The sequence below is a fragment of the Dendrobates tinctorius genome, unplaced genomic scaffold (assembly GCF_039654945.1).
Source record: "Dendrobates tinctorius isolate UK_male_01 unplaced genomic scaffold, ASM3965494v1 ptg000131l, whole genome shotgun sequence".
NCBI lineage: Eukaryota > Metazoa > Chordata > Amphibia > Anura > Dendrobatidae > Dendrobates > Dendrobates tinctorius.
The window spans coordinates 4,062,147-4,206,325 of record NW_027361799.1 but is presented as its reverse complement, the minus strand read 5'-3'; positions in this window follow the sequence as shown (position 1 = coordinate 4,206,325).

Sequence of the window (144,179 nt, the reverse complement as noted above, 5' to 3'; positions counted from 1 at the left end):
ATCTTTAGAGGCTTTCATCACAGTGATACCGAAACCGGGAAAGGACCCTACGGTAGTGACCAATTACCATCCAATATCACTCATTAATGTGGACGTGAAACTTTACGCAAAAATTTTGGCAAACAGACTGGCCCCCCTTCTGCCTTTAGCTATACATTCAGATCAGGTGGGATTTGTACGAGGAAGGGAGGCAAGAGACGGGATAAACAAGACCATTATTCTGACTGCACATGCTAAAATAAAAAATAAGCCAATGGCACTACTGTCGATTGACGCAGAGAAGGCCTTTGACCGGGTACACTGGGGGTTCATGTTCTCAGCCTTGCGACAGATGGGCCTGGGGAGCCGCTTTCTACAAAGAATTGCGGCTCTATATTCCAGCCCTTCGGCGAGAGTAAGGGTCAATGGCGCATTGTCAGACCCTATAGTTATCGGAAACGGTACACGACAGGGATGCCCTTTGTTACCCCTCCTATACACGGTGGTCATGGAACATTTGGCAGTAGCAATTAGGAAGAACCCTAGTGTGCACGGTCTATGGGTGGACAGTGTCCATTATAAGGTCTCTCTTTACGCGGATGACCTTTTATTGTATATATCTCAGCCACACATTTCCCTCCCATCACTAATGATGGAGTTTAGAAAATATGGTTCAGTCAGTAATTTTAAAATCAGTCTTCAGAAAACTGAAGCCCTTAACATATCCTTGGGACAAGCAGAACTTACGAGAATAATGGTGAATTTCCCCTTTAGATGGAAGAACGGAGCTATTCAATATTTGGGCATTCAAATTCCTACTGACATGACCGACCTTTATAAACTCAATTATTTACCCCTTCTAGTGTCGACCCTGAGGCGTTTGAGGGAATATGGATGAAAAAAATCTCTCATGGTTTGGGAGGATGAACTCTTTCAAGATGGATGTTCTTCCCAGATTTCTATATTTGTTTCAGGCAGTCCCGATCACTCCGCCGAAGGCTTTCTTCCAGACCATCAGATCCGCATTGATCCGATTCGTTTGGCAGGCTTCTAGGCCCCGTTTAAAATATGCCTGTCTGACGGCTCCAAAGTCCAGAGGCGGTGCAGGTCTCCCTGACTTAGAACTTTATCATAGGGCATCCACATTAGTACGCCTGTTTGACTGGTGATACAGCCATCGCTCTAAACAATGGGTCCAACTGGAACAGACATCCTTTGATATTCCCTTAAGACACCTCCCTTGGATCCGAAGCTGCGATTTCACGACAAGCGGCTCTGAGGGATCGACCGATTTTTTGGCACAGGAGACATTACGTCTATGGAATCGCATAAAAATTAAGAAGGGATTAATTAGTGCCCTGAACCCGTTGACACCAATTTTTGGCAATCCAGACTTCCCTCCGGGACGTTTCAGGAACCGTTTCTTGGGCTGGCATATTAGTTCTGATTTACTCTTGGGGCAAGTATTGGTGGGGGGAGATATTCCATCTTTGGGGTCTCTACAAGATCAGTTTTCCACTGAGAGGCTCTCTTGGTTGGAATATAATCAGTTGAGGTCGTTTGTTCAGAGCCACAAAGCTGGTCGTACATCTCGCCTCCTAGAGACAAGACTGGAAAAATTATTACAGCAACAAGAACCCCCTTCCCACTTGATCTCTCTATTGTATAGAGAGCTCCATGTTGAGAACTCGGAGACGATCACGAGCTATATCCGGGCATGGGAGGAGGAGATGGGATGTAGATTCTCGGTAGAGGATCTTAACAAAGCCTACCTATTTACACATAAAATGTCCCCGGCCGGGGGCGCACAGGAGAAAAATTTTAAGATACTGACCAGATGGTATTTGTCCCCCGTTAGATTAAAGTCTATCTTTCCGTCAGTGGTGGACACTTGTTGGTGATGTGGAACTGAGAGGGGCACACTATACCATATATGGTGGCAGTGCTCCGCGATACAGCCCTTCTGGAAGAGAGTGTTTCAGGCTTATCAAACAAACACTGGTGATGATGTTCCCCCTTCCCCACAAGTCGCCATCCTCTCGATCCTCCCAGGCTCCATATCAGCTCAGAAACGGAGCATTCTCAGATTTTGTATAACTGCAGCACGTATGGTAATCCCACGCCATTGGAGAGCAACATCACCGCCGACCATGGCAGAATGGGTGTCAGAATTTGCAGAAATTTTCCGAATGGAAGAGCTGATGGCCGAGATGGAGGGGACAACTCCCGCTTGATTCGTACTTGGCGTCCATGGATCTTGTTCAAAGAAACTGCTGGGCTGCCCCGACTGGTTGAGGAGGCTTCTTAGGGGCCGGTTCGGGAGTCTAGCGCCCAATTACTCTTTTTCTCCCCTTCCTCCCACGTTCTCCCTTCTTTACTACCCTTAAACATTCTAATAATAATTTTTGTGTCCTTTCTTCCACCTTTTTTTTTTTTTATCTTTCCTTCTTTCTATAACGTACCCCGGCTGCGAAATGTAAAAGATATTTCAAACAACCGCTACCGCATTGCTCCTGCCCATCTATGGTATTAAGAATTAAGATAATGGGAGGAAGGTTTACTCCCCTGACCGCACCATTTCATGTAAACAGAGTGTTTAATGCAACCCATATGGCGGGGTTAACAAATACTAAGGGTCAATCATTCAGGTGGAACTTGGGTAGCGACAGTGGATAAGGGTATACTCAACATGCATTCTATTGGGAAGATGCGAAACTTTACCTTAAGCAGATGTGATAAAGTTATAAGGGATTGTTATAATGTGAAAATGTTCAGATGATGTACAATCTTTACCATTTTGTATGTTTACCTTGTTACTATGTCTGTCTACTTGATTTTTCTTTCAATAAAAATAGATTCAACATAAAATAAAGGTTCTTATGTACACCTGGTATACTGGCACTGACACGTTCTGAACAATAAGTTCTTATTCGTAGTGTAACAAGATACCGACTATCACAAGGGCGGTTTTATATAGTGACTGCATCATTTCATTAGAATACAGAAATATATTTTGTGCTGAGTGTTAAAAAGAAAATCAATATATACTCATTAGATCTGTTTGTCTATTCATTCTTTTATTTAATTTCAAAATAAATCCATGATTAGAGTTGAGCGATACCAGCCGATACTTTGCCATCCACACAGCAGGGGAACAGCTGGCGTTACTGAACCCCCTTGAGACATGGGAGCAAGTGTCTCTTTCCGTGTGGACGGCACTTCCGAGCTACAACTGGCCGTGTTGAAGCCCAGGAAATAGGAGGGTGTAGGCAGAGGCCTACTGTCTTTGGAATGCGGAGACAGCAGGAGAGACTGTCTTCCACAAAGCAGGGGAACAGCTGGCGTTACTGAACCCCACTGAGACACGGGAGCAAGTGTCTCTTTCCATGTGGACGGCATTTCCGAGCTACAACTGGCTGTGTTGAAGCCCAGGCAAAATCTGGGTGTAGGCTGAGGCCTACTGTCTTTGGAATGTGGAGACAGCAGGAGAGACTGCCATCTCCACAGCAGGGGAACAGCTGGCAGTGCTGAACCCCACTAACACTAACGAATGTGTTTGGCTCTGTGGAGAAAATAGATTCAACATAAAATAAAGGTTCTTATGTACACCTGGTATACTGGCACTGACACGTTCTGAACAATAAGTTCTTATTCGTAGAGTAACAAGATACCGACTATCACAAGGGCGGTTTTATATAGTGACTGCATCATTTCATTAGAATACAGAAATATATTTTGTGCTGAGTGTTAAAAAGAAAATCAATATATACTCATCAGATCTGTTTGTCTATTCATTCTTTTATTTAATTTCAAAATAAATCCATGATTAGAGTTGAGCGATACCAGCCGATACTTGAAAATATCGGATCGAAAAAAAAGTATCGGTATCGCCGATTCCGATACCGGGAACCAATGCAAGTCAATGGGGCCAAAATATCGGAATTAAAAAAAACCCCTTTCTTTCCTTGTAGGTTAATTCTACATGAAGAAAAACAACTAAGAATAATGTAGAATGTATTGTGGGAGGTGTAGGAGACATTAAAGCCATAGAGGTTTAGCCCAATCAAATGGAATAGCAGGAATTAAACTTTTTTTTTAAAGACGTTAGGAGTTATAAAGATATTGACTATGTTAGCCTCATTTATATTTTGCCAGACATGTATGTCTTCTTCTTCTTTCTTATTCTTGCTGGAACCCGGAGGGGCAGCTGAAGTTACCCCTGAAAAGCAAAGTTGGCATGCCGCAAGCTGGCCACAGTTACCGAATCACACAGTCCTACAGGGGGTGCTTGTCCTACTGGCACTACGGAACAAGCCTTTCTTACCAGAACCCGAAGTCCAAATAGGAAGCACCTAAACTGCTGGCACCCTAGCCTCGGCTAACCCAACCGCAACACGACATGGCAACTTGGGGTGGCAAACTGACATTGACACTTCCCGGAAACAGCAGGCAGGGCTGGAACCAAGCTGGGCAGGAGGGAGTAACCGTGCCAAAGTCAGTTATGAGCAGCAACTGGCGATGTTGGAGCCCAGGGACAAGCACTTAGCAGGCTGAGGCCTGATGTGCTGTCAATTGGGAGGCAGGACAGATTGCCATCAAAACAGCAGGGGAACAGCTGACGTTACTGAACCCCACAAACACAGGAGCTAGTGTTTTACTCTGTGAAGACGGCACTTCCGAGCAACAACTGGCTGTGTTGAAGCCCAGGGACAAGCACGGAGCAGGCTGAGGCTGCATTGAAGAAATTTTAAGATCGGTTGTAGACTTCTACTAATTTTAACCAAGCTCCACTTAGGCCTGTGGCTTCACTGATTTTCGTATTTCCCCTGTCCTCCAACCCCGCCAGTTACAGCTCCGAAGTGGCGTCGGCACAATCCACACTTGTTCCTGTGTTACAGGTGTTCAGTCCGGTCACACAGGAACAAGTGTGGATTGTGGAGACGCCACTTCGGATATTTAACTGGCAGGGTTGGAGGGCAGGGGAAATATGAGAGACAGTGGAGCCACAGGCCTAATTGGAGCATGGTTAAAAATCAGTAGTAGTAGGACTGTGTAGGCAGCAGGAGACTTTGCCATCCACACAGCAGGGGAACAGCTGGCGTTACTGAACCCCCTTGAGACATGGGAGCAAGTGTCTCTTTCCGTGTGGACGGCATTTCCGAGCTACAACTGGCTGTGTTGAAGCCCAGGCAAAATCTGGGTGTAGGCTGAGGCCTACTGTCTTTGGAATGTGGAGACAGCAGGAGAGACTGCCATCTCCACAGCAGGGGAACAGCTGGCAGTGCTGAACCCCACTAACACTGTAACGAATGTGTTTGGCTCTGTGGAGACGACACTTCTGAACACCATCTGACGCTGTTGGAGCCCAGGATTAGGCGAGGAGCAGGCTGGGGCCTGTTGCTTTTGGCAGGTGAAGGCAGCAGGAGACTTGCCATCTCCACAGCAGGGGAACAGCTGGCAGTGCTGAACCCCACTAACACTTGAACGAATGTGTTTGGCTCTGTGGAGACGACACTTCTGAACACCAACTGATGCTGTTGGAGCCCAGGATTATGCATGCCGCATGCAGAGGCCAATGGACAGCGGTTTTTATGGAGGTTGTTGACTACTACTGATTCTAACCATGCTCCACTTAGGCCTCTGGCTCCACTGTCTCTACTATTTACCCTGGCCTCCAACCCCGCCAGCTACATCTCTGAAGTGGCGTCAGCACAATCTACACTTGTTCCTGTGTTACTGGTGCTCGGTCCCGTCAGTTGATCCCCTGATGTTTGTCCGGCAAGTTCGCCAGCTCTGTCCTCATTCCCACTACTGGTTATGGGAATGTGGACAGAGCAGGAGACCTTGCCGGACACACATCAGGGGATAAACTGATGGGACTGAGCCACAGGAACAAGTGTAGATTGTGCTGACGCCACTTCAGAGATGTAGATGGCGGGGTTGGAGGCCTGGGGAAATAGTAGAGACAGTGGAGCCAGAGACCTAAGTTGGGCATGGTTAAAAATCAGTAGTGGTTTGAATGTTGATGGAGCTGGTGACTTTGCCGTCCACACAGCAGGGGATCAGCTGGCGTTACTGAACCCCACTAACACAGGAGCTAGTGTGTTTCTCTGTGCAGACGACACATCTGAGCAACAACTGGCTGTGTTGAAGCACAGGGATTATAGTTCAGGTGGTAGAAAAATGAACACACCAGCAGACCTGGATACAGTTGCCAACCACTAATTTAGTCTGCAAGAGGAATGGCAAAGTCTTTGGAGATCCAGGCCTTGTTCATTTTCAGAAAAGTCAGCCGGTCAACATTATCGGAAGATAGTCGCGTGCGACGGTCTGTTAGTACACCACCTGCGGCACTAAAGACGCGTTCCGATAATACACTGGCAGCAGGGCAAGCCAGCACCTCCAATGCATACTGGCTAAGCTCTGGCCATGTATCCAGCTTAGAGACCCAAAACTTGAAGGGGGAAGAGCCATCTGGGAGTACAGTGACAGGGCAAGACATGTAGTCTGACACCATCTGACGGAAGCGTTGCCTCCTGCTGACTCGAGGCATCGCTGATGGTGTAGACAATTGTGGTGGACACACAAAACTTTGCCACATTTGGGCCAGAGTGGTCTTGCCTTGTGCTGCGGCGCTGCCTCTGCTCCCTCTTTGTGCAGAGTTTCCTCCACTGCCTCGACGCACAGAGCTGCTTTGTAAAGCACTAGCAACAATGCTGTCGGGTGGAATGGAAAACATTATGGACTGCACCAGTGACTCTTCGTACTCCCGCAGTTTACGCTCCCGGTCCAACATTGGTATGAGCCTTTGTACGCTGTCCCGGTAGCGAGGATCTAGGAGGGTGTACACCCAATAATCAGCTGAGATGAGAATGTGGGCGATGCGGCGGTCGTTTCTCAGGCACTGCAGCATGAAATCAACCATGTGCTGCAGACTCCCAACTGCCAAAGAACCGCTGTCCCCTGTTTGAGGCGTGACCTCGCCCTGCTCTGCATCACCCCACCCTCGCTGTACATACTGAGTAGAGGTTTGTGTACCTCCCTCCTCTGGAGAGATGTCTTCCTCATCCATCGACTCCTCCTCATCCTCCTCACAAAGTGTCCCCTGCCTAGGCCTTTGTGAGGAAACACGTAGCGCAGACTGTCCAGAAGCAGATGGCATTTGGTACTCCTCATCCTCCACCTCTTCCGAAACCTCATCCCTTAGTGCTTGCAGTGTTTGTTGAAGCAGGCAGATAAGGGGGACAGTCATGCTGACTAGTGCATGCAATTCAACGTTACATATGTAACGTTGAATATCTGCACTGCCATCCACGTGGATTCATCGAAGGCACATGTCCTTCATAGAGGCCCACTCAATGGTGCTGAAGTGTGAACGGCGCACAGTGCGACTTGTTTGCGCCTGATGCAGCTGGTACTCCACGACTGCTGCTCACACAACCGCTCCAACATATGTAACGTTGAATTCCACCGGGTGGGTAGGTCACATATGATGCGATGTTCCGGAAGGCCAAATCGTCGCTGCAGAGCAGCGAGGCGTGATCTTGCCGTGCTGGAACGCCGCAAGTGAGCGCACTCTATGCGGACCTTGTGCAACAGTGCATCAAGATCCGGATAGTCCCTCAGAAAGCTCTGCACGACCAAGTTAAGCACATGTGCCAGACATGGGATGTGTGTGAGGTTGCCTAGGCCAAGAGCTGCCACCAGATTTCGGCCATTGTCACACACTACCAAGCCCGGCTGGTGATTCGCTGGCCCAAACCACACATCGCTCTCCTGCTTGATAGCATTCCAGAGAGCCTGCGCTGTGTGGCTTCGATTCCCCAAAGAAATTAATTTGAGTACAGCCTGTTGACGTTTGGCCACGGCTGTGCTCATATCGGTGGTAACAGGCTCCTGCTCTGCTGTTTCTGAGGAACTTGAGTAGTAGGAGGAGTCTATGTGTACAGACTGGAGTCCTGCAATCCGTGGCGTTGGAAGAACACGTACAGCGCCACTCTCCAGATCTGTACCCGGCTCCACAACATTGACCCAGTGGGCAGTGAGGGAAAGGTATCGTCCCTGTCCATGGTTACTGGTCCACGCATCGGTGGTCAGGTGGACCTTGCTACTAACGGCGTTTAGTAGCGCATGATTTATTTTGCCCTCAACATGTTTCTGCAGGGCAGGGACGGCTCGCCTGCTGAAATAAAAGCGGCTGGGCACGTTGTATTGGGGGACTGCCAATGCCATTAAGTCCCGGAAGGTGTCAGTGTCCACCAGCCTGAATGACAGCATTTCAACTGCCAGAAGTTTGGCAATGCCAGCATTCAGAGACTGCGCTCGGGGATGGTTTGCCGAGTAAGGGCGCCTTTTATCCCATGCCTGTGCTACCGATGGCTGTGATGGATGGGAACGTGCTGCTATGGGTGGAATCTGACAGGGTCTCCGGACAACAGTGGCAGAGGTTCTTCCTTTGCGATCCTGTGAGGAAGCCGAACCAGCAGTGTGTGAGCTGGAGGAAGAGGCCCCAACACGAACTGAAGAGGTGGTAGGTGGTGCTGTACGTTGGCCTACGTCTTCAGGGTGTCTCTGCAACTCCAACTCGTGCTTGGTGCGCACATGTTTCCACATATTTGTGGTATTGAGGTTGCTGACATTTCTCCCTCTTTTGACTCTCTGATGACACAGCTTGCATTTGACAAAGCAAATGTCATCTGCAACGGTGTCAAAAAAGGACCACGCACTGCAACTCTTGGGAGCGCCCGTTTTGCCTTTGGAATGAGGAATGCTCCTAACGGGTGCCGAAGTGGAGGGTACAGGCAACCAAGTCTTCCCCCTCCCTCTGCCTCCTGTTTTGGCCGGTAGGGGAATCTCTTCCTCCGAGCTGCTCCCACCACCTTCCTGTTCCTCACACCATGATGGGTCAAGGACCTCATCATCTTCCCTCCCCTCTTCAAACAGCTGCTTCTCCGGGGTTGTCTCGCCAGCACCGTACGCACCAGAAAGTGGCAACTGAGTCTCGTCATCATCTGATGCGTACTGAGGTGTGCTGACTATAGGCACTGGCCCACTCGCCTCTTCAGATTCAGAGGGACAAAGAAGTTGCGCATCACTGCATACTCCCTCTTCTTCACATTCAGGAATGCTGCTTGGCTGGCCCCCTCTTTCCAAGCCAACAGATTCCGAGAACAGAAGTAGAGACTGTGATGGCTCCTGTCCATGTCTCTCTGACGGCCTGGGCACTTTGGCAGGTGGTGAAGAGACAGATGGTTGCTCTTCGGTGCTCTGGTCCTGAGAGGCTGTGGAAGTAATTGAAGTCGATGCGTTAGCTGCCATCCATCAACGGCTTCAATTTGTTCCTCCCGCAGCAGTGGGGTACATTGAGGTCCTACAAAGCTGCGCATAAAGGACTGTTGCCTGCTAAAACTGGGGGATGCTGATCCACTGGTGCCCGCAGCAGGCCCAGAATCCCCACGTCCTCTCCCTGCAGAATCCCCACGTCCTCTCCCTGCTGAAACTCCACGCCCACGCGCCTTACTCCCTGCCTTCTTCATCTTGCCAGACTGCTTAAGATGGTACTTTTCTGCCTAAGGGGGGCCTTAGTGTGCTTATTCCTGAACAGCTGGTTACAGGTACAAGAAACACTAATTTTATGAAGTGTGTGAGTGGCCTACACAAGTTCCAAATGTAGTGTTTGGTGAACTTTTTTTGTGGTTTCTTTGTTGGAAACAAACTCAAAGTATGTGAACAAAGAATTGAAACTGATAGTATCACCAACTTTTTGGAGCTATTACAATGCAGGCAGGTAACCTACAATGCAAAAGATGAGGCTCCAAAAAAATTGGGTAATACTAATCTGGCTGCGCCGGCAGGGCACAAGCCAGAAAAAAAAGGCTCCTCTATCTACTCCTATATAGTGTTTGCAACCAACCAATGTTGATGGATACGGATGGATGCACACTAATAGGAGAAGAAAAAATGAGCTGCACTCAAAGACAAATATGTGTGAGGCAGTGACGCACGTTGAGCGTCCTACAACCAGACATAGCTGCAGGACACTCTACTCAGCGTGAGCTGCACTCACACACAGTCAGAGACCTCTCAGACAGCTGTGAACAGTGCAGCAAAGTGGACACTAGCACTGAAAGGCTACAGAAAGGCTCCGCTGTCTACTACTAGTGTTTGCAACCAACGTATATGGATTCGGATGGAAGCACACTAGATTGAAATTATGTAAAAAATGCAGCTCAAAAAATAAAAGATGTATGAGGCAGCAGTGATCACACTGGGTGGCCTACTGGCTGCAGGACCCACTCCACAGCGTGAGCTGCACTCACACAGCCCTTGCAGACAGCTGTGAACACTGCTGCTAGGGCAAAGAAGGCTACAGTGGTGGTTTATGTAGCCTGGGTAAAGCACTAGATGTTTGGTGGAATCGCTATTTCTAACTGTCCCTCACAGTCTTATACAGCAGCCTGTCCCTAACTGAATTCACAGCAGAGTGAACCAGAAATGGCGGCTGCGGTGGCTTTTATAGTGCATCATGACATTTCGGCAGCCAATCACAGCCATGCCAATAGTTAACATGCCTACATGCCTAACAGGATGTGCCCACACTTCGGAGGATTCCCATTGGCTTAATCAAAGCAAGCAGGCTCATAGCATGATGGGAACTTCCGATTCCGGTATCCGATATGACAAAAGTATCGGAAGTCAGTATCGGAATTCCGATACCGCTAATATCGGCCGATACCCGATACTTGCGGTATCGGAATGCTCAACACTATCCATGATGCTTCTTTTTGTCCTGAATTACCGTATATGATCTGTCACCTTCCATTTTGGGTGGAGGGACTTTTTCGATTTGCATTCACTTTGAGACTGTTCAGATCTCCACTTTGGTAATAAAATGCTGTGAAGCACCTGAAGGACTGCGTGTAATTTTATGTAATATGTCATATACGTGTTCTGAGATGAGTCTGCGCAGAGTTCCGGTAGTGCACCCAACATATTGTACTCTCATTTGTCATAAGATATAGAAAATATAATTTGCACCGCAGTTTATGAAATCATCTATGTTATGTTCTATGTCATCTTTCTTTGATTTGCATTTCTTAGTAATTGTACATATATGGACACAGTCCATGTATTTTGTCTGACTCTGAAGACGCAGACAGTGGATAACCAGGTTTTATTTTTACTTTTGATCCCCATATTAGTTTGGGACCTAGGTGTAATTTGATTGCCAATTGCAAAGCTATGCTTTGACACAAAGTTACATCCAGTGTATAAAATATTTTTAAGTTCATTATCTGTCAAAAAAAACAAACAAAAAAAAAAACAAATAAAAAAAAACCTCGCTTTTTATTTTTAGGATATTTATCACTTCATATTAATTAGCATTTTAATTTGTAGAAAACACTACTGGTTGTTTATTGAATTGTAGTTTTTTTAGGTTTTAGACTGCTATTTTGTTCTATTCTTTGAGTTGGCATTTTTTTGGTACGATTTAAAACCTGTTATGAATAACCCCGGTTTTGGAAGCTGGCATCAATGACAGAGCATTCAGTGATGTATTTCCTGTCTAAGTAGCAACAGTGTTTGGCTCTAATATATTCACCTGTGGTTAAGTTGTTTAGGACATGTCTGGGATGACAACTAGTGGCATATAATAGTGAGCTGCCTGCCGTGGCTTCCCTGTACAGATCACATTTTACGTCATTTTTGGATGGATCTCCATATAATAAAATATCGCGAAAGGGAACTTTAACTCGATTGTAATTGTAGGCGAATCATATGTTATCAGGATCATCATTTACATATACAATGAAATTAGGAACAGATAGTTCACCTCCCTGCCATATAATTATGACATCATCAATATAACATCTGAATCAAACAGTGGATGCCAATTATGGGTTAGATACATTATATATTTTTATTTCTCTTCCCACCAATTCATAAAATATTTGCTAAGGACATTTAAAACGCAGCGCCCATAGAGCAACCTGGGCACTGAATTTAAAATACACTCAAAGAAAAATAATTCTGTGTCAATAAATATTCCATCACTTCCAAAATACTGTAAATTCTATTAGCTCGTTTGAGTAATTTGTGAAGCCGTTTATACTCTGCGATAATTGCTAGATTGTGCGATATTGCTGTATATAGTGGATTGACATTGCAGGTAATCCAAGAATAATCTTCATCGCATATCATTTTCTCCACTATATTGAGGACATGTTTACTGTCTTCTATATAACTAGGAGAAATTTGAATTAATGGTTTTAGACTATTGGCTAATAGACCCAGTTCCCGACATGATGGATCTAAATGATGGAGTAATCTTTTGTTTATGTGTCTTGGGAAGAGTGTGGGAAAGTGAAGTTCTTGGATATTCTGGGTTGAGATATTCCATTTGTTTGTTATTTCTGACATCTGTATCCATTATTCCATGTTGTAGAAGTGATGATAATTTATCTTCAGATTGTTTGGTAGGGTCATTAGATATTTTGCAGTAAACTCTTCTACCCTGTAACATGTTTAGGATTTCCTTTTCATATACTACTTTGTCAAAGTATCACGATGGACCCATCTTTGTCTGATTTTTTTATGACGATATTTTCATTGGCTCCTAGTATATTTAATGCTTTATGTTCAGTGTGTGTAAGACTAGAATTGATACGCTTTTCTGTCATGATTTTTTTGGTATTATGTTGACCATCCATACAGTGTTACATGTTCATGAGTATATTTCATTGGTTTATACCCCCTCAAAAACTTGCTCAAAATGTATTGGCATTATATTTCTTATACATAGGATATTACATGTTCTAGGGTAGATTTCTGTGGTATCAAACCACAAAACATTATTCACAAATTTATCAGTGTTATATTGCTCATCCATAAATTTACTTATTCTTGGCTACACTTCGCTGGTATAGATCCCACAAAAAGTGTTCAAAATGTATCGGTATTATAAAGCTCATCTATAGACTTACTGTACATATTCTTGTGTAGATTTCGATGGCATAAAAGTCTCAACTTCCTCAACATTTTATCAGTATTATATTACTCACCGATAGACTATTCCATAGTATGGAGTACATTTCGTTGTTACATAACTCTGATATGTGCATAACCTTTATGAGTCTAGGAGTGCCAGTACATGACAATTTGACCAAAATGTGTATTGAGTCACCACGTAGTGTTGCATTATATTGAGCTACGACATTGCACTTTATTGTAGCGAGTTAATTTCTTCTTTGTTTTTTTAAGCACATTTGATTCATTATGCATTTTATATTCTTCATTATGTGTACTGTGGCATTGTCTTACCCGTTTTTATTAATTTAGCCTTTTGTTATAAACCTTGGGTCACCTTATGTGCACCAATCTTGGATTTTATATCTTGATATTTCATTGGTGCCTCATTTATTTATATTTCAGTGGTTTTGGTATATAGTCCTGCCTTTTATTATATAATGCACATGTAATTTTTTATGTTATGATCCAATAAATGTTTTAAACTTTAATATTTTATTTAGTATTTTTTTAAATAACCCTGCCTTCTGAGCTCTGCCATGCGCCGAAACAGTGGTTCCCCCCCATATATCAGGTATCAGCGTACTCAGGACAAATTGCACGATAAATTTTGCAGTCCAATTTCTCCTGTTACCCTTGGTAAAATAAAAAAATTGGACCTGAAGTAATTTTTTGTGTGAAAAAAAAGTTAAATGTTTATTCTTTTAAACATTCAAAAAAATTCCTGTGAAGCACCTGATGGGTTAATAAACTTCTTGAATGTGGTTTTGCACACCCTGAGGGGTGCAGTTTTTAGAATGGTGTCACTTTTGGGTATTTTCTATCGTATAGACCCCTCAAAGTGACTTCAAATGTGATAACAAAAAAAAAAAAGTGTTGCAAAAATGTGAAATCGCTGGTCAACTTTAACCCTTATAACTTCCTAACAAACAAAAAAGTTTCAAAATTGTGCCAATGTAAAGTTAACATGTGGGAAATGTTACTTACTAAATATTTTGTGTGTCACATCTCTGATTTAAGGGCATAAAAATTCAAAGTTGGAAAATTGCAAAATGTTAGCCAAATTTCCATTTTTTTCACAAATAAACACAAGTTATATGAATGAAACATGGATTTTTGTGAGTACTCACCGTAAAATCCTTTTCTCCGAGATGCTCATTGGGGGACACAGACTGTGGGATGTGTGCTACTGCCGTCTGGAGGCCGACACCAAGTATACAAAAAACAAGTTAGCTCCTCCTCCGCATACACCCTCGCCCCGATAGCGGGCGGAAACCAGTTTAGTGCAAAAGCAGTCGGAAAAACTGACAGCAAATTAGCCTTACCGCATAAAATTATATGTCTGAAAAGAGGACCACCCTACGATAAAGAATTATACCAGTCAAAAATAAACAAAAGCCAACTGGCTATCAGGGTGGGTGCTGTGTCCCCCAATGAGCGTCTCGGAGAAAAGGATTTTACGGTGAGTACTCACAAAAATCCATGTTTCTCCTTCGTCTCATTGGGGGACACAGACTGTGGGATGTCCCAAAGCAGTCTCTGGGTGGGAGCAACTCATCAATCCACACCGCATGCCTACCTGTTCAAAGGTGTGCCACTGCTGCCTGGAGAATTTTCCTACCCAGGCTCGCATCCGACGAAGCCTGAGTATGTACATTGTAATGTTTAGAGAACGTGTGCAGGCTTGACCACGTTGCCGCCTTGCATACCTGCTCTGCCGAAGCCTGATGCCGAAGCGCCCAAGAGGCGCCCACTGCCCGAGTCGAGTGCGCCCTTATTCCAGATGGAACCGGAGTGCCTCTAATACGGTAAGCCTCTTGAATAGTAAGGCGAATCCATCTGGCTATGGTCGACCGTGAGGCTGCGAGCCCCTTCCTGCGCCCTTCGGGGATCACAAACAACGAGTCTGTCTGGCGAAAAGGTGCTGTCCTCGACACATTCCTCCTGAGGGCCCTCACCAGGTCCAGCGTGTGGGAGCGCCTTCTCAACTCTGTGTACTGGGGCTGGACAAAATGATGTCCTCATTAATATGGAACGAGGACACCACCTTCAGCAGGAACGGCGGAGGTGGTCTCAAGACTACCTTATCCTTAAAAAAGCTCAAAAACGGCGCTCTACAGGATAGGGCTGCCAATTCCGAGACCCGCCTAATAGAGGTTATCGCTACCAAAAACACGACCTTACTGGTAAGGTATGGCAATCCGACCTCCTGCAATGGCTCAAAAGGAGCTTCCTGCAGGGCACCCAGCACCAGATTAAGGTCCCAGGTGTCTAAGGGAGCTCTAAAGGGGGGCACTAAATGAGAGACCCCCTGAATGAATGTCTTGACCTGCATAATGCTAGCGATCTTTCGCTGGAACAGGACAGACAAGGCCGAGATCTGTCTCCTCAGGGAACTCGGGGCCAAACCTGCGTCCAGGCCTGACTGCAGAAAAGCCAGAATGTTGGGGACCGAGAAGGACAAAGGCGCAACCCCGTGCTCTCGACACCAGAGAAAGAAAACCTTCCAAGTACTATGATACATCCTCGCCGAGGCCGGCTTCCGGGCGTTAACCATCGTGGCCACCACCTCAGGCCCAAACCCCGCCTGGGTCAGAACCCAGGATTCAACGGCCATGCCGTCAAACACAGGGCCCCTAAGTTCGGGTGGTAGATCGGCCCCTGGGACAGTAAGTCTGGCTGTTCCGGTAGACGCCATGGCACGTCTGCGAGGAGCTGTACTAGATCCGCGTACCAAGCTCGACGGGGCCAGTCTGGAGCCAGCAGAATTGCCGGAACCCTCTCTCTCTATCTTGATCTTCCTGATTACCCTCGGGAGAAGAGGCAGAGGAGGAAACAGGTATGGGAGCCAAAACTTGCTCCATGGAAGAACCAACGCATCCGCTGCAATTGCTCACGGGTCCTGAGACCGGGCAACAAACCTGCCCACCTTGGCGTTCTCCCTGGAGGCCATCAGATCCACGTCCGGAGTTCCCCACCGTTGGCAAATCTGCTGGAAAATCTCGGGGTGCAGGGACCATTCTCCGGCCACGACCCCCTGCCGACTCAGGAAATCTGCTGCCCAATTTTCCACGCCCGGTATATGAACCGCTGAGATTACTGAGTGGTGCCTCTCGGCCCAACGGAGTACATGTTCTCTCTCGCGCATGGCTGCCCTGCTGCGCGTGCCTCCCTAGTGATTCACGTACGCCACTGCCGTGGCGTTGTCTGACTGGACCCTGACTGGGCGACCCACTAGCCAGTGCTGAAAATGCTGCAACGCCAACCGCACTGCTCGAATCTCCAACAAGTTGATCAGCAGAAGAGTCTCCTGGGGAGACCACTGCCCCTGTGCTGTGTGATGACGAAACACTGCTCCCCAACCGAAAAGACTTGCGTCGGTCGTGACCACCAACCATTGATCTGGAGGAAAGGGTTTCCCCTGAAGGAGAGAGGAGTTGCGCGTCCACCATTGAAGTGCCCGCCGGACCTGAAGGGACAACCTGCACTGATGATCCAGGGAGAACGGACTCCTGTCCCATGCTGCTAAAAGAGCATGCTGCAGGGGGCGGAAGATGAAACTGCGCAAATGGAATTGCTTCTATTGCTGCTACCATCCTCCCTAGAACCCTCATCCCAAATCGAATCGTGTGAGGGCCTGGCTGCTAAAGACTCCGAACACCCTGCCGGAGTGCATGGGCCTTGTCTTGAGGGAGAATTACCAACCCTTGGGAAGTGTCGAAAATCATCCCTAGGAATGGAATCCTCTGAGCCGGGGTAAGAGATGACTTCTTCCCATTGACTAACCATCCCAGGTGGGATAGAGTATCCAGCGTGATGCTGACATTCTCCTCGCATGCTTGAAAGGACGGCCCTTTCACTAAAAGGTCTTCCAAGTATGGCAGCACTACTATGCCCCGAGAATGAAGAATGGCCATAACGACCGCCATCACCTTCGTGAATACCCTGGGTGCCGTGGCCAACCCGAACGGCAGAGCCACAAACTGGAAATGCCGGCCATTGATCGCAAAATGAAGGAACTTCTGATGCGGGGGAAAAATAGGGATGTGCAGGTAGGCATCCTGAACATAGATTGAGGCCAAATACTCTCCCTGCTCCATGGCCGATATCACTGACCAGAGGGATTCCATCCGAAAGTGCCTGACTCTGATGAACCTGTTTAGGAGCTTTAGGTCCAAAACCGGTCTTACTGTTCCGTCCTTCTTGGGGACCGCGAACAAGTTGGAATAAAATCCCTGGGCCTCTTCGCCCTCTGGTACCGGGACAATGACCCCGTTGCACAGAAGAATCCTGATGGCACCTAGCAACGCCTCTGCCCGGGATTCCGATTTGGGAAGCCGGGAATGAAAAAAAAAAAAATCTCTTTGGAGGGTGTCCGATAAACTATCTTGTACCCGAATGACACCAATTCCGCCACCCATGCTTCGTGTGCCACCTTGACCCAGACGTGGCAGAACCTGAGCAGACGACCGCCTACTCTGCTGTCCTCGGGTACCTGATGCCTCAAGTCATTTTGCTGAGGGCCTCTGGGACCTAGCTCCCCTTGACCTGGGTGGACGGCCCCGCATCCTCCCCAGCGGGTTGGCTCTATATGTGACCTGGCGCTCTCTGTCTTGGTTGTGACGAGCTGGGGCAGTAGAACCGGCCGCTGTTGCCCATCCTGGGGCGCGAAATGCTCAAAAGCGTGCCTGCGGTTGACAAAAGGGTGGTCTACTCTTCTGCTGTGGGAGAAAGCTACTCTTACCCCCTGTGGCATCTGAAATAAGCTTGTCTAGCTTCTCTCCAAAAAGCCGATTACCCTGATATGGCAGGGACGTTAACGCTTTTTTTAGAAATCGAATCAGCCCGCCATAGCCACAAAGCTCTCCTAATGGCGATAGCGTTTGCTGCCGCTAGCGCCGCGCAATTAGCCGCATCCAAGGATGCATTAATTAGATAGTCACTTGCCATCGCGATCTGATTTGCTATCTCAGACACCTCTACCGGCAAGTCTGTCTTGCAGGACTCTTTTCAAAGATTCTGACCACGACATCATGGCCTTGGCCACCCATGTTGCTGCGAATGACGGCAAAAGCGCTGATCCCGATGCCTCATACACCGAGTGGGCTAAACCTATGAGCCGATCCGTGGGGTCCTTAATGGAAGAACCACTAGGCACCGACAACAACGATCTTGAGGCCAGGCGTGACACTGGGGGATCCACAATCGGAGATTCTGCCCAACTTTTACAGAACTCTGGTGCAAACGGGTACCTCGTCTCTAGCGTTTTTTGTCCTGAAAAATGCTTGTCTGGGCGTTCCCTGTGCCGCTGCACCATGTCCTCGAATTCTGGATGAGTGCTAAACAACCTATGTGGGCGCCTGGCCTTCTTAAAAGATATCTTATGCCCTGCGGTCAGGGAGACATCCTCCTCAATACCAAGAGTTTGATTGACGGCCTCAATGAGACTGTCTACCGTCTCCCGACACCCGGGGGTATCCAGATCCAAGGATTCCTGCCTGTCCTCATCCGAACTTTGCTCGCTCCCAGACAATGGTGACGGTGAGCGAGACGCCGCACTCACGGATGCCGAAGCACCGGAGGGGGCCGGAGACGCCATATGGGCTCTTTCCCTGTACGTCTCCTTAGAGAGGGTGCGGCCCCTGCAGGTCGGCGGCTCATGTGAGGTGGATGAACCTTCCCAAACCGGTGAGCCGTTGTCTCTACCCCTATCCGGGGCCTGAAGGGTCTCAATCGCCTTCGTAAGTGAAGCCATAGACCAAGACAGTGATAACGCCCATTCCGGTGGATCTGACCCCCTGGGCGCCATTGGAGGGGAGGGCTCCTTGGCGCGTTCGGAACTACAGGCATCACATATTTTAATAGTCTGCGCTCGCGTGAACACAGCCCCACAGGAAACACATGCGGTATAAAAGGAAAGTGTGTTTCTTCCCCTTTCCAGACATACTTGCGGAAAAAACGGCCCAAATTTTTTTTTTTTTTATAGTATACAGGGGTATGAGGAGAAGGAGGACAACCTGCCCTAGTGTGGCCAAGACGGGGGTCGCACTTACCCGGGCTCCTGCTGTCTCCCCGTGCTCCTGCTGCTTGCTCCCAGCTGCTGGTCTCCCTGGGTAGGCTGCGATGCTTCCTGACCACGGCCTACCCCATCCTGAAGCCGGGGCCTCCATTTTATCCAGCGCCCGCCCAGTACCCGGGGGCGGCGCTGGATCTGACGTCGCGTGGGGGGGCGGGTGCCGGATCTGACATCATGTTGGGGGGCGGGCCCTCCCCCCGCGGCCTAGGCCGAAGCCGCAGGCTAAATTTAGGCACTGCCCACCCGCCGGCGCCGGGGGGCAGGCCCGAGCTGGCGCTCTATATTGGCGCTTCACCTACCCCGTGCGCTCCTTCCCCAGCCTGGCCAATGCAGAGAGACGTGGCAGGCTGACTAGGAAGGAAGGAGGGGAAAATGACCGCCGAGGTTCTGCTGCCCAAGGAAAGTGCGGGGCCCTCCTGCTCTGCCCACAGGCAGGAGAGGGGAGCCGGCTCCAGCATCTGGAGTGTTCGTCGCAGCCCTGGCCTGGAACCTCCCGCTGCCCAGGAGCCCTTCTTACCCTGAGGTAACCCATCTTCGGACGGTGCAGGCACCCTAGCTCCGTCCGCCTTGTCTGGGCGAGGAGAGGGACCGTCCGCCACCACGCAGTACCGCCGCCTAGCGTTGGTGTAGCAGTGGGGCCGCACAGACTAGTCTTGTGCCTCTGTGCAAGCCCATGGTTTCGCTACCTAGGGGTGGACAGGGCTAAGTCTGGCATATTGTCCCACGTCGCGGGAGAGGGAACGTGGAGAGACACTCGCCCGTTGATGGTTTGGGGAAATCGGATCCTTTCAATAGGATGCGTTGCCCCTGTCATATCTTCTCAAAATAAAAAAGAAAAAATAGATGTCTGGGGAAAAGTCCCAGAGATATCCCTCGGTGCGGGAAAGGATACGCGGAGGCGATACTCGCGCATGCTCGCCCGTTGATGTTTGGGGGAAATCGGACCCCCTCAATAGGGTCCGTCGCCCCTGTCTCCTCTTCATAGCAAGAAAATGTTAAAAAAAAAAAATAGTCTGAGAGACCCAGACTGCATGTGCCTCCATCAGACACTAAGCAAAAACTGGTTTCCGCCCGCTATCGGGGCGAGGGTGTATGCGGCGGCGGAGGAGCTAACTTGTTTTTTTGTATACTTAGTGTCGGCCTCCAGACGGCAGTAGCACACACCCCACAGTCTCTGTGTCCCCCAATGAGATGAAGGAGAAAGTTTAAGACTATCATGAAGTAAAATATGTCATGAGAAAACAAGGTCAGAATCACCAGGATCCATGGAAGCGTTCCAAAGTTATTACCTCATAAAGGGACAGTGGTCAGAATTGTAAAAAATTGTCCCGGTCATTAACATGCAAACTACCCTTGGGAGTAAAGGGGTTAAACACGTAGGAAGCCTTTGCAGGTGTTTGTTAATTATTCTAATTTACTGAGATAATGACTTTTGGGCTGTCATTGGCTGTAAGCCATAATCATCAACATTAACAGAAATAAACACATGAAACAGATCACTGTGTGTAATGACTCTATAGAATATGAAAGTCGACAAATAAGTTTACTTTTTCATGATATTCTAATTTTGTGAGAAGCCCCTGTATATAATGAAAAACCCTAAAAAGTGATACTATTTTAAAAACAATGCCCCAGAAAGTATTCAAAAATCGTAGTTACTTACCGATAACGGTATTTCTCTGATCCCATGACGGCACCACGGAGAGAGACGGATCCTCCCTCAGGGACAGGAAACCTACAGATGAAAAAGGCGGTACCTCTCTCCCACATCAGTTGGTTTACAGAGCATTACACAGAACTCTCAGCTGCAACTCAAACTGTTATTAAAAAAATCCAACATCAAATTAAGCTTAACAAAGGTATCACGTGGCCCTAGTAGTAACACTAACTCACTCTTATGTGCACACCTGTGTGTCTGAAAGGGAGGGGGATGTACGGGTGCCGTCATGGGATCAGAGAAACACCGTTATCGGTAAGTAACTACGATTTTCTCTTTCCCCCATGACGGCACCACGGAGAGAATTACAAAGATTGTACATCTAGGGAGGGACTACCGCCTCCAGAACCCTTTTCCCAAAGGTGAGATCTGAAGAGGAGGACAAGTCTAGACGGTAATGTTTGAAAAGTGTAGAGGGGGAAGACCAAGTGGCAGCTCTACATATCTGATCTATTGAAGCACCGGCTTTCTCTGCCCAGGATGATGCCACTGCCCTGGTTGAATGGGGCCCTTATGTCCTCTGGGATGGCCGCCCCGCAGGAGGAGTAGGATAAGGTGATGGCTTCTCTTATCCACCTCGCCAGTGTGGACTTCGATGCCTTCTGCCCCTTCCGAGGACCCTGAAAACAGACAAACAGAGCCCTGTCCTTCCTAAATTCCCTCGTGGTTGTCAAATATTGGACCAGGCATCTTTTTACATCTAAAGTGTGTAACATCTCTTCTGTTTTGTTTTTGGGATCGGGACAAAAAGAGGGTAGGGAGATTTCCTGAGTCCTATGAAAGTGTGACAACACTTTGGGGAGATACGCTGGATCAGTTCTAAGAATTACCCTATCATCCAGGATTTGCGTGAAGGGCGAGTGGGCCGACAAAGCTTGTATGTCACCAACGCGGCGGGCAGAAGTTAAGGCCACTAGGATGGAGGTCTTAAGTGACAATATTTTTTAAGGGAATTTCTGCTAGGGTTCGAAGGGAGGTTTGGTTAGAGCATTTAGCACTAGGTTTAGATCCCAGGATGGGGTGGTCTGTAGAGAGATTGGTCTAGATCTACTTGAGGCTCTAATGAATCTCTTAACCCATCTATTTTTGGCTAGGTCGTGGTTATACAAAGCTCCCAAGGCCACCACCTGTACTAAGGTGCTGGTAGCTAACCCCTTCTCCAACCCCTTTGTAGGAATTCCAGAATTTTATCTGCAGGGATTTCGCCCGTTAGGTCGAAACCTGACACTGATATGAATTTCTTCCACACTTTGCCATATGCCTTGGTGGTTACTGGCTTTCTACTCTGTAGTAGCATTGTCACCAAGTTTGATGAGAAGCCCCTGATGCTTAGGAGCTCCCTCTCAAAAGCCAAGCTGTCAAGTGTAGGTTTTTTTTTATGTGCGGGTGATAAACTGGACCCTGGCATAACAGGTCTGGATTTTCTGGTAGAACCCAGGGGTCTGTCACAGACATCCTTCTCAGCCAGGAGAACCAAATTCTCCGTGGCCAGAAGGGCGCTATTACCACCACTGTCGCCTTGTCCTCCCGTATTTTCCTAGTACGTAGGCCAGATGATTATCCCAGGGTATCGTGAAGGCGTCTAGGGCTACTGGGCCCCCCCGGGGATGGATTGAGCAGAAGGTCTCCAGCTTCCGATTCTGACTGTTCGCAAATAAGTCTCTCTCTGGTTGACCCCAGAGTTTCACAATCTGGTTGAAGACTAACCAGCTTAGTGCCCACTCCCCCCGTTTTAGACGTGTCCTGCTTAAAAAGTCTGCTGTTCGATTTTCTGAACCTTTTATGTGCAGGGCTGTCAGGGATTCTAGATTGTGTTCTGCCAGGTGGAAGATGGACTTTGTTAACTCCATTAGTGGTCGAGACCTGGTACCCCCCTGGTGGTTTAGGTATGCTACCACTACCTGGTTGTCCGAGAAAACTCTTACGTGATGGGAACGTAGTGAATCTAGAAAATAAACGAGGGCTAGTTTCACTGCCAGCAGCTCTTTCATATTGGAGGAAGTGTACTCTTCCCTGATCCCAGGACCCCTGTGCCACCTGGTTGCCTAGATGTGCACCCCACCCCCAAGGACTTGCGTCCGTGGTTAGGATCTTTGTTGTAGGCAATGCCCAAGGAACCCCCTTGGCTAGGTTGGCTGGAGCTGTCCACCATGTTACGGAATGCCTTGTTTCTGGCGAGATGTTTAACTGCGTGTCTAAATTTCTGTCTAGGGAAAAGTCTGCATCTAATATTTCCCACTGCAAGCCCCAGGTATGGCTCTGGGCCCATTCGACGGCTGGCATGCAGGCTGTCATAGACCCCAACAGTGACATGGCTTTCCTCAGGGTGGTGTTCGGGGAAGCTATCACTTGAGATGTCATTTGCGTCATTTTTTGAACCTTTGCCTTCAGAAGGTAACATTTCTGCTCTATTTAGTCCAGTGTCATTCCCAAATACTCTTGCACCTGACTTGGTACGAGTCTGGACTTGGGCAAGTTCAGCATCCACCTTAGGCTCTGTAGTGACTTCATGACCAGGTCCAACTGCTGTTTGCAATGGTGAAAGGTGACCCCTATTATTAATAGATCGTCCAGGTACAGGACTATCAGAACATTTTGCTCTCTTATGTGGGCCATTACCTCTGACATTACCTTCGTAAATACCCTTGGAGCAATGGCTAGGCTGAAGGGGAGGGCTCTGAACTGAAAATGTTTTAACCCCCCCTGAATCATCACTGCTACTCTGAGGTATTTCCTGTGAATAGGCACATGATAATATGCGTCCCTCAAGTCTAATACGGCCATAAAGCAAGCTGGGGGAAGCATTTTTATACAGGATTTTATCGACTCCATTTTGAAGTGCTGCACTTCTAGATATTTGTTCAGCTTTTTGAGATTTATAATCACCCTGTACGAACCGTCTAGTTTCTTTCGAAGAAAAAGAGGGGAGTAGAAGCCTTTGCCCCTGTCTTGGTAGGGGACTTCTTGCAATACGTTTTTCTCTCTTAGGATCGCTATTTCCTGTTGTAGGGCCAGCTGCTCATGTGGTGTCCTTTGAGGGGTTATCACGAAGGAGTCGTTTGGTTGGGAAATGTTAGCCTCAGGCCTTCCTTTACTATGTCCAGTATTCAAGAACTTGCAGATATCTTTTCCCAGGCCTGGAGAAAGCAGGATAGTCTTCCCCCGACCTGGGGAGTACCTTCATTGTGGCTTTTTGTTGTCGGGGGGGGGGGGCGCTTGTTAAACAAAGCCCTTATTTTTATTTCTCCTATCCTTCTTTGTTCCCTCTTGGGGGCTTTCGTCGCATGAACTTTGTTCCGAAAAGGCCATTTGTATGCCTGACTGTGGAACCCGGGGAAAGATTTTTTCTTGTCCCCTGCCTTTTCCAGGATCTCATCTAGTGTTGGCCCAAATAAAAATTCCCCCTCACATGGGATTGCACACAATTTGGTCTTTGTCTGCAAGTCTCCCGGCCAGCATTTCAGCCATAAGGCGTGTCTTGCGGCATTTGAGAAGGCGGCTGTTCTGGCTGCCAGCCTGGTTGAGTCTACTGATGCATCCGCCAGCAAGGCTGCTGCCCCCCTCATCACAGAAACTGACCTCTGCATTGTATCTCTTGGGACTTTCCCCTTTATTTGTGACTCTAAAGCCCCCGTTACACATTGCGATATCGCTAGCAATATCGCTGTAAAGTCACCGATTTTGTGACGTTGCAGCGATATTGCTAGCGATATCGCTGCATGTGATACTTACCTCCGACCGGCTCCCCCGCTGGTTATCGCTGATCGCGTGAGAAGCTCCTGGATCATTCCTCGTTGGCCACTTCCAGCGGCACTTCCTGCTGTGACGACGAGCGACGCGTGGAGCCGGGCGAGAGGACGCAGGATCGCTGCGTCTGACAGGTAAGTAGTGATCCCCGTCCCCAGCGATGTCACTGGTGAGATCTGCCTGAGTGGCAGCTCACTAGCGAGCACCTAGCGATGCACCAGCGATCCTGACTGCGTCATATCGCTAGTCGGGATCGCTGGTGCATCGCTAGGTGTAACGGTACCCTAATTGATCTAGCCAGACCATTAGGGCGCGCGCCGTGCACGTGGCTGCTATGGCTGGCTTTAGCCCCCCTGCTGCCGACTTCCACGTATTTTTTAGAAAGGCTTCTGCTTTTTTGTCCATTGGGTCCCTCAGGGTTCCCATGTCCTCGAAGGGCAGGGCAAATTTTTTAGAAGCTTTTGCAATTGCCACATCTAATTTAGGAGCTTTACTCCATGAGAAGCAGGCCAGGTCGTCGAAGGGGTATTTCCTTTTGGGTGTCAAGAGGACTTTTTTGTCTGTTTTTTTCCATTCTCGTTTAATTAGGGAATGGATTTTCTCATTGACAGGAAAAGCTCTCCGTTTTTTTTGTTCCAGCCCACCAAACATCAGATCTTGGGCTGTTTTCTTAGGCCGTTCATCTACTAACCCCATCGTTGTCCTCACTGCTTTTACTAGGGTGTCTGTTTCCTCGATGGGGAAGCAGCTACGTCCCCCTTCTGAGGATGATGATGATGATGATGATTGGGAGGATGATGAGTTACTTGAGTCCGACAGTTCGCTTTCTGACTCGCTAACACTGGACTCTGGCAACCTACGTTTCTTTTTTGAGGATCTAGCGCCCTTAAGGGCGTCTTTGACCTTGGTCCTTATCAGGGTTTTGAGATCTGAAGCAAATCTCGGGGATTCCTCCTGAATGGTTTGCTCTATGCTTGCCGCACAAAGCTTTTTCTCCCATATAGGGGGTAGCTCCTCCATGCATATGGCACATATCATGTGCTTAGATTTAGTCGTGCATTTACGCCCCTGAAGCAGAAATTAACAACCGCATATTAGCGCGCGGCCCTTAACGGAGATCACTCACCCTCCTTATGGAATGAGAGATACCGTCTCAGGCGTAGGGATTATTTATTTCCACTGCTGAGTCCACGTCTGGCTGTGCCGCCATGGTGGAACTTTGGCTGCGCCGCGATCCTGCGTGACCGTCGCTGCTGCGCTGCTGGGAAGAGTTGCACTGGTGCTGTGAATGTTGGCGCTGTTCCTGCATTTGCCGCGGCCCCTGCTTTGGGGAACGACGAGTCCCCTTTTGCTTTCCGCTCATGGCGACGCTCTTTTACCCCTTAATGGGTTTTAAATGTGAGTGGTCTTTTTTTTTTTCCCCCGGCGCCGCCTCTCCCAGCGTTCCCTGCGCCCCCGAAAGTGGCTGCCCGCGCATGCACGCTGCGGCCTCCCAGTGGTGCACTGCGGCCCCATCTATCTTGGTGCTTGTAACGGCGTGCACGCGCACCGTCTGCGCCCAGCTGCCCCCATCGTCTGCGCCGCTCCAGCGCTGTAAGCGAGACTGGTGGCCGCCGCAACCCCTGCCTGCTTCCTGGAGGTCACCACCGCCTCCCTTGTATGGCTGGCCCCGACTTGTGCTCCCGGTGACCGCTGCCACCTGCACGTGCTGCTTTGCGGCTCAGCGGGCCTCCCCCGTAGTGACCGCCTTCACTATACTGCAGGAGGCAGCCCCCTCTTTTCCCCCCCCCCCCTTTTCTGGGATCGGCAGACTTCCACTGCATCTCCCCACTCACCCTAAAGGCCCGCCGACCCCAGTAGTGGTGCTTCGGGGGGAGCCTGTTCGAGGCCTCGACCCAGCCGAGGCAGGAGCCCCGCTGCCTATCACCGGACAGGATCGGTCCCCGGAATCCTACGATGACTTGTCAGGTATGCTGTAGGTTCCCCGTCAGGGACAGGAAACCAACTGATGTGGGAGAGAGGTACAGCCTTTTTCATCTGTAGGTTTCCTGTCCCTGAGGGTGGATCCCTCTCTCTCCGTGGTGCAGTCATGGGGGAAAGAGAAACTGCTGTTAGTTTATTAACCCTTCAGGTGCTTTTCACAAATTAATTCAAAATGGCATAACAGGAAAGAAAAATGTTATTTTTACCACCTGAAATGTCGCTAACATCTGAACAGGCCCCTATAGCCAGCAGACTCTAAGGCTGTTAATTGGCCATGAATTGCCACAGAAACCGTCAGGACCACCCAATCATGATCTCAGGGTGCCAATGGAGTTAAAGGAGAGAGAGTTCCCACACTCTTAACCATCTGGATGCCATAGTCACGTGGACAGCAGCATCTGAGGGACTACACAGCCATAGTGGGTGCCAACGCCGATCGTGACTGATGCAGAAGGGTATCAGCTGTAGTGTGTAGCCGACATCTGTGGCATTCTCATCTATCAGGGGATGTTATTCTTTTATATCTCAGGTCAGTGCATAGACACATTTGTGGTCACTAACGAGCTGTTCATCTCCTGCTTAGCAGCACAAGTCTCACTCCTGGGTGATGAACTCTCAGAGGATTGTCTACACCGATTACATCTGTGGTAAACCGTCAGCTGTGAGAAGTATTTTATAAGTAGGTGTTTGTGAAAATGATTTTTTTTTTTTTTTTTTTTACTTACTGACAGCAAGTAGAGATATTGAATGTTGTTGAAAATACAAAGTATATAGAAGTTGCCAAGCACATACCCTGACTAAGAGGTGATTAATTTTGGGCACTCTCAGCACTTGTAAACCTAAACTAAATACCTGATAGGTGCAAGCACACGTATGTGCAGTTCCATGGTGGTACACTTTACTTGTGGCACCATTTTTTTAGTAAATAAACAGATTTTCTATCCCAGATACATAACTGCACCACTCACAAGCTGCCTGTCACCACCACTAGGGGGCAATCTATACAAAGTTGCATAACACTCCTATCGACAGGAATAGCCGATGTATACAGATCTCCCGCTAGTGGTGGTTGAAGGCAGAGGAGATCATTACCCTACTGGTGGCCAGCACGGAAATAAAAATGTTAGGACACATACTGTACACGCTGTCAGTGAAATAGAATCCAAGAATATACCAAGATGATGATTTGTACATAATCCAACTGTCCTGACTGACCTGCCGCTGATGGATCGTGTGAAGGATATAATGCTGGACTGTTGCTTTCAAGGGTGGAATATTCTTCTTTTGAATGTACATATTTTCAAGGTAGCCATGTTCTGACTCCAAATCGCCACCTGATCCTAAACTTTTGAATTATTTTTCAGCTTACTAATCTAAAATATTCCAACATGAAATGTGCCATAAATCCTAATAATCCTGTGCCGATCAAACAGCCACAATGAAATGTTAGGAAAATGTAATGGCCTAAGAAAATCTGTATAATGTGGATCTCAAGCCTGACATAATATAATATATAGAGTACAATTCACGTTTCTAAACGTGTGGAAAAAATGCTGCAAAATATAGAAGAGTTAATCTAAAATTAAGAAAAGAGAAATCTAAATTAATATTTGGAGACCATCGTTTGCATCCATCAATTCTCCTAGTTACACTTGCACACATTTTTCAAGAGACTCAGCAGGAGATTGTACCAAACATCTTGCAGAAGTAACTTTAGACTTTCTGTTAGCGTAAATTTAGGTAAACCCTTCTGTCTTTTCCTGTAATCCCTGACAGACTGGATGATGTTGAGATCAGGTCTCTCTGGGGCCATATCATCACTCCAATGTTTTATTGTATAGTTGAGTCACTTTGCCTTGTTTCCATGTTTTCTTCATCCATAATAATCACTTCTGACCAGATTAGTCCAAACAGTAGATGGTTAGAGCCAATTCCCGCTTGTTACAGCCAGTTCTGAGCTGATGGCACTGCTGAATGTCTTCCAATTTCCAAGGAAAGCAACCATGATGTTTCTTTATCTGCTACGCTAAATTTACTTGGCCAACTACTGGGTCTACAATGCTCCCTATTTCTTGGCATTTCTTAAAAAATAACTTGAAAAGCACATCTTGAAACCCCAGTCTGCATTGAAATCTTTGAAGAATTGAGAACTTGAAACTAGTGATGGACCAACATGTTCGGAATAAGTCTTATCAGAGTATCTTGGGCATGCTCATGTAAGGAGGTGGCGGGAACTCTCGTCTGCCTTCTCCCTCATGTGGACACTGAGCACATGTAACACATGCGGCACCTCATTATCTGTTACTGTAAATGTAATCTAATGTTCCTTTAGGGATAGAATCTCAAGGGTTAACAGTGGGAAGGAGTAAAACCTCAAAAACTTAGAAGGACTTCCTGCTTAAGCAGGCTGTCCCCATGGCAGGACACTCTACACCACCAGTGTAGACCCAAGTGGTGGTGGGGGGAATATAAGCAGCCCAGGACTGCCGGGCATCCAGAGGACGCATTACCAGTGTGATAGAGGTAACTGACAGTGCTGCAGGACTGGGATTTTAATCTGTCTTTTTTTATGTGCAAGGGGCCGGGGTGCACACTGACTGTGACTTAGTGGACTCGCTCACGACTACCACCCCGTGCCACCTTCTTACACTCATATACTATGTTCGAGCCCCCGTGGCTGCATGATATGCAGCTGACAGAGAATCCCCACATGTGTTGAGGCCGATTTAACACAAGAAGCCTTCCTGTGCTTACCTTTGTAAGCAGCTGACTGAGTCAACCCCTTGCAATGCTTACAAGTGGGCTGGAGCAATTCATCAACATAAAGGATGACTCATTATGAAATGGTTGATATTTTCCATCTTTTATCTGCTGCCTAAAAACCATAAAGATTTCTTCAACTCTATAGGTAGACCTATCATCTAAGGAACTGGGAGTGTTTGTAAGAAGATATTTGGATCTTATTCTTTATCTATAAAAATTTGTGGAAACTCGTCTTTTAGTGAAGAGCGAGTATACTCGTTGCTCGGGTTTTTCCAAGCATTCTCGGGTGGTCTCCGAGTATTTTGGCATGCTCAGAAATTTAGTTTTTTTTATCTCAGGTGCACGATTTGTGACTGCTAGACAGCTTGAATACATGTGTGGAATGCCTGTTTGTTAGGGAATTCCCACATGTATTCAGCCTGTCTACAAGTTGCAAATCATGCAGCTGAGACGATCAAAACTAAATCACCGAGCACGCCAAAATACTCTGAGACCACCTGAGCATGCTCGGGAAGACCCGAGCAACGATGCTTCTCACCCATCACTACTGCCTATCTTTCATAAGAGAAACTACAGATGTCTTGCTAGTGATGCAATGTGCATCAATAACATGGTCTACTCAAGCAAGACATCTCACTAACTTTATTCTTAGGTGACTACATCATATGCAATGACTACCAGGTCCCAATGCTCTGGAGCCGCAGACAGTCAATGGCTAGGTGTGACATATGCATTGTGAGCGTGCACCAAATGCACTGGACTTGGTTCCTGCAGCTCAAGAGCATGCGCAGATATGAAATTAAGCTGGGAACGCACACTCACATTAAATGCACATGCACCTAATATTGCACTGCATCTTATTTACTGGACAATTGCCACGACATCGAGGCAGTACAGATAATCGATCAGAGTGCGATGGGCATAAATTAATTTGAAGAGACCCATGATTGGAAGGATAAAAGCTCCACTTCAGAAGGTACGTGAATCACCTAAGGATAAAAAGTGCTTTTTTTTTTTTTGTTTTTTTTAGATAAATAGTGGAAAGTTTTGCATGAGAAGACCATGTTAGTGATGCACAAGCAAGATATTGGGGGCAGTTTAATAACGAAAAAGGATGTGACAGTTTCCCTTTAACAAGAATGATTTAAATATAAAACTATAGTGGAAATATAACCAGTCACACACTGATTTCAGGATATTAAAGGGAACCTGTCGTCTTGTGTTTAGCTGTTAAGCTTGTCCCGGTGTGCTCTTAGTGAAGCAATGTACATTACTAACATGTTTTTGTCAAAAAAGCTCCAAGTATTGTATTTTTTTTTTTGCACCTTTTATATCATTAGGTGAATCCCTCTCATACCTTTTCTTTCAGTCATGGAGTGGGGACTTCATCTTCTCAGTCACGGATCAATCAGTGTAATTTTGAAATTAGGCCTTTCCACAGGATGACATTTCATTGCTGTGACTGGCCAGAAGTCATGGCAACCAAGTATCCAGTCCAGCGCATGTGCGCTGCCCATCCCCTCCTTGGGCATGCGCACTGACTCTGGGTGTGCAGCACCAGCTTCATGTAAAATGCGCACCATAGGTGGAGATATGGTGAGTAGGGGGTCCCGTCCAACTCTTTAGTGCTCACATTAAACCCCAGTGCCTGTTATGATGGATTAAACCGTCTTAGTACTATGTATGCTGGAGCAATATTCTAGGTTTATATCACAGAGGACATCCACCTCTGTGATATGTATCTTCCCTCTACTATGTATCCGGCAGCCACCTAACAAATTTTATATTTAAAAATATAAACATTTTTATTTAAATTTTTAGTCTTTTTAGCCTTTTACCAACATTGGGCATAATAGTACGCCTATATCGGACTCCCCCTGTATGGTGGGCGCCAAGCCTGCACTTTTTTGGGCACATGTCATCTGATCATCGCCTGTATGTAGCAGAGCCGATCGGATTCTAGCAGCTTGTAGTATCTCATGGAGACTATTGAAGCATGCCAAAATTTAAAAAAATAAATAAGTTTTTAAAAAATATTAAATGAAAAAAATATAAGTTGAAATCACCCCTTTTTAACCCATTTAAAATAAAACAATAAGAAAAAAATCAAACATACACATATTTAGGATTGCAGCGTTTATAATCCAATCAATATAAAAAAAAAATGAACCAGATCATTAAATAGCATAACGAGAAAAAAAGTAGAAAAAAACCCAGAATTACATTTTTTTAGGTCGCCACAACATAGAATTAAAATGCAATAATGGGCGATTAAAACATTATATCTGCACCAAAATGGTATCATTAAAAACATCAGCTAAGCACGCAAAAAATGTCTTCACCCAACATCACGAAAAATGGAGATGCTACAGGTATCGGAAATGGCGCAATTTTTTTTTTTTTAAAGAAACTTTGTTTTAATTTAAGTGATGAAAAATATTCCAAACTTAGTCATGTTTGGTGTCTATGAACTCGTAATAACCTTGAGAATCATAATTGCAAGAGTCAGTTTTAGCATTTAGTGAACATGGAAAGAAAAAAAAAAAAAAAAAAAAAAAAAAAAACGACAAGTGCTGGATTGCACTTTTTTTCAATTTAACCGTACTAGGAATTTTTTTCCCCGTTTTCCAGTACATGATATGATACACCATTGGCTTTATTTCAAGAGTACAACTTGTCCCACAAAAAATGCAGGCCCTCACAAGGCCATTTTGACCAAAAATTAAAAAAAGTTATGGCTCTAGGAAGAACGGGAACAAAAAATGAAAATGCAAAAACAAAAATACCTCTGGTCATTAAGGGGTTAAGAACCTTGACATCTGATCGCTTGAGTTCTATATATTGCAATCGTTTGTTGGTATATATTTTACTGCCGCTTTGCTTCACTCTTTATGTCTGCTGTAAATGAGAGGCGTCTGGCCTGGCTAGTAGAGGAGAGCTGTAGATGTTGGTAGGTTATATTTGGTTCTCTCGCCTCTTAGCTGCTCATGTCAGGTGGCCACAGACTACTGACATGGCAGATGGACCGGGTCATGGGCAATGATGCCATCCTATACTGACAACACACAAGAATGCAGAAGGCAAATATAATAAGGTAAACAGGAATATAACCTGTCACATCATTGCGGTAAGAACCACGACATTGGAAAATGTGAAAAGCCTTTTTATAAATTAGAATATTGATAATAAACAAGGATTTTGTGTGTAGAATTCATTTCCTCCAACCTCCATTACATCTCTACATTTCCCCTTTAATCATAGGAAGATGGGTCAAGTGTTCTCAAGTCTGACAACCACTCCGGTACATGATCCAATGTGCACACAGGGTGTCAGTTTCTGATTTCCTGTGATCTATAGGATGACATTTTTAGCTATTAAAAGCCCTCCTGGCGGCACCCCTCTTCCCCATCTTCCTCATGCTGCTCCACTCTTCTTGTCCCTAAAGATATTGGTGAAAAAAAAAAAAGAGAACTGCCTATATAGTCCATAGCAACCAATCACAGAGCAGCTTCTATTTTGTATTGTTCTTTTGACAAATGAAACCTGCTCTATGATTGGTTGCTATGGGCAGCATAGGCGACTACAGAGCATCATTTGTTTTTTTCTCTGCTGAGGTAAAATGAAAGCTGCACTCTCATTGGTCGCTCTTTTTCTAGACAGATTAATAAATTCGGCCTATTGTTTTTGCTTTATATCAGAGAGCAGTGATATTAGTAGGCAAAAAGCTGCATCACATTACATACACCAAAGCTCTATACATCCAGGAACAGCAGCTGTGTGTCACTGATCTATCACTGGCTGACATTACATGGAAGAAAGAATTAGGCCGGGGTCACACTTGCAACTGCAATGCGAGACTCTCACGCATCAATACCGGGCACTGCGGCCGGCACTCGGGACCGGAGCGCTCAGCTGCATAGAAAAACATGCAGCCACACACTCCGATCCCGAGTGCCAGAGGCAGTTCCAGGTATTGATGCGGGAGGTTCTCGCATTGCAGTTGCAAGTGTGACCCCGGCCTTATACTGAGACTGTGGCATCATGGGAAATGTAGTGTGCATTAGGGGAACCATATAAGAGGGAGAAGAAGGAATCAAAATGGCCAACAACCTAAACTACATCAAGTAAAGAGGTGTACCCAAGGCATACACAGAAAACTCTACATTATTCCTCAATAAAGGCCTGTACTGCACTATACGAGGAAGTAAAGAATATCTGCTGGAGTGCCCCTTTAAGACATGTATAAAATTATCAATATACTAAAGATCAAACATTGTGTTGTTTTATGCAATGTATTAATGAATGCCACTTATACATTATTTTTCAAGCATGTCATTTTTATCCTCATCCATGTATTGCCCGGCCCCACCATACACTTCTTTCTTTGATGCAGAAAACAGAAACAATAATGCCAGCTCACCGTTGAAGTTTATAGGAGTCCAACATGCACGGAAGCACGAGCAGAGCACTCACGTGTAGCAATTACAGGAAAAAGAACACTGCTCAAAATGCTTCGCTTGCTCCTGTTAATTAGATTTTTTTTTGATGGAATAAAGATCAGGCCGGGGTCACACTTGCTAGAAACTCGCAGTAGTATCGTGTCTCAATAACCGGCACTGCCGATGGCACTCGGACCGAAGCGCTCAGCTGCTTAGAAATGCATGCAGCCGCACACTCCGGTCCCGAGTGTCGGCGGCAGTGGCAGGTATTGAGACACTATACTACTGCGAGTTTCTCACAAGTGTGACCCCGGCCTTACTCAGAAAGTGTTACCAGAAGCTGGAACATTTCCTTTTTCCTACTTTTAATAATAATAATTTTTATTTATATAGCGCCAACATATTCCGCAGCACTTTACAATTAAGCGGGGACATGTACAGACAATAAATTCAATACAAGTTAAGACAATTCAAACAATGACATTAGGAGTGAGGTCCCTGCTCGCAAGCTTACAATCTACAAGGAAATGGGGGGACACAGTAGGTGAGAAATGCTTGTTAATTCAGGTCTGGCAATTATAATAGGGATTTTCATATAAAGCTGCATGATCCGGTCATCAGCCCGTGTGTTTAAGCGCAATAGACAAGTATCAAGTGCAGTTATCATGTGCATGAAGGGTGTGGAGACAGATGAATAGTAGGGTGCAGATTCAGAATAATATTTGGAAGGAGGGAACAGGGCAAAGTTAGCTTGCTGAGTAGTTGATGTGATAGGCTTCTTTGAAGAGATGGGTTTTCAAAGCGCGCTTGAATAGGTCAGGGCTAGGTATCAGTCTGATCGTCTGGGGAAGTGCATTCCAGAGAGCTGGAGCAGCACGAGAGAAGTCTTGGAGACGGAGGTGCGAGGTTCGGATTACGGGGGATGTTAGTCTTAGGTCATTTGTAGAACGGAGGGCACGTGTAGGGCGATAGACAGAGATGAGAGAGGAGATATAAGGCGGTGCAGAACAGTGGAGAGCTTTGTGGGTGAGAGAGATGAGTTTATACTGGACCCTGTAGCGAATAGGTAGCCAGTGTAATGACTGGCACAAGATGGAGGCATCGGTGAAGCGGCTGGACAGAAATATGACCCTGGCTGCCACATTCAAGATGGATTGGAGAGGAGAAAGTTTGGTAAGAGGGAGACCGATCAGAAGAGAGTTGCAGTAGTCCAGACGAGAATGAATAAGAGCGACAGTAAGAGTCTTAGCAGTTTCAAAGGTGAGAAAAGGTCGGATTCTGGAGATGTTTTTAAGATGCAGGTGACAAGAGCGACTGAGTGATCGGATGTACGGAGTAAAGGAAAGTTCAGTGTCGAATATGACCCCAAGACAGCGGGCATGCTGCTTGGGAGTTATGGTTGAACCCTCCAGGGTTATTTCGATGTTAGGTAGAGTGAGGTTAGTAGAGGGGAGAAACACAAGAAGTTCAGTTTTAGAGAGATTTAGTTTCAGATAGAGGGAGGACATGATGCTAGAGACAGCAGACAGACAATCCTTGGTATTTTGAATTAGGGTAGGGGTGATGTCAGGGGAAGAAGTGTATAATTGGGTGTCATCAGCATAGAGATGATACTGGAACCCAAATCTGCTGATTGTTTGTCCAATAGGGGCAGTGTATAAAGAGAAGAGGAGGGGGCCTAGGACTGAGCCCTGCGGGACCCCGATAGTAAGGGGACGAGAAGAGGAAGAGGAGCCGGAAAAAGATACAGTGAAGGAGCGGTCAGAGAGGTAGGAGGAGAACCAGGAGAGGGCTGTGTCCTTGAGGCCTATAGAGCGGAGCATAGTGAGGAGGAGCTGGTGATCCACAGTGTCAAATGCGGCAGAGAGATCCAGGAGAATCAGCAGGGAGCAATGACCTTTCGATTTAGCTGTTATTAAATCATTAGAGACTTTAGTGAGGGCAGTTTCAGTAGAGTGTAAAGAGCGGAAACCAGATTGTAAGGGGTCGAGAAGAGAGTTATCCGAGAGATAGCGGATTAGACGGGAGTGGACCAGACGTTCCAGGAGTTTAGAGATGAAGGGAAGGTTAGAGACAGGTCTGTAGTTAGCAGTGCAGTTCTGGTCCAGGGATGGCTTTTTAAGTAAAGGGGTTATGATGGCATGTTTAAATAAAGAGGGAAATATACCTGAAGAAAGAGAGAGGTTAAATATTTTAGTCAGGTGAGTGGTGACCACTGGTGAGAGACTCTGCAGGAGCTGTGAAGGAATAGGGTCACTGTTGCAGGTTGTAGGCCGAGCAGAAGCGAGGAGCTTGGAAACTTCTTCTTCTGAAACAGGCTCAAAGATGTCTAGTGAGCTTGAGGTGCGGCAGGGAAGGGGATCCAGGCACTGAGGAGATAGGGCTGAGATATCCTGATGGATGTGGTTGATTTTTTCTAGGAAATAAGTGGCCAGATCCTCACCGCTGAGGTTGGTGATGGGGGCCTGTACTTTAGGTTTCAGGAGGGAGTTTAAGGTTTCAAAAAGTCGTCTTGGGTTGTTGGATAGTGAGGTGATGAGGGTGGTGAAGTAGGATTGTTTGGCCAGATGAAGGGCAGAGTTATAGGTTTTGAGCATGAACTTATAGTGGATGAAGTCTTCTGCTAAGAGAGATTTTCTCCACTGCCGCTCTGCACACCTCGAGCAGCGCTGAAGAGAGCGTGTTTGTGTTGTGTGCCAGGGCTGCTTTTGTCTGTGTCGGGTCTTTCTGCGTATAGAAGGTGCTGCTTCATCTAGGGCATTCTTCAGTGTATTATTGAAGTGTGACAATGCTATGTCTGGATAGGAGAGGGTGGAGATGGGGGCTAAAGATGTGTGGAGATTGTCCCTAAGCTGTTGGGTATTAATGGTACGTGTATTCCGATAAGTGTGGTAAGTGGGGGTGTCCCGGGTGAGGAGACAATTCTTGACAGAAAAGGAAAGAAGGTTGTGGTCCGAGAGCGGGAGAGGTGAATTAGTAAAGTTGTGCAGCGAGCCGGGACGGGAGAAAACCAGGTCCAGAGTATTCCCGTCCTCATGTGTAGGAGAATTAGTAAACTGTGAGAGGCCGAATGAAGAAGTTAGAGAAAGAAGATGAGAGGCAGACTGGGAGAGCGGATCATTGATGGGGATGTTAAAGTCTCCCATGATGAGGGTGGGGATGTCACAGGACAGAAAGTGAGTAAGCCAGGTGGTGAAGTGGTCTAGAAACTGGCGGGAGGAGCCTGGAGGGCGATAAACGACCGCCACTCGTAAGGAGAAGGGCTTAAAGAGTCTGACGGCGTGGACTTCAAAGGAAGGAAATGTAAGTGATGGAACCGGGGGGATGACCTGGAAAGCACATTGTGATGAAAGGAGCAAACCAACACCTCCACCCTGTCTGTTCTCAGGTCTGGGGGTATGTGAAAATTTCAGCCCACCAAACGAGAAAGTGGCAGCAGCGGTGGTGTCTGAATGCTGGATCCAGGTTTCTGTAATAGCCAGAAGGTTAAGGGAATTAGAGAGAAAAAGATCGTGAATGTAAGTCAGTTTGTTACACACAGACCGTGCATTCCAGAGAGCACATTGGAAAGTGAGAGGAGAAGGCATGCACTGAATGTTAATAAGATTAGCAGGGTTTCTATATGCAGCTGGAGGAGAGTAATGTATGCTGGTGGAGGGAGGCCCAGGGTTGGGGGAGATGTCACCTGCAACTATTAAAAGGAGAAAAAACAGAAAAAGCAGGTGGTGGGATGATTTGTATGAACGTTTTGAGTGCTGCATGGAGGTTTTGGATGGTTTGGTGTGGGTAAGAAATGTCAATAGAGCCTCAGAGTTAAACATGGGAGAGGGGAAAAGGGAGGGGTGGATATGCAGAGAGTGCACAGAATGTGTAAAAGGGCAGGCGAGTTGTTAAAAAGCAGAAGTGAAGACAAATAAGCAGCAGGTTGATATGATCAATGCATATTTAGTACGACTGACCAAGAAGCATGCGTGCATGAAAAACTTATGCACCTTACCTGTCTCCTGCCCTGTCCAACTGCATTGTCTAACTGCAAAACACTTGATCCTGTTGCACTTAATATCTGTTGCACGCGTGCTATCCCAGCCAGAGCTAAATATATATGAAATGAAATGTCTGCTAGCTTCAGCCACCAAAAGGCCACAATCAGTAATTAACCAATTAGCACAAGGCCAGAGCAGGCATTACTATGCAGGGTAAATAACTAACGCTGGACAAGGCCATCAAACTGAGAAAGGGAAAAAAAAAAAACACACCTTTCTACACTTCAAAGCAGAAACCAAATAGATAAAAAATAAAGACCCACCACAGGGGTGATGGAATGAAATACCATAAAAATATCTGGCACTATATGATGCAGTTCACACTTGTCAGACAGCACACATGGATGATGGAATGAAATACCACAGGAGTGATGGAATGAAATACCATAAAAATATCTGGCACTATATGATGCAGTTCACACTTGTCAGACAGCATACATGGATGATGGAATGAAACTTTTGCCTTTGATCCTTTAAGGACATGGACAATTTTCGGTTCTGCGGTTTCATTTTTTTCCGCTCCCTTTTTACATGGTCATCCTTTTAGAACTTGTTTTTATGTGGAAGATGTTGAGTTCATTTATTTTACCATATAAAGTCAAGCAAGAAAATAATTCCATGTGTGGGGAAATGGTGAAAAAACCCACACAATTTTGTAATTGTTTGTTGGGTGTTATTTTTACGGTGTTCGTTGTGCAATAAAAATTACCTGACATTAGGATTCTCCAGCTCATTACAATTGCGGTCATACCGAACATGGGTAGCTGTGTTTTATGGTTTCAATGGCTGAAAAAAATTCTGAACTTTATAAAAAGAAGTGTGTTTTTTGCTGCTAACATTAAACTTAGTAACAAAACCACAGAAGAGACTAAAAATCCTCCAAAAATACAGCTGAAAAAGGGCAGCTCCGCTTACCTGCTCAGGTCTCTGAATAAATGCTCTACAGGATGCAGCCAACCCATATAGCAAAGATGTTGGCAACACAGGTGCAAGATACTAAATAGACAGCCACTCACCACCCACCCATTCATGGAGGGGGTGACTGCTTAGTATACATTTGCACAATAGAGGCCTGAATAGGACGCTGTTCACATGTAGGTAATGCATAGTGTCTTGTTCTCAGCCTATTAGTTTTGCAACTTCTTTGATATATGGGCTGGCTGCATCCTGTAGTGCATTTGTTCACAGACCTGGGCAGGTAATCGGTGCTGCCCTTTTAGCTGTATTTTTGAATTTTTTAAGGATTTTTAGTCCTCTTCTGTGGCTTTGATACTAAGTTTGCTATTTTCAGAAACCCTAAACTTTTTGATTTTGCCATCAGTGGAGATTTGTGAGGGTTTTTTTGCATTGTTACCTGGTGTTTTTATTTATACCATTTTGGGAAACATACTGTGATATTGATTGCTTTTAGTTGCATTTTTTTGCCCTGCTGCAATGTCCAAGAAACCCCAGTAAAGGCGTTTCGGCCTGTTTGTGCTTTACAGCGTTTGCTGATCAAATGCAACTTTTATATTTTAATAGATCAGAATTTTCCAGTCTCGGTGACACCAAATAGTTTTTTTTTTTGCTTGTTTATTTTTAATTGAGGAAATGGGGTGATTTTAATTCTTATGGTATTTTTTTCAGTATTTATATTTTTAAAAACTATTCTTTTTATTACTATTCACTTTGTCAGTCCCTTTAGGTGACTTGAACCAGCGATCGTTTGATCACTTGTACTACAGGTGCATCTCACAAAATTAGAATATTATCAAAAAGTTAATTTATTTCAGTTCTTCAATTCAAAAAATGAAGCTCATATATTATATGGAGTCATTACACACAGAAATCAGCAAATAATTCCAGCGGATGCTTCCTACTTGGCCATAAAATCCATTTTATTTTAATCTTTCAAGATAGTAATATACCCTGCTTCCAGGAACTTGATCCAATTACAAAATTTGACTTAATTAAAATAGGGTGTATATATTGAACACTGCTCACACTTAAGACCTAGAAGAAGACCTAGTAAGGTCGAAACGCGTAGTCTGCACGCATAAAGCAGCAGTGTGCCATTTTTTCTTCTGACCCCCTGTATATATTTGGGTTTCTGCCACATGGAACTACTTTAAAAGATAAAAATAAAATGGATTTTATGGCCAAGTAGGAAGCATCCGCTGGAATTATTTGCTGGTTTTTGTTTCTATTGCAACATGGGTGTGCCTCTCACATTACAACTCTGTGTGGCTTCCTGGCAGCGAGCAGAACCACTAAGGACGTCTAACTGGGTGAGCTGGCTATAATTTTTCTTGTTTGAATCATTACACACAGAGTGATCTATTTCACGTGTTTATTTCTGTTTATGTTGATGATTATGGCTTACAGCCCATGAAAACCCAAAAATCATTATCTCATTAAATTAGAATACTTTATAACACCAGCTTGAAAAAATGATTCCAAAATGTTGGCCTACTGAAATGTATATTCAGTAAATGTATGTACTTTTGGCAGTGTGGACAGGTGCCAAGTCCTGCTGGGGGAGAATGAAATTTCCATCTCCAAAAAGCTTGTCGACAGAGGGAAGCATGAAGTGCTCTAAAATCTTCTAGTAGACGGCTGCGCTGACTTTGGTCTTGATAAAACACAGTGGACCTCCACCAGCAGATGGCATGGCTCCTGAAACATCACTGATTGTGGATACATCACACTAGAACTTGGAAATCAAGGTCCCAGAGTCTGGAGGAAGCAGCTGCCAGCTATGTAATGTAGCTTGTTACATATCTGCTCGGTGTGGAATAGGCTCAGCTCCTGAACCTGCTCCAAACACCCTGACATGCTCCACAACATAAAACTAGGTCATGGAGCATTAAGGGTAATTAAAATATTTCATTTAAACCATCAGGGATCAAGATGATATTTATGTCTACAGCACAGCGGCCATTGACTATGCTCAGTGATTGGGTGCAGAGTAATGTTGAGCGAGTATACTCGTTGCTCGGGTTTTCCAGAGCATGCTCGGGTGTCCTCCAAGTATTTTGGCGTGCTCCGAGATTTAGTTTTTGTCATCTCAGCTGCATGATTTGCGACTTGTAGACAGGTTGAATACATGTGAAAATTCCCTAACAAACAGGCATTCCACACATGTATTCAAGCTGTCTAGCAGCCGCAAATCATGTAGCTGAGACGATGAAAACTAAATCTCCGAGCATGCCAAAATACTCGGAGGACACCCGAGCATGCTCGGAAAAACCCAAGCAACAAGCATACTCACTCATTACTAGTGCAGAGATGTCAATGTAATTTTCAGCACTGCAGCCAAACAGAGTCTTGGATGTTAGCGAAGACTCAATACTGGATCTGGGGAAAGTGAGTAAAGCACAGTATATTTTTTCCCAACAAACTGCACTTTTCTAAAACTGAAAACCCCTTTAAGGGCTCATACTCACTGGCGATTAAATCGGACAATTGCAATCTGATTTTTAATCTGATTGCAATCTGACCCATGTTAGTGAATGGGTGAGATCTCACTTGCGATTTTTTTTTCTCAGCCAAAATCGGTCTGAGAAAAAAAATTGCAGCATGCTGCCATTTGCAGCGATTTTCCCCAATAGAAGTCAATGGGTGCGATTAAAAAATCGGACCAAAAACGGACCATCCGTTTTTAACGGATACATTACCATTCTGTGGTATAGAACACTGTAAATGGTCCTGTAAATGAATGTAGAAAAAAAGTGGTTGGGGAAAAAAAAAAGGATGGAAAAATAAAAAAATCGCATGGAAATAGCATGACACTGGCATAACACTCCACCCTTATTTCCAGTCCAGAAATCGGACAGTTTTTTTAATCGCCAACGGGTATGAGGCCTAAAGTGCAGTCCTGGAGGTCCGCCATTCCTGCAATCCAATGCCAATTTTGCAACACAATTATAGCCCCTATTGCTGCCATACTAGTCACCCTGTTAATCCCAGCCACAGCCTGGGCTTCATTGGAGACACTCTGGTTATACTGCAGGATATACCTCAAGAGATCAGACAATCGCAGACTGAAGTTCCCTAAAGAGGACTAAAAAAAAGTAAAAGAGAAAAACACTTTCTACTAGATGACAGATGCTCTTTAACAAGCAAAAATATACTTTACTAAACTCTGTATAAGAAATTGTCCAAGTATGTAAGCAGCTTTTTCCATAGACAATAGTGATGAGCGAGTATACTCATTGCTCGGGTTTTCCCGAGCATGCTCTGGTGGTCTCCGAGTATTTTGGCGTGCTCGGAGACTTAGTTTTCATCATCTCAACTGCATGATTTGCGACTGCTAGACAGCTTAGGTGGCAGTAACAAATGTGTACTTTTAATTTTTTTTATTTATATTAATGTATTTATTGGTTAAATTTCTCTTCTTTATTTAGAGATTTTTTTTTTTACAATTTGTATTTATACATTTTTTTTAAACTTGTTACATTGTCCCAGAATGGGACATTACTATGATGCATCAGATCACTGAACTGATATACTCTGCACTGCTCCTCTATGCTGCTGTCAATACTGACATCGGCATCAGAGGGGTTAGACACCCATGATCGGTGCTGGCACTGATCGTGGGCCTTGCTGCCGGGGTGTCAGCTGTCACATACAGCCGACACCGGCACACGCAGCGGGAGGCTGTGCCGTACATATACTTATCTTTGCGGGAACGCACTTCCTGCAGAACATATGAATGGCGATTGTCAGGAAGGGGTTAAAAATGTAACTGAAAAAAAAACCACATGCGGTGTCATCAGTGCGTCCATTTTTACAGTCAGATGTCAGTGTTTTTCTAGAATGTATAAAATAAAAAATAAACTGTACAAGAAGTTTTGTCACTTGAGTGATAAAATGGTAAATGCTTAAAAGAGCAGAAAACAACCAAGTCGGACTACTTTCCTTCAGCCCCCACACCTTCCTAAGGAAAAATAAACTATTTTGGGAACATACGTTTTGATTATTCTTTATTGTAATTAATCAACAGAAAAAGAAAAGCCGTCACCCCGCTCATTTATGCAGTTATGATGATCTCCTGTTTAAAGGGGAGGAAAAAAAACAAAAAACCAACTATCTAATCTATGCAGGTTTGGCCTCACCGTAATCGTACTGACCTGGGGATTGGAGCTGCCGGCTCATTTTTATTGCACCATGAACACTTCAATCCCAAAAAGCAAATGGCAGAATTTCATTTATTTTACCATGTCCTCCCACTGATTTTGACGCATATTCTCAGTACATTGTAAGATACTGCAAAAAAAACCTTCCTGCAGGAGTCTAGGAGCACAAAAGGTGGTATGTATCGCTCCCCCAGGGCCAGAGCCTTGTGCTCAGAGAACATCTCATCAGGTCATGAATACAAAGGAGATCACAGCTCATTCCCCAAAGAGGGCTGGATTGTTGTGGCTGCCTACATATGGAATGATGTTTATCTTGTCTGGCATCACTTATACAATTAGCACTAACTAATCCCCCTTACTTTCCATAATGACTTGCACACATTGTCGGCACCAGGGCTGTGACTGAGGGTCTATGGCTGGTGGAGACCACTGCTCCTTGGTCAATAACTGCTCACTATCAATGGGTTATGTAACAGAACATGTTGGATTGTTCCTAAATTATATCCTAAAGACTTGATGGGTGAGAATCCGACTTATCAGGGGAATTGCAGACCTGAAAAGGTTTAACAAGAAAACTTATCAAAAGAAATCAAATCAAAGATGTCCATAAATGAAGTTGTGTAAAAATGAGAAACAGCTCATCTCCATTGTGTTATCATCATATACAAAGTATATAACTTAGGCTGGAGTCACACACAATGATTAAAAAAATCGGTCTGATTTTTACGGTACGAAATTGCACAAAGGTTTCTTGTCCAGGGATCCGTCTGTCATCCGAATTTCCGGCTATGAACCGATTTTATTCGCATCTAAGCATCAAATTGACATCCAATGCCTGATGCTCTTTCCTGTTGAACTCGAGAAGTCTTGCGATTTTATCGCAAGTTACACATCTGGTTCGTTTGTAATCTGATTTTTAATCGCACCCGTAGTGTCAAGCTCGCCATGTCTGTTATGTCCGCCATGTCTGTTTTACCTCATGACCTTGGAGCGGTGTGCACGCGCATCACGTCTGCTATCCTGCTTGTTCCCTAGAGCAGTGTGCACACTCACCTCATGTCTGCTGAGCTGCAAGATGCCTGCGTTTCTGCTTTGCCTTCTGTGATCTTCGCATCATGTCTAGAATCCCTGATCATGTCTTTCCTAGGATCCTGCACTGTCTGGTTCTGCAATCATCTCGTCATGTCTGAATCCTTGATCATGTGACGTTTCCTAGGATCCTGCACTGTCTGGTTCTGTGATCATCTCATCATGTCTGAAACTCTGATCATGTGACCTTTCCTAGGATCCTGCACTGTCTGGTTCTGCAATCATCTCGTCATGTCTGAAACCTTGATTATGTAACGTTTCCTAGGATCCTGCACTGTCTGGTTCTGTGATCATCTCGTCATGTCTGAAACCCTGATCATGTGACTGTGCTCTGTGATCCTGGAGCATCTGAACTAGGAAGTTCTCCCCTGGTCCTGACCCGGAAGAGGAGGTGCTATGCCCTATATTAGACCACCCCTTTCTATGCTCAGGGCCTGAGTATTGTGTTGCTTCCCTGCACGGCTCTTAGTCTGTGGGGTTGCTCCCCCTATTCTGTGCCCTTGCACTTTGCTCTGTCGTGCGTCTCTGCACACGCTCCGTGCTCATACTCCGTCTCTTGTCCCGTGCCTTGTCTTATGTTTGTCCGTTGTGCCATGTTCGCCTTTGTCCTGCTTGGACTTGTAGTCCTTCTGTTATTCTCTGCCTTGCCTGTTTTCGCTATGCCTTGTTTCGTACCTTGCCTTGCTCTGCCTTGCTCCTCCCTATGGTCTCAGTCTTTGCTTGCTCTGCCTCGCTCTCTCCTATGGTGCTCTGTAGTGCTCCCTGGCACATGCACCATCCCTCCTTTCTTTCCTTTTATGCTCTTTTCCATGTCTAGTCCCAAGGCTCTGGGCTTCGGCCTACGCTCCGCTGCTAGCTCTGTTCTTGCTCTGACCTGATTCCGTGTTTCTGCCTATGCTTCCATTCCTGGTTCCGTACACTGCCTAAGCTCTGTCTTGTTTCTCGTCTTGTCTTCCCATGCTCTGTTTCTTCGTGTGCCTTTTGCATGCGCCTGGCCTTCCTAGCCTCCTGTTTGTGCCTCAGCCGTGCCTGGCCGTGCCCGCCTGCTTGTGCCTCAGCCGTGCTCGTCGGTCAGTGACAGCTGTGTCGCCTGCCATGCCTCAGCCGGGTTCGCTGGAGTCTTGCCCGGCTGTCAGTGCTCCCTTGCACTTCACACTGTTTCCGCACGGTGCTCTGCGTGATCTCTAAAGCACGCGCAGGCCCTCGCCTGCCCATGGCATACCTCCCCGTGCTTCTTTAAAAGTGCGTGCAGGCTTTGCCATGTCCCCTGTCTTGCCCTCTTGCATGCACAGGTCCTAACCCGGTCTTTGAGCCAAAACTGTGCCGCTAACTATAGACCTGTCTCTAATCTTCCCTTCATCTCTAAAATCCTGGAACGCCTGGTCCACTCCCGTCTTATCCGCTATCTCTTTGATAACTCTCTTCTCGACCCTCTCCAATCCGTTTCCGCTCTCTACACTCTACTGAAACTGCCCTCACTAAAGTCTCTAATGATCTACTAACAGCTAAATCTATCTGTCACTACTCCATGCTAATTCTCTTGGATCTCTCTGCAGCATTCGACACGGTGGATCATCAGCTCCTCCTCACTATGCTCCGCTCCATCGGCATCAAGGACACCGTTCTATCCTGGTTTTTCTCCTATCTCTCTGACCGCTCCTTTACTGTATCTTTTGCTGGCTTCTCCTCCTCTCATCTTCCCCTTACTTTTGGGGTTCCTCAAGGATCGGTTCTAGGCCCCCTCCTCTTCTCCTTGTACACTGCCCCTATTGGTAAAACAATCAGTAGATTTGATTTCCAGTACCATCTCTATGCTGATGACACCCAATTATACGCTTCTTCTCCTGACATCACGCCAGCCTTTCTAGAAAACACCGGCGATTGTTTAAACGCTGTGTCTAACATCATGTCCTCACTATATCTGAAACTGAACCTGTCATAGACTGAACTCCTTGTGTTTCCTCCCTCAACTAATGCACCTATACCTGACACTGCCATTTCTGTGTGTGGTTCCACTATTACTCCCCAGCAACATGCCCGCTGTCTTGGGGTCATACTTGACTCTGAGCTTTCATTCACCCCCCACATCCAATCACTGGCTCGCTCATGTTATCTGCATCTCAAAAACATTTCTAGAATTCAATCTTTTCTTACCTTTGTCTCTGCAAAAATTTTTACTGTTTCTCTTATTCCTTCTTGTCTGGACTCCTGTAACTCTCTTCTAATCGGTCTCCCTCTTACCAAACTCCCCCCCCCTCCAATCTGCCTTGAATGCTGCAGCCAGGATCATATTCCTCGCCAATCGTTACACAGATACCTCTACCTTGTGCCAGTCATTACACTGGCTACCCATCCACTCCAGAATTTAGTATAAACTTATTGCCCTCACCCACAAAGCACTCCATGGCTCAGAACCACCCTACATCTCCTCCCTTGTTTCAGTCTACAACCCTACCCGTGCCCTCCATTCTGCTGTTGACCTGAGGTTAGCATCCTCGATAATCAGAACCTCCCACTCAACATTTTGGGTCAACAGACGGGTCCTTTTTTCTGTCAGGATTGATCCAGCAGCACTGAAGACTCGTTCAGATACCACACTAGCAGCAGGCAAGCGAGCTCCTGTAAGGCATATTGTGCCAATTCAGGCCAGGTGTCACGTTTACTGGCCCAATAGTCAAAGGGGAATGAACGGTGAGGGAGAACATCGATTTGGGAGGAGAAGTAGTTTGGTACCATAGTTGACAACTGCTGTCTCCTTTCACTTTCAATCGATGCAGTATTACCAGTCGTGTGAGCGGTACTTGAAAATTCAGTCCACAACATGGTCATGAAACCCCTGTGTCCATCGCCACTTCGGCTGTGTGCACCACGAACACCTCTTCCATTTTGCCCCCTGCGGCTCGTGGGAGAAGCATCACCGCCGCTGTGTGCTGGGAATGCCTCAAACAAACGGTTTACCAGAGATGCTTGTTTGTTAGCCAATATTAGCTCTAGGTTCTCCTGTGGCATGATGTTTTGTAATTTGCCTTTATAGCGTGGATCCAGGATGCTGGCCAACCAGTAGTCATCATCGTTCATCATTTTGGCAATGCGGGGGTCTATTTTTAGGACCTGCAAGGCATAATCAGACATGTGGGCCAATATTCCAGGTGTCAATGATGTACTGCGAGTGCTGGGTGGAGGAGCACTTTCTGGCAAATCAACATCCCTCCAGTCATGCACAAACCCTGTAACTGACCTTGCCACGCCAACATTTTTTCTTGCCCCCTGAGAAGCATCCTCCTCCCCAAAATAATCATCCCCATCATCCTCCTCCTTCTCTTCCTCTTCTTCATCCACCTCGTCCATGAGACTTCCCTGAGCAGACAATGGCTGACTGTCATCAAGGCTTCCCTCCTCCTCTTCCACCTTGGCTGCAGACACCTGCTCCTTAATGTGCATCAAAGTTTGCATGAGCAGACGCATAAGTGGGATGCTCATGCTTATGATGGCGTCGTCTGCGCTTACCAGCCGTGTGCATTCCTCAAAACACTAAAGGACTTTACAGAGGTATTTCAGCTTCAACCACTGCAAACCAGACAACTCCATGTCTGCCTGCAAACTGCCTGCCCGTGTATCCTCCCACAAATAAATTACAGCCTGCCTCTGTTTGCACAGCCTCTCAACCATGTGCAGCATGGAGTTCCACCTTGTTTCAACGTCGATAATTAGGCGGTGCTTGAGAAGGTGGAGCAATCGCTGCAGCTTCTACATACGACTGGAGTGTACGGGCGACCGGCGTGGAGCAGGGCTGTTAACTCCGGAAAATTATTGAGGAAGCACTGCACCACCAGGTTCAAGGTGTGAGCCAGGCAAGGTATGTGTCTGAGTTTTGAAAGGGCTATGGCTGCCACAAATTTCTGGCCGTTATCACAAACTGCCTTGCCTGCCTCAAATGTAGACTGCCCTGCCATGACTCAGTTTGTCGCTGCAAGTAGTCGGCCAGTACCTCAGCAGTGTGTCTGTCGCCCAAACATATCATCTTCAACACAGCCTGCTGATGCTTACCACTAGCTGTTCGATGGTGGTACACCTCGTGTGCAACACTGGCAGCTGCGGATGGAGTGCTCGTGTGACTGCGCTCTGTGGACGAGCTTTAGCTTCTGGAGGAGGAGGGTGGAACACCTACAGCCAACTGTTTCCTTTACCGTGGGCTAGGCAGCACTGTCCCGCCGCCGCTGTCCCCTGTGGACCCTGCATCCACCACATTAACCCAGTGCACAGTGATGGACACGTAACGGCCCTGGCCATGCCTACTGGACCATGCATCTGTTGTGAGGTGCACCTTTCCACTCACTGATTGCATTGACCATGCACTCAAGCAGTCTTTCACATGCACGTGGAGGGCTGGGATGGCTTTTTGCGAAAAGGAGTGCCGACTGGGTAGGTCATAGCGTTGTACTGCGTAGGCCATGAGCTCGCGGAAAGCTTTGCTTTCAATCAACTGGTTGGGCATCATCTCTAACGAGATTAGTTTGGCAATGTGGGCATTCAAAACCAGTGTACGCGGATGAGAGGATGAGTACTTTCTTGTCCTACTCAGTCTCTGGAAGGGTGAGCTGGACTTGAGAGCTGCATATGGTGGACATGGCGGACTGAGAGAGGGTTGGTGATGGTGATGGTGTTGCTGATGGCCTAGATTCAGTCTTTCGCAGCAATAACATTGTGATTCTATGACTGCTTTGCTCTTGCGACGACACCTCGACATTTGCTGCTGGTGGTGTGCTAACCGGTGGGCTTACAGTGGGGGAAGCGATGCAGCATTGCTGACTACCTTCATTCGGAGCAGGTGCACATGTGGTATGTGAGGTTTGGTAGTCCATCCACGCTTGCAAGTGCATGGTGGTTAAATGTCAAGCATGCCACTGGTATTCAAATTTCTCAGATTTTTCCCTCGGTTTAAGGTCTTTGCGCACTTCTTACAGATAACCTTGGCCTGATCACTAGGATTTTGCTCAAAGTGCCACACTGCACTCTCCCTACTATGGAAGACATTTTGAGGCCTTGCACACTGTGCTAATTTGACCGTCTGGCGAAGCTGCCCTGCATCTCTTTTGGTTTTTGTAACGCGTTTTTGGACTGCTACGGTCCTGCCAGATAAAAGCTGTTGCGATGTCGTTGCCTGCTGCGGATCCTCCTCCTCCTCTTCTGAGCTTTTGGCAGTGGCACCCTCTTCCCCCCCAATAGATGCCAATCTGGGTCAACAACTAGGTCATCCATCACCTCCTCTTCAATTTCATGTGCACCTTCCTCTGCGTCACTGTGTAAGGTGGTATAGTATGCGGGAAGGGGCACCTGAGTTTCATCAGGGTCTGATTCTGCCTCAGTAGATTGTGAGGACAATGTAGTCCTCTGAGTGAATGTACCAGCAGAAAACTCTAGCAGTGGCGGTGCATCAGTGCACTCCATGTCAGATTCATCTTGGACTGGGGAATTCATGATTTGACTTACTAACCCAGGCATGGTATGTGAAAAGAGCTCCATGGAGTAATTGGTAGTGTGGCCTGCAGCATCCTTCACTTTTGGCAGGGGTGAAGGACACAAGGAAAGGTGTTGTTCCTCACCAGGAGCCTCCACTGATGACTCAGTGCTTTTATTTTTTTTTGAATCTTCAGAACAGGAGATGAGAGAGCTGGAGGCTGTGTTAGCAATGTAAGCCAAAACTTGATCCTGAAGCTCTGGCTTTAAAAGCGGTTTACCAACTCCCAGAAGAGAGAGCCTTCGAGGCCATGTGGAGCCAGATGATGATGCAGGCTCAACACCTCCTGCCTTAGGCGCTATTGTGCTTTTGCCACTACCAACAGATCCACCACCACCATCGGGAACCAGCTGGCAACCCCCGCCCACTTCCACGGCCTCTTCCACCATACTTCCTCATTTTTGTTAAAATGTACCGAAAATACCACCAGCTATATGGTATTGTAACACAAGGTAGAAGGTCTATCTAGTATTGGTGAGAACTTGAATCTTACTATAGATTTGAGGACGCTGAACTATTGTCTCCGCCCCAGGAGAGATGACACCTCAATGTAACAGGCTGAAATTGGCTGGTGTATGACAAGGTGGAGGGTGTCTATAGGATTGGTGAGAATTTGGATCTCACTAGAGATTTGAGGACGCTGACAATGATGCTCTCAGTCCAAGTATGGACGCAGGCAGCCTAATAAGCAGGACTGCTGCACACAAAAGGGTGGAAAAATGAACGCTTGGCAGCTGTGCAGAAAAGAGGAAGAAAAGTATTTTTGCTTTTAAAAAAGCAGCTTGCACAGCAGTGTGCAAACAGCAATGCAGCTATCAGGGAGCCTTATAAGGCAGCCTAATAACCAACAGAGCTGATTCACAAAAATAGAGCCTCCCCTGTCACTGCACACGTTCTGTTGTGTTGTAAGTAGAAATCTCTAACAGCAGAAGCAGTTTTTTGGTTCTTCTTCCCTGCCTAACACTCTCCCTTCTTCTGAATCAGCAACCTCTGTTGTGAGTTCATTTTCCCCTTCGTCACTGAGGTCTGGTGAACTCCCTATTCTGGTAAAGGAAGGTCATGAGCCTGATTATCAGGCACCTGAGTCTAATGATGATGACTGGCTGAGTGGAGTCACGGACTGGATATAAGGCTGCCGACGCCCTTCTGCCCTGCGGGTGATTTCTCTGTGGACTTCTAAGAGACCAGTCTGATTCCTGCTCCTCTAAAGCTAAGTTTTCTGCTTTGCCTTTTAGCATTTGTGTTTTGTGTTTGTTTGCCTTGCTTTTCTGGATTCTGCCATTCCCTGCTGGGGTGAGCTCAATCTCCTTTTTGCCGGTTGCTCTGTCTTCAGAATATTCCTGAGTACTGACATAGCTTTTTTGAAGCCTAGGGTCTTCAGGGCCTTTTTCACTGTCAGTCTGTTGGCTCTTATTTTCATAGGGTTTTTCACGGATTGCAGACAGCAGCCTTCCTGTCCTTTCCTATCTAGTTAGCTTGGGCCCCGTCTTTGCTCAGTCTATCTTTCTGTCTGTGTTAGTGTTCTTTCTTCTTGCTTCGTCATTATATGTTGGGGCTGCCTTTTGCTTTGGGGTCTGCTCTGGGGCAGTTTAGATTTCCCTTTCTGTCTTTAGGCTATATAGTCCTCCGGCTGTGATCGAGGGGTCTAGGGCATCGTAGGAACCCCCCACGGCTACTCCTAGTTGTGTTGATAGGTTCAGGGGTCTGCAATCCGATAGCTGCCAACTTCTCTGGTTTTCTGGACTTAGCTTGCATTTCTGTTTTTGCCTCCTACGGTGACTCATTCATAACAAACCTCTCCCTAATGCTAAAATCGGCAGAAGATGGCGGTCGGCGTGCATGCCCTTTTATAGCCCCTGTGACGCCACACAAAGCCAGCCAATCACTTGCATGCCCTTCTCAAAGATGGTGGAGACCGATGCCTATGTCATCGTGTTGCCCACAGTGTGCGTCCTCCATCATTGACTGAAAAAGGGCGTTGGAAGCATCTTTTGAAACGCGACTTTGGTGCTCTGGTCGCCGACCTCGTGGCATTCCTCATGCTATGTTCGGATTTCGTTTCATGAAACCAGACTTCAGCGAAAGTCGCTGACTTTTCAATTTGACCGACCCGTTTCGCTCAACTAGTTGTCAGTCCCTAAAAAGAACCTATCACCAGAAATAACACTGATAACCTGCAGATATGAAGTTAATCTGCAGGTTAACAGCGTTATGCTGTCCGGTGCCTGCACGCAATTGAATGCAGCGTGAATAAAATGATCTTTAATCTCCCTACCAGCATTCAGTAATAAGGGTGGGACTGACGCTGGTTCAGTCGTTGCTCTGAGTTTACAGAGTGGCTGCTGTAAGTATGCCTACGGCACTGACTGACAGCCATCCACAATGCAGAGCCAGTGTCAGTCAGGGAAGAGGGCATGGTTACAGTGCCTCTCTATGTACTCAGAGCGGTGACTGAACACCCATGATTGAATATTGAATATTATTGCTGGCGGGGCGAATAAACATCATTTTCTCCGTGCTGCATTCGGTTGAGACCAGGTGCTGAAAAGCATAATAATGCTGTTAACCTGCAGATTAAACCCATATCTGCAGGCTAACAGCATTATACCTGGTCACAGGTTCCCTTTTAAAGTAGAGTTAAAGTGTGACACCATCATTCTCAGCAGCAATCAGGGAGTCCTATGTTTCCAGGGGTTTTTCCATTCAGCATTTTTCCCCATCCATTTTAACATTTTCACTGCCCCCTTTGTAGGGTCTTCCAGAAAAGAGGTTGGCTTTCTTATTGACACCATTTGTATTAGTTGCTTGAAATGAGCATTTGAGTATTAGGAAATGCTTGATTCGAGCAATGAGCACCCAAGCATTTCAATGCTCGCTCATGTTTAGTTGGTTTTGATAAAGAGCAGAAATGTTCTCATTGCTATTTAGTTGCTTCACCTGGACAAAGGAGTTGAGATCAGTAATTGACAGATCAATGTACAGTATCTCCTCCTCTTCTTAGACTCTTTTGTAACAGGCAAAACAAAATGACTGACAAATTAAGCATGTGAGTAATACTGAAGACTGCACTGTGTATATAAATCAAAAATGCCAGAGAAAAGCTGTGAAACAATGTCGCAAGTTAACAACTTTACAGGGGCGTCACTATCACAGTCGCAGCAGTCGCCACTGCAACCAGGTCCAGGGGAAGTCAGGGGCCCAGCAGGTCAGACCATATCTCCTTCCGAACTGTCCCGATTCTCTCGGGACAGTCCAATTTTTGATCCCCACCTGGGAGTCTATTCTTCCTGCACTGCACTGAGCCGCCATGCCCTCCATGCAACCCATCCTCGCCCTCCCAGATAGAACCACCACAGCCCCTTACTGCCTGCAATAATGTTGCTAGGCTGTGTTATCTTCTGTGGCACAGGACCTGTGATGAGGTCACAGGAGGGGAGGAGTCAGGGGTTACATGATCAGGGGCCTTGTTTTCTGCAGGACTCTGCTGTGCTGGTTGCCATGGTGCTGGATGTGGGTAAGTTTGTGTGGGGTCAGGAGGGGTTAACAGGGTGGATGTAGCAGAGCAGTGTGTGTACGAGGTGTACAGAGCAGAGAAACGTGTGTACGAGGTGTGCAGAGCCGCGTGTGTACGAGGTGTGCAGAGCCGCGTGTGTATGAGGTGTATGGAGCAGAGCCGTGTGTGTACGAGGTGTGCAGAGCCGCGTGTGTATGAGGTGTATGGAGCAGAGCCGTGTGTGTTCAAGGTGTGCAGAACAGAGCCGCGTGTGTACGAGGTGTGCGGAGCAGAGCCACATGTGTACTTGGTGTACGGAGCACAGCTGCGTGTGTACTTGGTGTACGGAGCAGAGCTTCGTGTGTACAAGGTGTACGGAGCCGAACCCTGTGTGTACTTGGTGTACGGAGCGGAGCCGCATGTGTACGAGGTGTATGGAGCAGAGCCGCGTGTGTACAAGGTGTATGGAGAGGAGCCGCGTGTGTACGAGGTGTACGGAGCGGAGATGTGCATGTATTTTGGCATGGGGGGCCCCATTCAAAAGTTTGCACCGGGGCCCATAACTTTGCAGCTACGCCACTGCGACCTTATATTGATTAACCCTTTCATGTCGCAGCCATTTCATTTCATGCGGCAGGCATCCTTTTTGCATTTCTGTTTTTTCCTCCCCTTCTTCCCAGAGCCATAAATCCTTTTTTTTTGTTCACATAGATATATTAGGGCTTTTTTTGTGGGACAAGTTGTACTTTTCAATGACACCATTCATTTTACCACATAGTGTACTGGAAAACAGGAAAAAAATATCCAAGTGTGGAGAAATAGTGAAAAAAAAACCACTACTCTGACATTGTTTTTTTGGAAATTGTTGTTTTCCGACACCCATAACATTTTTGGTCTTCAACAAATGGGGCTGTGTAATGGCTTTTTTTTCAGGGCGAGACAATGTTTTTATTAGTATCATTTTGGGGTAGATGTGACTTTTTGATCTCTTGATACAGCCTTCTTTGTGGAATTGCGTCAACTACAAAAACATAATTTTGGTGTTTTTTAATTTTATCTGTTTACATTGTCTATTGATCGGGTTAATTGTTTTATCTTTTGATCGGACATTTCTGAACCTAGCAATAACACAAGTGCATTTTTTTTTTACATTTTTTAATATCTTTATTTTCAAAGAAAAAATTGGGTGATTTGAACTTTTAGTTTGTTTTATTTTTTCAACTTTTATTTTTGCTTTTACTGTTATTGTTAGCCCTTTTAGGGGATTTGAAGATACGATCATCTGATTGTGCTATGTACAATGATGCGACAGCAGCGCTGCATATAGCAGAAATCTCGGCTTCGATCGAAGTCCAACTATTAAAGATTGACTGTCCCTTCCAAACAGAGAACAGGTGTATTCTAAGAGTAGCCATCTCCATATATAACTAACAAATAATATTTCATTTTGTAATGCTGTTGACTGCAAACATGAAATATATGAAACTGAAATTGCATTACTTCTCTAGAAAATAGGAAAAAACTAAGATACTTAGCGCATATATTGGCCAATTCATGTATACCCAGCAGCCACAACAAAGGTTTCAAAGGAGCTCGGTAATGACAGGCATGGGGGTCATCAGCTGACCATTGTTAGAGATTTTAACAATTGTGGGTGAAGCAGTGCTCCATGGCAAATTTTTTAAGGGCAGGTCCTGGCTGTAATAAACAGCCATCACCTGCCGGGTATAGGGCAGGTACGCTGCGTGAGCCTAGTCCATGCACCTGCTTCCGACATGCACCATACATGTATGGAAGATGTTGTGAAGGGGTTAAAAAAAGGCAAGGTCTGCTAGAATATAAAATATAGTATGGGGTCAACCTTCCACTTAACGTTCCATTAATATGCTTGGATACCGCACTCTGTGAACAGCCAGCTTCTTTAGCAATGACCTTTTGTGGCTTCCCCTCCTTGTGGAGAGGGTCAATGACTGCCTTCTGGACATCTGTCAGGTCAGCAGTCTTTCTCATGATTGTGCAGCTACTGAAACAGACTAAGGGACCTTTTAGGAAGCCTTTGCAGGTGTTTTTGTTAATTATTCTAATTTACTGAGAAAATGACTTTTGGGTTTTCATTGGCTATAAGCCATAATCATTAACAGAAATAAACACATGAAATAGATTACTCTGTGTGTAATGACCCTATATAATATGAAAGAAGTCAAATAAATTTACTTTTTCATGATATTTCAATTTTGTGAGAGGCCCCTGTATATAATGAAGAAAACCCAAAAGTGATATTATTTTAAAAACAGTGCCCCAGAAAGTATTCAAAACTGCTGTTAGTTTATTAACTCTTCAGGTGCTTTTCACAAATTAATTCAAAATGGCATAGCAGGAAAGAAATATGTTATTTTTACCACTTAAATGTCGCTAACGTCTGAACAGGCCCCTATAGCCGGCAAACTCAAAGGCTGTTAATTGCCCATGGAAACCATCAGGACCATCCAATCATGATCTTAGGGTGCCAATGGAGTTAAACATAGAGATCCCACATTGTTAACCATCTTGATGCTGTAGTCATTCTTGACTGCAGCATCTGAGGGGCTACACAGCCCTAGTCAGAGCCAACATCGATCGTGACTGATGCAGAAGGGTATCAGCTGTAGTGTGCAGCAGACATCTGTGACGTTCTCATCTGTCAGGAGATGCTCTTCTTTTATATCTCAGGTCAGATACCAATATCCATGAGATGTTAAACTAAAAGGAAAAAGAAAGGGACCAGAGCAGTGTCAGTAACAGTACAATACGGCCAACCATAAGTATTGTACTACTCACAGAAAACACTCCAGTAAGAGAATGGTCACCAATATCTTGTGCTGAGATAATAAGTAAAACATGGAGATATACAGTAATACCATTCTGATTTTCCTTGGATCATACACATTTTCAAGTAAAATGATCATGTATCTAATGGTTTCATCTTCTTTTCCAGGTTGGAATTCTGGAAGTAATGGTGAAGCGTTGTGCGCTACAGTTGGCCAGAGCACTAGAATACATGCACGTTCAAGGACTAGTACACAGAGACGAAAAACCAGACAATGTTTTACTAATGGATCAAAATTGCTTCTATGTTAAACTGAGCGATTTTGGCCCGACACAAGCAATCAGTACTCTGGTGCTATCGATGTCATTCATCATTCCTTTCATGTCCCCGGAGCTCTGTCAATTGCAACACCATGAAGCTCTAGTTTTGAGGCCCAGCATTGACACATGGGCCTTTGGTGTACTTCTTTTCATCGCATTTACTGGATATTTTCCATAGGAATGAGTGGTAGAAGATCCTCTGTTCCAAGAATTTATCTACTGACAGCATTTTGAAAACCACAATGCACCACCAGGACACTGGACCAAGTTTTCAATCAAAGCTCATTAATTTTTTTCATTGCCTGCTCTCTGAAGACCCCACCACCTGGAGTTCAGTAAATATAGTCATGAACCATCTTGAATTTCCATGGAGTGAACACCACATGCCTGAACATTCGCATGAGATTGTTGTAGACAACATTGACATGGAACATTTGGAGGCAGAATCATCGTCATTAAAGGAGAAGATGAGTGTCTTGTGGTGGAGAACCGAAGGGAAATGGGGTGCATCATCATAGGCGATTCTCCTGAGGAAGTCACTTCTCAGTGTTGTGATGCACTGCTGATTATGTCTGACAACACCAAACTTAATTTGGGTTCAGAAGTCGAAATCATTTAAGTCTTGCAAGGTAAAGATGTGGGGAGCTCAAAACCTTGCATGTACACTTAGTTTGTGTTGGCTTCTGAATTATAAGATTATGGTTGACCTTCAGTGCAAATGTCACCACGCTGTTTTACCAAGGGTGTAAATATACATTTTGCCTTTTTTTATTAAAGTCCAGGGATGAGAGATGTGGCAGGTTTTGGTATCCGTGTAGATTATCTAACAGCCTGAACCAAAAGGTCTTTACCCATAGAGCAGCATTTAACCTCTTGTATCAGAACCCAACTAACCTGGGTTGGGTTTTTGGTGAACTCGAAAAGATCACTAATGAGTTAGATTTTATTGGTTTTACTTATAATTGCTTTAAATTCCTCTTGCTATATGGCCACACAATAATCAATCTTATTTCTAGTAACATTTTACTTGGCAAACATCTTTATTAGCTTTGAAATAATGTTTGATTATTTTTTTATATATTTCATATTCTTCTATAACCAACTAGAAGTATCCTACATTTTTTTTTATCAAGTAATAGGGAGTTTCTCTTTTGTCTTTTCACCAGAATCACCAGTTTCTAGGTGACTTTCCAAACCCAGGAGATGGAAGACATTATCTCAGTCATTAAAAAATGAGCAGAGGGATGTCTAATCAAGTTCTACTTGCACAAATCAAGAGGTATGTGAGCACGGTCCGAGAAAGCTCCATCGATGGAGACATCTGCATACATTTATATTAAAATTAATGTAAAAAAGCCATAGATCGCCATGTGGTCCAGTTTTTGTAATTTAAAGAAACCTATCAAAGTTTTTACAGTTAAACCAGTAACTTGCTGCCATTTCACTTGGCAACACTAACTAGAGCCCTTTAATATCTAACCAGAAGTGATTAAAGTTCTATAACTCCCATATGCTCATTCATCTGGGTGGTGGTGGAGTGCTGACTGTAGTAATGAGAGAATGTCCTTGGATAAGCATGCTCGTGTTGTCACCAAGTGTCTTCGGAGTGCTTGAAAAAAAATGTTCGCGTCCCTATGGCTGCATGTCTGTAGGTATTGGCTGTTAGGCTGCCCAACAACCGCGAGACATGCAGGCATGGGGACTCAAACCTGTTTTTTGAGTATGCTAGAAGACACTCAGTACACATGAATGCATGGATAATGCCTTATGTTCGCTTATACTACAGAGTCCAGGTGTGATGGCTGTTGGCATGTGCGTTCTGCCCTAGTCCATGTTCCGATCGGCAAAGCTCTCACCGATGTCACACACCGAACAGCATGTCTATCATGGCAGAATGACTCTAGCTCCTCAGTGCTGCCTTGGTGACTGGCGCAATAGCTACAGCCTCACTTCATGTTCAAACAGGTCAATATCAGAATCATGTCAATTTCATCACAGCAGTATTTTTTCTATATCAGTTGGATCATTAAATTTAATGGGTTTTTGACATTCATTGTATGTTTTCCCCGCATTTTTGTAATGTGTAGTTTGGATTCACAACATTCATTTTACTGTTCAATGTTTTAAGTAAACAAAATATATCTATAAAATGTCTAATAAAGAACAAACCCTTATTTGTCGACAAGCAAAAATAATTTTTGTTTTTTATTTTCAAGGTATAGAATGGGGTTTGTGCTTTCTATAGAGCCATATATTCTGTAAGTCACAACTAGGGCATTAGAGTTCCCCTTAGATGAATATATTAACAAACAGAAAACCCATATTAACAATTTCTGCTTCATTTTTTGACCAAAAAAATTACCTTCAACACCAGACCATCATCTATTTTATAAGAATTTAATATGGTACATTGCATTAATTTTTGCACACCACAGAATCCCCCCTTAGCAGACCATCATACAGGGTAAGGATTATCTTTTGCCTAGCATTTCTATGTATATTAACCCCTTACCTACAAATGACGTAATATTCTGTCCATGTGACCATGGTACTAATTACCATGGACGGAATATTACGTCATCGCGATCAGCGGCGCCCACGTGGTGAGCGCCGCTGATCGCGGCCGAGTGTCAGCTAATTATCATAGCTGACACCCGGCACAATGTGTCAGGGGCGGTCACGGACCGCCCCCGACACGTTAACCCCTTGCACACCGCGATCAAACACGATCGCGGTGTACCGGGGGTTAAAGGGAAGCATCGGCAGGGAGGGGGCTCCCTCCGTGCTTCCCTGAGCCCCCCACGGCAGCGCAATGTGCAGCGCTGCTGCGGGGGACTACTTTCTTCCAGGCCCCTGAACCCAAGATGGCGACGGGGGCCTTCGAGGACCTGCAGGAAGCTAGCTTCCTCAGTGCCTGCAAAGCGCAGGCATGAGGAAGCCTTCTGCAGTGCCTGTGTCAGATAGCTGATCTGTCACAGTGATCTGTGATGTGACAGATCAGCGATCTGTCACAGGACAGTGATGTCCCACCTGGGACTATTTAATAAAGTAAAAAAAAGTGTAAAAATAATTAAAAAAAAATCGCCAAATATATTAGAAAAAAAAAAAAATATTCCCCCAATAAATCCATTTTTTGGAAATAATAAAAAAAAAACAATAAAAGTACACATATTAGGTATCGCCGCGTCCGTAACGACCCGCCCTATAAAACTGTCCCATTAGTTAACCCCTTTAGCGAACCCCTTAAAAAATAAAAAACGAAGCAAAAAATGATTTATCATACCGCCAAACAAAAAGTGTAATAACGCGCGATCAAAAAGACGCATATAAATATCCATGGTACCGCTGAAAACGTCATCTTGTCCCGCAAAAAACGAGCTGCCACACAGCATCAGCGAAAAAATAAAAAAGTTATAGCTCACTGAATAAAGCGATGCAAAAATAATTATTTTTTATATAAAATAGTTTTCATTGCATAAAACCGACAAAAACATAAAAAAAGACCTAAATGAGGTATCCCTGTAACCGTACTGACCCGAAGAATAAAACCGCTTTATCAATTTTACCGCACGCAGAACGGTGTAAACGCACCCCCCCAAAAGAAATACATGAAACGCTGGTTTTTGTTCATTCTGCGTCCCAAAAATCGGAATAAAAAGCAATCAAAAAATTTCACGTGCCCGAAAATGGTACCAATAAAAACGTCAACTCGTCCTGCAAAAAATAAGACCTCACATGACTCGGTGGGTCAAAATACGGAAAAATTATAGCTCTCAATATGTGGTGATGCAAAAATTATTTTTACAATAAAAAGCGTCTTTTAGCGTACGACAGCCGCCAAACATAAATACCGCCATAAATAGTAAATCAAACCCCCCGTTATCACCCCCTTAGTTAGGGAAAAATAATAAAATAAAAAAAATGTATTTATTTCCATTTTTCCATTAGGGTTAGGGCTAGGGGTGTGTTGGGCTAGGGTTAGGGCTAGTGTTAGGGTTAGGGCTAGGGTTAGTGGCGTGTTGGGGTTCGGGTTGGAGTTAGAATTGGGGGTTTCCACTGTTTGGGCACATCATGGGGCTCTCCAAATGCAACATGGCGTCTGATCTCAATTCCAGCCAATTCTGAGTTGAAAAAGTCAAATGGTGCTCCTTCCCTTCCAAGCTCTGACATGCGCCCAAACAGTGTTTTACCCCCACATGTAGGGTATCAGCCTACTCAGGACAAATTGCAAAACAATTTTTGGGGTCCAATTTCTCCTGTTACCCTTAGGAAAAAAAAAAATTGGGGGCAAAAATATCATTTTTGTGGAAAAAAATGAATTTTTTATTTTCACGTCCGAGTGTTATAAACTTCTGTGAAGCACTTGGGGGTTCAAAGTGCTCACCACACATCTAGATAAGTTCCATGTAGGGTCTAGTGTCCAAAATGGGGTCACTTGTGGGGAGTTTCAATAGTTTAGGTACATCAGGGGCTCTCCAAACGCACATGACACCCGCAGACCATTCCATCAAAGTCTGCATTCCAAAACGTCACTGCTTCCCTTCCGAGCCCCGACGTGTGTCCATACAGTAGTTTTCTCCCACATATGAGGTATCAGCGTGCTCAGGACAAATTGGACAACAACTTTTGGGGGTCCAATTTCTCCTGTTACCCTTGGGAAAATGAAAAAATTGGGGACTAATTGATCATGTTTCTGGAAAAAATACGATTTTTTTATTTTCATGCCCGGGCATTATAAACTTCTGTGAAGCCCTTGGGGGTTCAAAGCGCTCACCACACATCTAGATAAGTTCCTTGGGGGGTCTAGTTTACAAAATGGTGTCATTTGTGGGGGGTTTCCACTGTTTAGGTACATTAGGGGCTCTCCAAAGGCAACATGACACCCGCAGACCATTCCATCAAAGTCTGCATTCCAAAACGTCACTACTTCCCTTCCGAGCCCCGACGTGTGCCCATACAGTAGTTTTCTCCCACATATGGGGTATCAGCATACTCAGGACAAATTGGACAACAACTTTTGGGGTCCAATTTCTCCTGGTACCCTTGGGAAAATAAAAAAATGGTGACTAAAAGATCATGTTTGTGGAAAAAATACGAATTTTTTATTTTCACGCCCGGGCGTTGTAAACTTCTGTGAAGCACTGGGGGGGGTCAAAGTGCTCACCACACATCTAGATAAGTTCCTTAGGGGGTCTAGTTTCCAAAATGGTGTCATTTGTGGGGGGGGTCCATTGTTTTGGTACATCAGGAGTTTTCCAAACGCGACATGGTGTCCGATCTCAATTCCAGCCAAAAACGTCAAATGGCGCTGCTTCCCTTCCGAGCTCTGCCATGCGCCCAAATAGTGGTTTACCCCCACATGTGGGGTATCAGCGTACTCAGGACAAATTGCACAATAACTTTTAGGGTCCTGTTACCCTTGGGAAAATAAAAATTGGGGTGAAAAGATCATTTTTGTGGAAAAAATATGATTTTTTAATTGTACCTCTGTACGTTATAAACTTCTGTAAAGCCCTTGTGGGTTCAAAGTTCTCACCACATATCTAGATAAGTTCCTTGGGGGGTCTAGTTTCCTAAATGGGGTCACTTGTAGGGGGTTTCCACTGTTTAGGTACATCAGGGACTCTCCAAACGTGACATGGCGTCCAATCTGAATTCCAGCCAATTTTGCATTGAAAAAGTCAAACGGCGCTCCTTCCATTCTGAGCTCTGCCATGCGCCGAAACAGTCGTTCCCCCCCATATATCAGATATCAGCGTACTCAGGACAAATTTCACAATAACTTTTGCAGTTCAATTTCTCCTGTTACCCTTGGTAAAATAAAAAAAATTGAACCTGAAGTATTTTTTTTATGAAAAAAAGTTAGATGTTCGTTTTTTTTTTAAATATTCAAAAAAATTCATGTGACGCACCTAAAGGGTTAATAAACTTCTTGAATGTGGTTTTGAGCACCTTAAGGGGTGCAGTTTTTAGAATGGCGTCACTTTTGGGTATTTTCTATCATATAGACCCCTCAAAGTGGCTTCAAATGTGATGTGGTCCTAAAAATAAAATGGTGTTGTAAAAATGAGAAATCGCTGGTCAACTTTTAACCCTTAACTTCCTAACAAAAAAAAATTTTGGTTCCAAAATTGTGCTGATGTAAAGTAAACATGTGGCAAATGTTACTTATTAACTTTTTTGTGTGCCATATCTCTGTGATTTAAGGGCATAAAAATTCAAAGTTGGAAAATTGCGGAATTTTCAAAATTTTCGCCAAATTTCCGTTTTTCTCATAAATAAACGCAAGTTATATGAATGAAATTTTACCACTAACATGAAGTACAATATGTCACGAGAAAACAATGTCAGAATCACCGGGATCCACGGAAGCGTTTCAGAGTTATGACCTCATAAAGGGACAGTGGTCAGAATTGTAAAAATTGGCCCGGTAGTTAACGTGCAAACCACCCTTGGTAGTGAAGGGGTTAAATGGCATTTTTCTTATAAATCCGTAAAAATGTTACCCTACAGCGGGATGACAAATATAGAATCATAGAATCGTAGAGTTGGAAGGGACCTCCTGGGCCATCTGGTCCAACCCCCTGCTCAAAGCAGGATTCGCTAAATCATCCCGGTCAGATGTCTGTCCAGCCTCTGTTTGAAGACTTCCATTGAAGGAGAACTCGCCACTTCTCGTGGCAGCTTGTTCCACTCATTGATCACTCTAACTGTCAAAAGGTTTTTTCTAATATCTAATCTGTGTCTCCTCCCATTCATTTTCATCCCATTGCTTCTTGTCTTTCCTTGTGCAAATGAGAATAAAGATGATCCTTCTACAATGTGAGAGCCCTTGAGATATTTGTAGACAGCTATTAAGTCTCCTCTCAGTCTTCTCTTTTGCAAACTAAACAATCCCAAATCCTGCAACCTTTCCTCATAAGACAGGGTTTGCAGACCGGTCACCATTCTGGTCGCTCTTTTCTGAACTTGCTCCAGTTTGTTGATGTCTTTTTTTAAAATGTGGTGCCCATAACTGGACACAGTATTCCAAATGAGGTCTCACCAAAGAGGAGTAGAGGGCAATAATGACTTCACGTGATCTTGACTGTATGCTTCTGTTAATACATCCTAGAATTGCATTTGGCTTTTTGCTGCTGCATCACACTGTTGACTCATATTCAGTCTGTGATCTATTGGTATACCAAAGTCTTTTTCACATGTGCTGTTGCAAAGCCCTATTCCTCCCATTCTGTATGTTTTTTCATTTTTATTGCCCAGATGTAGTACTTTGCATTTTTACCTATTAAAAATCATTCTGTTAGTTGCTGCCCACTGCTCCAGTTTATTTATATCTTTTGGAATCCTCTCTCTTCTCTAGTATTAGCTATCCCTCCTAGCTTTGTGTCATCAGCAAATTTAATCAGTTTACCCTTAATTCCTTCATCTAAATCATTGATAAAGATGTTGAACAATACAGGGCCCAGGACAGAGCCCTGTGGAACCCCACTTGAAACTTTCTTGCAACTGGATATGCAGCCATTTACGACCACTCTTTGCGTCCGATCACGAAGTCAGTTATGAATCCACCTAACAGTTGCCTTGTCCATTCCACACTGAGACATTTTTTTCAATAAGGATTCTGTGAGATATTTTGTCAAATGCTTTGCTGAAGTCAAGATATACTATATCTACAGCATTTCCATGATCAACCTAATCAGTGATTCTGTCATAGAAGGAAATTAAGTTAGTCTGACATGACTTATTAATTAAAAACCCATGCTGACTCTGTTTAATCACTTCATTCTTATCCAGGTGCTTACATACATGTTTAATAATTTGTTCAAAGATCTTTCCTGGTATAGAAGTCAGACTCACCGGCCAATAGTTGCCTGGGTCCACCTTCTTCCCATTTTTGAAGATTGGATCAACATTTGCTCTTCTCCAGTCTTCTGGGACTTCTCCTGTTCTGTAAGAATTTTCAAAGATTATGGAGAGGGGTTCAGAAATTTCTTCTGCTATCTCCTTCAGTACTCTGGGGTGTAATTCATCTGGACCTGGAGACTTGAATTCATTTAGGTTAGCTAAGTGCTTCCTCACTATCTTTCTGTTTATAGATATCCTGGATTCTTCCATTCCCTTAATAGGACTGTGAAGAACAGTTGATGTTACATTTCCTTTCTGAGAGAAAACAGATGCAAAATAGGAATTTAAAAGTTCAGCCTTCTCAACATCCTGTCTTACATTTCATCATTTTCATCCTGTAAAAATCCTATAGCATCTTTGACTTTTCTTTTACTTTTGACATATCCCCAAAATCTTTTATTATTGCTTTTGACGTCTCTTGCAAGCCTCAATTCATTGTCAGCTTTAGATAATCTGATTTGTGCCCTGCAAGTTCTGCAGACAGCATTATATTCTTCTTTAGATATGCCTCCCTCTTTCCATTTTATAAACATTTTTCTTCTTTTTTAGCATGTGCTTAAGTTCTGTGTTCATCCATCCTGGTTTCCTTAAATGCTTCCTATTCTTCCCTCTTTTTGGAATTGTTAACAATTGTGCTTTGAGAATTTCATTTTTCAAGATTTCCCATCCTTCCTGGACATTTTTGTCCTTAAGGATATCCAGCCATTGGATCCCTCCAATTCTCTTTCTGAATCCCTTAAAATCTGCCTTTCTGAAATCTAACCTTGATGTCTGAGTCTTCACATGACTTCCTCCTCTGGTTATCCAAAATTATAAAATAGCATGGTCGCTACCTCCTAGGATCCCAGCCACTTTTACCTCCTCAACCATTTCCTCCCTGTTTATAAGGATTAGATCCAAGGTAGCAGATCCCCTTGTTTTCTCTCCTACCTTTTGGAAGATAAAGTTGTCAGCAAGAGAGCATAAGAATTTCCTTGACCTGTTAGGGAGATACCAGTCAAACCTGGACAGGGGCTGGAAAGAAACAGCTGGGAAGCTGCCTGATCAATTAATCTAAGGGTACCGTTACACACAGCGATGCACCAGCGTTCCCGACAACGATATGGATTGCTGGTGCATCGCTATGTGGTTGCTAGTGAGCTGCCACACAGGCAGATCTCACCAGCGACATCGCTGGGGTCGGGGGTCGCTACTTACCTGTCAGATGCGGCGATCCAGACGTCCTCCCGCCCGCCTCCATGCCTCGCTCCTCGGCGCCACAGGAAGCCCAGCAGGAAGTGCCTGACGAGAAATGATCCAGGAGCTTCTCGCGCGACCAACAATGAGCAGTGGGGGAGCCGGTCGGAGGTAAGTATCACATGCAGCGATATCGCTGCAACGTCACAAAATGGGTGACTTTACAGCGATATTGCTAGCGATATCGCAGTGTGTAACGGGGGCTTAAGACCCTCCAGGGCCAGAACTGCACTGTAAAGTACGACCAGTCTGACAGGTGGATCCCCGGCGTCCTCTTACTGCTACCTGCCATGGATTGATAGCGCAGCTCGGTCCCCAGTAGCTTGGAAATACTGTGACATTTCAAAACTACTTTAAGAGTCCAACATACCTGTCCGATATCACACAGTCACAGGCAGCACGTGTCAGACACTGGATGTATCAGCCATTAGGTTGATTTTAATATCTCAATTTCCAGCTCTTGTAACTCAGTGCAGATTGACAGATGACACTGGTTTGTTTTCTAAATCCCCACGGATGTGAGACGTGGGGGGCAGGTTTGGGGACCTTCGGACTGCACAGGAAGACTTCCCCCTGCCCAGTCCAGCTTGCTTGGCACATGTCAGTAATAACCATGTAACCAGTAAAATGGAAAGGACAGAGGAAGTCATCATCCTTCAACGTCAGTTCTTATAGCGGATATGTCAGTTCTGCACAAATAAAATATTAAAGGAATATCTGATACACATCTGCGCTGTACCATGAAATGACCATAATAAATGCACATTATGTGATGTCTATTTTTTTTATTGTTATAGAAATCATAACAATTATTTATTATACGATTTGTTTAAATATTGAAATACAGACACAACATGACATCCACAATGAGATTTATGAGATGTTCTTTGTCCAGTCATCTCAGATTTGTCATCTATTAGACAATAGCAACACTTGATAATAATGAGGTAAAATCCAGCAGTGGATTATTCTCTCCCGTGATGCAACGTTTCAGTTTTCAAGTATTTTTCGCCCCTTTCTCAGACGAGTGGGAGAATACACGTTACACATCACACAGGTGACTAGACCACTGCTATAGATAATGTGCAACATGAGGCTAAAAACTGGTACAAAAAATTTGATCATTTGGATAAAAGCCAAAAACATATGAAAAATATTGAGGTACGGGGTCTATTAATGTGCTGGATAGAGCCAATATTCCAGTAGGTGCACCCAATACTTGGAAAGGATAATGGACGGACACCCGCTCCTCAATATTTGCCTGTGTTCTTGGAGCCGTCATAGATGTGTGGTGTTAGTGACACATCCTGTACGTGATATGACAGTTGCATTAAGGCTTCTTTGTTTTTTTCTGAGAAGCCTCAATGTGGGAAGACATTTTCTTTGGTTCCATTTTGGGGTGGAAAGTATTTTTTGGTCACATTTTAATCTTTTGTTTTCAGGATTAGGGAATTTTTTGGAAGCTTTAATCACATTCTTGCTTTGGAGAATACGGACACGGTGATATCAAATCGCTCTCTATTTATAGAAAAAAAATGTACCGATTGACTGGATAAGCGCAAATGTTTTTACCCGGCAGCATTTCTCCCACACCTGCCTATAATCTTTGCAAAGTAAGAATGCTTAGCTGTGTTGCTTTGTGTTTGGATTAAAAGGGAGGTCATTGATAATATGGATACCAATGGATATCTAAGCTACTGCAATGTCCTTCACATAGGATAAGTAACATAGCCAATCAGAAGAACTATACTACATTTCTAAATGGAAACATTTGGCAAAATTATTACTACATCTGCTGCATAATAGGATCTTGGAGATGGGAATACACCTTTAAGACTTGTCTACCATGAATATTGCTTTAACAGTGCAGCCAGCCCCATGAGCAAGGCAAGTATTGCGCACCCTAAATCAGTTATATTCCCCCAAATTCCCTCTGAGAAAGTATTAATTCCACCTTTGTGCCACCACTGATGAACTAAAAAAAAAAAAAGTGCACCCATAATGTGAGTGGAGCACTATCGTGACATCATGTATCCACCTGCGCTGGGACGCTGTCATTTTGTAGACAGCTCAAGTCTAAGAAGGAAAGTAGTGAAACCCTATTTGATGAGGAACATATTATCCACCCCAGGACACAGCATCATGCTCCTCCGCAGAGAACATCTCCATAGTATCAGAAGAGGAATATAAACAAGCCTCCATGGGGCGATTACAGCTCATTACCCATGAGCGCTGGATGTTGTGGCCGCTTACATAACATTTGCTCTCAGTTTCTTCTTTTCTTACATCTTTTATACAATCAACATGTGTGTGCATACCATGATGGAAAGTAAGGGTGGGCTGAGAGTATAGGCTTCGGGCAGCTTCCAGGGGTCTGTGACTGATGCAACCCACCGCTCTTTACCTGACCCATTGGAGTGAGGGTGTCAGCTCAGCGTGCAGAAAATCTAATTCAAATGGACAAATGGGTCTCAAATTGGGGACCAAAAAAAAAACCAAAAAAATCCATGACACTACAAGTCTGCTATTGTCAAAATTTCACTAATCTGGAGAATCAGGTTACTCCATCATTTTTATTACTGAGTGACGGCATCAAGCATAATCCCCAAACCAGATAATTTCACCACCTCACTTGGATTACTTTTCCTCCTTCTCTGTACTTTATATGGTCAGGTGAATGGGGTCTTTTAAGTCTATGGCTGATCCCACAAAAATCAAAGCCGGTGTGCGACCAGGTCAGTGAAAAATGTATTCTTATTTCTCTTGGAAGAAAAGGAGGAAGAAATGAACTTACAAAAATAGAAAATTGTATGACAAGAAAGGTTTTCTAGCAAGTGTTCTCACGCCACACCAACCACCCCTGCTGATGCTCCATCCACATTATAAATCAAGCTGAAGTATAGAAGTAGCTGCCGCCCCACGAGCAGTGATGATCACCCACAATATCAGACAGGAAAGCTTGGAGATCCATCGTGTGGTTCAGAGGATCCTGCACGCCTGCAAATTTGCATGTCCGCAGTGTTAGGCCTCCTTCCCAAATCTGTTATTAGACATGTACATAAAAAAAAAGTGTCATCAGTATTTAGGATAAATTTTTACTAAGAGTTGTCATCAGTATTTTTGTGGCATCTATAAAACAAATAATTAGAGATTCTCCTATAGTTTGCAATGTTAAACATGGACGGTACACTGACGACATCTGTGTGCTGTGCATGTTTTTCAATGACTCAGAGAGGTAAATTGGTAAATGTTGTGTTTAAAAGAGCAGGAAACCCCCACACAATTCTGACTTTTTTTTTCTTCCGCCTCCGCACCTTCCTAAGGAAAAATAAGCTATTTGGGGAACATAATGTTTTGATTATTTTTTGTAGTATTCAGTAAAGGCATCAACGCAAAATAAATTCCGATACACAGATCTATAGGAAGAAAGAAAACGTTATAATGATCTCTTGTTCAAAGAGGGAGAACAAAAAACATCTAGTGTACTGAAGTTTGGCCTCACCGTCATCGTACTGTCCTGGGGACTCGAGCTGCTGGCTCATTTCTATTCCTCCACGAACACTTCAATCCCAAAAAGGTAATGGCAGAATTTAATTTATTTTACCATATACTCCCACTTGGATTTGTTTTTTGCGCATATTTTAGGTACATTGTATGGTAAAATGAATGAGGTAACTCCAAACTACAACTCGCCTGCAAAAAACAAACCTTTGTACAGTCCTTGTACTCTTTGAAAAAGGAGGGAGTGAAACCCCCAGGGAAGGATCCTTGTGCTCATCAGAGAACATACAATGGAGCGTCCATGGGATGATTACAGCTCATTCCCCATCAAGGCTGGATGTTGTGGCCACTTACATAACATTTGGGATGTATTGCTGTTATGTTACTCTCTTCTAACATCACTTACACAATTAGCTGTAACTAATCCACCTTAGTTTCCATAATGATTTGCACACAATGTCGGCACCAGGGCTGTGACTGAGAGTCTATAGCTTAAGGCCCTGTAAAGGTACTGTCACAATTAGCGATGTACCAGCGATCACGACCAGCGATATGATGCGGTCAGGATCGCTGGTGCATCGCTAAGTGGTCGCTAGTGAGCTGCCACACAGGCAGATCTCCCCAGCGACATCGCTGGGGACGGGGGTCGCTACTTACCTGTTACACTAGGCGATCCTGCGTCCTCCCGCCCGGCTCCACACCCGTGGCTCGTCTCTCAACAGGAAGCGCTGCAGGAAGCTGACGACGAGAAACAGTCCTGGACGTTCTCACGCGATCAGCGATGAGCAGCGGGGGAGCGGGTCGTGGGTAAGTATCAGACACAGCGATATCGCTAGCAATATCGCTATAACGTCATAAGTTAATGCGATATTGCTAGCGATATCGCTAAGTGTAACAGTATCTTTACACATAGCGACTAACCAGCGATCCCAACTACAATATGAATGTGTCATGATCACTGGAATGTTGCTACATGATCGCTGGTGAGCTGCCAAACAGGCAGCTTCACCAGCGATCAGCACAGCGACGACGAGCTCGCTCGTCGCTGTGTACCCTTAGTTACCAGTGCGCGGATGCAGGGAGCTGGTAACCAAGGTACACATCGGGTTTCTAAGGGGTGCGTGGCACTTAGAAACCCGATGTGTACCTTGGTTACCAGCTCCTGGTAGCTGGTCTCCCGCCTGTCACACGCAGTGATGCGTGCTGGCCAGCGGAAGACCAGTGACCCCAAAAATGTCCAGAGGTTTCCATAGCGATCACCGATACCTGGCAGGGGGGCCTGTCGCTGATCGCTGTCACACACAGCCATCTCACTGGTGAGATCGCTGTTGCGTCACAAAACTTGTGATGGGGCTATGTGTGACGGGGCCTTTAGTCAATAACTGCTCATTCTCATTGGTTTATGTAACAATTGAACATGTTGAATTATTCCTAAATGAAGCCCTTCATATTTGATCCATGAGAACCCTACTTATCAGGAGAATTGCAAACCTGAAAGGTTAAAAAAAAAAAGTGACAATGAAATTAGTATGAAACATGTCACCAATTATCTGAGGTGCTGTTGACATGAATTTCATACCAGATGTTGGTAACAACTCATCTAATCCACACAGGAAAAGAAAGCAAACCATAGATGTCCATGAATTAAAGGTTAAATTTGGGACTTATAAAAATAAATGTACTTAGTCACTAACAGGCAGGCAGTTGCTACCTACCTGCCTGTTGTGCCCAGCACCTTTCATCGCAGGTGATTTAGATTTTATCATGGATAAAAATATTTCCAACCATAAATGGGAACCCGTTATGTAGAAAAATTAACTTTATTGCCTGCGCAAAAATGTTGTGAACTGATTTTTTTGCCACAAACGGCTGACTTTTCTAAAATTTTTCAGACTTGGCCAAGCTGGGGCAGAACGGGGCACACACAACTAATTCATAATAATAATAATAATCTTTATTTTTATATAGCGCTAACATATTCCGCAGCGCTTTACAGTTTGCACACATTTTCATCACTGTCCCCAATGGGGCTCACAATCTAAATTCCCTATCAGTATGTCTTTGGAGTGTGGGAGGAAACTGGAGTACCCGGAGGAAACCCACACAAACACGGGGAGAACATACAAACTCCTTGCAGATGTTGTCCTTGGTGGGATTCGAACCCAGGACCCCAGCGCTGCAAGGCTGCAGCGCTAACCACTGAGCCACCGTGCTGCCCTCAATTCATGAACATTGATGTCATTAAAATAACATTCCATTATGTGTTGTATTCCAGTTCCCTCGGTCACTTGTGCCTTCAACACTTTGGCTTGTATTATTCAATTTTTTGGTTTGTGAGATGAACTTTTTTCCCTCAAAATTTGGGAGACAAGTGGGAGTGCATCTTTTAATCTGATGTGAGCTTACTGGGAGCCTGTGGCGGAGGGGAGGGGTGACAGGAGGCCTGGTCACTGCTTCAGGAAGCCAGCAGCGACAGGAATGGGCAATGCCGAGATATCTCAGACAGTGTTGGCACCAGTTAGCAGGGGTCCATTTTTCCTATGACATCCCATTGCCCCTCTCCTGCCGCCATCATGCCATCTAGAAGCAACAACCCTGCCTCGTCTGACCCCACTCTGCTCTAACTGCACCCCAAGTTAGCTACTGTTAAAAAGGAAATATAAGACGCACCACCACGTTCTTTAAAAATGTTTCTATTCATTTTGCAGCCCAAGATCTTATGAGTCTTATAATCCACAAACACTGTACTCTTCATTAAGTCTCTACAGCAGTTATTCACAATTTGGATTGATGTATAATGTGGAGGTCTCCAGTAGGATTTTTCTGAAAGCAATTTTCTCCTTTTACTGTCAGGCCATGTTCACACGTTCATCATTTTAGATCAGAACTCAAGCTGAAAATCAGATTAAAAGAATACTGACCAAATACTGAATGTGTGAACACTGACCTCATGATTTGACACATATAAATATACATGTTGCACACAATATTGAGAATATTGGTGATAATCTAGTCTCCAAGTAAAAGGGGTTGTTCCCTAAAAATCCATTACAGTATGGAAAATAAATGTATTAACACTAGAGGTCTGAACACGAGCATGTGGGTCCAGAGACTAGCAAAATTATTCAAATGGAATTATAGAATTTTACAAAAATCCTTCAGTAGTCTTCAGAATTTTTGGAATTCATTCTGCCCAAATTCATTAGAATTTAGGCCAGCTGTGGCCGACATTTTGCAGAACCATAGAAAGCTAATAAAAGGCTTAAACACAAACATATACTCACACCTGTCCCCCTTCCGACTCCGCTGACATGTCATTGGAAATTCTTCCTGCCGTTGATCTCCACATCTCCAACTCTTCATCGTAGAACAGCTATGAACAAGCCTCAGAAGTAACTGAGTCAAAATCATGACATTTGCATTCGCATAAAGTACAGAGATGTCCAGACCTGGTCATGGAATGAACTCCTGTTCTAGAATGTAGAGGCCAGAAATGCAGAAAGAGGCGAATTAAATTGGAGCGCGAACAGCGGAGACAGCAGTGGTGTTGTGACAAGTAAATAGTCAAGTATGCTCTGAAGTTTCCTTTTATAGTTTGGTCTTTATTTTGATATTAAGTCTTCAGACCTAAAAAGGAGAAAGAACTTTTGATTCACAGCTTAAAGGGAATCTGTCATCAATTTTTTTTGCCTATCAGCTGCGGCCACCGGCATTAGGGGCTTATCTACAGCATTCTGAAATGCTGTAGATAAGTCCCTGATGGACCCTGAAAGATAACAAAAATGAGTTATATTAAACTCACCCAGGGGCGTTCCAGGTCCGGTTCAGGTTCGGAGGGAGTCGTGGTCCAGTCTGGCACCTTCCATCTTGCAGCGATGATGTCCTCTTCATTCCTGGCCGTCGCGGCTCTGCGCAGGTGCATTGCTCTGCCTTGTTGAGGGCAGAGCAGAGTGCTGCAGTGTGCAGGCGCAGGACCTCTTCCAGTGCCTGCGCACTGCAGTAATCTGCTCTGCCCTCAACAGGGCAGAGCAGAGCACTTGCACATGAGCCGCGACGGCCAGGAATGAAGAGGACGTCATCGCTGCTAGATGGGAGGTACCAGACTGGACCGCGACTCCCTCCAGACCAAAACCGGACCCGGAACACCCCTGGGTGAGTATACTATAACTCCTTTTTCTTATCTTTCATGGTACATTGGGGGATTTTCTATAGCATTACAGAATCCTGTAGATAAGCCCCCTGATGTTGGTGGCCGCAGCTGATAGGCAAAAAAAATTGATGATTCATTACCTTTTAATTAGGTTTCACAAATTGAACTCCCTTGTAAAATCAGAACGATATTGTCATTCAGTGCCGTAGCTAAATTCTGATGGGCCAGAGATGCAAGATTTGGACCAGCTCCCCATCTTGGTATATAAATATAAAGTATCTCCCTCCTCTCTTTTCCTCTGCTTCTCCCCTCTGAAAATTCTTTCATTGGCCTCCAATTTCCCAAAGTATCCACTTTAAACTGCGCCCACATTGATCTACAAAGCAGTCCATAATCAGTCTCCCCCATATATCTCTCAACTAATCTCCGGTCCTCCCAAGACCCCCTATCTTCCACAATCATATGTTGCTCATCTAATTGCCTGCAAAACTTCCTGAGTTTACCCCATCCTGTTGAATTATCGTGTACATTTGGAACTTTTAAGAAAAGCTTGAAAACCCATATCTTCAGAACGGCTTACAGTCTGCACTGACCTCGCTGTCACCTCACCACAACCGGAGCTGCTGCAGCCCACGAGCCTACAGTCTCATTCTTCATTACCCTCAACTCCTCCTCATGTACAGCACCATGGAATCAATGATGTGCTAAGCATAAATAATAAAATATATATGTCCATCATTCTTTTTATATTTCTCTTAACCTGGAATATATGGCCAGTATCCTGGGTCGCATCCTGGTATATATATATATATACTGCTCAAAAAAAAGGGAATACTAAAATACAACATCCAAAATGTAATTGAATGACATATTTCAGTTGCAAATTTTTATTCATTACATAGTAGAATGCTTTGAGAACAATAAAACAAAAATGATCACTGTAAATCAAAGTTATTATCCCATGGAGGTCAGGATTTGGAGAGATTACTCAAATCAAAGTGGAAGTCATATTACAGGCTGATCCACCTTCAGTGGAAATGTCTCAAGATAAGGAAATGCTCAGTTGGATGTGTGGCCTCTACGTTCTTAAAAAACCTTCCGACAATGCCTAGATATGGTCCTGATGAGGTGGAGCATGCTCTCCTGAGGGATTGCCTCTTCAACCTAGATTAAAGAATCAGTCAACTGCTGGACAGTCTTTGGTGCAGTGAAACGTGACATGATTTCCAGGTGTCCCTAGCATCAATGCTTTCATCATGCAGGAACTGCTGACACTTCAGTCACATGAAGCATAGAATTGTCATGCATCAGAAGAAACCCAGGGCCAAGTGCACCTGCACCTACTGACCCACAGCCAAACTGGTCATGCTGGAGGATGTTGAAGCCAGTATAACATTCGCCACCATGTCTCCAAACTTTGTCACGTGTGTTCTGTAAATCTGCTCTCATCTGTGAAGAGCATAGGAAGCAAATGTGAAATCTGCCAAACTTGTTGTACTCTGGCAAATACCCATAGCCCTGCACAGTGCTGGGATGCAAGCACAACACCCACATGTGGGCCATCATTCCAGCCTCATGGAGTCTGTTTGATAGTTTGTGCAGGCACAATGATGTTAGTGTCCTTTTGGAGGTCATTTTGCAGAGCTCTGGCACTGCTCCTTTAAAAGAGGAGGTAGTGGTCCTGGTCCTGGGTTGTTGCCCTTGTTTGATTGACTTGGAGTTACATTGTGTTGTTTAAGTGTTCCTTATATTCTTCATTGTAAACAAACCATTATACCCACCTTCCATCCACTCCACCTGCTGCTTGGCGTCCTCTTCTGAAGCCGGCAGCTGAATTCAGTGAGCAAGCGATGGAAGTGCATGAAATCACAGCCATGCGCCACCAGTTACATGCATGCTGATCGCTTCTGTCCTCTGATTGGCTGGCAGCGTGAATATAGCTGATATGTCCCTGCGCTGTAGTACATTTCAGCTGGACATACACAGTGATGACCTCTCAAACTGCAGTAGATACACCACTGTTGTCATCCACTTATCTGCGTGAACACTCCTGTATCCACTGTCTATAGCAGTGGTGGTCACACATATTCACTACAGCTCCATTCACACAGAACCGTGTCCCCTATACTCAGGATCTGTGTGGTTTCAAGCAGTTATGCCCCAGGGGGAAATTCATTTCTCTCCCATCAATATTAAGGTAGAAATTTTTAGAGGAAAATCATTATGAAGTGAATTTAGATTTGAGTTTTCATTGGTTGCGTTGTCGTCATTTGCAGAAAATTCCAAAAAGTGCTGCACAATGTGCGATATGTAAAGATGCATTAAATTTGTCAGCCTTCTGTGTAGAGCAGTTTCTACACAACTTTTTAGAAAGTCACTATTAATAAATCTCACTTGAACCGTTGCTTTGTGCAGCAGTGTCCAGATCACATCCAAATTTTAAAAAAGCTGACAAATAAGCAAATCCAAAAACATTTGATTCTAAAAAAAAAACTTTTGCAGAATAAGAAAGCAAGGATTTTGCGATATAACATTTTCCAAATAAATGCTGTGCAGAACAATCAGTACTCATAAGCAGTATTTAGGAACAAGAGTCCTTCTATTCAAGTGTTGGGTAGTTCTACAGGACTATTGGTCCTGCCCATCACTTGGGGTACAGGTGTCCATCCATTTTATCATCCAATATTTCGCCAATAGGATGTCTTCCAGACATCATGTACACATCTATCACTTTGAGATAAATAATATTGGTGCAATTTACCAAAGTGTATAAAAAATGTCCCTACCACCACAGTTTCAGGGAAAAAGCAGTTCACGAGCGGGTGTTCACCTGATGTCAATAATGATGACATGTGAGCATGGAAGCAACCACTGAGAAGCAGATAAAAATATATCCAGACTAGACGACATTCTAGGCACTATATACAGCAGCTGCATAGGTCTCTGATACAATGTAGCCACCTACAGTCTTGGGTCCAGGTTGTTTAATGCCTAGAACAGTATTTAGACCAGAGGACCCCAACCCATTTCTTGCCTTGAGGGAAAGACACATGCTATGCAAACATATCTTGGAAGACCCCCATATGCCATCTTAGGGCTCTAACTGTGCAAAGTTCCGCTCATTATTACTTTATAAGTACTTGTGTCTGAGTGCTACTTGCTAAATAATACTAAGGGTGCCACAATTAAACCAATAATGCTCCCATACATAAGTAATGTGTCCTGTGGGCTCCACATCTTATTTTTGGCAGGATCAATGGCTACATTATCATTGGTGCTATTTTGTGGTACACAACTTTTTGATCATTCCTAAAATTTGCATCCTACCTTTAAAAACAATGATTAGTTGACATAAAAGAATATATAGTGTCTTGTTATGTACAGCATGTAGATTAGTTTAATCTAAAGAGTATTGGTGGATTTAGGCCGTTTTCACACACAGTATTTGCATGGCAAGTGACACTAAAGTAAACCAGTTAGGTTAAGTCAACAAATGGCAGAACCTGGAATAATCAGGCATGGTCTCAACCCAGACATCCTTTATACCTGAGCTATTCCTGAACTTACCACTCAGAATATACTTGTCAGTGAGCTCACCATTTCCATATGACTAGAGGGTCACTTACATCATTGTCCTTGAAAAGGGGAGGAACCTCAATCTCATGGCTATGGTGCCCATAAAAGACTGTTAGTTCCTTGCAGTCATTTATTATTATTATAATTATTTATTTATATAGCACCATTAATTCCATGGTGCTGTACATGAGAAGAGGTTATATACAAAATTATAGATATCATTAACAGTGAACAGATTTACAATGACAGACTGGTGCAGAGGAGAGAGGACCCTGTCCTTGCGGACTTACATTCTACGGGATGAGGTTGATCTATACTACAAGGTCTTCTTTGCTCTCAACTGCTAAATAATCGCCTTCACGAATTGTGAGATTGCAGCTCTTGTCATAAGTTGGATCAGAATCTACGCGAGAAAACCCAACTGAATCTTTGTTTCATCGTAAGCGAGGATGCAAGCAGTTCATACAATTGAGCTCACCTACACCAGTGAGAAGGATTAGGAATTGTTGAAGACTCTGGGCAGCGGAACCTACAGCATTTATTTATATAGCACCATTAATTCCATGGTGCTGTACATGAGAAGGGGTTACATACAAAACTATAGATATCGTTAACAGTGAACAAATTTACAATGACAGACTGGTGTAGAGGAGAGAGGACCTTGTCCTTGCGGACTAAAGCCCCCATGACGCAAAGTGAGATCGCTAGCAAGATCACTGCTGAGTCACAAGTTTTGTGACGAACCAGCAACCTCAGCAGCGATCTCGCTACATTTGACAAGTAGCAGCGACCAGGTCCCTGCTGTGAGATCGCTGGTCATGTCGGAATGACCTGGACATATTTTTGATCATTTAGGTCCCGCTGGCCAGCATGCATCGCTGTGTTTGACAGAGACAATGACAAACGACCTCAATACTACAGGACTGAGAGACAGGGTCCCAACGACCGACGTATCATTCCATATCGTTGCTGTGCCGCTGGTGAGATCAGACTGTTTGACATCTCGCCAGCGACCACATAGTGACAAACCAGTGATCCCTACTAGGTCATATCGTTGTTGGGATCGCTGGTGCGTCGCCAAGTGTGACGGTACCCTTACATTCTATGGGATGAGGTTGATCTATGCTACAAAGTCTTCTTTGCTCTCAACTGCTAGAGAAGCGACTTCACAAATTGTGAGATTGCAGCTCTTGTGATAAGTTGGATCAGAATCTACTCGAGAAAACCAAACTGAATCTTTGTTTCATCATAAGCTAGGATAGAAGCAGTTCATACAATTGAGCTCACCCACACTAGTTAGAAGGATTAGGAATTGTTGAAGACTCTGGGCTGCGGAAAATACAGCAGAGTGGTCATGGCTCGTGAGAAGAAAGGTAAGCCCAAACATTACAAGTTTGAATTAGGGTACCGTTACACCTAGTGATGCACCAGCGATCCCGACTAGCGATATGTCGCAGTCAGGATCGCTGGTGCATCGCTAGGTGGTCGCTAGTGAGCTGCCACTCAGGCAGATCTCACTAGTGACATCGCTGGGGACGGGGATCGCTACTTACCTGTCAGACGCGGCGATCCTGCGTCCTCCCGCCCGGCTCCACACATCGCTCGTCGTCACAGCAGGAAGCGCCACAGGAAGTGACCGACGAGGAATGGTCCAGCAGCTTCTCGCGCGATCAGCGATAACCAGCGGGGGAGCCGGTCGGAGGTAAGTATCACATGCAGCGATATCGCTAGCAATATCGCTGCAACGTCACTAAATCGGTGACTTTGCAGCGATATTGCTAGCGATATCGCAGTGTGTAACGGGGGCTTTAGTCATAAATTGATGATGCCATAAAATGTGTCAATGTTTTATAGTTTTATTGCCTTCAAAATGTTACATTTTTCATAAAAGTTAGAAATTTGTAGAAATTTCAAATCCCATAAACACTTGAGAAGCTTTCAACCCCATAAGGATGGGGGTTTTAGGACAATAAGAAAATATTTGTTTCTCTTTCATAGTCATTCCAGGATTTGGGATTGTTTAGTTTGCAAAAGAGAAGACTGAGAGGAGACTTAATAGCTGTCTACAAATATCTCAAGGGCTGTCACATTGTAGAAGGATCATCTTTATTCTCATTTGCACAAGGAAAGACTAGAAGCAATGGGATGAAACTGAATGGGAGGAGACACAGATTAGATATTAGAAAAAACTTTTTGACAGTTAGAGTGATCAATGAGTGGAACAGGCTGCCACGAGAAGTGGTGAGTTCTCCTTCAATGGATGTCTTCAAACAGAGGCTGGACAGACATCTGACTGGGATGATTTAGCGAATCCTGCTTTGAGCAGGGGGTTGGACCAGATGGCCCAGGAGGTCCCTTCCAACTCTACGATTCTATGATTCTATGATTCATTCCAGAATCCATGGTATTTTTAACATTTTGTATGAGAGCTGGGATATTTATGGATGAGTTGTATTTGTCTTTAGCAGCTTTTTGGAGTTTATACAACTATCTAACTTTGTGCCAAAAATAAAAAATAGCCCTCTTACAGATTGACCATTTTTGAATATGAAGCCATATGAGAGGTTTTTTTTTTTTTTTGTTACAGGACAAGATTTAGTTTTCAGCTGTGCCATTTTCTGGTAAATACAACGTTTTGACACTTTATTCTTTTGTACATTTTATCTTAAAATAATCCTATATCACATTTTTAATCCCTGTTGATATGTCACTAAATAGTGAAGAGAGCAAAAACAAAGTGATTGGATTTTTTTTGAGAATAGCAAGACATAAAATACTATACAAAAAACAAAACCCAATCAACCTGCAGAATATCTTTTCTTAGTGGAAGGGCGATCATCAACTTTTCAGGACATATTGTAGTTTCTACTGGTGACATTTTTGGTTGTTTTATGTATTGTTGCTTCGCTTTATCCCATACAGCGCATGGTATTAAGAAAAAATGATGTAACTTTTACATCATTGTGGCTATCCGTGACCGTACCGCAAAGCTCCCAATGAAAACAATAATACTAGATCAGATATCAGCATTGTATATAATCAAAAGTACTAAAGCCCCCGTTACACACTGCGATATCGCTAGCAATATCGCTGTAAAGTCACCGATTTTGTGACGTAGCAGCGATATTGCTAGCGATATCGCTACATGTGATACTTACCTCCATCCGGCTCCCCCGCTGATTATCGCTGGTCGCGTGAGAAGGTCCTGGATCATTTCTCGTCAGGCGCTTCCTGCTGGGCTTCCTGTGGCGCCGACAAGCGACGCGGGAGGGAGGTCGTCAGGATTGCCACGTCTGACAGGTAAGTAGCGACCCCCGACCCCAGCGATGTCGCTGGTGAGATCTGCCTGTGTGGCAGCTCACTAACGACCACTTAGCGATGCACCAGCGATCCATATCTGTTATGATTGAGTCACCGCAGGAGGCAAAAACAGAAATGCTAGCTAAGTCCAGAAAACCGGAGAAGTTGGCAACTATCAGATTGCAGACCCCTGAACTTAACAACACAACTAGCGGTAGCCGTGGGGGGTTCCTAGGCTGACCTAGACCCCTCGATCACAGCCGGAGAGATACATAGGCCTAAAGAAGGAAAGGGGAAATCTAAGTGCCCCAGAGCAGACCCCAAAGCAATAGGCAGCCCCCCACATATAATGACGGTGAAGCAAGATGGAAACACTTACACAGACAGAAAGACAGAGTGAGCAAAGATGGGGCCCAAAAACTACCTAGATAGGAAGGAATAGGAAAGCTGCTGTCTGCAATCTGCCAAAACCCTATCAAAGACAAAGCCAACCAGCTGATATAAAAATGGCCCTGAAGCAACTAAGCTTCAAAACTAAATCAGCACTCAGGTATTTTCAGAGGACAGAGCTAAAGGAATACTGCACACTCCAGCAGGGAGTGGCAGAATCCAAAAAGCAAGAAAAACAAAAACAAATCTTAAATGCAAATGGCAAAGCAGAAAACTTAGTTTTAGGAGAGCAGGAATCAGACTGGTGTCCAAGAGTCCACAGAGAAATCACCCGCAGGGCAGAAAGGGCATAGGCAGCCTTATATCCTGTCAGAGACTCCACTCAGCCAATCGTCTTCATTAGTCCCAGGTGCCTGATAATCAGGCTCACTACCTTCCTTCACTAGGATAGGGAGTTCACCAGGCCTCAGAGACGGAGGGGAAAATGAACTCACAACACATATCGTTGTCAGGATCGGTGGTGCATCGCTAAGTGTAACGGTACCCTAAAGCCCACTGTCTAGATAAGCGTATTGTATTATGGACACTATCACAATGAGTGAACAAAAAAACAAGGAGTAACTATACTTTCAAAAAAGTACTACAAAGTTTATTCCAAGAATTACATATATAGACAGAAATAATACATTACATTACACATAAATCATCAAAATTCCCTATCTCAACTATTAAGTAAGATTTAGGGACCAAAAGGGTTTTAGCAAAAAGTTAAATTTTATTAGACAATAATTAAAAACAGAAAACAGAGTATCAATGCTAACGCAGGCAGTGAACAATGTAATAACATCTAGAATAAATAAGTCAATGTGAATCAAATAATAGTGAAGGGTTTTTCTCCCTCACAGTATGCAATAGTAAGTCACATCTATTTAATTCAGATACCCTCTAGAATGCTATATTATTAACTCTAACATAATAATATAATGCAACTAGTAGAAAATATATCTTTTTCCAAGGTTTATTAATACACTCATATAAAATACAGGTAGACAAGACTGTAGTAAACAACAAAACCGTGACTGCATAGTATGCATTGTGTCTAAACAGTTTTAATCGCGCAGAAAATCAGTTTCAAAATGCTGCGCTAATCATCTGAGCAGATGCAAGGGCTGAAATCTGTACTACGAGTGATGACCAGCCAGTGCTGCAATCTACCTCCTTCCATAATGTGGCAAAGGTTAAAAGTAAATACACAAATCAATTGCCACGGTGCCAAGTGCAGACTATTAACTACTAGGCAGAATAAAAAGCATATTAATGCATATTAAACTAGAGAGTGAAGTAACACTTACAATGGAGTGACTGGATACTGCCGCTGCCTGCCGCCTCTACGCGCGTTACGCCTTGGCTTCCTCAGGAGCCTCATTAATATGCTTTTTATTCTGCCTAGTAGTTAATAGTCTGCACTTGTTTTTGTAGTTTCCACAGCGAGCTAATCCCCGCCAGAAACTTCCACCGTGGCAATTGATTTGTGTATTTACTTTTAACCTTTGCCACATTATGGAAGGAGGTAGATTGCAGCACTGGCTGGTCATCACTCGTAGTAGAGATTTCAGCCCTTGCATCTGCTCAGATGATTAGCGCAGCATTTTGAAACTGATTTTCTGCGCGATTAAAACTGTTTAGACACAATGCATACTATGCAGTCACGGTTTTGCTGTTTACTACAGTCTTGTCTACCTGTATTTTATATGAGTGTATTAATAAACCTTGGAAAAAGATATATTTTCTACTAGTTGCATTATATTATTATGTTAGAGTTAATAATATAGCATTCTAGAGGGTATCTGAATTAAATAGATGTGACTTACTATTGCATACTGTGAGGGAGAAAAACCCTTCACTATTATTTGATTCACATTGACTTATTTATTCTAGATGTTATTACATTGTTCACTGCCTGCGTTAGCATTGATACTCTGTTTTCTGTTTTTAATTATTGTCTAATAAAATTTAACTTTTTGCTAAAACTCTTTTGGTCCCTAAATCTTACTTAATAGTTGAGATAGGGAATTTTGATGATTTATATTGTTTACTGAGTTGTGCTATTACTTGCTTCCCATTAGTAGGGAAATTTCTGGTACTTATTACATTACACATAAAGCAAGGAAAAAATGAAGGGCTTAGTGGGAACAGGACGACTAGCTCACCCTGCAAGGACGTATAGTAGACATGGAAGTTGGATCATGGACAAATGCAATTACTACTACACAAAATGCAAATATTATTCATACAGTGCCAGTGCCTTGGTATTTCAAGAACCCTGAATATATGGAGAGGTATTCCTAGTAAACAGGTAAAGCATCCTATACAGTCAAATTAATTAAGTATACATGGAAAGATGATAGTCCCAGATAGCAGACCAATGCATATATAGGGATTGCATATCACCTAAATTCATGCCCTTACCCATGTTACCCTACTCGGATGAGGAAGAACGCAGCCCCAACACGCGTTTCTCATTGGCTTCCTCGGGGTGCTTAGTGGGAAAACATGGGTAAGGGCATGGATTAAGCGATATGAAATCTCCATATATGCATAGGTCTGCTATCTGGGACTATCGTCTTTCCCAGAATACTTGAACTTAATTTGACTGTATAGGATGCTTTACCAGTTTACTAACAATACCTCTCGATATATTGGGTGTTCTTTGAAATACCAAGGCACTGGCACTGTAAGAATAATATTTACACTTTGTGTAGTAATAACTGTATTTGTCCATTATCCAACTCCCATGTCTACTATTTGTCCTTGCAAGATGAGCTAGTCGTCCTGTTCCCACTAAGCCCTTCATTTTTCCCTTGCCTTACATGTAATGTATTTGTATTTTTAATTTTGTCTATATATACATTGTTTGCATAAACTTTGTAGTACTTATTTGAAAGGATAGTTATGCCTTGTTTTTTTGGTATTCAAAGCTCACAATGAGTAGTCCAAAAAAAAGAAACCAGCCCATGTGCCTCTGATTCATATACAGCAGTATATGAGAGTTTAATCTGCTAGTACTGGTGTTTTCACTGATTCTAGCAGTTACAGCAGGAGCAAAACTGTGCATAAGGGTACCGTTACACCTAGCGATGCACCAGCGCTCCCGACCAGCGATATGACGCGGTTAGGATCGCTGGTACATCACTAGGTGGTCACTAGTGAGCTGCCACACAGGCAGATCTCACCAGCGACATCGCTGGGGATGGGGATCGCTACTTACCTGTCAGACGCGGCGCTCCTGCGTCCTCCCGCCCGGCTCCACACGTCGCTCGTCGGCGCCACAGGAAGCGCCGCAGGAAGCTGCCGACGAGAAATGGTCCAGGAGCTTCTCGCGCGATCAGCGATAACCAGCGGGGGAGCCGGTCGGAGGTAAGTATCACATGCAGCGATGTCTCTAGCAATATCGCTGCAACGTCACAAAATCGGTGACTTTACAGCGATATTGCTAGCGATATCGCAGTGTGTAACGGGGGCTTAAGTCGCATGGTGCAGCTTCTGTACCAGTGCTCTCAGCATGACGGATACATCTGTCATGGAGCAATAAAAGACCAGAGATCTTGACAGATATACACATCATAAGGGGTTAAGGGGTTAAAGACCAATATTTAGAGTAAGGCCCATTTTCTACAAAGAATTTGCTTTTATATATCACATTTTTATCATTTCATTAAGGAAGCAACGTGGCCCTTAAATTAATCAAGAAGACGAGGATAAAGCATGAAAATTTCCTCAATGAGCTGTGTGTGTCCATTCACCTATCAGGTCATGAAGGGATCATCTGTACCCACCCCATCTACGTGGACTCAGATAACTTCTACGTCCTGACCCAGGATTTGGCCCCTGCAGGAACTCTTCACTCGCTAATAGAACCCGGTGTAAGTATTTCAGAATCACTTAATGTTTTTGTATATTTAACGCTGTACAATTGTAGCCATATTTTTTTGAAGATGCTCTAAAGAAGTGCAGTCAGGAACAATGTTATAGTTTAGTTTTTAAATCTTGTTGGTACTCCAAGAAAGGTGTTCTCCAACATGTGGCTCAATAGTTCTAGCTAAAAACCTTACTTGCCTCTTCTTGCTTTATTATTATAATTATTATTATTAGTGATTTTGTATAGACTAGAATGTCAGAGATTGGAAATTCCTATCCTAGATTAAAGTACCAATAGGGTTTTCCTTCATGTCACCACCAGTTATGCATTACTGATGTTTTTTGTGTAGTAAGATACTTACCAGTTGCCATCTTCTGCTGTGCCCAGTGCCATCCTGAACCTTTTGTGCATCATGTGACCAAGGTTGTGACTTCCTGGCTCGCTCCCATGTTTGCTAGAAGAGTCAGAAATCACTTCTCAATGTAAGTCTAGGAGATTGAAAATGAGGCTCCCAGACTTGCGTCAAGAGAGTTCGCGATCGTTAGCAGTGACTTCTACCAGTGAGAGCTAAAGGGAATTGAAGAGGAGAGGGGCAAAAGCATTACCTGAAACAGTAGAATATGGTAAAACATATGTTCCCTGTGTGTAGTACAATACTTTTGTTATCAATATCTATGTGATGTTGAACTAAAAAGAATAAAAGGGGCCAGAGCAGTGTCAGCAACTGTACAATATGGCCAACCGTAAGTATTGTACTACTCACAGAAAACACTCCTGTAAAACACTGATTACCAATATCTCGTGTTGAGCTAAAAGTAAAACATGGAGATGTAGTAAAATTCTGGTTATCCTAAGACCATACACATTTTCTAGTAAAGTAATTATGTATCTAATGGATTCATCTACTTTTCCAGGTTGGAATTCCAGAAGTGAAGGGGAAGCATTGTGCGCTACAGTTGGTCAGAGCACTAGAATGCATGCACGATCAAGGACTAGTACATAGAGATGTAAAACCAGAAAATGTATTACTAATGGACCAAGATTGTTTCCATGTTAAACTGAGTGATTTTGGCCCAACACACGCAATCGGTTCTCTGGTGCCATCAATGTCATTCATCATTCCTTTCATGTCCCTGGAGCTCTTTCAATTACAAAGCCATGAAGCTCTATTTTTGAGGCCCAGCTGTTGTGAGTTCTCTTACTTCTGAGTCGGGGCTCCCTCTGGTGGTTACTGTGGGTAGTGGAGCTGGCCGGATTGACAGAGGTCTGCCACCTGATGATGATGATTGGAGATCTGGGGTTACTCATTGGGAGTATTAAAGTGAGCAGGCTTCCCTCAATTGTTGCTGGTGATTAGTTTTTCCTGTGCAACTTGAGGTCTGCTGTCTCCTGCCTGATTCTGCATTTTTCAGCTAAGTTGTTCATTTGCTAATCGTTTGCTTCTGATCTGGTTTTGCCTCTTTCTGCTTTGCTTTGCGGGTACAGTGTGCTCCTGCTGGGGATGTGCTGGAGTTTGTTCAGTCCCTTGTTACATTAGTCTATTTTGCGTTGCTGCCAGTTTACACCAGAATGCTGATATAGTGGGGGAGAGGTCATGAGACCTCAGTTTGTTTTCTACATCAGACATATTGGATTTTTAAGGGTTTTTGCATGATTGCAGACAGTGTCTTTCCTTTCCTGTCCTATCTAGACAGTTTGGGCCCCATCATTTGCGCAGTCTATTTTCTGCCTGTGTTTGTCCCTCATCTGGTCTCACTGACAATATATGTTTGGGGGCTATCTATTTCTTTGTGGTTCTACCCCGGGACAGTTTAGATTTCACTTTTCTTGCTTTAGGCCTAGTTAGTTCTCCGGCTGTATCGAGGCATCTAGGGCATTGTAGATACGCTCCACGGCTACTGTTAGTTGTGTTGTTAGGATTAGGGGTCTGCAATTTGCTAAGTCACCAACTTTTCTGGTTTCCTGGTGGCCTAGCCTATTCCTGCCATTCTCCTCGGTGACCTGTTCATAACACCCAGCATTGACTTTCCATGGGGTGATGACCACGTGATTGAACATTCCCATGAAACTGTTATAGCCAACATTGACTTGGAACATTTGGAGACAGAATTCATTGTCATTGAAGGAGAAGATGAGCATCTTGTGGTGGAGAACTGAGGGGACATAAAGAGAATCATCATCATAGGCGATGCCTCAGAAGAAGCCATATTTTGGTCCAGTGATGTACTGCTGACTACGTCTGACAACACCAACCTTGATTTGGGTTCGGAAGATGAAATCCTTTAGATCTTGCGAGGTAAAGATATGGTGAGCTCAAAATCTTGCATGACACTTATTAATTTGTAGTGGCTTGTGAAATATAAGATTATGGCTGGCCTTCAGTGCAAATGTCACCATGCTGTTTTATAAAGGGTGTAAATATGCATTTTGCTTTTTTTTAAAACAAAAAGTCCATGAATGAGAGACATGGGCAGGATTTGGTATCTGCTAGTCATGCAAAGAAACTGAATTTCAAGGAGAAGTCTTTACATAAACCAAATAATGCGAACGACTTTTACCCTTTGTTTTATTTGGAGCTAAATGAAAATACGTGTAGATACCGGTAATCTCTCAGCCCGAACCAAAAGTTCTTGACCAATATAGCAGCATTTAACGACTTGGATCAGAACCCAACTAACCTGGTTTGTGTTTTTGGTGAACTTGATAAGACCACTAACAAGTTACATTTTTATTGGCTTTACTTATAACGGCTTTAACGTCCTCTTGCTATATGGACACTGTGAGGTAGCGCTGTCATTCAAGGTTGGGGGACACTTGCTTGGCAGCAAATAAATCACATCCGGTACGGGTTTTCCATAAAACCATATCAGTCCATGAGGTTTATTCACCGTCATAAACCACAGCAGCAATATGCAACATACAGTTCATATCAGCATAGCGTCCATTGTATAGGCTAATCAGCCTCAGCGTTATCTCACCCGTCAGGGTTCCTTATGCGGCTTCACCATCGCATACGTTAGTTCCCTCCAGGGAGCTCTCAGGCACACATTGCCATTGCTCACACAGCCGCTCCACAGGCTGTTAGTGAGGAGATCCTTCTCCTCACGGGAACTTCCAAACTGGACCAATCAGGTCCCAGCATTCACCACATGTGACCTACCCTGGCCACCATATATGGTACGTAGCCACGCCAACTGGGTCACATGGCTATGACCTCATCACAGGTCCTTCTCATACTCCCATAGCCTTTTACTATAGGTGTCATCAGACACACCCCAGAGTGGATTTGTAGGCAGCTAGAACCCGCCCATCTCTCCTGCTGCCTGAAAGCTTCTCCCTAACACATAGGCACAAAAGATCAGCTCTGCTAATCAGCACATAACCATGCCTTCATCTCAAAGCCACCCACTTTGAGATACATAACGGCCACTCAGTTTTCTGCCACTCATCCTCTCTCTTGGGACATCCACACAGCGCCCCCTAGCGGATACAGTAGTCATTACACCACATACCCTGCCCCTCTGTTCAAACTTGTGGGGTTGAACACACAAACTTACACCAGGATCTCGAGACCGGGCACTCATTACACCTTGCCCCCCAGGTCGAGAGAACCGTCTCCATCTGTCATACGGCCTCATCTCTACGTTAGGCCTCCCCCGCCCCCAGCGGTCAGAATATCGGTCATTGTCTTTGACCCTCCAGTTGCAGTTGTCTGCGTCATCAGACACTGTCTGGCACCATATTCCTCTTTCTGTCTGTTCCGTTCCCCGACCAGCTCCCCCGGTTGGTACGGTCATCAGTCCTAATCAGGCCTACTGTCTGACCTGAGTCTGACTCATTCAGGGTCTCACAGGAACTACGGTCTCTCAACGTCATCCTGCCAGTCGAACTACTACTTGCTGACACTCTTTGGTCACCTGCCATGTCACTACTTGGAGGAACCCTTCCGGTCCTTACATCTTGGGTTGGAGTCGGCCGCCACCTGGTATTCCGTACTTCTTTATTAATTCGCTGACGGTCCAGCCTCAACTGCTCAATTTCTGGCAGGTACCCCACTCGATACTCCACGAGCATCCGAAAGTCTCTCAGGCTCTCCATGGAGCCAACCACGATGATGGGAATTCTACCCACTTCCCTGGATACCGGGTCTTCATTATCAGGAGGGATCCTCACCCTCACCACACCGGAGATATTCACGAGGTCTTGCATCACCTTCCCGGATCTTCCAGTGATTCTCCCAAACAGAGCTTTGGGTACCGGAATCACATCTTTCCGCAAATCCAACCGATCCATAGCCTCTCTTGCTATCTCTAGGCGTCGAGCAGCCTTCACATTACTCTGCCTAACCAATTGTTTGACACGTAGACACTGCAAATGCATCTCTTTCAGGACAGCTACTCGGTTTGATGTATCTTCTCTGGCTGATACTATCACCAACTGCCAAGTCTCAGGTGCCCAGTGCACCTTACAGGCTTTGACCGCCTCTTTGAAAGCCTCATGCACACCTTCCTCAGCACCGGCTTCTTGCATGTCCTCTGGTACATCAATCACAGACTGGAAGGTCATGTCTTGCTGTCTTCCTGGACGGAAGGCTCTGGCTTTACCACGGACACTTCCCTCACTACAGTTTCCCCGACCGGGTGACTGTCTTCTTTAGTTCTTAACTCACCAACTTCACACAATGGGATCACTTCATGACCCTTTGGCACGATGGCTACTGGCAGTTCTGTCTTATTATCACTCGCGCTCACCCGCAGTAAGTCTTCGTCCAACTTCTCTCGCCGAAGACTGTTAACTACTCCTCTGAGTTCCTCCATCTCTTCCTTGAGGTTCTTGTTCACACTTTGCCAGGTGGACAGGTGACCTCTGAGCTCCAAGATCTCTTTCTTGAGCTCCTCGACCCTGTGCTCAGCTGTTTGTCTCAAGACTCTTTCTCGTTTGACACATTCATCCACCTCCTCTCTGAGGGCCTTATTCAGTCCTTGCCACGTTACCATGTGGCCTTTGAGCTCAGAGACTTCTTTCTCTAGCCCTTCTATTCTGCGCTGCCTTTCTTTCTCAGAGCCACAGTCACCCCCCGAGATTAAGTCATCCCTCCAGTTACTCACTAACCATGTGACTACTTCCGCCATCTTACCCACCAGGTCAGCGTCAGTTTTGTCACGAGTTTCAGTCAGCACAGCACTAGATTCTGTCCTAGTGGTGGCTACTGGCAACAACATGTCACCGTCACACCACATCGTATGGTGAACCCCCAAGACACTCTCTATCCGTGTGTCAGCTCCCCTCTTTATGTTTACCACATCATTCTCATTCACACTGTGGTACCCTTCAGGTGTCGTCAGGTCAGTAAATTCATCTGACGCAATTCTTTCTTTGGTTGCCCCTATGTCTGGCCTGTCCACGTTAGGAGGCGTCAGCGTCTTCATATTGGTTAGTCTAACAGTAGGAACGTCTCCATCCTAGTACCATTGGTCATCCAATGCGACAAAATTCCGGCCCCCGTCCAAGGTATACACTAAGTCTGGTGGTATCCCGCCACCTTGGCACTCACTGCCTCTGGGCCCCTCAAACTCCACTCTGTCTAGCACATAGTTCATCGTGACCCCATGTTTACAGCGAACCTGGGCCATTTTCTCAGTCAGACAGAAAGTGAAAGGAGTTCCTACCAGAGTCACTTAACTCTTGGAGTCCAACCGTCCCGAGATTCCTTGCCGGTGCAGCATCACAGTACACACTTGCGGTCCGTCATGCTTCGGAAAGTATAACCCACATTCTGGAAACGACATACATGCACACTGCGGTTTCCCAGACATACCCACTGAGCCAGCCAGTGCTGCCATTTCTTCTCACTCGGCCCCTTTCTGTACTACCACCCCAATTTGGGTCACCGCCCCCTCTGGGACTCCACCCCTTTTGGGTTACCACCCCAGTTTGGGACTCCACCCCCTTTTGGGACTCCCCTTCTTTTTTTGGTTACCACCCCAAATTGGGACTCCACCCCCTTTTGGGCTACCACCCCAATTTGAGTTACCGCCCCCTTTTGGGACTCCACCCCCTTTCAGGATCTCCCCATGTCTGTTATACCGGTCTTCTCAGACCACAGTTCACACCACACAGTTTGTCTCTTACGATACCACACAAGTCTTTGTTGGCGCCACCACAGCTCCTGCTGTCACCAATCACCGGCACCACCGGCTGCTGTTCACACACAGCGGCTGGTGTCATTGCAGCTCCTGCTGCACCGTCTTCGTGGACCCGCAGATCCACCGGAAGCCGCTTGTCACCTTCGTGACCCCACTGAGCCACATCAAGCCGCTTGTTACCTTCGTGACCCCACTGAGCCACATCAAGCCGTTTGTCACCTTCTTGACTTCCACTGAGCCACCGCAGGCTGAGTCAAGAAAAAAGAAGAAAAAACCACACCACAAAAAAACTCAAAAACTCACGTGTCCTGACTGTGTGCTATTCCGGACGCTCCTGTCTCCACCTGAGACCGTCCAACACACAGGGCGCACCGGGTGCGATTCAGGGAGTGACCCTCCTCCCAGGGTCTCCCCACACACCGGCCTCAACAGGTCAAGGGCTCGGCGGGTGCTCTTCAGGACATCTGTCTCTGCCTGAGACTGCCCAACACTCGCGCCTCACCAGGTCCAAGGTCACACCACGTGCTCCTGGGATCCAACTCTGCTCCCAGGGCTGACCCTCCAGGACCTTTCCTCACTTAGCCCTCCAGGTACACTGTCTTCCTCACTGACCCAGGTCAGTACCACACGAACACCTGTCCGATACCTGTGTTGGCCACACGGGTCACCGTTTTACTCATTGACCCAGGTCAGTACCACACGAACACCAGTCTGTTTCTCCTGTGTTGCCCACACAGGTCCTCGGGTACCTCTTCTCCACACAGGCACCCTGGCAATCACCAGTCTCTTTCACCTGGGGAAGCGGCCGCACTAGGCTCATCGATCTGGACAGTGCCTTACTCACTAGGCCGCCCCATGGTTTTCCAGAACCTAGCCTTATCAACGATTTAGATGAAGGAATTGAGGGTAAACTGATTAAATTTGCTGATGACACAAAGCTAGGAGGGATAGCTAATACTAGAGAAGAGAGAGAGAGAGGATTCAAAAAGATAAAAATAAACTGGAGCAGTGGGCAGCAACTAACAGAAGGGTTTTTAACAGGGAAAAATGCAAAGTACTACATCTGGGCAATAAAAATGAAAAAGGCATATAGAGAATGGGAGGAATAGGGCTAAGCAACAGCACATGTGAAAAAGACTTGGGTATACTAATAGATCACAGACTGAATATGAGTCAACAGTGTGATGCAGCAGCAAAAAGGCAAATGCAATTCTAGGATGTATTAACAGAAGCATACAGTCTAGATCACGTGAAGTCATTATTTCCCTCTACTCCTTTTTGGTCAGACCTCATCTGGAATACTGTGTCCAGTTTTGGGCACCACATTTTAAAAAAGACATCAACAAACTGAGGCAAGTTCAGAAAAGAGCGACCAGAATGGTGACCGGTCTGCAAACCCTGTCTTATGAGGAAAGGTTGCAGGATTTGGGAATGTTTAGTTTGCAAAAGAGAAGACTGAGAGGAGACTTAATAGCTGTCTTCAAATATCTAAAGGGCTGTCACATGGTAGAAGGATCATCTTTACTATCATTTCCACAAGGAAAGACTAGAAGCAATGGGATGAAACTGAATGGGAGGAGACACAGATTAGATATTAGAAAAAACTTTTTGACAGTTAGAGTGATCAATGAGTGGAACAAGCTGCCACGAGAAGTGGTGAGTAGAGTTGGGCGACTTTTGTTTTTTTAGGGTCGAGTTTCGTTTCATGAAACCCGACTTTTCCAAAAGTCGGGTCGAGCAAAATCGGCCGACTATAGGGAAAAGTCGGGGGTCCAACCGAAACACGAAACCCAATGTAAGTCAATGGGGAATTAAAGTCGGCAGTGAGAGGAGGACAGGAAACACACCTACAGTGCCCATTTGAATGCCAAAAGCATCAATTCTTACTACTTAAGCTTGTCAACCTTAATTTACTTCATAATACTAGTTACGTACTGAAAAATGGGGGTTATTTGGCTAAAGTTGTGGGGGGTAGGGCTGGCTCCAGGTTTTCGTGGGCCCAGGGCCAAAGAGCGCCCCTTTATCACATACCACAACTCATGATGCTCCGATACGGCAGAGAAATAGCAGTATAGTACAATGAAAAATACTTCACTTCTTACATCTCATGACTGATATCCATTTTAAATTCTCCAATACCTCCAAAAACGGACAGTATATAACTCCATACAGTATTATGGCCAGCACTTAGTGCGCTATACAGAGTAATGAGGCCCATATATTTCTCCATATGGAATCATTGATCCCATATAATGTTTCAAACCGTATATGATGAGCTCCACATAATGCTATAGTATATGTTGGTCCCAATGGATGAAGCTCCACTGTCTTATGGGCCCAAATAATGCTCCATATATAATGGGCCCCATTTCTACTGCTCTAGTGTAAAATGGGCCCTGTAAATGCTGCTCCAGTGTCTGATGTCCACCTTTGGAATGCTCCAGTGTATGGTGGGCCCCATATATCATTCATCAGAGTATAGTGCTCCCCAAAAATTGCTGTCCCAACATTGAAAACAATTACATAAGTCTCCTTGCTAGGGAATCCCAGCACTACTCTGAACTCCTTGTCATCCCCATCTTCCATCTCACTGCACTTGGCTGTTTAGGCCCTCCCACCGGCAGAGACACTTTTGCGTACTATGCGGTGCCCTGTGCCAGTGCCATCGCCCATGAGTATGCCACCTCCACCTGCTCAAGGAACCTGCACTTTCATCTGCACCTTCCTCTTTGTCACCGTGTATAGTGTGGTATAGTATGTGGGAAGGGGAACCTGAGTTTCCTCTGGGTCAGATTCTGGCAGTGTAGAGTGCGAGGGGAATGTAGTGGTCTGGGTCAATGTACCAGCAGCATCATCCAGCAGTGGCTGGGCCTCAGTGCACTTGTGGCGTCCCCAAGAGTACGGTCACCACTGTGGCATTACCTTCCTCCTAGGGAATGTGTTGTCAAGCTTGGGAGCAACGAAGGATCTCTCTAGCAGTGAAACCAACACTCAACACATTTCCCACTCCAGGCAAGCAGGGAGACCTCTGAACCTGACTGCTGAGGAGCTGCTCTCTGTGGTCGGGAGAAGGTAAGTTAGGGCACTCTGTGCAGGGAAGGGGAAGTGTGTGGACGTGAGAAGGGGAGCTGGAGGATGAGCAGAGTTAAGGCTCACTCCTAGCTGGAGCGCATGGTCCCGATTCCGGTCTCCGAGTTTGTAGGGACACTGACGTTCCTGCAGCAGAAACCGGGGGGAAGTAGCAGCTATAAATGCTCTGTACCCAACTAAGGCTCGGAGGCCCCAGCATCGATGTGTGGGAGCCAGAAGGAAAAGGCTACAGCTGTCTGCCATACAAGTAAAGTCTGAGGAACATCTGTTAGACAGGAGGCGCTTCAGTGAACCACGGTCCCGTGAGTGCTTCCCCCACAAGCGCTAGAAAGGAGACGTTCAGGAAGGTACATGTTGGTGGAGTGTTGGAAGGGAGCTTTCCATTTTGGTCCCGGAGGTTGGCTGAGGTCCTGACCCGGAGGACACAGCACGGAGGCAGGCATCTGTGTAACCTGCAGACTGTGAGTAAAGCTTTGGAACTGCACGCTCTGGTGTCCTACAGTTATTCCAGCACCGCTACACCTGGGTACCAGCACCTACACCACCTGTGCCTTTCCCCCATCACTACAGCTACACTTCCCTGGGACTCCAGCTCCACCTGTGGGGAGCTTCACCATCTTTGCTGCACAACACCATCAGTCCCAGAGGATCTGCATGCAGGGTCGGCCTAACATCTATGTTGGCGAACACCACAGGTGGCGTCAAACTATCTATATAAACTATTTACCATTATACCACGCCATTTACATGGGCGCTCAGGGCCACCGTCCGGGTCACCGCTGCTGTGACACATCCCACTGACACCGGCCCGGTACAGAGTACCCCACAGCCCTGGGAGGGCGACCCATATGCCGACTGCTGATCGGGCGGCGTTATTCCCACGAACCTCCAAACAGCGCCCATGAAGGCAAAGTTTTTGGTTTCCGGGGGCAGTATGATTGCAAAGCTGAACCTTAAAGGAATGTCCAAAAGGGCACCACCAGGAGTGGAGCCTGTGGCTTACTTGGACTCCACCCGGGAAACCACAACCATGCCACCTAAAGAAAAGATGCACACTTTGAAAGCTTTGTCGATTCTGTGTGTGGTGTGGTATGTGTGTTTGTAGTTGTGCTAGCGATTTCTCAGCTTTATTCCGTTAACAACCGAGACTCCGGCATGCCCCCGCAGTACTCGTCAAGCTTACTAGAGGGATAAGCGAGGCTCTGGCACGTGACATCGAGCAATAACAGGTCTAGCATTCCCGTACATGTCCAGGGCTGCATGCACGCTACACTGAATGGACCAGCTTTTGTCGCTTACAGGTGCAGATAACCTGCTGAACTCCATTAGTAATGGGGATCTGGGATTCAGATTATTCCCCGCGAACGATGATTTCCCAGTAAGTTCAGGTCAACCGCAATTCCAGAGTTAGGCCTAACCGTCATTCCTGAAAAAATTACGTGTCCAAACCACAGGTGCTGTAGCTTGCTTAACAGCTCGGCAGCCGTTCTCAGGTCCAGTATGGATTCAACAACATTGTAGAAAGTTGATAAAGGGTACAGTTTCACCGGATAACACGTATATATGTAGCCTAGTTTACACATTAAAAATATATGTCTATAGATCAGGAGGCAGACTCAGATGTTCTCAGGCCCAGTATGGATTTGACCAGATTGTACAAAGTTGAGAAAGGGTACTTTACCACTGGATAGCAGGTATATATAGCATAGTTTAAACATGTAAAATCTCCATGTTCTCAGTATGGATTACACAGCAATCTAAAAAGTGGAAAAAAGGAAATGCATTTGAGGCGTACACAACTATATACTTTTGGCGTTATTTTTAAATCTTCATATATATTTCTGTCTCAGTAATACAGTCCAGCCTCTCCACAATAGGAAATGAGATGCATACAATTAATGACATAAAGGCTAGTGAATGCAGAAATCTAGGAATTACTATTCACGGGAAAAACTTCCATCACAATTCTCATAGGCGATGCTGACCCTCAATAAATTTGTGTGTTGAGACAGTGAAAACATTTTTTTGAGAATAAAATCTTGCTGTATCGCACTTCCGTCGATTCCATCACTGTTACTCATCTCAATCACAGTGAGCGATGTAAACAGGTGGAGGGCTCTGTTGCAGGAGCATAAGCACAGAGCATAAAGCTAAGTGGTGCTTCCCCTGTATTGTCTTCTTTCCTCATGTGTGCTGTTAGTGCAGTGGTGGGATTAGTTTCCGCACCGACCAATTCCCTAGTGAGGGTTTAGGGTCAGGGCGAGCAAGGGCTTTGAGGTACGCGTCACGGTCAACGTGTGTCTGGACGCAGAAGATACCGCAAGGCGGACCCATAACACACGTGACCCTGGATACAGCGCCTCCAGTGGCGAATTTAAATAATAATACGTGCAGATAGATACACCGCCTCCACCTGGCGAATTTAGGTATTACACATTAATATAAATTCTGGAAACCCCGCCTCCTGTCTGGCGGATTTAAATCATAAGGGGGACCTGGGAAACATTAACAATGGTGGGCCCTGCGATAGGGAAAAGGGAAGTGGAGACCTCCTGAGCTCCCCTGAGCCAGTGTCCCTGCACTCCTAACGTTCCCTATGCCGGTTCCGCACCGGGCGCCGCACGCGTACCTCAAAGCCCTTGCTCGCCCTGACCCTAAACCCTCACTAGGGAATTGGTCGGTGCGGAAACTAATCCCACCACTGCACTAACAACACACATGAGGAAAGAAGACAATACAGGGGAAACACCACTTAGCTTTATGCTCTGTGCTTATGCTCCTGCAACAGAGCCCTCCACCTGCGTGCGTCTTCTCCTCCACCCGGATCCATCACCATAGTGCAGCCTTGGAGCAGAGTCCACCACCAGTTGCTGCTGCTTAGTAACAGAGTCCCAAAGATGAGTTCAGCTTCTGCCACGAAGGAAAGCATGCTTGAGTCCAGCTCAGAAGCCAAGTCCCACATGGTGAGTGCCACTCTCCATAGTCGCCACTCCACCAGTCCATGCAGACACTTCCTGCCGACACCATCACTGCGACCCCACCACGCCATGCCAGCCCTTCGTCCAGACACCATAGCTGACACACGTCCCCCCTGGCTAAGCTGCGCAGGACTCCTCCTCAGCTCCATCCTTCCACCAGGCTCTCACCAACTCAGAATCACTGAATGAACATCACCAGCAGTGATTACTCACCCTGAGACTCATTTATAGAGCCCCACACCTGATTCATAATTATGTGTGCATTAAACCTAAAGTGCGATACCACTAACCACCACCGGGGACAGTCAAGTCACTTTGGCAACTTGCCAATAGGATAAAAAGTTCACTCTGTGCTTTTAAAACTGTCAGATCAAATTCAGATCATGACATATAGTTTTGAATGTGATCAAACAGCAAATATACTTAACTGTTTGAAAAACAGACAAAACTAGAAGGTGGAGGTCTGTAAGAACGGAACATGTCCTCGACTTATTCTTACAGAGTCACACACAGATAGCTTCACTGTGTGAGGAGCGTACACCGCTGTATGGTGTGAAAAAATGCACGCTCAGTACCTCACCAGGACAAGAAGAAAAATTTGGATTGCTTTTCAAAAAGCAGTTTGCAGAGCAGTGGGAAAACAGCAATGCAGCTATCAGGAAGCCTTATAAGGCAGCCTAACAACCAACACAGCTGATCCAGCAAAATATAGCCTCCACTTGCACTGCACACACAGTGACTGGTGTGTTGTACAGGCAAAATCGCTAGCAGCAGAAGCAGTTTTTGGTGTCTTTTTCCCTGCCTAACGCTCTCCCTACAGAATCAGCAGCAGCTCTCCCTATTCTGAGATCAGCATGAGTAACATGGCGGTCTGCGTGCACGCCCTTTTATACCCCCTGTGATGCCCCCCAAAGCAAGCCAATCACTTGCATGCCCTTCTCAAAGATGGTGGTGACCCCTGCCTATGTCATCACGTTGCCCACAGTGTCCGTGGATCCTGATTGGCTGAAAAAGGGTGGAAAACAAACTTTTGAAACGCGACTTTGGAGCTAAAGTCGCCGAGCTCGTGGCCGACCTCACCCTAGGGTCAGGTTTCGTTTCATGAAACCCGACTTTACCAAAAGTCGGCGACTTTTTTGAAATTTTTCGACCCGTTTCGCTCAACTCTAGTGGTGAGTTCTCCTTCGATGGAAGTCTTCAAACAGAGGCTGAACAGACATCTGACTGGGATGATTTAGCGAATCCTGCTTTGAGCAGGGGGTTGGACCAGATGGCCCAGGAGGCCCCTTCCAACTCTGCGATTCTATGATTCTATGATTCACAGCCGGACAGTGGCTTCCCCACTTGCAGGCCCTCACAGGCCCTGCTCACATGTGGCCGGTCAGCAGCACATTACATGGCTTCCACAACCGTCAGCCCTCCTGGCTCAGCGTTGCTCTTTGCCACCGAATTTTGCAGTCCTTATCCGTTGCTCCCAGCAACAAGGCTACACCACTGCCCGCATTCTCCACCAATTGTGAGGTAGCGCTGTCATTCAAGGTTGGGGGACACTCGCTTGGCAGCAAATAAATTACATCCGGTACGGGTTTTCCATAAAACCATATCAGTCCGTGAGGTTTATTCACGTTAGTATGTGATGGTGAAGCCGCATAAGGAACCCTGATGGGTGAGATAACGCTGAGGCTGATTAGCCTATACAATGGATGCTATGCTGATATGAACTGTATGTTGTATATTGCTGCCATGGTTTATGACGTTGAATAAACCTCACGGACTGATAAGGGAGCTCTCAGGCACACATCGCCATTGCTCACACAGCTGCTCCACAGGCTGTTAGTGAGGAGATCCTTCTCCTCACGGGACCTTCCAAACTGGACCAATCAAGTCCCAGCATTCACCACATGTGACCTACCCTGGCCACCATATGTGGTCCGTAGCCACGCCCACCGGGTCACATGGCTATGACCTCATCACAGGTCCTTCACATACTCCCATAGCCTTTTACTATAGGTGTTATCAGACACACCCCTGGGTGGATTTGTAGGCAGCTAGAACCCGCCCATCTCTCCAGCTGCCTGAAGGCTTCTCCCTAACACATAGGCATGAAAGATCAGCTCTGCTAATCAGCACATAACCAAGCCTTCATCTCAAAGCCACCCACTTTGAGATACAATATTACTACTCAGTATTCTGCCACTCATCCTCTCTCTTGGGACATCCACACAGTGCCCCCTAGCGAACACAGTAGTCATTACACCACAACACACAATCACTCTTCTTTCTAGTAACACTTTACTAGGCAGACATTTTTATTAGCCTTGAAATATAATTTTTGATTTTTTTTTAATAAATTAAGACCCTTAACCCCCGGAGCTTTTCAGTTTTGCATTTTTGTTTTTTGCTCCCCTTCTCCCAGAGTCGTAACTTATTTTTCCGTTAATATGGCCGTGTGAGGGCTTATTTTTTTGTGTGACGAGTTGTACTTTTGAACGATATCATTGGCTTTACCATGTAGTGTAACAGAAAATGGGAAAAAAAATTCCAAGTGCGGTGAAACTGCAAAAAAAGTGCAATCCCACACTTTTTTGTTTGGCTTTTTACTAGTACACCAAATGCTAAAACTGACCTTCTAGTATGATTCTCCAGGTCATTATGAGTTCACAGACACCAAACACATCTAGGTTCTTTATCTAAGTGGTGAAAAAAATCTAAACTTTGCTAAAAAAGAAAAAGAAAGCGCCATTTCCCATACCCGTAGCGTCTCCATTTTTCATGATCTTGGGTTGGGTGAGGACTTATTTTTTGAGTGTCGAACTGACATTTCTATTGATAGCATTTTGATGCAGATGCGATTTTTTGATCGCCCGGTATTGCATTTTAATGCAATGTCACGGTGATCAAAAAAAATTCTAGCGTTTTGACTTTTTTCCTTACTGTGCCATTTATTGATCAGGTTAATCTTTTCTATTGATCGGGCAATTTTGAATGTGGTGATACCATATGTGCATGTTTGATTTTATTTTTGTTTTATTTTGAATGGGGTGAAAGTGGGGTGATTTTAATTTTTATTTTTATTATGAAAAACATTTTCTTTTTACTTTTGGCATGCTTCAATAGTCTCCATGAGATTGCCGGAAGTGCTTGTTAATTGCCGCTGTCAGCGTTTGACAGTGGCATTGAACTGGCTAATAGCCAGGGGTGGATCGCGACTCCACTCATGTCTATTGCGGACACATGTCAGCTGTTCAAAACAGCTGACATATAGTGGGAAAGATGTGGGCTCACCAGCGGAGCCCACATCAAAGGGAGGGAGTCTGACATCAGCGTAAATGCATGCCCGATGTCGGAAAGGGGTTAATTTCATATTCTCCTATAACCAACTGGAAGTATCCAACATTTTTCATCAAGTGATTGTTGAGTTTCTCTTTTGCCTTCACATCAGAATCACCAGTTTCCAGGCGGCTTTCCAATCCCAGGAGATGACAGACATTTTCTCAGTCTTCAAAAAGATGAGCAGAGGGATGTCTGATCAAGTTCTACTTGCACAAATCAAGAGGTATGTGAGCACGGTCTGAGAACGCTCCAATGATGCGAGACCTCTGCATAAATTTATATTAATTTTAATTTTAAAAAAAGCCATCGATCATCAAGTTTTTGTAATTTAAAGGTAACCTATCAAAGTTTTTACAGTTAAACCACTAATGAGCTGCCATCTAACTTGGTAACATAACTATTGCACTTTAACATCCTACCAGGTAAGAAAAGTTCTAGACCCCCCCATAGCCTCACTCATCTGGGAGGTGCTGGAGTGCTGACTGAAGTAATGAGTGAACATCCTCGGATAAGCATGCTCGCGTGCTGAGTGTCTCAGGTGTGCTCGAAAAAAATATTCATGTCCCTCCGGCTGCATGTCTTTCAGCTGTTCAACAGCCGCAACACATCTAGTTATTGCCTGTTTGATCGGCTGTCTAACAGCCGCGAGACATGCAGCCGTACTCTGAGAGTCTTTGGTGTACTCGAAAAATAATTTTTTGAGTACACCAAAGTCACTCCGCACATGTGAATGCTCAGATAACACCTTATCCCAGCAGGTTCGCTTATACTGAGGAGTCCTGGTATGAGGGATGTTAGCATGTTCATTGTGTCCTACTCGATGTCTCACTCAGTACAGCTCGCACCGATGTCACACACCGAGCAGCCTGTCCATCAAAGGAGGATTACTCCAGCTCTTCAGTACTGCCTTGGTGACTGGCGCAATAGTTCATAGCCTCATTTTGTTAAAATTGGTCCTTACAGTTCTATATCAGAATTATGTCAATTTCATCACAGCAGTATTTTTTCTTTGAGTTGGATCATTCAATGAATACAGTATAAGTAAAAGAAAATAATATTTTCCCCACATATTTTATGTTGTCTCGCTTGTAGTTTGGATTGACAACATTCATTTTACCGTACAATGTTTGAAGAAAAGTAAACAAAAATAAAATCTAACATGTCTAATAAACCAGCTTTTATTTGTTGACAGGTAAAACTATTTTATTTTCAAGGTATAGAATGGGGTTTGCGCTTTCTATAGAGCCATATATTCTGTAAGTCACAACTAGGGCATTAGATTTCCCCTTTAGACGATTATATTAAACAGAAAACCCATATTAAGAACTTCTGCTTTATCTTTTGGTAAAAAAATGACTTTCAACACCCAACCATCATCTATCTTATAAGAATTTAGTAAGGTGCATTTATTTATTTAATTCTTGCACACCACAGAATCACCCCTTAAGGTGCTGTCACACTTAGCGATGTACCAGCGATCCCGACCAGTGATATGAATCGGTCAGGATTAGAGTTGAGCGAAACGGGTCGAAAAAATTCAAAAGTCGCCGACTTTTGGCAAAGTCGGGTTTCATGAAACGAAACCCGACCCTAGGATGAGGTCGGCCACGAGGTCGGCGACTTACGCGCCAAAGTCGCGTTTCAAAAGTTTGTTTTGCGCTCTTTTTCAGCCAATCAGGATCCACGGACACTGTGGGCAACGTGATGACATAGGCACGGGTCACCACCATCTTTCAGAAGGGCATGCAAGTGATTGGCTTGCTTTGGTGGGCATCACAGGGGGTATAAAAGGGCGTGCACGCCGACCGCCATCTTACTTCTGCCGATCTTAGTATAGGGAGAGGTTGCTGCTGATTCTGTAGGGAGAGCGTTAGGCAGGGAAGAAGACAAAAAAACTGCTTCTGCTGCTAGCGATTTGGCCTGCACAACACACCAGTCACTGTGTGTGCAGTGCAAGGGGAGGCTATATTGTGGTGTATCAGTGGTGTTGGTTGTTGGGCTGCCTTTTAAGGCTTCCTGACACGCTGGCATTGCTGTTTACCCACTGCTCCGCAAACTGCTTTTTTAAAAGCAATCCAATCTCCCTTATCCTCTCGTCACTTTGGTCACAGGCAGCTGTGCCATCGAGCGTGTCACATAGCGCCCAGATATCAGTGGGCCGCACACAATCCACAAGTGTCCAGTGTCCAAAAGTGTACGCAGAGATTCAAAATCTCCATTATCCTCTCGTCACTTTGGTCACAGGCAGCTGTGCCATCGAGCGTGTCACATAGCGCTCAGATATCAGTGGGCCGCACACAATCCACAAGTGTCCACTGTCCACAAGTGTACGCAGAGATTCAAAATCTCCATTATCCTCTCGTCACTTTGGTCACAGGCAGCTGTGCCATCGAGCATGTCACATACCGCTCAGATATCAGTGGGCCGCACACAATCCACAAGTGTCCAGTGTCCAAAAGTGTACGCAGAGATTCAAAATCTCCATTATCCTCTCGTCACTTTGGTCACAGGCAGCTGTGCCATCGAGCGTGTCACATAGCGCTCAGATATCAGTGGGCCGCACACAATCCACAAGTGTCCACTGTCCACAAGTGTACGCAGAGATTCAAAATCTCCATTATCCTCTCGTCACTTTGGTCACAGGCAACTGTGCCATCGAGCGTGTCACATAGCGCTCAGATATCAGTGGGCCGCACACAATCCACAAGTGTCCAGTGTCCAAAAGTGTACGCAGAGATTCAAAATCTCCATTATCCTCTCGTCACTTTGGTCACAGGCAGCTGTGCCATCGAGCGTGTCACATAGCGCTCAGATATCAGTGGGCCGCACACAATCCACAAGTGTCCAGTGTCAAAAAGTGTACGCAGAGATTCAAAATCTCCATTATCCTCTCGTCACTTTGGTCACAGGCAGCTGTGCCATCGAGCGTGTCACATAGCACTCAGATATCAGTGGGCCGCACACAATCCACAAGTGTCCACAAGTGTGTGCAGAAATTCTAAAACTCCCATGTCCTATAGACACCTTGTACCTTGTTTTACATTACTATATAGTTTGTTGGATTTTGTCTACATTTCTACCAAAAATGAGGAAGGCTGGTGGAAGAGGCCGTGGAATTGGGCGGGGGTTGGCAGCTGGTAATGATGGTGTTGGTGGTGGATCTGATGGTAGTGGCAAGAGCAAAATAGGACCGAATGCAGGAGGTGCTGACCCTGCGTCATCGTCTGGCTACATAAGGACTCGAACGCTTAGTTTTCTAGGAGTTGGCAAACTGCTTTTAAAGGCAGAGCATCAGGAAAAAGTTTTGTCTTACATTGCTGACTCAGCCTCCAGCTCTATCGCCTCCTCTTCTTCAGTTGTAAAAAGTAAAAGCACTGAGTCGTCATTGGAGGCTCATGTTCATGAACCACACCTTTCCTTGTGTCCTTCACCCCAACCAAGATTGAAGGATGACGCAGGCCATACTACTGATTACTCCATGGAGCTGTTTTCACATACCATGCCTGGATTATCAAGTCAAATGGTGAATTACCCAGGCCAAGATGAATCTGACATGGAGTGCACTGATGCACAGCCGCTGATGGATGATTCTGCTGGTACATTCACTCAGAGCACTACATTGTCCTCGCAGTGTACAGAGCCAGATTTTGACCCTGATGAGACTCAGGTGCCCCTTCCCGCACACTATACCACCATACACGATGACACAGAGAAAGGTGCACATGACATAGAAGAGGAGGTGATGGATGACCCAGTTGTTGACCCAGATTGGCATCCATTGGGGGAAGAGGGTGCTGCTTCCAATAGCTCAGATGAGGAGCATCCACAGCAGACATCGACATCGCAACAGCTGTTATCTGGCAGGCCCGGAGCACTCCAAAGACAGGTTCCAAACATCAAAAGAGTTGCTGGACAGCTTGTCCAGAGGGTCAAAAGATCACAGCGTGCTAGGCCGCAAAATGTCTGCCAAAGTAGGAAGAGTGCAGTGTGGCAGTTTTTTGAACAAAATCCTCATGATCAGGCCAAGGTTATCTGTAAGAAGTGCGCAAAGACCTTTAGCCGAGGGAAAAATCTGAAAAATTTGAATACCAGTTGCATGCTTAGACATTTAACCAGCATGCACTTGCAAGCGTGGACACAACACCAAACCTCAAGTGCCACATGTGCAACTGATCACAACGAAGGTAGTCAGCAACGCTACATTGTTTCCCCCACTGTAAGCCCACCGGTTAGCACAGCAGCAAATGTTGAGGTGTCGTTGCAAGGCCACAGCAGTCAGGGAATCCCACTGTTATATCAATGAAAGACTGATTCTAGGCCATCAGAAAGAACACCAACTCCATCACCATCATCAACCCTCTCTCAGTCCGCCCTGTCCACCGCTACTTCCACCATATGCAGCTCTCAAGTCCAGCTCACCCTCCCAGACACTATGAGTAGGTCAAGAAAGTACTCAGTCTCTCATCCGCGTACACTGGGTTTGAACGCCCACATTGCCAAACTAATCTCGTTTGAGATGATGCCCTTTCGGTTGGTGGAATGCACAGCTTTCCGCGAACTCATGGCCTATGCAGTACCACGCTATGACCTACCCAGTCGCCACTTCTTCTCTCGCAAAGCCATCCCAGCCCTCCACCATCATGTGAAAGACCGCATTGTCCATGCACTCAAGCAGTCAGTGAGCGGAAAGGTGCACCTCACAACTGATGCATGGTCCAGTCGGCATGGCCAGGGCCGTTACGTGTCCATCACTGCGCACTGGGTTAATGTGGTGGATGCAGGGTCCACAGGGGACAGCGGTGGTGGGACAGTGCTGCCTAGCCCACGGTATAGGAAACAGTTGGCTGTAGGCGTTCGACCCTCCTCCTCCTCCTCCTCCTCCTCCAGAAGCGACAGTTCGTCCACAGAGCGCAGTCGTACGAGCACTCCATCTGCAGCTGCCACTGTTGCACACGATGTGTCCCCCTATCGAGCAGCTAGTGGAAAGCGTCAGCAGGCTGTGTTGCAGATGATGTGTTTGGGCGACAGACACACCGCCGAGGTGCTGGCCGAGTACTTGAAGCGACAAACTGAGTCATGGCTGGGCAGTGTACATCTTGAGGCAGGCAAGGTAATTAGTGATAACGGCCGTAATTTTGTGGCAGCCATAGCCCTTTCAAAACTCAGCCACATACCTTGCTTGGCTCACACCTTGAACCTGGTGGTGCAGTGCTTCCTCAAAAATTATCCGGAGTTAACAGCCCTGCTCCAGAAGGTGCGAAGACTGTGCGCGCACATCCGCCGGTCGCCTGTACACTCCGTTCGTATGCAGAAGCTGCAGCGATTGCTCCACCTTCCCAACCACCGCCTCATTATCGACATTGCAACAAGGTGGAACTCCACCCTGCACATGGTGGAGCGGCTGTGCGAGCAGAGGCAGGCCATAATGCATTTGTGGGAGGATACACGGCCAGGCACTTTGAGAGCAGACATGGAGTTGACAGGCGTGCAGTGGTCGAAGCTGAAAGACCTTTGTAAAGTCCTTCAGTGTTTTGAGGAATGCACACGGCTGGTAAGCGCAGACGACGCCATCCTAAGCATGAGCATCCCACTTATGCGTCTGCTCATGCAAACTTTGACGCACCTTAAGGAGCAGGCATCTGCAGCCAATGTTGATGAGGAGGAGGGAATCCTTGATGACATTCAGCCATTGTCTGCTCAGGGACCTCTCCTGGACGAGGTGGAGGAAGAAGAGGAGGAGGAGGAGGAGGATGATGGGGATGATTACTTAGGGGAGGAGGATGCATCTCGTGGGGCAAGTGAAAATGTTGGCGTGGCAAGGTCTGGTACAGGGTTTGTGCGTGACTGGAGGGATGTGGATTTGCCAGAAAGTGCTCCTCCACCCAGCACTCGCAGTGCATCATTGACACCGGGAACATTGGCCCACATGTCAGATTATGCCTTGCGGATCCTAAAAAGGGACCCCCGCATTGCCAAAATGGTGAACGATGACGACTACTGGTTGGCCAGCATCCTGGATCCACGCTATAAAGGCAAATTACAAAACATCATGCCACAGGAGAACCTTGACCTAATATTGGCTAATAAACAAGCAACTCTGGTAAATCGGTTGCTTGAGGCATTCCCAGCACACAGCAGCGGTGATGGTTCTCACACGAGCCGTACGGGCCGGGGGCAGCTTGGCAGAGGTGTTCGTGGTGCACACAGCAGAAGTGGCGTTGGAGACAGGGGTTTCATGACAATGTTGTGGACTGATTTTTCAAATACCGCTCACACAACTGGTAATACTGCATCGATGGAAAGTGACAGGAGACAGCAGTTGTCAACTATGGTTACAAACTACTTTTCCTCCCATATCGATGTTCTCCCACACAGGTCATTCCCCTTTGACTATTGGGCCGCTAAACTGGACACCTGGCCTGAATTGGCCCAATATGCCTTACAGGAGCTCGCTTGCCCAGCTGCAAGTGTGCTATCGGAAAGAGTCTTCAGTGCAGCTGGATCAATCCTGACAGAAAAAAGGACCCGTCTGTCAACCCAAAATGTGGATGATCTAACCTTCATTAAAATGAACCACGCATGGGTTTCCAAGGATTTTGTCCCACCTTCCCCTGATGACACATAGGGTGACAGAAAAATGGCTTGCTTTGGTCCACCTCTTCCTGGTACTTCACCTATTTCGCCTTTTGCATCAGTTGAATGTCCAACATCAACATATGCCACTTTCTAAAACTCCCTAACTGTGCTGCCTCCCCCCCCATGGCCGGGGTCACCACCTAGCGCACGACACCGTGCGAGTGCCGTTGCCCTGGACAGGTGGGTAGGCCGACTCTTGGGCGCGGGCACTGGCACAGGGTCCCTCATAGTGCAATCAAGTGTCTCTGACAGTGGTGGTGCACACCCGCCGTCAGACACACCGCTGTACTATGAGGGGCCCAGTGCCAGTACCGACGCCCACGAGTGGGCCCCCCTTGCTTGGCCAGGGCCCCAGCATTTGCAATCTTTACCTCTCCCTGCTCCTCCGCTGTGTAATCTGGGCCGTCAAATCCATACTGTGCCTGACACCGTCTGAGCCTGCCTCCTGAGACATATATTTTGAATGTGTACGCTATCCATACATGTTATCCGGGGATACGGTACCCTTTCTAACCTTTGTGCAATGACGTGCAATCCATACTGGGCCTAACACCGTCTGAGCCTGCCTCATGCTGTATAGACATATATTTTGAATGTGTACGCTATCCATACATGTTATCCGGGGATACGGTACCCCTTCTAACCTTTGTGCAATGACGTGCAATCCATACTGGGCCTAACACCGTCTGAGCCTGCCTCATGCTGTATAGACATATATTTTGAATGTGTACGCTATCCATACATGTTATCCGGGGATACGGTACCCCTTCTAACCTTTGTGCAATGACGTGCAATCCATACTGGGCCTAACACCGTCTGAGCCTGCCTCATGCTGTATAGACATATATTTTGAATGTGTACGCTATCCATACATGTTATCCGGGGATACGGTACCCCTTCTAACCTTTGTGCAATGACGTGCAATCCATACTGGGCCTAACACCGTCTGAGCCTGCCTCATGCTGTATAGACATATATTTTGAATGTGTACGCTATCCATACATGTTATCCGGGGATACGGTACCCTTTCTAACCTTTGTGCAATGACGTGCAATCCATACTGGGCCTAACACCGTCTGAGCCTGCCTCATGCTGTATAGACATATATTTTGAATGTGTACGCTATCCATACATGTTATCCGGGGATACGGTACCCCTTCTAACCTTTGTGCAATGACGTGCAATCCATACTGGGCCTAACACCGTCTGAGCCTGCCTCATGCTGTATAGACATATATTTTGAATGTGTACGCTATCCAAACATGTTATCCAGGGATACGGTACCCTTTCTAACCTTTGTGCAATCCATACTGGGCGTGAGAACGGCTGGCGAGCTGTTAAGCAAGCTACAGCACCTGTCCAGACAAGTACAGGGATTCCCTAGCGAGGAGACTTATTTGATTGTTTTCTATGTTGGGACAGCAATTTTTGGGGAGCACTATACTCTGGAGAATGATAGATGGGGCCCACCATACACTGGAACATTCCAAAGGTGGACATCAGACACTGGAGCAGCATTTACAGGGCCCATTATACACTAGAGCATTAGAAATGGGGCCCATTTTGTTTGGAGCATTATTTGGGCCCATAAGACAGTGGAGCTTCATCCATGGGGACCAACATATACTGTAGCATTATGTGGAGCTCATCATATACTGTTTCAAACATTATATGGGACCAATGATTTTGTATGGAGAAATAGATGGGCCTCGTCATGAGATGTAAAAAGTGAGGTATTTTTCATTGTACTATACCGCTATTTCTCTGCCGTATCGGAGCATGATGAGTTGTGGTATGTGTTAAAGGGGCGCTCTTTCGCCCAGGGCACATGAAAACCTGCAGCCAGCCCTCCCCCCCCCACAAATTTAGCCAAATAACCCCTATTTTTCAGTGCGTAACTTGTATTATGAAGTTAATTAAGGTTGACAAGCTTAAGTAAGAAGAATTGATGCTTTTGGCATTCAAATGGGCACTGTAGGTGTGTTTCCTGTCCTCCTCTCACTGCCGACTTTTATTCCCCATTGACTTACATTGGGTTTCGTGTTTCGGGACGACCCCGACTTTTCCCTATAATCGGACGATCTTGCTCGACCCGACTTTTGGAAAAGTCGGGTTTCACGAAACGAAACGCGACCCTAAAAAACCAAAAGTCGCTCAACTCTAGTCAGGATCAATGGTACAACACTAAGTGGTCACTAGTGAGCTGCCACACAGGCAGATCTCACCAGCGACATCGCAGGGGTCGGGGGTCGCTACTTACCTTTCAGACGAGGCGATCCTGACGTCCTCCCGCCCGTGTCCACGCATCGCTCGTCTCCACAGCAGGAAGCGCCGCAGGAAGCTGACAACGAGAAACAGTCCAGGACTTTCTCGCGCGATCAGCGATAACCAGCGGGGGAGCCGGTCGGAGGTAAGTATCAGACATAGTGATATCGCTAGCAATATCGCTATAACGACACAAAAACCAGTGACGTTATAGCGACATTGCTAGCGATATCGCTTAGTGTGACAGGCCCTTTAGGAAAACTTCATTCAGGGTTAGGATTATCTTCTGCCTACCACTTTTTATTTGTCTTAATTAGCATTTTTCTTTCAAATCTGTAAAAACGACACCCTAAAACTGAAAGAAAATTGTGAAAATCATCTCCATTATCCACGAGTGTCCATCCACTGTGTGTCCCGATACAGAGTCATCACCTCTGCACCTCTCACCCTTATGGAGTGTGATGACCGTTACTTTCTGACCCAGGATGCGGCTCTTGCAGGATCCCTTCATTTACTCTGGTGTAAGGGCCCCATTACACATAACGATATCCCCGCGATCCCACCAACGATCCGACATGGATGGGATCGCTGGAACATTGATAGACAGCCCCTCCAGTGATCAGGACCAGCAAGCAAGCTGGTTTCCAATGTAAACAGCGGGTATCCAAGAGTCACGCGGCTCTTAGATACCCACTGCTTACATTGGAAACCAGTGTCCAGCGTCGCTGATCGCTGGTCTCTCGCTGCCACACGCAGCGATGCGTGCTGGCCAGCGGGAGACCAACAATCAAAAAATGTCCCAGGACGATCGAGCGCAATCAGCGATACCCGGCAGGGGGGCCGGCTACTGATCCCCGTCACACACAGCAATATCGCTGGTGAGATCGCTGTGGCGTCACAAAATCAGCGATCTCACTGGCGATGTCACTGTGGGTGACTGGGCCTTTAGTATCTCACAAACATTAAGTATTTTGAACAGCAGCTATTGAATTTGCTATTTTTATTTTTAGAAATGGTCTGAAGAAATCTGGTCAGCAATTGGGTTATTTATTTAAAGATATTGTATTCTCCAAGTCATGTACGGACTGGGACTGAAATTCAGCCCTGGCATTTGAAATCACACTGGTTCCCAACACCAGATGGGGATACATTACTAATATTACCCTGGATGGAGGAAAGCAAGATTTACTACAAGACCAATATTTCTAATGATACCAGTGGCCTGCTGGGGTAAGTGACGGAGTCAGTGACTTTGTGCTCCATCAAAACTCTGAACATTATGGGTGTCTTGAGAACATCGATTCTTTTAACAACGTGTGGACAAGACAGCCCATGACCAGACAGGCCCTTCTGGCATTTGCCAGAATTGCCAGATGGCCAGTCCAGCCCTGCCCCTAGTATAGTGGTCTCCAACCTCCTTGCATGCCCATTTGGTGTGCTGGGATCAGTGGTTTAGAAAATAATAGAGCTGTAGTTTAGGGGATCAGTATTCTAGATCAGCTCCATAATTGGTCAATTTAGAGCGAACATCCAGCTTAATTTGAAAATGTGTCTAATGTTTTCTTCTACTTTTTCAGGTGGGAATTCCAGAAGTGCGGGTGAAGTGTTATGAGTTACGGTTAAGTTCTAGATTACATGTGTGGTAATTCACTGGTGCAGAGATCTTGACAGCTGATACATGCTGCCCAATCCAGGGACATCACATATCAGGCATCGGGTGTATGATCCCAGACATGTATGTATGACTCTGAAACATTGCGAGCTGCACTGAAGATTAGTCTCAAGCGACTTCTTTCAGCCCGCTGCCAGTGACTGCCTATGCATATAGGGAGAGACCAGTCAAACCTGGACAGGTGATGGAAAGAAGTAGCTGGGAACCCGCCTGATCAATTAGTCTAAGAGCCTCCAGGGACAGAACTGCAGTGCAAAGTACGACCAGTCTGACAGGCGGATCCCCGGAATCCTCTTACTGCTACCTGCCAATGATCGATAGCGCAGCTCAGTCCCCAGTGGCTTTTAAAGTAGTTTCTAAATGTTGCAGTATTTCAGAGTCCAACATAACTGGCTGATATCATACATCCATGGGCAGCACGTGTCAGATACTGGATGTATCAGCTGTCAGTTTTATTTTAATATATCAATTTCCAGCTCTTGTAACTCGGTGCAGATTGACAGATGACACTGGTTTGTTTTCTAAATCCCCCCGGATGTGAGACGTGGGGGGCAGGTTTGGGAACCTTGGGACTGCACAGGAAGACTTCCCCCTGCCCAGTCCAGCTTGCTTGGTACATGTCAGTAATAACCATGTAACCAGTAAAATGGAAAGGACAGAGGAAGTCATCATCCTTCAATGTCTGTTCTTATAGTGGATTTATTGGTTCTGCCCAAATAAAATATTAAAGTAATATCTGATATTCGTCTGCGCTGTACCATGAAATGACCATACTAAACGCACATTTAATGTCTGTTTTTATAGAAATCATAAAAAGAGTTTATATGATTTTATTGTTTAAACTATTAAAATACATACACAACATGACATCCACAATGAGATTTATGAGATGCTCTTTGTCCATTCATCTCAGATTTGTCATCTATTAGACAATGGCAGCGTTCGATAAGACGGTAAAATCCAGCAGTGAATTATTCTCTCCCATGATGCAACGTTTCAGTTTTCAAATATTTTTCGTCCCTTTCTCAGACACGCGGGAGAAGACATGTTACATCACACAGGTGACTAGACCACTGCTATCGATAATGTGCAACATGAGGCTAAAAACTGGTACAAAACCATTGATCAATTGGATAAAAGCGGAAAATGTAATATTGAGGTACAGAGGACTATTAATGTGCTGGACAGAATCAATATTCCAGTAGACACACCCAACCCTTTTATAGGATAATTGGCGGGCACCCGCTCTTCAATATTTGCTTCTGTTCTTGGAGTCATCATAGATTTGTGGTGTTAGTGAAACATCCTGTATGTGATATTACACTTGCCTTGAGGTTCGCTCACTTTTTTTGAAGACATTTTTTATTGGTGCCATTTCGTGGTGGAAACCATTTTTGGGCCACATTTTATGCTTTTGTTTTTCAGAATTACTGAGTTTTTAGAAGCTTAAATCACAATTACATTCTTGCTTTGATCATTATGAACATGATGACACCAATTCGTTTTTTTGTAGAAAAAAAATTACACATTGAGATAAAAGCAGATATTTTTCAAATGTTTTACGCTGCAGAATTTTTCACACCTGCCTTAAACCTTTGCAAAGTAACAATGTTTAGGTGGGTCACTTTGTAACCCCTTTCTTACATTAGATGCACTATTCCATCCATGTGACCTGGGACTTAAGTCCCAAGGATGGAATAGTACGTCTAGCGCGATCAGCGGCGTTCAAGGGGGGAGTGCCGCTGATCGTGGCCGGGTGTCAGCTGATTAAACATGATCACAGTGTAGTGGAGGATCAGGGAAGCATCGGCAGGGAGGGGGCTCCCTCCATGCTTCCATGAGACCACCTCAGCAGCGCAATGTGCATCGCTGCTGCGGGGGCCTCCTTCCCTGCAGGTCCCCGGATCCAATATGGCCGTGGGGGCCTTCAGGGTCCTGCAGGGAGGCGTCTTTCTCAGTGCCTGCTGAGAGCAGGCTCTGAGAAAGCCTGCAGCAGCGCCTGTCACATCGCTGATCTGACAGAGTGCTGTGCAACCTGTCAGATCAGCGATCTGAAATATTACAGTGATGTTCCCCCCTGGGGCAGTGTAACAAGGTAAAAAAAAAAAAAAAGTGTAAAAATAATTTATAAAAAATGGCTAAATAAATAAAAAAAGAATATTCCCTAATAAATTCATTTTTTGAAAATAAAAAAAACAATAAAAAGTACACATATTTAGTATCGCCGCGTCCGTAACGACCCACCCTATAACACAGTCCCACTAGTTAACCCTTTTATTGAACCTCTTAAAAACTAGAAATAAAAAACAAGCAAAAAACAATGCTTTATCATCATACTGCCGAACAAAAAGTGCAATAACGCGCGATCAAAAAGATGGATATAAATAAACATTGTACCCCTGAAAACGTCGTCTTGTACCGCAAAAAATGAGCCGCTACACACCATCATCAGTGAAAAAATAAAAAAGTTATAGCTCGCAGAATAAAGTGATGCAAAAATAATTATTTTTTATATAAAATTGTTTTCATTGCATTAAAGCGCCAAAACATAAAAAAAGACATAAATGAGGTATCGCTGTAACCATACTAACCCAAAGAATAAAACTGCCTTATCAATTTTACCACACGCGGAACGGTGTAAACGCACCCCCTAAAAGATATTCATGAAAGTCTGGTTTTTGTTCTTTCTGCGTCCCAAAAATCGGAATAAAAAGCGATCAAAAAATGTCACATGCCCGAAAATGGTACGAATATAAACGTCAGCGCGTCTCACAAAAAATAAGACCTCACATGACTCAGTGGGTCAATATATGGAAAAATTATAGCTCTCAAAATGTGGTGATGCAAAACTATTTTTACAGTGAAAAGCATCTTTAGCGTGTGACAGCTGCCAAACATAAATACCCGCTATAAATAGTAAATCAAACCCCCCGTTAAACCCCCCTTAGTTAGGGAAAAATAATAAAATAAAAAAAATATTTCTTTCCATTTCCCCATTAGGGTTAGGGCTGAGATTAGGGTTAGGGGAGTGTTGGGATTAGGGTTGGAGTTAGAATTGGGGGGGTTTCCACTTTTTTGGAACATAAAGTGCTCTCCAAATGCAACATGGCCTCTGATCTCAATTCCAGCCAATTCTGCAGTGAAAAAGTCAAACGGTGCTCCTTCCCTTCCAAATCGGATATCAGCCTACTCAGGACAAATTGAACAACAACTTTTGGGGTCCAATTTCTCCTGATACCCTTAGAAAATAAAAAATTGGAGGCAAAAATATCATTTTTGTGGAAAAAAATATGATTTTTTTTATTTTTAATGGTCTACGTTATAAACTTCTGTGAAGCACTTGGGGGTAAAAAGTGCTCACCACACATCTAAATAAGTTCCTGGGGGGTCTAGTTTCCAAAATGGGGGCCACTTGTGGGGGTTTCAACAGATTAGCCTCATCAGAGGCTCTCCAAATGCGACATGACACCTGCAGACCATTCCATCAAAGTCTGCATTCAAAAACGTCACTACATCCCTTCCGAGCCCCGACGTGTGCCCATACAGTAGTTTTCTCCCACATATGGGGTGTCAGCGTACTCAGGACAAATTGGACAACAACTTTTGGGGTCCATTTTCTCCTGTTACCCTTGGGAAAATCAAAAAATTGGGGACTAAATGATCATGTTTGTGGAAAAAAATATGATTTTTTTATTTTCACGCCCGAGCATTATAAACTTCTGTGAAGCACTTGGGGGTTCACAGTGCTCACCACACATCTAGATAAGTTCCATGGGGTGTTTAGTTTTCAAAATGAGGTCACTTGTGGGGAGTTTCCACAGATTTGGCACATCAGGGGCTCTCAAAAGGCAACATGCCACCCGCAGACCATTCCATCAAATTCTGCATTCCAAAACATCACTTCTTCCCTTCCGAGCCCCGACGTGTGCCCATACCATAGTTTTCTCCCACATATGGGATATCAGCGTACTCAGGACAAATTGCACAATAACTTTTAGGGTCCTGTTACCTTTGGGAAAATAAAAATTGGGGGTGAAAAGATCATTTTTGTGGAAAAAATATGATTTTTTAATTGTACGGCTGTACATTATAAACTTCTGTGAAGCCCTTGGTGGTTCAAAGAGCTCAACACATATCTAGATAAATGCCTTGGGGGGTGTAGTTTCCAAAATGGGGTCGCTTGTGGGGGGTTTCTACTGTTTAGGCACATCAGGAGCTCTCCAAACATGACATGGCATTCAATCTGAATTCCAGCCAATTTTGCAGTGAAAAAGTCAAGCGGCGCTCCTTCTCTTCTAAGCTCTGCCATGCACCAAAACAGTGGTCCCCCCCACACATCAGGTATCAGCGTACTCAGGGCAAATTGCACAATAACTTTTGCAGTCTAATTTCTCTTGTTACCCTTGGTAAAATAAAAAAATTGAACCTGAAGTATTTTTTTTGTTTTTTTAGTTAAATTTTTTTTAATTTTTTTTAAATGTTCATTTTTTTAAACATTCAAAAAATTCATGTGAAGCACCTGAAGGGTTAATAAACTTCTTGAATCTGGTTTTGAGTACCTTGAGGGGTGTAGTTTTTAGAATGGTGTCACTTTTGGGTATTTTCTATCATATAGACCCCTCAAAGTGACTTCAAATGTGATGTGGTAGCTAAAAATAAAATGGTGTTGTAAAAATGAATAAATCGCTGGTCAATTTTTAACCCTTATAACTTCCTAACAAAAAAAAATGTTGTTCCCAAATTGTGCTGATGTAAAGTAAACATGTGGGAAATGTTACTTGTTAAGTTTTTTGAGTACCGTATCTCTGTGATTTAAGAGTATAACAATTCAAAGTTGGAAAATTGCGAAATTTTCAAAATTTTCACCAAATTTCTATTTTTTTGATAAATAAACGCAAGTTATATGAATGAAATTTTACCACTAACATGAAGTTCAATATGTCATGAGAAAACATTTTCAGAATCACCGGGATCCATGGAAGTGTTCCAGAGTTATTACCTCATAAAGGGACAGTAGTCAGAATTGTAAAAATTGGCCCGGTCATGAACGTTCAAACCACCCTTGGGAATAAAGTGTCTCCATATCAGCGTTGGATTTTGATTTGCTTTTGTTTATTCACTTGGTGTAACTGGGTCTTCAAAAGATCAAAAGGAAGGTCATGAATATCATGGACATCCAAACTACTACATTTGCCTGCACATGGGATAAATGGCATAGCCAATCAGAAGAACTATACTACATTTCCAAATGGAGCCATTTGGTAAAATTATTATAACTGCTGCATAATGGGGTAGGCTCTTGGATATGGGAATGCCTCTTTAAGACTCATCTACCATGAATGGTGCTACAACAGTGTAGCCAGCCCCATGAGCAAGGCAAGTATTGCACACCCTAAACCAATTTTAATACCCGTAAATGCCCTCTTTAACCCCTTTCTGTCATGTGACGTATTATCCCGTCCATGTGCCCTGGGACTTAATTCCCAGGGACGGGATAGTACGTCACAGCGATCAGCGGCGCCCACGTGGTGAGCGACTCTGATCGCGACTTGGCGTCAGCTGGTTATCACAGCTGACACCCGGCACAATGTGCCAGGGGCATTTGCGGACCGCCCCCGACACAACCCCTTGCCCACTGCGATCAAACATGATCGCGGTGTACCGGGGGTTAAAGGGAAGCATAGGCAGGGAGGGGGCTCCCTCCGTGCTTCCCTGAGCCCCCCACGGCAGCGCAATGTGCTGCGCTGCTGTGGGGGGCTCCATCCCTGCAGGTCCCTGAATCCAAGATGGTGACGGGGACCTTTCGGGGGCCTGCAGAGGGAGCTGGCTTCCTCATGCCTGCAAAGCGCAGGCATGAGGAAGCCTGCAGCACTGCCTGTGACAGATTGCTGATCTGTCACAGTGATCTGTGATGTGACAGATCAGCGATTTGTCACAGAACAGTGATGTCCCCCCTGGGACAATGTAATAAAGTTAAAAAAAGCGTAAAAATAATTTTTTAAAAATTGCTAAATAAATGTAAAAAAATAAATATTCAATAATAAATTCATTTTTTGGAAATAAAAAAACCCAAAACAATAAAAGTACACATATTTGGTATCACCGCGTCCGTAAAGACCCGCCCTATAAAACTGTCCCATTAGTTAACCACTTTAGCAAACCCCATAAAAAATAAAAAACAAAGCAAAAAATAATGATTTATTATCATACTGCCGAACAAAAAGTGCAATAACGTCTGATCAAAAAGACGCATATAAATATCCATGGTACCGCTGAAAATGTCATCTTGTCCCGCAAAAAACGAGCCACCGCACAGCATCATCAGAGAAAAAATAAAAAAGTTATAGCTCGCAGAATAAAGCGATGCAAAAATAATTATTTTTTATATAAAATTGTTTTCATTGCATATAACCGACAAAACATAAAAAAATGACCTAAATGAGGTATCGCTGTAACCGTACTGACCCGAAGAATAAAAGCGCTTTATCAATTTTACCACAGGTGGAACGGTGTAAGTGCACCCCCCAAAAAAAATTCATGAAACGCTGGTTTTTGCTCATTCTGCGTCCCAAAAATCGGAATAAAAAGCGATCAAAAAATGTCAAGTGCCCGAAAATGGTACCAATAAAAACGTCAACTCGTCTCACAAAAAAAATAAGATCTCACATGACTCGGTGGGTCAAAATATGGAAAAATTATAGCTCTCAATATGTGGTGATGCAAAAACTATTTTTACAATAAAAAGCGTCTTTTAGCGTACGACAGCCGCCAAACATAAAAACCGCCATAAATAGTAAATCAAACCCCCGTTATCACCCCCTTAGTTATGGAAAAATAATTAAATAAAAAAAATGTATTTATTTAAATTTTCCCATTAGGGTTAGGGCTGAGATTAGGGTTAAGGGTGTGTTGGGTTAGGGTTGGAGTTATAATTGGGGGGTTTCCACTGCTTGGGCACATCAGGGGCTCTCCAAATGCAACATGGCGTCTGATCTCAATTCCAGCCAATTCTGCACTGAAAAAGTCAAATGGTGCTCCTTCCCTTCCAATCTCTGCCATGCGCCCAAACAGTGTTTTACCCCCACATGTAGGGTATCAGCCTACTCAGGACAAATTTCAAAACAACTTTTGGGGTCCAATTTCTCCTGTTACCCTTAGGAAAATAAAAAATTGGGGGCAAAAATATCCTTTTTGTGGAAAAAAATGATTTTTTTTATTTTCACGCCCAGGCGTTAAAAACTTCTGTGAAGCACTTGGGGGTTCAAAGTGCTCACCACACATCTAGGTAAGTTCCATGGGGGGTCTAATTTCCAAAATGGGGTCACTTTTGGGGAGTTTGAATAGTTTAGGCACATCAGGGGCTCTCCAAATGCACATGACACCTGCAGACCATTCCATCAAAGTCTGCATTCCAAAACGTCACTACTTCCTTTCCGAGCCCCGATGTGTGCCCATACAGTAGTTTTCTCCCACATATAAGGTATCAGCGTACTCAGGACAAATCGCACAACAACTTTTGGGGTCTAATTTCTCCTGTTGTCCTTGGGAAAATAAAAAAATTGGGGACTAAATGATCATGTTTGTGGAAAAAATACAATTTTTTTATTTTCATGCCCGGGCATTATATACTTCTGTGAAGCCCTTGGGGGTACAAAGAGCTCGCCATATATCGAAATAATTTCCTTAGGGGGTCTAGTTTCCAAAATGGTGTCATTTGTGGGGGGTTTCCACTGTTTAGGTACATTAGGGACTCTCCAAAGGCAACATGACACCCGCAGAGCATTCCATCAAAGTCTGCATTCTGAAACGTCACTACTTCCCTTCCGAGCCCCGACGTGTGCCCATACAGCAGTTTTCTCCCACATATGGGGGATCAGAGAACTCAAGACAAATTGGACAACAACTTTTGAGGTCCAATTTCTCCTGTTACTCTTGGGAAAATAAAAAAAAATTGGGACCAAAAGACCATGTTTGTTGAAAAAATACAATTTTTTTATTTTAAGGTCCGGTCGTTATAAACTTCTGTGAAGCACTGGGAGGTTCAAAGTGCTCACCACACATCTAGATAAGTTCCTTAGGGGGTCTAGTTTCCAAAATGTGGTTACTTGTTCGGGGTTTCCACTGTTTAGGTACATTAGGGGCTCTCCAAAAGCAACATGACACCCGCAGACCATTCCATCAAAGTCTGCATTCCAAAACATCACTACTTCCCTTCCGAGCCCTGACGTGTGCCCATACAGTAGTTTTCTCCCACTTATGGGGTATCAGCATACTCTGGACAAATTGGACAACAAATGGCCACTAAATGGCTTTGCTATTTAGTTTAGTGTAGGGACCCGTAAGCGTGAGGAACTTTGGCGCAGTTTACGGGCTCAAGTATTTTGGCCAAAATATCAGCTAATACCTCACTAATTGGTAAAAAATATTTTTTGCACTACATATTCGGGGTGCAGCCGAGCCCAGACACATTTGGTCTCGTATGAGGGGTGTTCACACTGGGATGCAATGAGAGGGTGCTGGCCAGCCCGCCTAATCGAATAGTAGGGGCGTTACTAATAGGCTGTGAACCAGACACCATGCATTCCCTTTGTGTGAACGGTACCCTATGCGGACCCTCTTTGTGCAATCGTATACTGGGCAGTCACCCCCTCCAGGAATGGGTATGTGGAGAGTGGCTGTTAATCTGGTATTTTGCACCTGTGTTGCTGACATCTTGCTATATGGGCTGGCTGCACCCTGCAGTGCATTTGTTCTAGACCTGGGCAGGTAAGTGTTGCTGCCTTTTTGCTTGTTGTTATATATGAAATTTTGAAGACCTGAGTCTTCTTCTTCAATGGCTTTGCTATTTAGTTTAGTGTAGGGACCCGTAAGCGTGAGGAACTTTGGCGCAGTTTACGGGCTCAAGTATTTTGGCCAAAATATCAGCTAATACCTCACTAATTGGTAAAAAATATTTTTTGCACTACATGATTCGGGGTGCAGCCGAGCCCAGACACATTTGGTCTCGTATGAGGGGTGTTCACACTGGGATGCAATGAGAGGGTGCTGGCCAGCCCGCCTAATCGAATAGTAGGGGCGTTACTAATAGGCTGTGAACCAGACACCATGCATTCCCTTTGTGTGAACGGTACCCTATGCGGACCCTCTTTGTGCAATCGTATACTGGGCAGTCACCCCCTCCAGGAATGGGTATGTGGAGAGTGGCTGTTAATCTGGTATTTTGCACCTGTGTTGCTGACATCTTGCTATATGGGCTGGCTGCACCCTGCAGTGCATTTGTTCTAGACCTGGGCAGGTAAGTGTTGCTGCCTTTTTGCTTGTTGTTATATATGAAATTTTGAAGACCTGAGTCTTCTTCTTCAATGGCTTTGCTATTTAGTTTAGTGTAGGGACCCGTAAGCGTGAGGAACTTTGGCGCAGTTTACGGGCTCAAGTATTTTGGCCAAAATATCAGCTAATACCTCACTAATTGGTAAAAAATATTTTTTGCACTACATGATTCGGGGTGCAGCCGAGCCCAGACACATTTGGTCTCGTATGAGGGGTGTTCACACTGGGATGCAATGAGAGAGTGCTGGCCAGCCCGCCTAATCGAATAGTAGGGGCGTTACTAATAGGCTGTGAACCAGACACCATGCATTCCCTTTGTGTGAACGGTACCCTATGCGGACCCTCTTTGTGCAATCGTATACTGGGCAGTCACCCCCTCCAGGAATGGGTATGTGGAGAGTGGCTGTTAATCTGGTATTTTGCACCTGTGTTGCTGACATCTTGCTATATGGGCTGGCTGCACCCTGCAGTGCATTTGTTCTAGACCTGGGCAGGTAAGTGTTGCTGCCTTTTTGCTTGTTGTTATATATGAAATTTTGAAGACCTGAGTCTTCTTCTTCAATGGCTTTGCTATTTAGTTTAGTGTAGGGACCCGTAAGCGTGAGGAACTTTGGCGCAGTTTACGGGCTCAAGTATTTTGGCCAAAATATCAGCTAATACCTCACTAATTGGTAAAAAATATTTTTTGCACTACATGATTCGGGGTGCAGCCGAGCCCAGACACATTTGGTCTCGTATGAGGGGTGTTCACACTGGGATGCAATGAGAGGGTGCTGGCCAGCCCGCCTAATCGAATAGTAGGGGCGTTACTAATAGGCTGTGAACCAGACACCATGCATTCCCTTTGTGTGAACGGTACCCTATGCGGACCCTCTTTGTGCAATCGTATACTGGGCAGTCACCCCCTCCAGGAATGGGTATGTGGAGAGTGGCTGTTAATCTGGTATTTTGCACCTGTGTTGCTGACATCTTGCTATATGGGCTGGCTGCACCCTGCAGTGCATTTGTTCTAGACCTGGGCAGGTAAGTGTTGCTGCCTTTTTGCTTGTTGTTATATATGAAATTTTGAAGACCTGAGTCTTCTTCTTCAATGGCTTTGCTATTTAGTTTAGTGTAGGGACCCGTAAGCGTGAGGAACTTTGGCGCAGTTTACGGGCTCAAGTATTTTGGCCAAAATATCAGCTAATACCTCACTAATTGGTAAAAAATATTTTTTGCACTACATGATTCGGGGTGCAGCCGAGCCCAGACACATTTGGTCTCGTATGAGGGGTGTTCACACTGGGATGCAATGAGAGGGTGCTGGCCAGCCCGCCTAATCGAATAGTAGGGGCGTTACTAATAGGCTGTGAACCAGACACCATGCATTCCCTTTGTGTGAACGGTACCCTATGCGGACCCTCTTTGTGCAATCGTATACTGGGCAGTCACCCCCTCCAGGAATGGGTATGTGGAGAGTGGCTGTTAATCTGGTATTTTGCACCTGTGTTGCTGACATCTTGCTATATGGGCTGGCTGCACCCTGCAGTGCATTTGTTCTAGACCTGGGCAGGTAAGTGTTGCTGCCTTTTTGCTTGTTGTTATATATGAAATTTTGAAGACCTGAGTCTTCTTCTTCAATGGCTTTGCTATTTAGTTTAGTGTAGGGACCCGTAAGCGTGAGGAACTTTGGCGCAGTTTACGGGCTCAAGTATTTTGGCCAAAATATCAGCTAATACCTCACTAATTGGTAAAAAATATTTTTTGCACTACATGATTCGGGGTGCAGCCGAGCCCAGACACATTTGGTCTCGTATGAGGGGTGTTCACACTGGGATGCAATGAGAGGGTGCTGGCCAGCCCGCCTAATCGAATAGTAGGGGCGTTACTAATAGGCTGTGAACCAGACACCATGCATTCCCTTTGTGTGAACGGTACCCTATGCGGACCCTCTTTGTGCAATCGTATACTGGGCAGTCACCCCCTCCAGGAATGGGTATGTGGAGAGTGGCTGTTAATCTGGTATTTTGCACCTGTGTTGCTGACATCTTGCTATATGGGCTGGCTGCACCCTGCAGTGCATTTGTTCTAGACCTGGGCAGGTAAGTGTTGCTGCCTTTTTGCTTGTTGTTATATATGAAATTTTGAAGACCTGAGTCTTCTTCTTCAATGGCTTTGCTATTTAGTTTAGTGTAGGGACCCGTAAGCGTGAGGAACTTTGGCGCAGTTTACGGGCTCAAGTATTTTGGCCAAAATATCAGCTAATACCTCACTAATTGGTAAAAAATATTTTTTGCACTACATGATTCGGGGTGCAGCCGAGCCCAGACACATTTGGTCTCGTATGAGGGGTGTTCACACTGGGATGCAATGAGAGGGTGCTGGCCAGCCCGCCTAATCGAATAGTAGGGGCGTTACTAATAGGCTGTGAACCAGACACCATGCATTCCCTTTGTGTGAACGGTACCCTATGCGGACCCTCTTTGTGCAATCGTATACTGGGCAGTCACCCCCTCCAGGAATGGGTATGTGGAGAGTGGCTGTTAATCTGGTATTTTGCACCTGTGTTGCTGACATCTTGCTATATGGGCTGGCTGCACCCTGCAGTGCATTTGTTCTAGACCTGGGCAGGTAAGTGTTGCTGCCTTTTTGCTTGTTGTTATATATGAAATTTTGAAGACCTGAGTCTTCTTCTTCAATGGCTTTGCTATTTAGCTCAATTCCAGTCACCCAGTCATCATCTAGCTGCCCAGGTGTTTGGTAATCAGCCTCACTACCTTCCTTCACCAAAGGAGGGAGTTCATCAGACCTCAATGGTGAAGGGAAAAATGAACTCACAACAGTACCTCCCCCTTGAGGAGGGGTCACCGAACCCTCATCCATGCCACCAGGGCGATCCGGGTGAGCCCGATGAAAGGCACGAACCAATATTTTGGCATGAATATCAGAGGCAGAGACCCAGGAATTATCCTCTTGACCATAACCCTTCCACTTAACCAAATACTGGAGTCTCTGTCTAGCCAGATGGGAATCCAGTATCTTCTCTACCTCATATTCCATGTTACCTTCAACCAATATAGGGTCAGGAGGTGCCACCACAGGAACTACTGGTTCAACAAACCTCTTCAACAAGGACTTATGAAACACATTATGAATTTTAAATGTGACAGGAAGAGCCAACCGAAAAGAGACCGGATTAATAATCTCCAAAATCTTGTAAGGGCCAATAAATCTAGGCTTAAACTTAGGAGAAGCCACCTTCATAGCGATATTTTTTGATGACAACCAAACCATATCACCCACCTTAAACTGGGGACCAACGGTCCTACGCCGGTTGGAAAACCGCTGGGCCTTTTCCTGGGAGAGAGACAACTTATCCACTACTTGGTCCCAGATCTGGTGCATTCTCTCCACCACAGTGTCAACACCTGGGCAGGCAGAAGGCTCCACCTGCCCTGAAGAAAATCGAGGGTGAAACCCAAAGTTACCAAAAAAAGGTGACATCAAAGTGGCAGAACTAGCTCTATTATTTAAAGCAAATTCGGCCAAGGGCAAAAATGAAACCCAATCATCCTGATCGGCAGAAATAAAACATCTCAAATACGACTCCAAAGTCTGGTTTGTTCTCTCCGTCTGCCCATTGGTCTGAGGGTGAAACGCAGAGGAGAAGGAAAACTGAATTCCCAGCTTGGAACAGAAAGTCCTCCAAAATCTAGACACAAACTGAACTCCTCTGTCAGATACAATGTTCTCAGGAATCCCGTGCAAGCGAACCACCTGTTGCAAAAACAAGGGCACCAACTCAGAGGAAGATGGCAACTTAGGGAGTGGTACAAGATGGACCATCTTAGAGAATCTATCACAAATCACCCAAATAACAGTCATTCTCTGAGAGACACGCATATCAGAGATAAAATCCCTTGAAATATGGGTCCATGGCCTCCTGGGCACCGGCAAAGACATCAACAAGCCACTAGAGCGAGAACAAGGTTTAGACCAGGAGCAAGTCCCACAGGACTGCACAAAATTCCTGACATCACGAGACAAGGCGGGCCACCAAAAAGACCGACTCACCAGATCTCTAGTACCAAAAATACCTGGATGACCAGCCAATGCAGAGCAATGAACTTCAGACATCACTCTCTTCCTCCACTGGTCAGGAACATACAACTTTCCAGTGGGACAACGCTCAGGTTTGTCCTCCTGAAACTCTTACAGAGCACGTCTCAAATCGGGCGAGATGGCAGAAAGAACTACCCCCTCGCCTAAGATGGTAGCAGGCTTAGTCACAACAGGAGAATCTGCAAGGAAACTCCTAGAGAGGGCGCCTGCCTTGACATTCTTAGTGCCTGGAAGAAAACAGACCACAAAATCAAAACGTGTGAAAAACAAGGCCCACCTAGCCTGTCTAGAATTCAAGCGCTTGGCCGACTCCAGGTAAATCAAATTCTTGTGGTCAGTAAGGACCACGACTTGGTGTTTGGCTCCCTCCAACCAATGTCTCCACTCCTCAAATGCCCATTTCATGGCCAACAGTTCCCGATTCCCCACATCATAGTTACGTTCGGATGGGGAGAACTTTCGAGAAAAGAAAGCACAAGGATTCATTTTAGATGTCACAGGATCTTTTTGGGACAACACCGCTCCTGCACCAATCTCAGAAGCATCCACCTCCACCTGAAACGGGAGTGAGACATCAGGTTGCCGCAAAACCTGAGCAGAAGTGAATCTTCGCTTCAGCTCCTGAAAGGAAGAAACAGCCTCCGGAGACCAATTCAGCACATCAGCACCCTTCCTAGACAAATCCGTCAATGGCTTGGCAATACCAGAAAAATTAGCTATAAATTTCCAATAAAAATTAGCAAAACCCAAAAACTTCTGGAGGGCCTTCAAAGAAGTGGGCTGAACCCAATCGTAAATGGCCTGTACCTTGGCCGGGTCCATTTCAATAGTTGACGGAGACAAAATAAATCCCAAAAATGAAATCCTCTGTACCCCAAAAAGGCATTTCGATCCCTTGACATACAGGGAATTCTCCCTCAAAATCCGGAACACAGTCCGAACATGTTCCACATGAGAGTCCCAATTCTTGGAGAAGATCAAAACATCATCCAGATAGATAATCAAAAATGTATCCACAAAGTCTCAGAATATATCTTTCATGAAGCACTGGAAGATAGAAGGGGCATTAGTGAGCCCAAAAGGCATCACCAGGTACTCAAAATGTCCCTCCGGAGTATTAAACGCCATCTTCCATTTATCCCCATGCTTAATGCGAATAAGATTATACGCCCCCCCGAGGTCAAGCTTGGTAAACCAGCAAGCACCTTTAACTCTGGAGAATAGATCAGAAATCAGGGGTAACAGATACTGATATTTAACAGTAATTTTGTTGAGGGCACGATAGTCAATACAAGGCCTTAATGAACCATCCATTTTAGCCACGAAAAAAAACCCAGCACCTAAGGGTGAAGAGGATGGTCTAATATGACCCTTCTCCAATGACTCCTTAATATAGGATCGCATAGCCTCATGCTCGGTTACAGATAAATTGAAAAGCCGACCCTTGGGGAATTTATACCCCGGGTTCAGCTCAATTTCACAGTCATAACTCCTATGAGGAGGCAAAGACGCAGACTCATTCTCACTAAATACATCATAAAAGTCAGCCAAATAGTCAGGAACATCATGCGACTGGGGAGAGGTGGAGAAAACAGGAGCATCACTAAGGGCACACCGACAACCCCAACTCACCACAGACACAGATTTCCAATCCAGAACTGGATTATGAATTTGCAACCAGGGAAACCCCAGAACAATGGTATCATGCAAATTATGCAACACCAAAAATCTGCAATTTTCTTGATGGTCTGGGGCGACCCGCATTACCACCTGGGTCCAAAACTGAGGTTTATTCTTCGCCAAAGGAGTAGCATCAATACCCCTCAAAGGGATAGGCGTCCGCAGAGGTGTCATAGGAAATCCACAACGTTTAGCAAAATCCAAGTCCATCAGGTTCAGAGCTGCTCCCGAATCCACAAAAGCCTTGGTGGAAAATGTGGACAGGGAGCAGATCAGAGTAATTGCCAGAAGAAAGTTAGGTTGAACACCACCCACAGAAAACGTGTGTGCACAACGTTTCTCTCGTTTAGGGCAGACAGAAATAATATGCGAGGCATCTCCACAAATAAACACAGCTTATTACGCCTTCTGAACTCCTGACGTTGCGCCCTAGACAAAACTCTATCACATTGCATAGGTTCAGACATTTGTTCAACAGGTGGCAACATCTCTCGTGTAGTTTTGCGTTCACGTAAACGCCGATCCACCTGAATGGCTAATGACATAGAATCGTCAAGACCAGAGGGAACAGGAAATCCCACCATAGTATCTTTTACAGTTTCTGACAAACCCTTCCGAAAGAGGGCTGCCAAGGCACCATCATTCCAGGTAGTAAGGACCGCCCACTTTCGGAATTTTTGACAGTACAACTCTGCCGAATCCCGACCCTGGCTTAATGCCAACAGGGTCTTTTCAGCCTGATCAATAGCATTAGGTTCATCATACAACAACCCCAAGGCTTGAAAAAATGTGTTCACATTATTCAGAATAGGATCATCAGGTTTCAAAGAAAACGCCCAATCCTGGGGATCGCCGCGCAGCAAAGAGATGACAATCTTAACCTGCTGCGTGGAGTTCCTCGACGAGTTAGGCTTCAAGGCAAAAAATAATTTACAATTATTCTTGAAATTCAAGAATTTAGACCGATCCCCAAAAAACACATAAGGAGTAGGAATCTTTGGTTCAGCAGCATGTGAATGAGCAAGATAGGCGGAAATTCCCCACACTTCAGCAGCGAGCTGCTCCACACGATCAGACAACTGCTTCATCTCCATTGAGAGAAAAATTCCCCCTACGGCCTCAGAGATATAGAGGAAAAAATGTGCACAAGAAAAAAAAATTCTGACACACTTTTTTTTTTTTTTTTTTACAATTCTCTCCTGCTATTGAGTACCCTAGGATCTGCGGTATGGCTGGTGATTCTGTTATGATGAGTCACCGAAGGAGGAAAAAACAAAATACTAGCTAAGTCCAAAAAAACCAGAGAGGTTGGCAGCTATCGGATTGCAGACCCCTGAACCTATCCACAACTAGCAGTACCCGTGGGGGGTTCCTACGGTGCCCTAGACCCCTCGATCACAGCCGGAGAACTACATAGCCTAAAGACAGAAAGGGGAAAAACTAAACTGCCCCAGAGCAGACCCCAAAGCAATAGGCAGCCCCCAACATATAATGACGGTGAAGCAAGATGAAAACACTAACACAGATAGAAAGATAGGTTGAGCAAATGATGGGGCCCAAGCTAACTAAATAGAACAGGATAGGAAAGCTGCTGTCTGCTATCCGCAAAAACCCTATCCAAAATGAGCCAACTGACTGATAGGAAAAACAGGCCCTGAAGTCGCTAGGCTTCAAAAGACTATATCAGCACTCAGGTATATTCTGGAGACAGAGCAAAAGATCAGCAGATCAGAGACAAAAATGGAATACAGCTCACCCCCGGCCGGGGATGGCAGAACTCCCAAAAAACTAGGCAAAACAAAAACAAAACTGAAGAGTACAAAGCAGAGCATAAAAACTTAGCTTTTTGAGACGCAGGAATCAGACTCGTCTCCAAGAATCCAGCAGGATCACCAGCAAGGCAGAAGGGCGTCGGCTGCCTTATATCCAGTCCTCAATTCCAGCCACCCAGTCATCATCTAGCTGCCCAGGTGTTTGGTAATCAGCCTCACTACCTTCCTTCACCAGAGGAGGGAGTTCATCAGACCTCAATGGTGAAGGGAAAAATGAACTCACAACAGTCCTGTTACCCTTGGAAAAATAAGAATTGAGGGTGAAAAGATCATTTTTGTGGAAAAAATATGATTTTTTTAATTGTACGGCTGTACGTTATAAACTTCTGTGTAGCCCTTGGGGGTTCAAAGCTCTCACCACACATCTAGATAGGTTCCTTGGGGGGGTCTAGTTTCCAAAATGTCCGATCTCAATGGGGTCACTTGTGGGGGATTTCCACTGTTTTGGTACATCAGGGGTTTTCCAATCGCGACATGGTGTCCGATCTCAATTCCAGCCAAAAACGTCAAATCGCGCTGCTTCCCTTCTGAGCTCTGCAATGCGCCCAAATAGTCATTTACACCCACATATGGGGTATCAGCATACTCAGGACAAATTGCACAATAACTTTTAGGGTCCTGTTACCCTTGGGAAAATAAAAATTGGGGTGAAAAGATCATTTTTGTGGAAAAAATGATTTTTTAATTGTACCGCCGTACGTTATAAACTTCTGTGAAGCCCTTGTGGGTTCAAAGTTCTCACCACATCTCTAGATAAGTTGCTTGGAGGGTCTAGTTTCCAAAATGGGTCACTTTTGGGAGGTTTCCACTGTTTAGGTACATCAGGGCTCTCCAAACGTGACCTGGCATCCTGCCAATTTTGCATTGAAAAAGTCAAACGGCGCTCCTCCTTTCTGAGCTCTGCCATGTGCCGAAACAGTGGTTCCCCCCCACATATCAGGTATCAGCGTACTCAGGACAAAATGCACAATAACTTTTGCTGTCCAATTTCTCCTGTTACCCTTGGTAAAATAAAAAAAATTGAACCTCAAGTATTTTTTTTGTGAAAAAAAGTTAAATGTTCATTTTTTTTTAAATATTCAAAAAATTCCTGTGGAGCACCTGAAGGGTTAGTAAACTTCTTGAATGTGGTTTTGAGCACCTTCATGGGTGCAGTTTTTAGAATGGTGTCACTTTTGGGTATTTTCTATCATATAGACCCCTCAAAGTGGCTTCAAATGTGATGTGGTCCGTAAAAATAAAATGGTGTTGCAAAAATGAGAAATCGCTGGTCAACTTTTAACCCTTATAACTTCCTAACAAAAAAAAAAATTTGGTTCCAAAATTGTGCTGATGTAAATTAAACATGTGGGAAATGTTACTTATTAAGTTTTTTGTGTGCTGTATCTCTGTGATTTAAGGGCATAAAAATTTGAAGTTGGAAAATTGCAAAATTTTCAAAATGTTCGCCAAATTTCAGTTTTTTTCACAAATAAACGCAAGTTATATCAATAAAATTTTACCACAAACATAAAGTACAATATGTCATGAGAAAACAATGTCAGAATCAGTGGGTTCCATAGAAGCATTTCAGAGTTATTAACTCATAAATGGACAGTGGTAAAAAAATTGTAAAAATTGACCCGGTCATGAATGTGCAAACCACCCTTGGGGGTTAAGGAGTTAAAAGTTAATTCCACATCTGTGACACCATGAAAAAAAATGTAATATACCCATAATGTGAGCAGCGTAACGTCGGGATGTCATTGATCCACCTGAACGGAACGCTGATATCTTGTAAGCAGCTCAAGTTTAGGAAGGAAAGTAGTGAAACCCTTTTTCAAGAGGAAAGTAGAATCTACCCCAGGAATGTATGCCTTGTGCTTCTCCACAGAGAAGATCTCCTTAGTATCAGGACTGAATACAAACGAGCCTTCATGCTCATTACTCCAAGAGCGCAGGATGTTGTGGCCGCTTACACAATATTTCGGATGTGTTGACGTCAGGTTCTTTTCTGCTGATTTATCAAATCAACTCTGTGCGTATGCCATTATGAAAAGTAACGGTGGAGTGACCGTACAGGCCTCTGGCACTTTCCAGGGGTCTATGACTGGTGGAGACAACAGCTCTTAAGACAATCCATTCTAGTGAGGGGGTCAGCACAGTAGGCAGAAAACAAGCCCAAATTCAGTTTTATCAATGGAAAAATTGATCTCAAAAACTGGGGACAAATAAAAACACTGTAGGAAAAAAAATACCCTCAACACTATCCAAGTCTGTTATTGCCATAATTTTACTAATCTTGTTACTCTGCCATTTTTATTGCTGAGTGACGGCATCAAGCAAAATCACCAAATTAGTTGGTATTTCCATTGCCTCACTTTGATTCTTTTCCCCCTCATTCTCACAACATTACATGGTCAGGAAAATGGGGTAATTCAAGTCTAGGGGTCATCTCACAAAAATTAAAGCTGGTGTACAACCAAGTCAATGGACAATTTATTCTCATTCCGCTTGGAAGAAAGGGAAGAAGACATGAACTTGTAAAAATAGAAAATTGAATAAGAAATGGTGTACTAGCTATTTTTCTCATGCCACACCAACTGTTCCTGCCAATACTCCAGCCACGTTATACATCAAGCTGAAATATAAAAGCAGCTACCACCCCGAGAGCAGTTAAGATCACCCATAATATGAGACAGGAGAGCCTGGAGATCCATCATGTGGTTCAGAAGATTCTGCATGTCTCCAGCATTAGGCCCCCTTCACACATCCGTGATTAACACCTTCAACCCGAAGCCTGTTTTCACCTTCCTGACAAGGACAATTTTTAAATTCTGACCACTGTTACTCTATGAGGTCATAACTCTGGAACACTTCAATGGATCCTGATGATTGTTTCCACGTGACATATTGTACTTTATGAGAGTGGTAAATTTTCTTTGATCTAACTAGTGTTTATTTGTGAGAAAAAAACAATTTTGGCAAATTTAGAAAATTTAGCAGTTTTCAAAATTTAAATTTGTATTCCTTTAAAATCATAAAGTCATATTGCACAAAATAGTTAATAAATAACATTTCCCACATGTCTACTTTACATCAGCACTATTTTGGAAACAGATTTTTTTTGTTAGGAAGTGATAAAGGTTAAAAGTTGGCCAGCAATTTCTTATTTTTACAACAACATTTGCAAAACCTGAGGGGCCTATATGACAGAAAATACCCAAAAATGACATCAATATGAAAGTTGCACCCCTCACGTCACTCAAATCCACATTCAAGAAATGTATTAACTCTTCAGGTGCTTCGCAGGAATTTTTTGAATGTGGAAGGAAAAAACACAAGCATTTACTTTTCTGTCACAAAATTTTTTCCTTTAGACATTTTTTTTACTTTTGCAAGGGTAACAGGAGAAACTGGACAATACATTGTGTTGTGCAATTTCTCCTAAGCATGCCAATATCCCATATATGGGGGAAATTTACTGTTTGGGGGCACAGCAGGGCTCGGAAGGGAAGCCGCGCCATTTCACTTTTTGAATGTAAAATTTGCTGGCATAATTAGCAGATGCCATGTCATGTTTGGAGAGCCCCAATGTGTCTAAACAGAGGAAACTCCCCCGACACATGACCCCTTTTTGGAAACTAGACTTGTCAGTGAACTTATTTAGATTTGTATTGAGCACCTTGAACACACAGGTGCTTCACAGAAGTTTATAAATTTAAGCTGTGAAAACAAAGAAAATAAATATTTTTTCCCACAAAAATATTTTTAGCTACAAATTTTGCAATTTAATAAGGGCAAAAGAAGAAAATGGTCCCCAAAGTTTGTTGTGCTGTTTCTGCTGAGTTCACCGATACCCCATATGTTGTCCAAAACTACTTTTGAGGCACAGTGCACAGTTCAGAAGGGAAGTAGCACCATATTATAGTGCAAATTTTGCTGCACTTGTTTGACGGTGCCATGTTACATTGGCAGAGCTCCTGTGGTGCTAGAACAGCAGAACCCACCATAAGTGACCCCATTTTACCCATTAAACTTTTCAATGAATTCATCTATGAGTGTAGTGATTATATTGACACCACAGGTATGTCAAAAACTTTTATACAATTGGGCAGTGAAGATAAAATAATTTACATTTTTACCACCAAGATTGTATGTTAAGGTACCGTTACACCTAGCGATGCACCAGCGATCCCGACCAACGATATGACGTGGTCAGGATCGCTGGTGCATCGCTAGGTGGTCGCTAGTGAGCTGCCACTCAGGCAGATCTCACTAGCGACATCGCTGGGGACGGGGATCGCTACTTACCTGTCAGACGCGGCGATCCTGCGTCCTCCCGCCCGGCTCCACGCGCTGCTCGTCGTCACAGCAGGAAGCGCCGCAGGAAGTGACCGACGAGGAATGGTCCAGGAGCTTTTCGCGCGATCAGCGATAACCATCGGGGGAGCCGGTCGGAGGTAAGTATCACATGCAGCGATATCGCTAGCAATATCGCTGCAACGTCACAAAATCGGTGACTTTACAGCGATATTGCTAGCGATATCGCAGTGTGTAACGGGGGCTTTAGCCCCAAGTTTTACATTTTCACTCTGGGAAATGGGTAAAAAATGGCACCAGAATTTGCCCCACAATTTCTGCTGAATGTAGAAATACCCCGTATGTGGCTGTACCGTAATATTTTGCCATACGGAGAGACTCTGGAGGGATGGAGCGCTACTTGCCTCCTGGAGTGCAGATTTTCTTAGAATAGTTTCTGGACTCAATATAAAGAGCCTCCAAATACTAGAAAAGCAGAATCCCCCCTCAAGGGACCACATTTTGGAAATTATAACCCTTTGGGAATTTATCTACAGATGTAGTGACAAGTAGATTTGAGCGAAACGGGTCGAAAAAATTCAAAAGTCCCCGACTTTTGGCAAAGTCGGGTTTCATGAAACGAAACCCGACCCTAGGATGAGGTCGGCCACGAGGTCGGCGACTTACGCGCCAAAGTCGCGTTTCAAAAGTTTGTTTTGCGCTCTTTTGTAGCCAATCAGGATCCACGGACACTGTGGGCAATGTGATGACATAGGCACGGGTCACCACCATCTTTCAGAAGGGCATGCAAGTGATTGGCTTGCTTTGGTGGGCGTCACAAGGGGTATAAAAGGGCGTGCACGCCGACCGCCATCTTACTTCTGCCGATCTTAGTATAGGGAGAGGTTGCTGCTGATTCTGTAGGGAGAGCGTTAGGCAGGGAAGAAGACAAAAAAACTGCTTCTGCTGCTAGCGATTTGGCCTGCACAACACACAAGTCACTGTGTGTGCAGTGCAAGGGGAGGCTATATTGTGGTGTATCAGTGGTGTTGGTTGTTGGGCTGCCTTTTAAGGCTTCCTGACACGCTGGCATTGCTGTTTACCCACTGCTCCGCAAACTGCTTTTTTAAAAGCAATCCAATCTCCCTTATCCTCTAGTCACTTTGGTCACAGCTGTGTCATCGAGCGTGTCACATAGCGCTCAGATATCAGTGGGCCGCACACAATCCACAAGTGTCCAGTGTCCAAAAGTGTACGCAGAGATTCAAAATCTCCATTATCCTCTCGTCACTTTGGTCACAGGCAGCTGTGCCATCGAGCGTGTCACATAGCGCTCAGATATCAGTGGGCCGCACACAATCCACAAGTGTCCAGTGTCCAAAAGTGTACGCAGAGATTCAAAATCTCCATTATCCTCTCGTCACTTTGGTCACAGGCAGCTGTGCCATCGAGCGTGTCACATAGCGCTCAGATATCAGTGGGCCGCACACAATCCACAAGTGTCCAGTGTCCAAAAGTGTACGCAGAGATTCAAAATCTCCATTATCCTCTCGTCACTTTGGTCACAGGCAGCTGTGCCATCGAGCGTGTCACATAGCGCTCAGATATCAGTGGGCCGCACACAATCCACAAGTGTCCAGTGTCCAAAAGTGTACGCAGAGATTCAAAATCTCCATTATCCTTTCGTCACTTTGGTCACAGGCAGCTGTGCCATCGAGCGTGTCACATAGCGCTCAGATATCAGTGGGCCGCACACAATCCACAAGTGTCCAGTGTCCAAAAGTGTACGCAGAGATTCAAAATCTCCATTATCCTCTCGTCACTTTGGTCACAGGCAGCTGTGCCATCGAGCGTGTCACATAGCGCTCAGATATCAGTGGGCCACACACAATCCACAAGTGTCCAGTGTCCAAAAGTGTACGCAGAGATTCAAAATCTCCATTATCCTCTCGTCACTTTGGTCACAGGCAGCTGTGCCATCGAGCGTATCACATAGCGCTCAGATATCAGTGGGCCACACACAATCCACAAGTGTCCAGTGTCCAAAAGTGTACGCAGAGATTCAAAATCTCCATTATCCTCTCGTCACTTTGGTCACAGGCAGCTGTGCCATCAAGCGTGTCACATAGCGCTCAGATATCAGTGGGCCGCACACAATCCACAAGTGTCCACTGTCCACAAGTGTGTGCAGAAATTCTAAAACTCCCATGTCCTATAGACACCTTGTACCTTGTTTTACATTACTATATAGTTTGTTGGATTTTGTCTACATTTCTACCAAAAATGAGGAAGGCTGGTGGAAGAGGCCGTGGAATTGGGCGGGGGTTGGCAGCTGGTAATGATGGTGTTGGTGGTGGATCTGATGGTAGTGGCAAGAGCAAAATAGGACCGAATGCAGGAGGTGCTGACCCTGCGTCATCGTCTGGCTACATAAGGACTCGAACGCTTAGTTTTCTAGGAGTTGGCAAACCGCTTTTAAAGGCAGAGCATCAGGAAAAAGTTTTGTCTTACATTGCTGACTCAGCCTCCAGCTCTATCGCCTCCTCTTCTTCAGTTGTAAAAAGTAAAAGCACTGAGTTGTCATTGGAGGCTCATGTTCATGAACCACACCTTTCCTTGTGTCCTTCACCCCAACCAAGATTGAAGGATGACGCAGGCCATACTACTGATTACTCCATGGAGCTGTTTTCACATACCATGCCTGGATTATCAAGTCAAATGGTGATTTACCCAGGCCAAGATGAATCTGACATGGAGTGCACTGATGCACAGCCGCTGATGGATGATTCTGCTGGTACATTCACTCAGAGCACTACATTGTCCTCGCAGTGTACAGAGCCAGATTTTGACCCTGATGAGACTCAGGTGCCCCTTCTCGCACACTATACCACCATACACGGTGACACAGAGAAAGGTGCACATGACATAGAAGAGGAGGTGATGGATGACCCAGTTGTTGACCCAGATTGGCATCCATTGGGGGAAGAGGGTGCTGCTTCCAATAGCTCAGATGAGGAGCATCCACAGCAGACATCGACATCGCAACAGCTGTTATCTGGCAGGCCCGGAGCACTCCAAAGACAGGTTCCAAACATCAAAAGAGTTGCTGGACAGCTTGTCCAGAGGGTCAAAAGATCACAGCGTGCTAGGCCGCAAAATGTCTGCCAAAGTAGGAAGAGTGCAGTGTGGCACTTTTTTGAACAAAATCCTCATGATCAGGCCAAGGTTATCTGTAAGAAGTGCGCAAAGACCTTTAGCCGAGGGAAAAATCTGAAAAATTTGAATACCAGTTGCATGCTTAGACATTTAACCAGCATGCACTTGCAAGCGTGGACACAACACCAAACCTCAAGTGCCACATGTGCAACTGATCACAACGAAGGTAGTCAGCAACGCTACATTGTTTCCCCCACTGTAAGCCCACCGGTTAGCACAGCAGCAAATGTTGAGGTGTCGTTGCAAGGCCACAGCAGTCAGGGAATCCCACTGTTATATCAACGAAAGACTGATTCTAGGCCATCAGAAAGAACACCAACTCCATCACCATCATCAACCCTCTCTCAGTCCGCCCTGTCCACCGCTACTTCCACCATATGCAGCTCTCAAGTCCAGCTCACCCTCCCAGACACTATGAGTAGGTCAAGAAAGTACTCAGTCTCTCATCCGCGTACACTGGGTTTGAACGCCCACATTGCCAAACTAATCTCGTTTGAGATGATGCCCTTTCGGTTGGTGGAAAGCACAGCTTTCCGCGAACTCATGGCCTATGCAGTACCACGCTATGACCTACCCAGTCGCCACTTCTTCTCTCGCAAAGCCATCCCAGCCCTCCACCATCATGTGAAAGACCGCATTGTCCATGCACTCAAGCAGTCAGTGAGCGGAAAGGTGCACCTCACAACTGATGCATGGTCCAGTCGGCATGGCCAGGGCCGTTACGTGTCCATCACTGCGCACTGGGTTAATGTGGTGGATGCAGGGTCCACAGGGGACAGCGGTGGTGGGACAGTGCTGCCTAGCCCACGGTAAAGGAAACAGTTGGCTGTAGGCGTTCGAACCTCCTCCTCCTCCTCCTCCTCCAGAAGCGACAGCTCGTCCACAGAGCGCAGTCGTACGAGCACTCCATCTGCAGCTGCCACTGTTGCACACGATGTGTCCCCCTATCGAGCAGCTAGTGGAAAGCGTCAGCAGGCTGTGTTGCAGATGATGTGTTTGGGCGACAGACACACCGCCGAGGTGCTGGCCGAGTACTTGAAGCGACAAACTGAGTCATGGCTGGGCAGTGTACATCTTGAGGCAGGCAAGGTAGTTAGTGATAACGGCCGTAATTTTGTGGCAGCCATAGCCCTTTCAAAACTCAGCCACATACCTTGCTTGGCTCACACCTTGAACCTGGTGGTGCAGTGCTTCCTCAAAAATTATCCGGAGTTAACAGCCCTGCTCCAGAAGGTGCGAAGACTGTGCGCGCACATCCGCCGGTCGCCTGTACACTCCGTTCGTATGCAGAAGCTGCAGCGATTGCTCCACCTTCCCAACCACCGCCTCATTATCGACATTGCAACAAGGTGGAACTCCACCCTGCACATGGTGGAGCGGCTGTGCGAGCAGAGGCAGGCCATAATGCATTTGTGGGAGGATACACGGCCAGGCACTTTGAGAGCAGACATGGAGTTGACAGGCGTGCAGTGGTCGAAGCTGAAAGACCTTTGTAAAGTCCTTCAGTGTTTTGAGGAATGCACACGGCTGGTAAGCGCAGACGACGCCATCCTAAGCATGAGCATCCCACTTATGCGTCTGCTCATGCAAACTTTGACGCACCTTAAGGAGCAGGCGTCTGCAGCCAATGTTGATGAGGAGGAAGAGGAGGAGGGAATCCTTGATGACATTCAGCCATTGTCTGCTCAGGGACCTCTCCTGGACGAGGTGGAGGAAGAAGAGGAGGAGGAGGAGGAGGATGATGGGGATGATTACTTAGGGGAGGAGGATGCATCTCGTGGGGCAAGTGAAAATGTTGGCGTGGCAAGGTCTGGTACAGGGTTTGTGCGTGACTGGAGGGATGTGGATTTGCCAGAAAGTGCTCCTCCACCCAGCACTCGCAGTGCATCATTGACACCGGGAACATTGGCCCACATGTCAGATTATGCCTTGCGGATCCTAAAAAGGGACCCCCGCATTGCCAAAATGATGAACGATGACGACTACTGGTTGGCCAGCATCCTGGATTCACGCTATAAAGGCAAATTACAAAACATCATGCCACAGGAGAACCTTGACCTAATATTGGCTAATAAACAAGCAACTCTGGTAAATCGGTTGCTTGAGGCATTCCCAGCACACAGCAGCGGTGATGGTTCTCACACGAGCCGTACGGGCCGGGGGCAGCTTGGCAGAGGTGTTCGTGGTGCACACAGCAGAAGTGGCGTTGGAGACAGGGGTTTCATGACAATGTTGTGGACTGATTTTTCAAATACCGCTCACACAACTGGTAATACTGCATCGATGGAAAGTGACAGGAGACAGCAGTTGTCAACTATGGTTACAAACTACTTTTCCTCCCATATCGATGTTCTCCCACACAGGTCATTCCCCTTTGACTATTGGGCCGCTAAACTGGACACCTGGCCTGAATTGGCCCAATATGCCTTACAGGAGCTCGCTTGCCCAGCTGCAAGTGTGCTATCGGAAAGAGTCTTCAGTGCAGCTGGATCAATCCTGACAGAAAAAAGGACCCGTCTGTCAACCCAAAATGTGGATGATCTAACCTTCATTAAAATGAACCACGCATGGGTTTCCAAGGATTTTGTCCCACCTTCTCCTGATGACACATAGGGTGACAGAAAAATGGCTTGCTTTGGTCCACCTCTTCCTGGTACTTCACCTATTTCGCCTTTTGCATCAGTTGAATGTCCAACATCAACATATGCCACTTTCTAAAACTCCCTAACTGTGCTGCCTCCCCCCCCATGGCCGGGGTCACCACCTAGCGCACGACACCGTGCGAGTGCCGTTGCCCTGGACAGGTGGGTAGGCCGACTCTTGGGCGCGGGCACTGGCACAGGGTCCCTCATAGTGCAATCAAGTGTCTCTGACGGTGGTGGTGCACACCCGCCGTCAGACACACCGCTGTACTATGAGGGGCCCAGTGCCAGTACCGACGCCCACGAGTGGGCCCCCCCCCAGCATTTGCAATCTTTACCTCTCCCTGCTCCTCCGCTGTGTAATCTGGGCCGTCAAATCCATACTGTGCCTGACACCGTCTGAGCCTGCCTCCTGAGACATATATTTTGAATGTGTACGCTATCCATACATGTTATCCGTGGATACGGTACCCTTTCTAACCTTTGTGCAATGACGTGCAATCCATACTGGGCCTAACACCGTCTGAGCCTGCCTCATGCTGTATAGACATATATTTTGAATGTGTACGCTATCCATACATGTTATCCGGGGATACGGTACCCTTTCTAACCTTTGTGCAATGACGTGCAATCCATCCTGGGCCTAACACCGTCTGAGCCTGCCTCATGCTGTATAGACATATATTTTGAATGTGTACGCTATCCATACATGTTATCCGGGGATACGGTACCCCTTATAACCTTTGTGCAATGACGTGCAATCCATACTGGGCCTAACACCGTCTGAGCCTGCCTCATGCTGTATAGACATATATTTTGAATGTGTACGCTATCCATACATGTTATCCGGGGATACGGTACCCCTTCTAACCTTTGTGCAATGACGTGCAATCCATACTGGGCCTAACACCGTCTGAGCCTGCCTCATGCTGTATAGACATATATTTTGAATGTGTACGCTATCCATACATGTTATCCGGGGATACGGTACCCCTTCTAACCTTTGTGCAATGACGTGCAATCCATACTGGGCCTAACACCGTCTGAGCCTGCCTCATGCTGTATAGACATATATTTTGAATGTGTACGCTATCCATACATGTTATCCGGGGATACGGTACCCCTTCTAACCTTTGTGCAATGACGTGCAATCCATACTGGGCCTAACACTGTCTGAGCGTGCCTCATGCTGTATAGACATATATTTTGAATGTGTACGCTATCCATACATGTTATCCGGGGATACGGTACCCCTTCTAACCTTTGTGCAATGACGTGCAATCCATACTGGGCCTAACACCGTCTGAGCCTGCCTCATGCTGTATAGACATATATTTTGAATGTGTACGCTATCCATACATGTTATCCAGGGATACGGTACCCTTTCTAACCTTTGTGCAATCACGTGCAATCCATACTGGGCGTGAGAACGGCTGGCGAGCTGTTAAGCAAGCTACAGCACCTGTCCAGACAAGTACAGGGATTCCCTAGCGAGGAGACTTATTTGATTGTATTCTATGTTGGGACAGCAATTTTTGGGGAGCACTATACTCTGGAGAATGATAGATGGGGCCCACCATACACTGGAACATTCCAAAGGTGGACATCAGACACTGGAGCAGCATTTACAGGGCCCATTATACACTAGAGCAGTAGAAATGGGGCCCATTATGTTTGGAGCATTATTTGGGCCCATAAGACAGTGGAGCTTCATCCATGGGGACCAACATATACTGTAGCATTATGTGGAGCTCATCATATACTGTTTCAAACATTATATGGGACCAATGATTTTGTATGGAGAAATAGATGGGCCTCGTCATGAGATGTAAAAAGTGAGGTATTTTTCATTGTACTATACCGCTATTTCTCTGCCGTATCGGAGCATGATGAGTTGTGGTATGTGTTAAAGGGGCGCTCTTTCGCCCAGGGCACATGAAAACCTGCAGCCAGCCCTCCCCCCCCACAACTTTAGCCAAATAACCCCCATTTTTCAGTGCGTAACTTGTATTATGAAGTTAATTAAGGTTGACAAGCTTAAGTAAGAAGAATTGATGCTTTTGGCATTCAAATGGGCACTGTAGGTGTGTTTCCTGTCCTCCTCTTACTGCCGACTTTTATTCCCCATTGACTTACATTGGGTTTCGTGTTTCGGGACGACCCCGACTTTTCCCTATAATCGGACGATCTTGCTCGACCCGACTTTTGGAAAAGTCGGGTTTCACGAAACGAAACGCGACCCTAAAAAAGCAAAAGTCGCTCAACTCTAGTGACAAGTCTTCGGGATCTGTCTGAATCACATTTCAGAGACTTACACAGAAACCCCTCTGTAAGCGCTCAGCGCAGGATAAATGTGCGCCAAGCCTTACTGCGATCTGTGGGAGGCAGAATGAAAAAAAATCAACAGCAGGTGAAGAATTGGTTGTATTTTTTATGCCATTCCTCGAGTGGTATAAGTGATTAGGCGACTTTATTCTTTCGGTCGGTGCGATAACAGCGATGCCAGTTTTTCCATCACCACATTTTTAGAGCTTTAATATTTTTATATTTCGGCCGACATTCATGTGATGGCTTGCTTTTGTGGGATGAGCTGATGTTTATTGGTACCATTTTCGGGCACATGACATTTTTTGATCGCTTTCTATTCTGACTATTGGGAGACACAATGAGCAAAAACCAGCAATTCAGGATATTTTTTTATATACCGTTCCACATGTGGTCAAATTGGTAAGAACGCTGCATTCTTCGAGTCAGTACGATTACAGTGATACTTCCTTTATATCCTATGTTTTGGCCCTTTTACACAACAAAAACTATTTTATAGAAAAAAATTTGACATCACTATTCTGAGAGCTATAACTTTCACTTTTCTGCTGATGAAGGTGCATGACAGCTTGTTTTTTGCGGGACAAGGTAACATTTTCAGCTGTACCATTTTTATTTACATTTGTCTGATCGCATTTTATTGCACTTTTCCATTGGCATTTTGATAGATTGTAAGCTTGCGAGCAGGGCCCTCATTCCTCTAGACATCTGTTATGATCTATGTGATTATTGTTATGCTGTAATGTATATTGTCTGTACAAGTCCCCTCTGAAATGTAAAGTGCTGCGGAATATGTCGGCGCTACAGAAATAAAATTTATTAATATTATTATTATTATTAAAGCATTGTTTTTTGCCTCCTTTATTTTTTTTACGGTGTTCACTGAAGAGGTTCACTAATGGGACAGTTTTAGAGAGCGAGTCATTACGGAGGCAGCAGTAACAAATGTGTACTTTTATTTTTTATTTACATTAATGTATTTATTGGTTAAATTTTTCTTATTTAGAGTTTTTTTTATAAATTTTTTTTTTAGAATACAGCTGACACAAGCAAGCGCAGCGGGAGGCTGTGCCGTACATCTACTTCTCTTTGCGGGAACCTACCTCCTGCATAACATATGTATGCCGCATGTCAGGAAGGGGTTAAACATGTACATGAAAAAACCCTACATACGGTGTCATCAGTGCGTCCATTTTTACAATCAGATGTCAGTGTTTTCTAGAATGTATAAAATAAAAAATAAACTATACAAGAAGTTTTGTCACTTGAGTGATAAAATGGTAAATGCTTAAAAGAGCAGAAAGCAAACAAGTTGGACTACTTCCCTTCAGCCCCCCCCACCTTCCTAAGGAAAAATAAACTATTTTGGGAACATAGGTTTTTATTATTCTTTATTGTAATTAATCATCAACAGAAAAAAAAAGCCGTCACCCCGCTCCTTTATGCAGTTATGATGATCTCCTGTTTAAAGGGGAGGAAAAAAAAAACAGCAACTATCTAATCTATGCAAGTTTGGCCTCACCGGAATCGTACTGACCTGCGGATTCGAGCTGCCGACTCATTTCTATTGCACCATGAACACTTCAATCTCAAAAAGCAAATGGCAGAATTTCATTTATTTTACCATGTCCTCCCACTGATTTTGATGCATATTCTCAGTACATTGTAAGGTACTGCAAAAACAAAAAAAAACATCTTTCCTACAAGAGTCTCGGAACACAAAAGGTAGTATGTTTTGCTCCCCCAGGGCCGGAGCCTTGAGCTCAGAGAACATCTCATCAGGTCATGAATACAAAGGAGATCACAGCTCATTCCCCCAGGAGGGCTGGATTGTTGTGGCTGCTTACATATGGAATGAGGTTTATCTGGTCTGACATCACTTATACAATTAGCACTAACTAATCCTCCCCCTTACTTTCCATAATGGCTTGCACACATTGTCAGCACCAGGGCTGTGACTGAGGGTCTATGACTGGTGGAGACCACTGCTCCTTGGTCAATAGCTGCTCCCCATCAATGGGTTATGTAACAGAACATGCTGGATTATCCCTAAATTATGGGTCTATGGCTGGTGGTATTTGATTTATTGAGTACCTCAGAGAGTTTGTATATTCATTCAATGTGTGTAGATATTTCTGTATAATCACATTGATCACTTGATACTGAGGACTGAACTGTGTAGAGAATGTAATAGAAAAATTAGGATTTTTATTTTAGGATGATCAGAAAATAGACTTTGTCTGTCGATATTGTGCACTATATTATTGGCTCTATTAAGCACGCAGCTCATGCAACCCCTATACTTGAGCCTGCGGTTTGTGTAACCTCTACACTTGAGCCTGCGGTTCGTGTAACCCCTACACTTGAGCCTGCGGTTCGTGTAACCCCTATACTTGAGCCTGCGGTTTGTGTAACCTCTACACTTGAGCCTGCGGTTCGTGTAACCCCTACACTTGAGCCTGCGGTTCGTGTAACCCCTACACTTGAGCCTGCCGTTCGTGTAACCCCTACACTTGAGCCTGCGGTTCGTGTAACCCCTACACTTGAGCCTGCGGTTCGTGTAACCCCTATACTTGAGCCTGCGGTTTGTGTAACCCCTACACTTGAGCCTGCGGTTTGTGTAACCCCTACACTTGAGCCTGCGGTTAATGTAACCCCTACACTTGAGCCTGCGGTTCGTGTAACCCCTACACTTGAGCCTGCGGTTTGTGTAACCCCTACACTTGAGCCTGCGGTTCGTGTAACACCTAATCTTGAGCCTGTTAGTGACTTTATATGCTTCTTTTGTATAATGTTCTGATGAGGAACAATTCCTTTTTGCTCTAATAAGCTCCCCTAAAGGTGTATTTTTTATAACATGGTGGGGGTGACATGAACTGACCTCTAAAATAGTTCCTATCTGTTGGTTTTCTGTAGGGAAGTATGGAAATTGTACCCATCATTTCATCACCAGTTAGATTAATATCAAGGTAATTTATAGAGGAACTGAACAAACAATGTGTAAATTTCAGATTAAAGTTGTTATTTAAATGGGACAGAAATTCCTCAGCTTCAGATGTTGTACCTTTCCATATTATAATCTGGTCGTCTATGCGCCTGCCATAATATTCCCCTCCCATGCTAACTCCAATTGATTGCAAGAAGAATTCACCTGAAAAAGAAAAAGAATTATTTGATAACAAAATTGAAAGTGATAAATTTAAAAAATCCTGGATTTCTTTTTTATACGTGCTGTGTTTATCAAGAAAGGTTATTGAACTGAATAAAGCAACATCATGGGGGATGGAGGGATAACGTTTGATCACATCACAACCCAACCATTTGAAAGGTGCAGCCTACGGGTATTTATCCACAGTAGTAAGGTCCCTATTAAAACCCGGTAAGGTGCTGGCTTAAGGTTGGTGGTACATGTCTACCCATTCCTTTAGTTTTTCTCCCAATGCTCCAATATCCACTATAATGGGTCTAAATGGTGCAGGGCAGGTGTCTTTGTGAAGTTTGGAGAGGGCGTAATAGATGGGAACTATAGGATGTTCACAAATAGATCTTCTGATAATTTGGTACCAATAGCACCCACGTAAATCCTTCATTTAGTAATTATTGCAGTTGACTTTGAAAAAGACAAGTAGTGTCTGATTTAAGTTTGGTGTAGGATTTGTCATCCTCTAGGTCTAGAACACGCATATTTTCCTTATTATATAAAGTGTCATAAAGAATCACTATACCCCCCTTATCAGCCGATCTAACCAATAGATCATCGTTGTCTTTCCAGTAGGAAAAGATTGTCATTGGCAATTTTCTCCGATCAAGCGTAACTACAGTCATGGCCAAAAGTTTTGAGAATGACACAAATATTATATTTTCACATGATCTGCTGGCTTCTGGTTTTTATGTGTGTTTGTCAGATGTTTTTATCACATCCAGAAATATAATTGCAATCATATTATGAGTAGCAAAAGGTTATATATTGACAGTTAGAATGAGTTAATGCAGCAAGTCAATATTTGCAGTGTTGACCCTTCTTCTTCAGGACCTCAGCAATTCTCCCTGGCATGCTCTCAATCAACTTCTGGATCAAATCCTGACTGATAGCAGTCCATTCTTGCAAAATCAATGCTTTTATTTTGTCTGAATTTGAAGGTTTTTGTTTGTCCACTCGTCTCTTGATGATTGACCACAAGTTCTCAATGGGATTAAGATCTGGGGAGTTTCCAGGCCATGGTCCCAAAATCTCTAATGTTTTGTTCCCTGAGCCATTTAGTTATCACCTTTGCTTTATGGCAAGGTGCTCCATCATGTTGAAAAAGGCATTGTTGATCGCCAAACTGCTCTTGGACGGTTGGGAGAAGTTGCTCTTGGAGGACATTCTGGTACCATTCTTTATTCATGGCTGTGTTTTTAGGCAAGACTGAGAGAGAACCCATTCCCTTGGCTGAGAAGCAACCCCACACATGAATGGTTTCAGGATGCTTGACAGTTGTCATGAGACAAGACTGGTGGTAGCGCTCACCTGGTCTTCTCCGAATAAGCCGTTTTCCAGATGTCCCAAACAATCAAAA